The 107457-nt window shown below is 38.3% G+C and overlaps 4 protein-coding genes across 6 annotated transcripts; 1 reads left to right on the forward strand and 3 right to left on the reverse strand.

The window, feature by feature from the left end:
* Positions 1–9806: 9806 nt before the first annotated feature.
* LOC134322813 (protein bicaudal D homolog 1-like) lies at positions 9807–21640 on the reverse strand. Its single transcript, XM_063004166.1, has 7 exons — positions 21323–21640; positions 15957–16169; positions 14843–14995; positions 14263–14736; positions 12347–13456; positions 11007–11158; positions 9807–10790 (listed from the first exon to the last, which is right to left on the reverse strand). Exons 1-7 carry the CDS (start codon positions 21536–21538, stop codon positions 10046–10048), a joined length of 3063 nt encoding a protein of 1020 aa, XP_062860236.1. The 5' UTR covers positions 21539–21640; the 3' UTR covers positions 9807–10045.
* A 5696-nt stretch (positions 21641–27336) lies between these two features.
* zcrb1 (zinc finger CCHC-type and RNA binding motif 1) lies at positions 27337–35366 on the reverse strand. 2 transcript variants are annotated; one of them, XM_062994636.1, is made up of 8 exons: positions 35324–35366; positions 31671–31761; positions 31036–31064; positions 30828–30939; positions 30606–30713; positions 28646–28755; positions 28492–28564; positions 27337–27843 (listed from the first exon to the last, which is right to left on the reverse strand). In XM_062994636.1, the coding sequence occupies exons 2-8, from the start codon at positions 31752–31754 to the stop codon at positions 27703–27705; spliced, it is 657 nt and encodes a 218-aa protein (XP_062850706.1). In that variant the 5' UTR covers positions 31755–31761; positions 35324–35366; the 3' UTR covers positions 27337–27702. The 2 variants fall into 2 exon arrangements, with proteins under 2 accessions (XP_062850706.1, XP_062850707.1); XM_062994637.1 differs by lacking the exons at positions 31671–31761; positions 35324–35366 and adding an exon at positions 31195–31326.
* A 28-nt stretch (positions 35367–35394) lies between these two features.
* Positions 35395–64863, forward strand: pphln1 (periphilin 1). 2 transcript variants are annotated; one of them, XM_062994635.1, is made up of 12 exons: positions 35396–35520; positions 38103–38148; positions 38403–38467; positions 38647–38856; positions 39522–39586; positions 45690–45824; positions 46355–46530; positions 48470–48505; positions 48867–48943; positions 51301–51432; positions 62431–62595; positions 64789–64863. In XM_062994635.1, coding segments are annotated over exons 2-12 (1083 nt in total). In that variant the 5' UTR covers positions 35396–35520; positions 38103–38147; the 3' UTR covers positions 64810–64863. The 2 variants fall into 2 exon arrangements, with proteins under 2 accessions (XP_062850704.1, XP_062850705.1); XM_062994634.1 differs by having other exon boundaries at positions 35395–35520; positions 62431–64859.
* Positions 64864–69333: 4470 nt separating this feature from the next.
* prickle1b (prickle homolog 1b) lies at positions 69334–80880 on the reverse strand. Its single transcript, XM_063004176.1, has 8 exons — positions 80866–80880; positions 78862–79032; positions 75974–76084; positions 75399–75536; positions 73937–74140; positions 73647–73833; positions 72221–73051; positions 69334–70837 (listed from the first exon to the last, which is right to left on the reverse strand). The coding sequence occupies exons 1-8, from the start codon at positions 80878–80880 to the stop codon at positions 70062–70064; spliced, it is 2433 nt and encodes an 810-aa protein (XP_062860246.1). The 3' UTR covers positions 69334–70061.
* Positions 80881–107457: the final 26577 nt, after the last annotated feature.

Consider the following 107457-nt stretch of genomic DNA (forward strand, 5'->3'; position numbering starts at 1 on the left):
ATCATACTTGCTCAGTTCAGTTGCATAATATGTTAAAACGGCACAAAGTTAAAGATATTTCAAAAGATTCAAATACACCATGTACAACCCTATTTCCAGAAAAATGTGGACATTTATACAATGCAGTAAAAACAAGCATATGTGATTTGTTAATTCACTGATCTTTAACTAACATGGAGAAGATTTTTAGTGTTTTTACTGTCCAAATATTTATAAATACAACAATTATATTTTACACAGTAGCGAACTTTGACTCCTAAACCTTGACCACCATAAACTATTGCCTAACCAATGCCACATCTGAAAAAACACTTTTTACTTCATGAATAAAGTCAAAATACCTCTGACATAATATTTCTGCCATAATATTTCAACTATAGTCTCTAAGTAAAATATAAAAGCGTTTTTTTAACTGTCTTTAATAGAAGCCAGATTTGGAGGCCAAGCAGGCCAGTTAAGCACACACACTACAAAACCACATTGTTAGAGTGCTTGCAAAATGAGGCCTGTCAAGAAATGTTTTCCCTGATGGCAAAATACTTCCCTCTAAAATTCCAATATTTACCTCTGCATCAATGGCACCACCACCCATGCCATGGGCACCCCTATACTGTGACAAATGTTGGCTTTTGTATCTTTTGCTGATAACAGTCTGGGTGGTCAGTTAAGTCTTTGGGACAGATAACTCAGTGTCCTGAGTGTCAGTGTTAACAAACTGAAACATGGACTCATCTGACAACAGCACACGTTTCCACTTTTAGCCCGCCGGAGATCAGCTTGGCTGCGTTTCTGCATAGAATTGATTTATGGCTTTGTCTTTGTGACAGTTTCAGGTTGCATTTCTTGATGCAGCAGTGGACTATGTTAGGTTACAGTGATTTTTCTAAATATTCCTGAGCCTATATTTATCACAGCAGGATGACGTTTCTCATACAGTGTAAAGAAAGTGGTTTGTGGCCTTGCCCTACATGGACTGAGATTTCTCTGGTTTCTCTGAAACTTTCCATAGTATTATGTATGGTAGATCCCAAAAGACTAAAGTTGCAATTTTACCTTTATAAATGCTCTTTTTAAAGTCACTGACAATTCTCTCAAAGTTTTGCACAAATTGGTGAGCCCTGGCCCATCTTCACTTGCAAAAACATATCCCTGCTTTGTGCCCAGTGTTTATAATGGAACCAGGCCCACTGCATACCTAACTGGAATAAAGCAGTCGATGAAAACAACTGAACAAAATGTCCCAGGTTTTCTGGAAATGAGGTATACAAGCCACCAAAGTTCTTTAAACCAAGCTTTTTCACAGTACTGCTGGAACAGGAAAGGGCTGTTTGATGTATATGGAGTGTTTAACTGTAAAGGAACAATAGTTGGTAATACAGAGTCTGTTTTACTTCTTCGTAGGTCAAGATTAACAGTCATATTCACAGCAAGTGCTGGAATGCTTTGCTGACTTGTGCTTATAGCTTTAGGATGTTGAAATGAAATTGAAAATGAAATGTGGAAAAGGCATAATGAATAAAAAAAAGCATATGGTGTGTTATTATAAACATGCAACAAACCTAGTGTAAATGTGTCATGCATTTTTTAATAAATCCTATTTGGAGAGGTAGATAATTGTTCTGAAGTGATGTGTGGCATTTAAAAAGTTATTCTGCCATGACTTTAACCAAGACAACGTACAATGACTTACACAAGTTAATGTGCAGATGAGATGAACAGCTTTCCATTAAGCAATTGTCTTTTATTTGAAGGCATTTGTAAATATTTGGTCTGATCGTTAATGCACAGACTGGGTATGATAAAAGGCAGGTTGGAAAGCTGGAAGTCCTCAGTGGATGACATGGCTGGGACAGGACTTGTGTTACCTGCTCTCCTGTAAAGCGACAGGGACTTCTTTAGCTCTGCTTCCACACTAATCCTAAAAATGAAACCACACAACATTAATTGTTAATAGAGATAAATAGCAGAGAACACTGCATACCTCCCAACACCACTGTAATGACCTAAATCTCTGCATTAATTACTCATAACATGTAATTCATTACATATTCTTTAATTTAACAATTTAAGATTCTACTATGCAAAGTTGTAGTTATTTATCAACAACATTTAGAAACAACATCAACTTCTATATGCTCAAGCTCATCTAAGACAAACTGATGCAAAGTGAAAATGTGCTGTGGTCTGATAACCTACATTATTTCTAAAGACAGGTGGACTTGAGTTCTCCAGGGGGTGGCACAGTGGCTCGATGGGTAGCACTGTCGCCTCACAGCAAGAAGGTCCTGGGTTCAAACCAGGAGTCCTTTCTGTGCGGAGTTTGCATGTTCTCTCCGTGTTTGCGTGGGTTTCCTCCGGGAGCTCCGGTTTCCTCCCACAGTCCAAAAACATGCAGTCAGGTTAATTGGAGACACTGAGCCCTATAGGTGAATGGGTGTGTGTATGTGTGTCTGCCCTGTGTATGGGTGTTACTGTGTGCCTTGCGCCCATTGAAAAGCTGGGATAGGCTCCAGCACCCCCCACGACCCTAATTGAATAAGTGGTTAGGAAAGTGAGTGAGTGTTCTCCAGGTCAAAGAAAAAAGGACTTGATTGTTCAAGATTGTCCTGAACTCAAAATTCCTTAATATTCAAAAGCCAGTGTCTGTCTTAATATGGCTTGTGTAGGTGCAAGTAGCACAAATTTGTGCACATTTGTGAAGGCACCATTAATGAGGGTTATAAACACATTCAGCAGCAACATATGTTGCCATCTCGACAATGTCTTTTTCAGGGACGTCTCTGCTCGTTTCAGCCAAAAAATGCCAAGCCACATTCTGTACATTTTTACAACAGTGTGGCCTTATAGCAAAAGAGTATGAGAGTACAGGTCCATACCTGTCCAATATTGAAGATGTGTGGTTCATTATAAAGAGGTTATGTAACAGTGTAAAAATGCATCATCAAGTTTAGAATGAGCATTTAAATCAACCAAGCTGATTAGGAAAAACATGAAATTTCTTTTTTCTATTATTGCTACAAGAACAAATACAAATGACACTAGTTTAAGCAAAATGTTGGTTAAGATTTGTGTTCTAGATGAAAATCAAACCAAATTTTATGATTAATTAATGCAGAAACCTAGGCTTTGTTAAGGAGTTCATAACCTCTTTTTTACTAAATGTATTAAATTGGTAAAGTAGTGAAGTGTTATGCCTTTAGTTTTCTCCACCCAGACAGAGTTTGGAATTAAAAAGTGGGACTGAATATGAAATGTAATTTTCACTTCAGATGAAGAGGTGTGTCATGCATCATTACTTGCTGTGTGGTGAAGCCCAGTTGAAGCTTAGCTGTTGGGAGACTGGCGACATTGAGGCAGGAAGCTGCTGACAATCTAGAAGAGACTGACAGGTTAGACAACACAGCACTGGGACACACAAACACATGTAAACAAATATTACTTTCATAATAACAACCCTTATATGCTAAAGAAAGCAAGTTAGCAAATGTCTTGTTATTTTTTTGTACAAAAGTCCAGGGTTCCTTGAGTTTTTCCAAAGAAGCACACTACCATCTATCTACCATTGATAGATAGATGCAAAAAAGTATGTAACAATGAATGATTAACACACAATTATAGATACTATCACTAGTAAAAAGATGGGTTTGTGGTGCCAGGTGTAGTCCTGTACCTGCAAGATTTGAAGATTAACCTAATTTACTAGATGCTTAACCAGGGTAGAACAATAGAGCCAAAACCAAAATTGGTTCCATTCTCAATTTTTGCAGGTACATCTGGTGCCTCAGTGACATGCTCCATTGAGGTAAGGACTTACTAAGGTTCACAATAAGGTTTTCCTGAACTGACCGATTTGGAGCCTCTGTTAGCTTTTAGAAAATTACATATTGCAATAAATTTGCCAAATTTAGGCCATAAAAATAAGAAATTAGTTAATGTAAGACATAGACAGCTCACATATTTGAAAAAAAAACACAAAAGCAGAAAAAGTACTTATTGCATGTTTACTTCACGTGAAGACATTCAGTTATTCGTTATAAAATCTATAAGTAATACAATATACTGCACAGTTGTATTCAAAAGTTTGATTCTTCAGTCAATCCTGTTTTGTAATTTTTTTCTAGTCATAAGATAACAGTCTATGTTCTGGATTTAGTTGGTTACCCCAATTATGCTTTATATATAAATATTCTTTGTCATTTTATTCATGTTGCATGCATTGCATGTTTGAGATTTATGCATATTTATTAATAGCTTATTGATTGGTGGTGAAGCTATAAATTTACAAAGGGGCCAAGCAACAGTAATGTAATGGGAGATTTATTTCAAATGATACAGAGACTGTGTGAGGATGCTGTAACATAAGGCGCTATTATGGGCTTCTTTGCAGCTCACAGGTTTGTGGAATGTGTGTAGTTACTTGGGGGGATTGTGGGTAATGTGTACCAGGGTCTGTTAGTGTGTATGTGTGGGGTTCAGGGTTATGTTCCATCTACTGTTTCTGTCTTTTAGTGCATTTGGTTAGTCTGGGTATATTACTGGTTCAAGTTTGTTTGTTTGTTTATTAAGATTTTAACATCATGTTTTACACTTTTGGTTACATTCATGACAGGAACGGTAGTTTATCTTCACACAAGGTCCATCAGTTCACAAGATTATATCAAACACAGTCATGGACAATTTAGTATCTCCAGTTTACCTCACTTGCACGTCTTTGGACTGTGGGAGGAAACCGGAGCTCCAGGAGTAAACCCACGCAGACACGGGGAGAACATGCAAACTCCACACAGAAGGACCCGGACCGCCCCACCTGGGGATTGAACCCAGGACCTTCTTGCTGTGAGGCGACAGTGCTACCCACTTAGTGCCGCCCCTACTGGTTCAAGCCCCACCGCGGCCAGGTTGCTGCTGTTGGGCCCTTGAGCAAGGCCCTTAACCCTCAATTGCTCAGATTGTATACTGTAATAGTACTGTAAGTCGCTTTGGATAAAGGCGTCTGCTAAATGCTAAAAATGTAAATGTAAATGTTACTAGTGAGAAGGAGACGTGCTGAACTGGGTTTCCTGTGGCTTGTGTGTTGGTACTGTGCTTATGGGGAGGGTTGATCCCACTGTTATGCTCAATAAAGCTGTTCTGAGACTTCTGATCTTCTGGCCAGTCAATCTAACCTTTCTGTTACAATGCAATTATTTATAAGGTGAAATTGCAAGCATTTTAACTTGTTGCATTCTTAATTTGATTTCAAAATATCCATATGTTGGACCATATGGATCACGATTTGCATATCTGGAACTGTCATTGCCTAACTTAAAACCTATGTTTTAATTGCACCTTATAAAATGAACATCATTGGTTCATACAGAGGATTTCAAATGTTGGCATATTTCATTATAGTGAAATTGAATGTTGTTTTATTTTTTTACAGTGTTAAATTAATGAAATGTGTTCATGAAGTGTGCATTATAATTTGTAGAAATACTATGTGTAGTGTTTAAATTTGCTCTGCTTTAGCTTTCTACTAATTACAAAATTAGCAAAACATTTGGTTTGACTAATGGTGCCCAAACTTTACATACAACTGCATATGTGCCCATTACACACTTAGTTAAGTCAATAAAAGAATTTAATTGGCTATTACAGCAGCAATACATCAACATACTGTATATGTCAATTATGTTTTTATTTTATTCATCATCTTAGAATTCTACATCTCTATACACCAAGAATTTATTTACCACTCCCACAACTGTCAATGACATGACCTTGTGCCTTATCTTTGCATTTGGATTATGGTACAGTATAGGGCCCACTGTGTATTTCTTAGAAGACAATGGAAAAGTCAAACAAGATCTTCAAGCTGTGTCTCAAAATAACCTGCAGCACTGAAGCATTTGACAAACTGGGGTTGCCTAGAAAATATGGCTTCAGTTATGATTAAATGAAATTTGAGTTAAGAGTGCAGAAGAGACCACTCTTAAAATGTTTAGTGATGTATGCGTGTGTGTGTACATGAGGCTTCAGGGAATGGAGCACCACAGAGAGGAGGTCTAAAAGGTTCCCGTCCTATCATGCCAATAGAAAACGCACAATATCTGTCTGAGCACACACAGCTCTCCAGCAACATAAAATGTAATTTAGGTCCTTAACCACCACCCTATCTCTTGCACAGCAACTTAAACTACCAAGCAAAGGAATCTAGTAAGTGATCAGTTCTGATTTTTTTTAATACTCAATTAGACAATAAACATTTAAACAAATACACATTTAAGCAAATAAATCTGCCTATTCAATTTGTGCTGGAATGCGAAGGGTTAGATTAAAAAAACCCTTTTGTCTGCCTCTGCCATCACTATAAAGAAATGTGTGCCAACTATAAGTTCTTAGAGGGCTTGGCAATAGTCATTTAATGGGAGAACAATTTCAAATGACAGTTTCGTTTGTTTGTTTGTTTATTTAGATTTTAACATTATGTTTTATACTTACATTCATGACAGGAACGGTAGTTACTCATTACACAAGATTCATCAGTTCACATAGTTATATCGAACACAGTCATGGACAATTTAGTATCTCCAATTCACCTCACTTGCATGTTTTTGGACTGTGGGAGGAAACCTGAGCTCCCGGAGGAAACCCACAGAGACATGGGGAGAACATGCAAACCCCACACAGAAAGGACCCAGACCTCCCCACCTGGGAATCAAACCCAGGTCCTTCTTCACTGAGCCACCGTGCCGCCCCAAATTATAGTAAAATTTAATAAAATTTAATTTTAATGGTTTGCCTTTGTTATTTCTAAATCTTTATGACTGCCCGTGTTGGGACACCGGTGTAATATAGTATTGTAAATAGCAATAGTTCTACACAGATATGTTTAACACAAGTTTGAGTATAGTGAACTCACTCACAGTAGTTATGGCTGTACCTGCAGCTTTTCTTTAATGAATATATATAGAGTAAGCAAAGACAACTGCTTTAACTGTCGCTTCTGTTTTAATTAAATGTGTGAGAAACTGTGGTTATTAGGTATTACAACATTATTCTCTAAATATAAATATTTCAACTTTATTCTCAAAATGAATGAATTTATTCTTGATTTTTTTTAAACATATTGTTTTTAAAAGATCATCCAGATGTTAAAAGTAAGCTGTTGCAAGAGAAACTGCAGGCTATGCCTTGTAACTTTTTTTTAACCCCTATAGACTATGCACAAAGAACTATAATGCATATAAGCAAAACGTAAGCCAACAAGCTTATAATTCAGATATTGGTCTATCCGTTAATTTGGTTCATAATTCATTTATAATGCAAGTTTCCTCATATAGTTCTTAGGTAATGATTTTCATTACAAAATGCTTTGATTCAGCAAGACTACTAGATAACAACTAAAGTCCTCTGTGGTACTGAAGACCATGAGCGACATGTTGAGGTCAGCATGAATGGACTGGTGTGGACTAAAATGGCTAAATGAAAATATATTAATTTGTGAGATATGTCAATTATGACATGGAAGATAGGGAATTTGTAGGGTGCACTTGTCAAATGCTTCAGTCTTGCTATACACTCAGACAGTACAATGCTTTTAAAAACTTAATTATCAGTCTAGTTGATATAACCTGAGAATGCCAGTGTCTTTGGTAGGGTACAAACATGAATTAGGCGTTACAGATGGATTCTAGTAGTGTTTTTGCTCGTCACTATCTTAATAACTAAGGCTAAGTGTGGAGATGTTTTTACCATAGGTCCTTGATGACAGCCAAAACAGTCTGTCGGAAAATATGGAAGCACTTCTGTAAGTCGCTCTGGATAAGAGCGTCTGCTAAATGCAGAAAATGTAAATGTAAATGTAAATACTTTTTTGCAGTTTCCTCCCAATCTAGTTGTGTCCAATTACCCGATTGCATTACGCTTCCTCTCTACTGGTGTTGACCTCCACTCTGGCTGAGGAGAGCCGAGACTGACACACGCCCCCTCCAACACATGTGCAGAAACCGACTGCATCTTTTTACCTGCATGAGGTGAGTTCATAAGTAGATCAGAGACACACCCTGATCCTAACTATTTCTCATCTCTGTGCAGGCACCATCAATCAGCCAGCAGAGGTTGTAATTGCATCAGTTATGAGGAATCCCTTCTGACCCTCCCCTTTGAACAACAAGCCAATCGTTGTTCGTGTAGGTGCCCAGCCTGTTGGATGGCAGAGCTGAGATTCAAACCGACGAGTTCGAGATGTCAGCTTTGGTGTGCTAGCGTGTTTTACCGCTGCACCACCTGAGCGCCTTTCTGTCTGACAATACTACTTAAAACAATACTATTTGCCATTCAAAATGTTATAAAACTGTTTAAATGTAAACTGCAAAACTGTAAATAATCATTGAATATGTAAAGTAAATCGCAAAACAATATATTTAAACTACAGCCATAACATACATGATGTGTATTCTAAATCAGAAGCCGTAAACAGAAAGCCACCATTAAGACCAAGGATGCTTTTCCCTGAGACCAGAAGAGTATACCAGTCATTTAAATTCCCTAGACACTGACACTATACATTTTATCATTATACCAGAGCTGTTGCTAAGTTATGTTACCAGAGCACTCTCCCTATTTGAGTATTTCTTCTATCACAATATGCCAACAGATTGCCGTCTGGAGGTGCTAACATGTTTAATTAAGCTGTTCTTAAACAAATTAACCAACTACAGTTGCAAGAAAAGTTGTGCCTAAACAAGTAGCAGTGTGACTGCCCAAGATCAAACTCCAGGCACTGTGTTAATGCCAGCTTTTACTGAAAGAACTTTTAGAGTTTACAATTAGAGAATCTTTCTAATAAAGGAAATGAAGGACTATTGCTACTTTCCTTGGGAGAAATGTACAGAACACTGAACAAAAATTGTTTGACTAAAAGAATACCACTGTTTTTTGAATAAACCAGACAAAACTGGAACTTGGTGGCAGAAATGTAAAACAGTATGTTTGAATGAAATAAGGCACTGCACACCAAACCTTTTTCAGCATGAACGCTTGAATGGTGTCCTATAAACCAGCGGTCCCCAACCTTTCTTGTAGCATGGACTGGTTTCATGTAAGATATAAGTTGACGGACCGGCGGGAATAACTATCGAATAAAAAATCAGTGTGAATCCTAAGCTTTTTTTGATACAACGAGATGCTGCTCCCACCAAGTGGTGATTGGAGGCAATAACACCCGAAGAGTTTTGGAAATTTCATTGCTCTTGTAGCGATCTCTAATAATTTATTCTTTCTGTGTGGCCCAGTAATAAATGACCCACAGACCGGTATCGGTCCACGGCTCGGTGGTTGGGGACCACTGCTATAAATTGTTTTGTTGCATATATATTATTAAATATTGACTATAAATGATTCATCATTGTGTTTAATAAAGACACGAAAAAACAATTGTTTATTCATACACAATTTTTTGTCTTTTATGACTTTTATGAATAAAGCTCAAACCACAGTTGCATATAATTAATGCAGAAACTTTAGAATTTATGCAAAACATTTTAGGACAATTAAATTTTCTTGCAACTGTATAAGTGATGCTGATTCAGACAGTGAGAATTATTACAAATAAAAATTAAGGCCTGAAAGACATACACCTAACCAGTAGACTTTAACTAAAACCAAGTCAGTTATGCTTAAACAAAATAAAAAATAGTTTACTTAAAATACATGTTGGTAAAAAAAACCTAATATTAGGATATTCTTTAAAGTGCATATTCTAATTCATTGGCTAATAAGACAACACTTTCAAACAGCATCATGTAAATTACATGATTTGTCATGTCTTTTAAAAACCACAACAGTGCCTAAAGCCAACACAGGTGATTAATGTCCATGACACTCTAATCTCTATTGTTTGGGAGGCTTGTACTTAAATGCTGTCATGCACCAAGTTAACGCCACTTGTGCTCCATGAAATCCCTGAGTAAAACAGTCACAGAAAAGCGTCAAGCACAGTGGACACTACAAAAACCAGGAAACCAGTTTGTTCTCCTCTCTGTGCCACCCCGCCGAGCCCTCATTAGCGGGGATGCTGGGAGCTGTAATTTCTTGAGTATAGTGAGCCATGGGAAGATGAAGATGGGGAGGTATATCTGCCTGTGTGGGTGGTGTGAGTCAGGTTTGTGGGGGCCAGGCGAGTTCTGGGTGAGCTCCACGAGGAGCGATAGGAGCTTAGCACTGGCGAGCGATAGTGTGAGGGTGAGACTGAGTACAGCGGCTCAAACGCATAGCGACGCGCCAGTCTGGTGGTGCGGGACATACTGGTGGTATGAATGTAATCCACACCAAAGGAGTGTGGCTTCACCCCATGTGTACGCATTCCTACAGTCCAGTGGGTTTGGCTTGAGCTATGAGGTGTAGTTGAGGGGGTCCAAGTAGAGGAAAGGGAGGAGGCAGGGGAAGAAGGTACTTCCAGAGAAGGTGGGCTGCCCGGGTCAGAGGAAAGAGAGGGAGTAACTAAGGCCATAGGGGATGATGTGGCAGAGGCTGTTGCAAGTGCCTCGGCTACCGTGGACAAAGTGTCAGGAAGGGGCAAGGTGGCTGTTCCACTTACTTTGGGTGATGTGTCCCTGAAACTGACCGTCCTGCTGGTATGGGGCTGGTGTGATTGTTCATGATCAAATTCAAGGTCCTCCAGGCGCTGTGTTAATGCTAGCTTCTGCTGGATAGCCATGCGGAGAAGGGAGTTCAGTGTTTTCTTCTCATCCTCCGCGGCTGCCAGCTGCCTCTGCATCTCATCCAACTGAGTTACGTATTCATCACACCTTTAAAAAAAAAAAAAAAAAAAAAGAGACTATGTAGCAGACTAAAACAATTTTTAAATGTATTCCTTTTTTATTAGATATGTTATTAATGCATTGACTGACGAAAGACAGGAAACACCCTGGACAGGTCGCCAGTCCATCACAGGGCAAACACACACACACTCATACCTAGAAGGACTAGAGTATCTCCAATTAACCTGACTACATGTCTCTCACCGTGTGGCAAACATTGCTCTGAGAGAAGAGAAGGTGGCAGCATCCTCTTTTAGAGCCTTTAGTTCATTCCGCAGTTTCATCATTGTCTTAGTCACCATGTGCTTCTCAGCCTCATACTTGCTTTTCAGGTTTACCAATGCTGTTTCTGCAGTCTGTACAAATCATTAAAAAGATTTTTAAAAACACAAGAATCTGTAATTATCTTGAACCTTTATTTAACTTGATTGTATTTTGTAAATATAAACAAATTTTGCAACACTCAAAAGTTGAATTGCTAAAAAAGAGCATTTCTTAAAGCAAGATTGAAAATAATGTATATCTTTGACCACTTATCATACATAATATTGTGAAAAGATTCAGTAAATCTTTTCTCAGACCATGTAGGGCATGGCAGAAAACCACTTTTAATTATTTGTGACCTTTGATGTTTGAAAATCATACATTAATTCTATGCAGAAATGCAGCCTTTTTATTTTGGTCTATCTCCATTAGTGCACCCGCGGTGGGTGAAGGTAACACTAAAACAGTGACATAAATTTGGGATTTTAGAGAGCCATCTGCTGCCATCAGGGGAACAAGCTAGTCCAGATCTCCTGTTAAAATATATGGTGCATTATGAAGAGAAGAATCAGACAATGCTGACCATGAACTGTTGAGCAGCTGTTGAGCAGACAAGAATGGGCAAAAATTCTACTTGAAAGTGAGCAAAAGTGTGAAAAGTGAAATTAACAGCAGAGGAGATCTAATTGATAAACTCTGGAGTGTGTTGCAGGCATTAAATTCCTAATTTAAAAATTACAATTAATTTAGTCAGTGAAAATACCTGACTGGAAATGGAATTTATAAACAGGACTAATCTATAAGACTAAGCCACAAGCATTACAGTGGGAAAATCCCAGTGGAAAGAAGCTCAGTACAAGCTTATTTTTTACAAATCCAGGCATGTCACTTAATGCCATTTCTAGGTCTTCTTAAAATCATGTACAAAGTGCCAATGTATATGAATCAGTCGTCTCTTCAAAAATTCAAAACATGGAGAAATGTTTCTATGCATAACAGGCAGTTTATAAGAAACTGCTGCCTGAAATTACAATTACAAGACGTGATTCCCAGTTTATGTAACTCAGGTTTTAAATGTAACAATGGCTCTAGTGTACTTAATTACTCTTCTTAGTACTGACTGGGCAGTGATATGAACACATGACTTCTGACTTTAGAAATTAATTGTTGTTGTAAAATGACAATAGACAAGCACTGTAGAAACCTGGAATGTTCTACCATTTTTGTTAGTTACAGCTCAATGCTCTCAGTCAGCTAAGAAAAAGTACTGATGAGCCTACCTGTTTGTTGACTTTTAGCACAAAGCGCAATGTTGCGATCTGCTCCCTCTTTGAACTTAGCAGAGACTTGAGTTTAAGAATTTCCTCCATGTAGGCTTCTTTCTCTCTGTCAAGAAGTGGTGCAAGTTCACGGGCAGCCGCTCTTTGGTGTGACAGCTGCAACGAGCGGTCTACAGCTTTCTGCAGGTGCTTGATCTGGTCACGGATGATGGCATTTAAGTGTTGAATATTTGTGGGTTCGCGGCGGGGCTCAGAACCAGAAGATGAATCAGGGGCTGGAGATGAAGATGATGATGAAGAGGCACTGACAGCTGGTGAGCCCAGAGGGTTATGCACTGGGCTGTCCTCTGAGTTGAGGGGTTCTTTAGACGGCGACTCTGAGGGGCTCTGAGAGTCGCTGGGTGAAGACATTGTTGCAGCGTTGATAGCTGCCAGACGACGAGCCAGTCGAGGCGTCAGCAAAGCTCTAAGCTCATCCTGTCCTTTAAGACCTGTTGGTGTAGCACGTGGTGGGGTCCGGCCCTGCCGGTAGTAGTCCAGCATCACACGGTTGGGTGTCTCATTGTTGCACAGACAGACATGGTGGTAAAGCTGTGCTAGTTCCTCACTAAAGGTGGTCAGCTCTTCTTGGGCTGTAGCCAGGATGCTATGGCTCTCAGAGGCAGAACTGCTCACTGTCTTTAGTTCATGCTCAAGTGACGCTGCCTTCTCCCTTGAATCACGGCAGCTGCGCTCTAAGTGAGCTACTTGCCTTTCTAGAGTTTGCAGCTGAGTCTGGTCATGTTCTTGTGCTGCTCCTTCCACTTGATTTTTCTGCAGCTCCTTCAGCTCGTTATTCAAATTTACAACTTCTGCCACTGCCAATCTGTACTTACAGTGCAGCAGTTTCGTGTCCAGGTCGCCACACACCCATGAGGGACTCTTTAACTCTGGCTCATCCTCATTTTCGTTACCGCCTTCTGTAGCACTGCTCTGCTGGCGAAGAAGACGAACTCTCTTCTGGAGGTGCTGTGCCCTTTCGAACTGTTCAGTCAGAGCATGCTGTGTGTGTCGTAACTGTGTTTGACATTCCTGCAAGCTGCTTACTGCAGACGTCTTCTCCTGCTCCACCTGCAAATAAACAGGCACAGAACATAGATAAATCCAACAGTTTTGCAGTATTAGATATGCTGAAATCACAATGAAGATACAAGTGAATACATGGTAATGCAAGCTGGTGAAAAGTAAAGTAGAAAATTAGATCAAGGTAAGTGTTTAGAGTAAATAATTCAGGTTTAGTCTTGCTGTTTGATTTTAAAGGAATTTTAATGCACTGGTATCTATATCACATCATTTCTAATGGGTTACAGCATGCCTCTTAGCTCCAATATATATCCTAGTATTTTTTAATACTGCAAATGTAAGCAGGTGAGTTCTTTCAACATTACATTACCTTAATGTGATGAGACATGTATGATGAGACATGTATGGTCTTATACTCTTGTGAATTTACTGCCTCCTAGCAGGGCTGCTGAGCAGTCTGCTTAAACTGAACAGTTTACGACTGACAAAAATAGTTAACAGTGGTTGTGGTAACAGTAAAATGGTAATATTTTACTACACTGCAGACAAAACTACATGTCACGTGTCATGTTATCCCATTATTTGAGCCATCCTAATGTTGTAATTCAAAGCAGCTCGACTCCTGTAATTTAAAAGGGGGAAAGAGACATCATCTTCTACCTCATTTGCCATTCAGTGGTTTAGAGACAATCCAGGAAACCTTTTTGCCTGGACACTCTCCAACAAAAAGGCCAGTATTTCTCCTGCCACCTTAGCATTTAAGCTGATTGGTGCACTAAGTGTGACACTGAGTGTAAGAGAAGTGCAATATAATTTAATATAATATAATGATATTAAGCTATAAACAAACTCACTTGCTGAAGCTGCTGTTTGAACTTCTGAATCTCTGTAAGGTGAAGTTCACTAAAGAGGTCAGTAGTGATCAAGTGACTTTGGTTTCTCTGATCTGCTGCTCTGATATCTCTATTGAGTCGGGTCATTGCTGTTCCAGCTGAACCCAACAGAAGTCCGTTGCATTTGCCACCATCCTCGCTTCCCGGCGATGTGGCAGTGGTGGGCGTGGCACTGCCACTTGGAGGTGCTGAGCTGAAGGCCAGTAGATGTGCACTAGCTGAGGTGAAAGCAGCATCACACACTGTCAGGTGCTGGACAAGTTCTTTACGCAGGTTGTTCTTTTGCTCACGCTCACTTTTCAGAGCAGTCAGTGCTTCCTCCAACTGGCTCTCCGAGATGTCCTTTAAACGCAGGGCATCTTCTAATTGACTGTTCAGCAAGACTGTCTCCTCCTCCAAAACCTTAATCTCGTGTTTCAGACCTTCATACTCCACCTTTGTGTGAGAAGCAGAAGGGTGTGGTTTGTATGATTTTACTTATCAATGCTTTACAAGTAGGTTTTAGTGCATACACAGAGTTTGTGTGTCTGTGGTCACATACCTGGTTCTGTTTAAGTGTAGCCACCAGTTTCTGCAGTGAGATGTTTTCCTCCTCTAGTTCAGTGTAGTCCTGCAGCAGTCGAACCTCCCTGAACTTATACTCCCGTGCCTCCTCTCTCATCCTGCTCCTCTGTAACTCCAGCATTGCATTACTCTATAAAAAAAAAGACAGATAGAGAACAAAACACAGAGAAATCTTCATATTTTTAAAGAAAATACTATAACACAGGATTAATACAGATGTTTTATTTAACTGCTATAAAATCAAAGTTAGTCTATATACTTTCTATTACAGCTCTCACAATACCTAAGGATTTTAAAACCATTACATCCCGTCATTTACCTTAAAAGAGGTTTTAAAAAATTAAACTAAATGTAATATTCAAACCTCTTTTGTATGATGAAGTGTCAGAGATCTATTTAGTTTTAAAACAAATTTTAAAATTGATGCCTGCAACACAAACCCCCCAAATTTAGGACAGGGGTTCATGGAATATACAAGTTACACAGTTTTAAAACTTTCCACTCTCATGGCTCACCACTTTCTGCCAGACTTCATGAGAGAATTGACGATAATTTAAAAAAGAACATTTCTCAGTGTAAGAACTGTCCCATAACTGTACACAAAGTAGAATCTATAAAGACATGAGACATGCTGACAAGTTTGGTGAATTGGAGCATTGATTTCAAGTCAGGGTTTCATTAGTGTGTGACTGCATGAATGCTTGTTTTTACTAAACTGGCACAAATTCCCACAGACATTTATCCCAAACTAGACGCTACTTTACAAACAGTCAGTAAGTATTATTACTATTTAGGCATGGTAATTGGTGTTGGGTTTTGACTTGACAGTGTACAGACGGCATTGACTAATATAAGAATGGCACAGTTGCACAGCTGGTGTTGGTGTCACACACCTCCAGGCCATTGTCTGTGAAGACAGTGGCCAAAATGTCTATGCAGGTTTCTTCCAGAAACTCCCAAAACAAGTCAGTGGATAGTTAAAATTTTATTTCAGAAATTATAGCATTATAGCTCCATCATCACTGTTACATTACAGTATAAAACCTCTGCATCACTGGTAACCATGGTGATTTTTTTGTTAATAGCCCTACCTCACGGAGCTCCTGCAGGATGGTGCCTAGTCTCTCATTTTCTGCTTGTGTGTTGGAAGCTTGAGAGCGGGTGTGCCTCAGCTCAGACTGTTGCTCCAGCAGGCGGCCCATATAATAAGCTTCCTTGGTGGCCGACTCCTGCAGCAGAGCCTCCTCATTAGTCTCCCCATCCTCTGCTACCTTTCTCTGGATGGAATATGCCTGGCTGAAGGCCTATATGTCGGAGAAGGAACAGAGCAGAGAAAGAGAGTATTATTTCTATCTTGAAGATGGTTAGTTGATCAGCCTGCTAACTGATAGCAATGTGCTTCTTATACCAACAAAAAACTTCAATCACACTTAAAATCACAAGTCAAGCTTAAATATTAAACTCTTAAATGTCATACCAGTTGTACATATTTTTAAGTGCATTTAAATGTGTTTTAGGACACATCCACAATATTTAGAATGTACTGTATATTGGCAGCAAATGCTATATTACAAATGTAATACATTTTTACATCATTACTATGTTAGACAGCAAATAAAGTGAAAGATTTCAAAAGAGTTACATGGGAAAGAATTGCAAAACCTGCAAACTATAACACTGTCACCAGCTTGAAACTTTTGCTTTTTAGAAATATAAACAATATACTCGCTCTCCAATCCAATTACTGCTAAAATGTCTTTTTTAGCATCTGTTTCTGTCCATTATTCAAGCAGACATGAATTTTAGTATGTATTCCTCAGAGATGTTTATCTGCAGGGCGCGCAGGTGGCACAGCGCTTAGTCACGGCTCTTCTCAGTAGGGTTCAACATCAATAGAGAGGAAGCGTAACGCAATCGAGTAATTGGATGTGACTAGATTGGGAGAAAATTGGGGGATAAAATGCAAAAAAAGAAGCTTATCTGCTGTGTCTAAACTCAGTCCTAATGGTTAATCAAACCACTAGGGGTGTCAGCAGAATGATTTATATTTTCAGTCACCTTCATATACACCCACAAAGCAGCTGTCCAGGAATTAGTCACCTGGACATGATTGACAGAGTGTAGATAGTAATTGTACATACCTGTAAAACTCTATTATTCATACAATAATAAACAGAATTAAATAATTGCATATATGACTACATCTCTATCATTCATATAATAATGAACAGATTTAATTATTGTTTGCATATATGGCTGTATAATATCTGTCATTAATATAATAAGATGTTATTGATAATAAGTACATTTTTAATTACAACTGAACGAAAAATTAGGGTCCTGCTGAAATATATTTTAAACAACAATAAGTAAGAGGAAAAAGATATGCTGAACTATGTGCAGCATAGTAGCACAGCAGGTATTGTGAGTACCAGTCTGCTCCAGGGTCATGTGGTTATACCAGCTATTGATGATTCATGGTTCTTGATGCAGTGACATATGAGGGATCGGAAATCACTGGTATAACCACTGGTTAATTGCTCTGTACGCACTGAAATTTTCCCACTGAAATTAAATGATTTCATGAATCATTTATGCACATGCATATTATGCACTGTAGAGGGAGCAATCCCTTACAATCTTCATTTGATGAACATCGTTTGAAAAAGGTGCATCTTGTGCATTTTTAAACCTTGTAGTGTAAAAAAAGTATGTATAAAATAATGTGAAAAACATTTATAAACAGTTCCATGTGTTACTGACTTATTTTATATATGTTTATATTTTATAGTTTATTTTTATGACCATCACACCGCAAGAAATTTTGCATGTTTATCTTATAATAAAAACAAATAAAACCATCTTCCAAACCGTTACATAAAACATTCCATTTTGCATTACTGACACAAGTTTTTTTGGAGGAAAAACACATCTTAATGAATATATTTAATTAGATTACAGTAAAATCAGGAGTCATGTCACCCACACACATGCACCATAACCTACTACTTGAAACCTGTCCAAATGTATAACCCAATTCTTAACACTAAATATTTATCATCCTACAACCACAAGGGTAAAATGTTCAGGCAAATCCTTTTTGACTGTTGTGCATAACAGTCATGTCTGACACTGTTTGGGCTACACAGAGAGATTGCAATGAAACTTGATATGCCAAGTGTAACTATAGTTTCCTGTAATCACTAACCATTATTAGATTGCACTTACACTGAGATTACACAAGTTTATTCCAACTGTACATAGAAATCGACTAGCAGATTAAAATAAAAATTACCTCAGGATGCAATGATCATACTTTGAATCATGCTTAATGCCAACAATTTCAATTACATTCTTTTTTTCATTATGACGCACCTTCAGCATGTTTTTATGTTTTACCAACAGTTTTGTTCTGCCTTTGTTAAGCTTCTGGCAAGTGAGTTCACAAAGAGCTCACCACCCTGTGTCACTTTTACTCACAAAGTTTGGCACAAAGCGGTGAACCCCAACCCATCTTTGTTTGCAAAGACTGAACATGTGCTGGGTCCTCCTTATAATACCTGTTACCAATTCACCTGATTATTGTGTTATTATCTTTGTATGTGTTGCAGATATCAAATACAAAATGTGAATATATTTATAAAATACAGGCAAGTTGGTCAAGTTGGCCAGCCAAACTCAAAAGAATGGCTGTTGTTATAGCTGAAAATATCACATAGCGGTCACTCTATTTTTAATACCTTTTATTTTTAAATTGGGATGTCCATCAAGCCAATGGTCAGGTGTTCAATTACTTTTGGCCATATAGTGTATGTTACCAGCTGTAGTTATCTACAAAGCCCAGCACAACGTTTAAAAACACATTATAGAGTGTGCTGCACCACAAAATTTACGAAGTTGTTGTATTTAAGTTTTTAGATTTTGTCATGTTTTTTTAAATCCCCTAGTGTCTCAAATCTGTTAGTACCGCCCTTCCAAAAAAAGAAGTGTTACAATAATTCAGTAAAGAGAAGAGTTACAGTAAATAAAGACTGGAGATGTTCTTTACTAGGGCATGCAAACTTTTGACTTCAACTGTATTTTACCACCATTTAAAGTATATATTGTCAGATTTTGGCCCTTTTGTTTACAAATTGAACTACTGCTGCCTGAGTCTGCTCAGTAAGGAGAACATTTTTAGAAAAAAGAAGTACTGGTAGTAGTGGTTTGTCTTTTGTACCTTTAGTGTGTATTGTTTTGCACTGGAAGGTATGGTAGTGCACCTAAAGATGCTGTACATTGTTAATGAAATGTACTCTACATGGAATGGTAAATTGTAGTACTTCCATTTCTGAGCGTGAAGGGCTTTTGGGGGTGTTTCTATGCTGTGACTGAGTGTAAAGAATTATTGATTCAGACGTTGTCATAGGCTTATGACCAGAGGTGGAAAGTCACTCGCGTTACTGTAATTGAGTAGTTTTTTTGTGTACTTGTACTTTTTAAAGTAGATTTTACAACCTGTAATTTTACTTTTACTTAAGTATGTTTTGTATTAGGAATTGTAATTCGCTACATTTTAAATAACATCCATTACTGAGTAAAAAAAAAGAAAACAATAAAAAACTCAGATGTATAAACCAATCAGAGCTTCAGAATTCACATTCTGGGTGGAATTTCAATCTTTTTCTTCATTGGTTGTTGTATAAATGACAGTTTAGTGAACGAATAACCAATTTAAGCTTTTTACCGGGGTAAGCTGAGAGAATAAATGATCTACAATAGTTTTCATTAGTTAGGTGGATAAAACAATTGGGTATGGATTTATATATTCTGGAAACATACAAGATGGTCTTATGTAAAGTGGATTATATCCCTAATGGAACAACACATGGATATAGATCAGGTAAGCAGATAAGTGGTTATGATTTTCTGCTGCTGCTATGCGGTTGATCATGGTCATGGTTCTGCTGTTTACGGTACGCTTTCATTTTGCAATGATAGCAAAGCATTATGAAATATTGTGATATTTTATGTTCATTTATTTGAAGTAAAACGGACAGCATAAATGTGATTGTGAGATTCTGCTGGTTTGTTTTTGATGATGTTCCTATGACGGGGTAAGACCCGTTATATTTTTTATAAGTGCAACCCTAACCGCCTACCCCCCCCCCCCCCCCCCCCCACATTCCCGCTCCCACTCAGGTAAACACCAGAGACCCCCCCCTCCCCAGCTCAGGTAAACACCCGACACCACACACCCCCACCCTATGCCTGCCACTGTCCCGCCAGCCCAGGGTGTTTCTTTATTTCCAGTTCTGAAAGTTGGCAACCCTAGTTGGCACTATTGACCTGAACCAAGTTAGTTAGCGTCAAGTCCAACAAGATATAAAATACAGCGATTTATTGAGGATAAACAGAAATAATGCTGTTTTGAATTGATAACAGCAGTTGCAGTCTGTTAGGAGTGTAGAGAGGTTAAATCCACACATGAACTGCTAATATGCTGCATGGCTGGTGAGCTGTGTGTAGTCTGCTGTATCATTCATCTATCAAATTCTGTTGGAAAATGATGTCCCTCCTTCTGTTAAAAAAGTAACTAAGTAACGTTTACTCTGAGTACATTTTAAATGAGTTACTTTTTACTTTTTACTTGAGTAGATTTTTAGACTAGTAATTTTACTTGTACTTAAGTAAAAAATCTTCAAAGTAATAGTACTTTTACTTGAGTACAATATTTTAGTACTCTTTCCACCTCTGCTTATGACACATCTGTGCACATTATTCCATCAACTGTGTATTATTGTGTCCTTTAAATATCTACTTAATTCTACTTCTACTTAATTGGAATTGTAAGAACAATTATATTTTGACTAGTTTACATTTGAAACAGAGTCATAATCAATATGAAGCTCTGTAGCCCAACAGAGAAACATGTCTGTCAGTAAATCTGTCTGGCAGAAAGCCAAATATGTATACCGGGAAGACCACACCCACACAGTTTGAGAAATACTGTATTAATAGAGGTGGTAACAATGTTACAGATGCTCTACAAGTCTAACGAGAATGTATTTATTTGTTTTACTGAATGTTACTATAGCCAAGAAGCCGAATACACCTAACAGGGCTTCAAAACTTCTACAAGCATAACATCAACACATCTAAAGCATCTATCATGTATTCCTGTCAAACATACAGTTCCTCTACCAGTAAGCACCTGTGCTTTTTAAGACTACTGCACCAAAACTGCAGCATCTTGAGACCACTGAGCATACCGGAAACTGGATAACAGCATAACAATGCCATATAATATCAACTCTAAATGATTGATTATAGTATTGTTATACCATCAGTATTGCTTTACCACACCTAAGCCTGTCCTATTACCAGCATCAGAGCATCACAATAACAGATGTGCTAGCGCTTATTAAGCTATTGGGATTTAAAGACACAAAGCATCATTTAGGTGTATTTGTTTCACCTCCTGCAGCTGCTCTAGCTCCTGCCTCATGGTCTCCTGTTCAGCTTCCAGATCTGCATACTGCTGCTTCAGGGTCTGGTTCTCTTCCAGCACCGCCAGCCCGCATTCAGCCGCGCGGATCTTCTCTCGGTTGGCCTCGGCGAGCTCGCGTGTAAGGCGCTCCACCTCGGCTCGGTACTGCTCCACCGTTTCCCCGCTTCCTCCATCCGCGGCCATCTCCCTGTCCCAGCCGTTCCCCACCTTCTTTCCGCCTCCGCTGCCGTCCTGCCGGTAAAGGCAGGGAGGCGGACACAAGAATTCTAGTAAATTAGAGATCAACACCGGGTCGGCTTTAACCAAACCCAGATCCCCCACGGGAGTCAGAATTTTAAGGACAGCGGTAGCATATAGACATAACTGTGGTAAGAAATTAACTCATCTCAGCGATCTGCCCCGTCCAGAAACGTATGCTGTCCGGTAAATAGTAGCGTATTATTTCCTTCTCTTCTTTTTTTGCTTATTCATGGGGATCAGGGCGCCATCTCTACCAGCACAACCTCCTAACTTGCATCTCATCCCTTTGTGAGTGACGTCAGCGCATCACTAAAGGCTGCACCATGAGAGCATCCCATTCATATAGTCATGCTCTCATGCTCGGTCACTGGGATGAGAGGGATGATCAAAACACCTAAAAAAGTTTGAAATTATTTAGGGTGACGTCAGGTAGTTTAGGACATCATATGGCAAACCGTTCTAACATTAAATAGTGTGACCAGACTTATATTTTAGATATCTAGAATTCATTTATGACTAGATATCTAAGATATATCTAATACTTCTAATCTCTGAAGGTCAGACAAGCACAGTCTCAGGTTTGTTTTATTATGGTACTGTGCTTTAGTTTTAACCCTTAAACAGTCAGGGGTGGTAAAAAAAAAAGTAATTTAATGTTAGTGCTTACCTTCTTTGCCCCTAAGTAAAACATTTTCATGTATGTTATGTATTTCAAATTTTATGAGTTGTATCTCCCAGGATACGTTGCCTTATTAAGGTGTAGAAAGAGTCAAAATAGTAAACATTTAAATGTTTTATTTGACAAAGAGAAGTGATACATTCTTGTCATTTACATCACACATACTAGTTCAAAATATGAGCCAAAATATGGGCATACCACAACCTTCAGTTCTACAGCAGTGAATAGCAACCACATAAAATGTAACATAATAACAAAAGTCCAACTTCATTTTTCAACTGATTCAAAAATGACAAGCAACATACAAATGAACAACAGTGCCTCCCACTCTCATTATCACTCTCATTATTAATTTTTTTGTGGAATTTTTGGAAGCAGTTGAGTGGGCTTTCCCGGTGAAAATGCACAGACAAATACCACATTTCTGACAGGAGATCGTTGTCTGTCCATCTGGGCAGAACCTGCATCTTCTCTTTATCATAATCAATTTTATCCTTGCATCCACGGGTCTTTGGGTTGTTGGTTTTCGGATGCATCTGGTGGGCACATTCTCCTCCCTTCCCTTGGAGGGCCTTCCGTTCTTATTTTCTCCATGGATGAGTGCATATGCAACCTCCATCTTGAACATCTTTAGCTTTTGAGCTTTTGCACACCAAGGCCTTTGCATCTCAGCGATAGAGCAGCCATACATTGTTGATGGCCATTTGCCAAAAGAGGCACATGTACGATCGGTGGGATTTTGCAAGGAGTACGGTACAAGGCCACCATTATGTTATCAAGGTCAACATCTCCCATGTGAGCATTGTATCTTGACACAATGTTTGGACAAAAGAACCTTGTGATAATATCTCTTTTTGCAGTGAATATTAACATTGACCAACTTTCTATAGAAATATATTTTTATTACACAATACAGTACGGTTATTGTTCGCTTAATTATGTTTATTTATTTTATACTGTTACGATGAATTATAAAGTATTGTACTTGTTTAAGTTGCTCTACATATAATGGCATAATTGCCCATAGCCTGATTTTAAAGAAGACTGCAGTAAGTAAATATTTTTAAAGAATATTTGGTTTGATTTAGTTTGGTTTGGTTATTCAATTATTTTGCTTTTATGAACTTGAAGCTTAAATTATGTGCTTGTAAAGCTAATGTAGCAGACAGATTAGTCCAGTAACACATATTTAATGAGTACAGTATAAATTCATACTGAAAATTCATTCATTCTCTAAAAGAGAAAAAAAAAAAAAAAGAGAACTCTGGATGCGTCTGTGTTAAACAACTACAGGCCGATCTCAAATCTTCCTTTCATAGCTAAGATCATTGAGAAAGTTGTTTACAATCAAGTCAGCAGTTTTTTGAATTCCAGTGGTTATTTGACAAATTTCAGTCAGGCTTTCGAGCTCACCACAGCACTGAAACAGCTCTCATAAAAGTGTTAAATGATCTACGGCTGAATACTGACTCGGGTAAAATATCAGTTCTGGTTTTACTGGATCTTAGTGCTGCCTTTGACACTGTAGATCATAGAATATTGCTGGACAGGTTGGAAAACTGGGTTGGACTTTCCGGAACAGTCCTTACTTCGTCACTATTGGCAGCTGTGAATCTGACAGGGTGGCTATGACATGTGGAATCCCCCAGGGATCAGTTCTCGGACCTCTTCTGATCAATCTTTATATGCTGCCATTAGGCCAAATGCTACAGGCTAACAACATTGATTACCATAGTTATGCAGATGACACACAGATATATCTGGCTCTCTCACCAGATGATTACAGCCCAATAGATTCACTGTGTCAGTGTCTGGAGGACATCAATAACTGGATGAGCCAGAATTTTTTACAGTTAAATAAGGACAAAACAGAGATTGTTGTGTTTGGCAGCAAAGAAAAGAGGACCAGTGTCAGTGAACACCTCAGTTCCCGGGCGCTAAAAACCAAAGACCAAGTCCGAAATCTTGGCGTTCTAATAGACTCAGATCTCACATTCACCAGCCATATAAAAACCATCACCAAAACAGCCTTCTACCATCTTAGAAATATAGCCAAAATCAAGGGTCTAGTGTGCCAACAAGACCTAGAGAAGCTGATCCATGCTTTTATCTCCAGTAGGGTGGACTATTGTAATGGTCTCTTAACTGGACTTCCCAAAAAGACCATTAAACAGTTACAGCTCATTCAGAATGCTGCTGCTAGAGTTTTAACTAAGACGAAGAGAACTGAGCACATCACTCCAGTTCTAAAATCTCTACACTGGCTTCCGGTTAGTTACAGAATAGAATTTAAAGTGCTGCTACTGGTCTATAAATCACTGAATGGGTTAGGCCCAGAATACATCTCAGAAATGTTTAGAGAATATAAACCCAGTAGATCTCTTAGATCCATGGACTCAGGTCAGCTAGTTGAGCCCAGAGTCCAAACTAAACACGGTGAAGCAGCATTTAGCTGTTGGGCTGCATATAACTGGAACAGACTGCCAGGAGATATTAGATGTACCTTAAATGTAGAAATCTTTAAATCCAGGTTAAAAACATTTCTTTTTTCTTGTGCCTATGATTGAGCTCGAAATGTTTGCTATTACCCTCATTTTACCACATTTCTTTTAGTTTTTCAGGCTCTTCTAAATTGTAGTGTATATTTTACTATATTTTCTTTTAGTTTTCATGTTCTTAATTTTTTATCTCTCTTGTTTTAATTTCATATTCCCTAAATTGTAGGTTATACTTTACAATATTTTCTTTTAATTTTTCATGTCCTTAATTTTTTTTTATCTCTCTTGTTTGAATTTCATGTTGTCTTAATTGTAACTAAATGTTTGCAAGAAGTCTTTCTGAGGTTTTAGATCTCAGGAATGTTTTAATGCTTTTAATTAATTTTTTTTCCTTATGTAAAGCACTTTGAATTGCCACTGTGTATGAAAGGTGCTATACAAATAAACTTGCCTTGCCTTGCCTTGCAACCATCTTGATGATGGTTGATCTTGAAGGCCAATTTGATAGAAAATCTGGCCAGGTATTAACCTGGCAACTCAGGGCCAGGATGAAGCCATTTTTGCCACCCAAAATTCTGCAGGCTACAGTCAAAACAATCCAGTGGCATCACATAGGCCGGGTTATAATGTGTGTAATGAAAATGTAATTTTGACTAGTCATAATCAGAATATAGATGTCTTTGATTATAAATTAGGATTTGTGACTCTACAAATGGTAAACCCAGTGACATCATTTGAGATGTCTTGAAAGGTATTTAAAAAAAAAAAAAGTAATTGTTGTTCTTACTAGTACAACTGCGAATGCAGATATCTTAAGTTGTTATTTGGACGAGTCAAATGTAATTGTCAGTAGTCAAAACATTTGTAGATATATGATTTAATTATAGATAATCAGATGTAATGCATTAGAGTTAAAACAGCTTGCCATATTGTAAAATGTTGCAATTTATTACCTATTTGAATTATATTCAGAATATTTTAACAATACTGCTATCAGCCTGCTGGGCGCCTACACACAAACACACAATTGACTGTATGGTTTGTAAGGAGCAGGACAATGACTGAACAGAGTTGCCTCATAACTGCGGAAATTGCCGCCTCTGCTGGCTGATTGATGGCACCTGCACAATTAGATGGGGGATAATAGAGATTGGTGCCTGACTCTCTGTACATGAAATGGATCCCCATATGACACCACCTCATGCAAAAGTTTAGATTTATAAATGCTGCTTGTTTTTGGAGGGGCTGATCAGTGAGGTAAGAAAGAACCTCACTCTAAAAATGCTCCTAAAGTCCAAAGCAGAGATGATGACAGCATTTTGCTATGGATGTGTTTCTTAGCAGCACTATTTGGGAGACTGTTTAACTGAGGGATGGATGAATGCAGTTAAATACAGAAACATCCTCCATGAAAACCTCCTCCAGAATGCATGCAAACTCAGAGTGAGGTGACAGTGCACTTTTCAACACAACAATAATCTGACAGTGGCTTCCAGGCGAGCCTCGAAATGTCCCTGAACATCCATTCGATCCTGCTAATCATGATTAATAGTAACACATACAGAATTAATTGAAATGTTAATTGTGATCTAGGTCAACATTAGTGCCTGACCTCACAAATGCTCTTTGCACAAATTACCAGAGGCACAAACAGAATTTGTTTAAAAGCCATCAGAGAAAAGTGGGAAACTGCAAAAGGCAGGCAATTCGATAATAATAAACGCAGTTTTGGAATGGGATGTTAAGGACCACACAGTGGTCAGAGAAGCATGTAATAATAAGACTTCGCCAGGAACCAATGTACAGATGGCGTCTGCATGGCACAGACATGCTATGACACTTGATATGAAAATCCATCTATGTAAGATGACGACCACTGCTACTTCGAGCATGTAATTCAAAACCTGGAGAGAATCGATCAGGGAATCTTGTCTGAGGCTGAGGGGTCAAGAAGGACCAGAACTAATACCATTATGGCTGGGCTGGAAGCATGAAGAACCTTAAAAGACAGCCACAAGGGTAGTTTTTGTGGATTGTCCATGTGCTGGTAATAGCCCATTTTTCAAATAAAAGTACAAGAAAACATGAGTGTTACTCTGAGCAAGGCTCTTAACCAGCGATTGCTCAAATTGCATTCAGTCATAACTGTAAGTCGCTTTGGATAAAAGCTTCTACTAAATGTTACAAATGTAAATCATCTTATTAGATTACATTAGGGCAGTGGTTGCTCAGAGGTTAAACACTGGACTAATGATCAGAAGGTTGTCGGCTCATTACCCATTACTGTCAAGTTGCCACTGTTGGGCCCCTGAGCAAGGCCCTTAACCTTCAATTGCTTGCATGGTATTCACTCATTACTGTAAGTCGCTTTAGATATAACCTAACAGGCTTGTTATACAATGCATATTAGGAGCTATGCTATTTTTCTTTAAAGACAAATTCAGCCAAGATGAGAGAAATATTTATACACATTTGAACTTCAATTAAACTAAGGAAAAAAAAAAAAAAAAAAAAATCAAAATAAGGATAAAACATAAAAAAAAAAAAAAAATTAAATATTTCACATCTACAATCATATATGAAATTAGTACAGTCTTGACATTACACATCGCAGTTATAATATATGTACAAAAAAATCCAAGAAAAAAGGATTGGTTTTAGTCACACAGAATCTACAAATCAAAAACACTGAACAGCTACATGGAGTGACTACACTTTTAACATCAAAGTTCTTAAATGCGGAACCAGTAAATACACCTTTTAACAATGCTTATCTGTGCAGCACCGGGCTCAAAAGCAAGTCTCATGTGTCATTGGTTCATATCACATTTGCATGTAATATTTTGTCATTTACATAATAAGCTGCTCATACTTTTAGACTGATAACCTCACTGATCTGAAAATGCACATTCAGGTTAATAAAGTGTTCATCAGTCACTAAGCTCTTCTTCATCACTGAAGTAGGTGCTCTTTTTGATCCTGCGTTTATTTGAGTCCTCAGATGTGGAAGCCTGGCCTGAATCTCCGGTCACTGGTTTTCTTCGTTTCTCTTCCTCCTCGATTCGGGCTTGCTGTGAAAGGAATAAAGACATGATTAAAAAAATACAGGCAAAAATAGTATCCATGGACATTTTGTAAGGCTAACGAAGAGAAACTTAAAGTTTCCTCTCACATTTGCTAGAAAAAAAAACTTGACAAACTTCACACATTTTGGGATAATGTTTTATGTCTATGGAGGTCATGTAGATTCCTGTCCAGTGTCTTTATATTTTAATGCAGGAGTACCGCAATTTCCTTCAGGCAAGTCTTCCAATGTGCGCCATCAGAACTGCTGCAACTGATTCAAAATGCAGCCACAGGCCTGCCACATTACCCAACTGCTGCACTCTTTTCACTGACTTCCTGTAGCTTCTTGCATTCTTCCATCCTACAAAGCCAAAAAAGAACCAGCCACGACCTACCTTAAAGCACTAATGGAACTTTTTGTACCACATACCCTTCAAGCCAGAACACTGTCTCATCTTGATCCACAAATCAGACCACAGAAAACGCTGATGTGGATGCTTTGCAGCTTTAGAGCTTTGTTTCATTTTACATTTTGTATAACCGTCTGAAAGCATTTGTTGTGATATGAAATATGAAAAACTGAGACAAGGAGCAAATATTGTTATAGCGCTTCTCTTTTGTAAATGAATGAATGAAAAACACAGATCACTGACCTGAAAAGCAATTGCCTGGCTTAAACTGTCGAGTGCAGGGTCTTCTCCTTCATCTTCACTTTCTACCTGTTCACTGAACAGAAAAAAATAAATACATTATTTGTGAACAAACAAAAAAGCTAATTTTCGAAAGTGCATGTTCAATGCTACTTACACCTCCTCAGTTTGCTGTATTTTTTTCTTCTTTTTCTTTTCTTTTTTGGGTGGAGGTTCTCTTTCTCCAAGCAGATTTTTTGGGCAACAGTAGCTTAGATGACCATCTTCCTGCAATGAATTACAGTGACAACTTATTAATAGCCAAATTGTTCCAAATGAATTATTTCAGCTGTGTTGTAAAAATCAGTGCAGAACACAAACGTGTGTAGTAATTTAGGTAATAAGAGTGTGGCATGGTGGCACAGATGGTAAAGTTGGAGTCACATTTCAACTTAGGTTTTAAAATAATTGGTTCGACCCTTGGCCCTAATTACTGTCTGTGAGTAGTTTCGCATGTTCTTCCTATTTCAAGCTAGACTTCCTCATACATTTTAATTGCACAACACACTCACTGGTGCCTTAAGTCAGTACCTCAAGCAGACAGTATATGTCGCTGCTGCACTTAAATAAGGAATAATATATAACTTGGCATTTGTGTAACTTACATTTGCAAGATAAAGCAGTTGAAAATGAAAATGAAATATTCTCTATAGACCAGGCCAAAGCAGGAGAAGAATGTATTTAGAAAAGTTTTAAACACAGAGATATGTCAGCCTGACTCTTATATCAAACATTTACACTGACCAGGAGTAACATTCTGACCACTGACAGGTGAAGTGAATAACACTGATTATCTCTACATCATGGCACCTGTTAGTGGGTGGGCTATATTAAGCAGCAAGTGAACATTTTATCCTCAAAGTTGATGTGTTAGAAGCAGGAAAAAATTGGCAAGCGTAAGGATTTGAGCGAGTTTGACAAGGGCCAAATTGTGATGACTAGACTACTGGGTCAGAGCATCTCCAAAACTGCAGCTCTTGTGGGGTGTTCCCGGTCTGCAAGCTGGCCTGTGTGGTCTGATCCAACAGACAAGCTACTGTAGCTCAAATTACTAAAAAAGTTAATGCTGGTTCTGATAGAAAGGTGTTAGAACACACAGTGCATCACAGTTTGTTGCGTATGGGGCTGCATAGCCACAGACCAATCAGGGTGCCCATGCTGACCCCTGTCCACCACCGAAAGCACCAACAATGGGCACGTGAGCATTGGACACGTGAGCATTGGACCACGGAGCAATAAAAGATGGTGGCCTGGTCTGATGAATTACGTTTTCTTTTACATAACGTGGATGGCACCAAGATGCACTATGGGAAGAAGGAGAGCTGGCAGAGGCAGTGTGATGCTTTGGGCAATGTTCTGCTGGGAAACCTTGGGTCCTGCCATCCATGTGGATGTTACTTTGACACGTACCACCTACCTAAGCATTGTTGCAGACCATGTACACCCTTTAAAGGAAACGGTATTCCCTGGTGGCTGTGGCCTCTTTCAGCAGAATAGTGCGCCCTGACAAAAGCAAAAATGGTTCAGGAATGGTTTGAGGAGCACAACAACGAGTTTGAGGTGTTGACTTGGCCTCCAAATTTCCCAGATCTCAATTTAATCGAGCATCAGTGGGATGTGCTGGACAAACAAATTTGATCCATGGAGGCCTCACCTCACCACACTTACAGGAGTTAAAGGATCTGCTGATAACATCTTGGTGCCAGATACCACAGCACACCTTCAGGGGTCTAGTGGAGTCCATGCCTCGACGGGTCAGGGCTGTTTTGGCAGCAAAAGGGGGACCAACACAATATTAGGAAGGTGGTCATAATGTTATGCCTAATTGGTATAAATCTTTTCATTAATTTATATTTACATACAAGAGGACTAAGTTAAATTTACTGTTTTCAGCTTTTCCCCCAGCAGGTTACTGCAATGAGCAGTGATGTGCATTTTCTAAGTTCCTGCTAATGGTTTGTTGTTAGGACCATTAAAAGCTTAATATTTTGTCATTTTGAGTCCAGACCATATTTTGGAGTGCAGAAATTCTATATAATACAAACGGCCAATTTCAGACTGAAAAGAGAACAACTTACACCACACTCATAACACCTGGTCTTGTCTGTGTAGTTTCTTCTTCGAATAAACTCAGTAGCTCTTCCATTATCAACAGCAATGCTGGCCTTTACTGTTCTACCAAACAGCTGAAAAGGAGTTATAAAGTTACTTTTGAGCACTGGGACTGGGATATACACATACACATACACAGATTGCTTATTTAGAATTATAAATGTGTAAATATATGATTATAAATGTACTTGTTTGTGGTTCAGTGATCGAGCACAATTATGAGCTGACTCTCTGTCCAGGAACAGCACAAATGCAACACCTTTGCTCATCCGTGTTTGCTTGTCTTTGACAATTGTTACCCTTAAAATAACAGGATAAAATGACATGTTAAAAGGTTCACATGATAGTACATACCTTACTACTCTGAAAATCTTAAAACAGGGTAAGGGGACTTACTTAACGACTTTTCCATACTTAGTGCATAGCTGCAAAAAAATAGAAACAAGGGAATAAAAAATTGTTAAAAAGACAATATTAAACATTGCAATTTAAAACAACATTTCCTAGTCAGATTTTCTTTTTTTTAATAACAAGTTAATACAATTTAAAGGCTACCTTCATCTTTCTGTCATGAAATCTAAGGTGTGATTACACGATCAGCTACTGTGTAGTCACACTGTTTCAGCTCCTGTGTGGTTACACTCAAGTGTGGTCATAATAACTTAATAACACAAAGTCTGTTCAGAACACTGGGCGCTCAGGTGGCGCAGCGTAAAACACACTATCCCACTACCGCTACACAGACATGATTGGCTATGTCTGAGGAGGTGACCAAAAAGCCTAGCCATTGGGGGTGTACTTGTCGGTGCACTCTTAGAAGCCCAGATAAAACAGGAGGGTTGTGTCAGGAATAGCATCCGGCATAAAAACTGTGCCAGGTCAATTATGTGGACCCTGTGGTGACCCCTAATATGGGAACAGCCGAATGAAATGAATGAAAAAAATTTGCGTAGAACACTGTGACCCTATTATTGATTAATATTTTTCAGATGTTACAACACTGCGCATCACCAAAAGAGCACAATACTCACCTTATGCAGGTCACTATTGGTCAGTGAAAATGGCAGGTTGGAAATGTACACAGTGCTTTTGCTTGGTGCTAAGCCTCCACTCATTTTGCACCTGCAAAGAAAAGAGAACCATCAGATTAACCAATCCATATTCACTACATAGTCAAAGGTATTTCATTTACCCGTCTATCTAGCGGATTAAAATATTTCCATAAAAAATTTCCATAAGCAACAACAGTTCAGCTTTAAAACAGGGTGCTATGTGCATGTAGCACATAAGAATTCTGACCTTTCGATTACTAGTCCAGTACCTTAACCGCTAGGCTACAACTGCCCTTTTATCAACATACTCAATGCCACATTCTCTGGAAAGATCAATAGTATTTTTTTTATCTAGCAGTCTGACAAACAAATTGAATTTTTGTTTACAAAGGTCTGCAGCTGTTTTGAAAATCTGAATGCCCCTAAGTTCCATAAAATATCTATACATACAATAACAATCTAAAACATTCTGTGCTTCTGGCTATGCAGTAACACAGACTTTACTGTTTTTAAATGACACTGCCCCTTTGCACATACCAAGATCTTGTGCCTCAACTCTCCTAATATAGTCAGATATAACTGGCTGATTTGTATTTTCGCCTTTAATGTCTCATGACACAACGCTCAAATTACAGAGGTCATGAAATTGACTCACTGTTTGTTGTAATTGATGTGGCCTTAGAAATATACAGTGTATCACAAAAGTGAGTACACCCCTCACATTTCTGCAAATATTTGATTATATCTTTTCATGGGACAACACTATAGACATGAAACTTGGATATAACTTAGAGTAGTCAGTGTACAACTTGTATAGCAGTGTAGATTTACTGTCTTCTGAAAATAACTCAACACACAGCCATTAATGTCTAAATAGCTGGCAACATAAGTGAGTACACCCCACAGTGAACATGTCCAAATTGTGCCCAAAGTGTCAATATTTTGTGTGACCACCATTATTATCCAGCACTGCCTTAACCCTCCTGGGCATGGAATTCACCAGAGCTGCACAGGTTGCTACTGGAATCCTCTTCCACTCCTCCATGATGACATCACGGAGCTGGTGGATGTTAGACACCTTGAACTCCTCCACCTTCCACTTGAGGATGCGCCACAGGTGCTCAATTGGGTTTAGTCCATCACCTTTACCTTCAGCTTCCTCAGCAAGGCAGTTGTCATCTTGGAGGTTGTTTTTGGGGTCATTATCCTGTTGGAAAACTGCCATGAGGCCCAGTTTTCGAAGGGAGGGGATCATGCTCTGTTTCAGAATGTCACAGTACATGTTGGAATTCATGTTTCCCTCAATGAACTGCAGCTCCCCAGTGCCAGCAACACTCATGCAGCCCAAGACCATGATGCTACCACCACCATGCTTGACTGTAGGCAAGATACAGTTGTCTTAGTACTTCTCACCAGGGCGCCGCCACACATGCTGGACACCATCTGAGCCAAACAAGTTTATCTTGGTCTCGTCAGACCACAGGGCATTCCAGTAATCCATGTTCTTGGACTGCTTGTCTTCAGCAAACTGTTTGCGGGCTTTCTTGTGCGTCAGCTTCCTTCTGGGATGACGACCATGCAGACCGAGTTGATGCAGTGTGCGGCGTATGGTCTGAGCACTGACAGGCTGACCTTCCACGTCTTCAACCTCTGCAGCAATGCTGGCAGCACTCATGTGTCTATTTTTTAAAGCCAACCTCTGGATATGACGCCGAACACGTGGACTCAACTTCTTTGGTCGACCCTGGCGAAGCCTGTTCCGAGTGGAACCTGTCCTGGAAAACCGCTGTATGACCTTGGCCACCATGCTGTAGCTCAGTTTCAGGGTGTTAGCAATCTTCTTATAGCCCAGGCCATCTTTGTGGAGAGCAACAATTCTATTTCTCACATCCTCAGAGAGTTCTTTGCCATGAGGTTCCATGTTGAATATCCAGTGGCCAGTATGAGAGAATTGTACCCAAAACACCAAATTTAACAGCCCTGCTCCCCATTTACACCTGGGACCTTGACACATGACACCAGGGAGGGACAACGACACATTTGGGCACAATTTGGACATGTTCACTGTGGGGTGTACTCACTTATGTTGCCAGCTATTTAGACATTAATGGCTGTGTGTTGAGTTATTTTCAGAAGACAGTAAATCTACACTGCTATACAAGTTGTACACTGACTACTCTAAGTTATATCCAAGTTTCATGTCTATAGTGTTGTCCCATGAAAAGATATAATCAAATATTTGCAGAAATGTGAGGGGTGTACTCACTTTTGTGATACACTGTACATATCACCCAACTGTGTGATATTTTGTATCAACCACACTTTTCAAAATAGCTTATTAAGGCCCATAGTTTTGGAATAAGAAATTTAACAAACATATGAAAGTGACGTTTGGGAGTCTGCAAATTTTAATCATGTAACTGTAGCTAACAAACATATCTAGGTTTGGTGGATATCAGAAGTTTTCATAACATACATTTGAGTGAGGCCTATTGGCCAAAATGGTAATTATGCTCTTGTGACATAATGACCAGTCCAAAGCTTTTAATAATTTCAAGTTTTTTGTCTTTTAAGAACATGCTGGGTGTAAAACGAGAACTATACAATAGAAAAATATAATTGCGTCAAGGTCTCATGTTGATTCTTTGTGCTCATGTAACTAGGCTAGTTTGACTGCACCTGTTTAAGTCTTAACTTATGTTGAGAGAAAATTATTCCATATAGTCAACTGTAATCTAGGAACTACCAAAACACAGGATTGCGATGAATTATAAACTGCCCACAGTCAAGTGAGCATCATAGGCATGAAAGCTGTCATACAAGAAAAAAAGCACCTGCTCTAACATATCTAACATAACTTTAAATATGTGCATTGACTTAGGTATGTTCTTGATAACATAAAAAGCAGGAGCATGGACTTTTTTCTTGTACAACAGCCTCTTAAACCCAAGGTTATGTAAAGTGTGCTTTAATGCTACAGCAGCAGCTTCAAATCCATGACCTGTTGTGGAATTACATCTGACCATAAAAATAATTATCCTCTTACTATAATATGACATTTTGGGTTTTCATTTTTATCTTGGCAAGTGACCATTACTACTTTTTCATGAGTGTAGAAACTAGCCCAGTTTATGTGGGCACAGAGAAGTCATGATCACTAACACGAAATTAGGACAAGCCACAGATAAAATACGTAATTAAACCTTCATAAAAACATCAAATTCATTATCTAAGCTGCTGTATGTATTTTGACCCAGCATGTTTTGTAACATACTCAAATCCACCATTAACTATGAAAATAAATTACAATTCGCTAAGGGTTTTTGCAGTATAAAAAAGTGTGTTCCAAGAATTTAGTTACAAATGACCGCTACAAGTGTACAAGTAAACTTTTTACTTGAACTGTAGCGTTGCTTTAACTACCTAGCATGTAGACTATATTACATTTTATTTACAAAACATTACCACTGTAGCTACACCACTACAGCTAATCTACAGCTATTAGCTTGCTACTAATGTAACGGTCATTAAAGCATGATCTTACATTAAACACCCACTAAACATATTTAAAAGCGTATAATTATTATTATTACAATGTTAAAATGTTTACATCATTTAAAAACAAAACATACTATGAGTTCCAGCTTCGCTGTGGCCTCTTATTTTGTGAAGCACCAACCGGAAAAGACTAACGGGTATTTCCCCTGTTTACAAAATTAAAGCTTACAGTTCTGGTTGTACACGATAAACTGGGACGTTTTCTGTTTTTGTAATTAGTTTAATTAATGACTATGAAGATCTGATATAGGATCTGCAGCACTGTAAACAGGTAAGATCTCAGGTGTGTGTAAACATGCTACCGTGCTACAGCGAGCCTAAAGCTAGCCAGGCAGCCAGTTCTGTTAATGTAGGTAACAGTGTAATGGTGCTGCAGTAGCTTGCTAAGCGAGCAACAAAACAAACGCTGTCATAGATAAAGGAGCTGTACAGTTTTAACTAACTTTACCTGTAGTGTCTGTGGATTAGTTAAGCTATTATATTTACCTTATTACTGACCTGTTTGCCTGAAACTAATGCAATTCAGGTATTTACTGTGTAAATTAGCTGTAGTGAGTGGTCAGTGTTCAGTTTCTGTACAGCTACATATATGTAACAGTGTTTTCAATAACTTGTTTTAAGAGTTTGGGTTAGGATTGGTATTGTTTTATTGACCTAGCCAATTGAAACATAAACCAAACATAATGACTAAATAATAATAATAATAATGATAAAGTTACTGTGAATCTTCTTTAGGACAATGGTCATTAAAGAAAACCGCCATCAAATAAATGTCATTTAACACCGTGTACAGTGATTATGTACGGAACACTTTGACCTTATTTTAGGTTTAAATGTGAAAAATTAAGCATTTTAAATTTTTTGCATTTAGTGGATGCTTTTATCCAAAGTGACATACAGTATTGTGACAGTATACAGCCTAAGCAATTGGGGGTTCAGGGCCTTGCTCAAGGGCCCAACAGTGGCACCTGGTGTGGCTTGAACTGGCAACCTTCTGATTACTAGTCCAGTACCTAAACTACAACTGCCTCAAGCAACATTTAATATGTAAAATAGGAAAGAAAGACTGGATTATATTGAGCAGAGTGGTCAAACCGGTTCTGTTTTTTTTCTTTAACACATGCACAGCATTACACTTTAATGGTGGTGGTGTTTATAACAACATTTTATAAGCGTCTTTGAGTATCTTGAAAAGCGCTATATAAATAAAATGTATTATTATTATTATTTTAGATCAGAGGATTACGTACACTTGGAAATCTGTACTGTAGGATCGTGGATTATTTTTACTTATTTCTGCAGCTGTTCTGTTCAGCTCTGTGACCTAATGATTTAAACATCCATTATTGTCACCACATCCTTGTTCTGAAAAGTCCACTTTTGAAATGTTGCTTAAAGGAAAGGTGATGTAATACAGTGGTAAACCTTCCCTTGTCCTTTTTGTATTGTGTTGCAGCCTTTACATGTAGCATAAGAATAGTTATACAAAAACAACTGATTGAGGAAAAAGTTAACTCATGAACACATTACATGCCCTGTTTGTCTTGTTTGTTAAATACAATTTTAAGATTTGCAAATCATTACTGTTCTGCTGTTTAAAATTTTCCCTACTGTCCTAGTTTATTTGGGACTGAGTTTGAAGTACAGAGTATATGGAACAGTGGTTTCTTTAGCAAGGTCAGAAAGAGAACCCACGTTGTCACCTTATGTTGAAAAGACCTCTCAAAAACAGCTCTGCCATGCTCTGCCATAGCATTTCTGATCTATTATTTTTGCCTGTGCAACACAAAAGTCAGGTTACTTTGTGATACAAACTTTGCCATTTTTATTATATGAAATTTGAAATAAACATATATTGTTGCGTGAACAGCATGCATGTTTGATGTCAGAAAAAGAAGTTTAATGACCAATGTCATTTAAAAGTTTTCGTTTTTAGAACATGTTATCGTTTAAAGGTTTCAGACATACAAGCTTGGCAAACAATTCTATTTACAATTATATATTTACATATCTGCTATATTTGAACTTGATTTTTCTTTTTTTTTCAAAATTAAGCATTGACATATAGGACGTAATTAAATTTTTATTATTAAACAATATAAATAATGTAATAATAAATGTAATATTTTTAGTAATATTGTCTTTGTAGGAGTGGAAAGGTTTTATTCAGAGTATTTGGTGTTTACTGTAATTTTATTGAGAAAATAATTTTTAAGCGCATATTTAGCTTTAGCTGTATCAGAGGTAGACAGAGTGATTTTTTGATGATGTAAATGATCACAAAAATAACTAGAACCAAGTCTTGTGTTTAAAAACACACCTCTATACATGCTAATATAATAAAGAACTTTTTCTTCACTTTTTAATTTATTTCTAAATGCTTTTGAAAGATTTTTTGTGGTGCACAGTGATTGTCTGTTTAATGGTTAACTGATGCTATTTAGCATCAGTTATTAATGTAAATGAGCTGGTAAATTAATAGTGTTCTAAACATCACATAAATGTGACAGTGCTTTATATAGCTTTATATGTGAGAGTTTGCTCTGGTATGTATTTGCTGTATTTATTTGGATATAAAAAATAATATAAAATGTAAAAGAATAAAGTTGAATTGTATGGAACACTGTGACCTTTACATAATGAACGGAGCACCATGATTGTATGTTAAGTACTGATAATGCATATTAAGCTGCATTTATTATGGGACAGAGGCAAAGCAAAGTCATGAGGAGCTCAGTGATTTATATTGAATGGTTGTTTATGACCTTAAACTGGGATGTGGTTAATAATAATTTCAGCTTCAGCAATGGCACATTTTGCTGCTTAACTTTATGCAAAATTCTTTCTTTTCAGACTCAGCTCTTTGTACAACTGTACATCCACAAGATCCCAAAAACAAGTAGGTAGAATATTAAACAAATTGCTTGAAAAACTTTTTACTTCAAATTATTTTGCACTGTTAATCCCATGATATTGTACTTCAATTTATTTAAGCTCACAGCGTTTGATTAAATATTTAAGCTACATTTTATCCAACTCTATGAAACACTGTATGAAACATGGTTGCCTTACTAGTATATAATGTGATTATTTATGTGTGCTTGTATGTTTATTTGATTTTGTCTGGGTTTTCTTTTCTTGTTTTTGCTCCAGTGTCATTTCGGAGAGACAGAAGCATCCGTGAAATGTATGAGGAGAGGTTTCATGCAGAAAGACCTGTAAGAGCTGACCTGAACTGTCCACAATTATGCATTTATTATACAAAACAAACTTTACTACAAAGCAAAATTTCTGTTTAGTTTGCATATAAAAGAAATTGTCTTCATAGATGTCTTTTTTATCAAATGTTAATTAACTTTTGGCTCATTTATTACTTTTCTGATATTGACTGTTTTAGGGCCCCTACTCAAGGGGAGGTGGTGGGGAAAGAAGACACCATTTTGGACGTTCAGATGAAGATTATGGCCGAGGCTATGACTATGACTCACCTCGCTTTTTCCCAAATGGTGGCCCACGAAAATACCACAGTGAAGATCAGAGGGGCTACCACGGTGACAGCCATCAGTCATTTAATAATGATGCCAGAGGTGGCCCACCAAATCGAAGAGTAGGTGCTAAAGCTACAAGTAAACCGTTTGTAAACCGTTTTTTTCCCCAATTTTCTCCCCTAATCTAGTCGTGTCCAATTACCCTGAATTTGTCCTCTATACTGATTCGACTCTTCACCGCTGACTGAGGATGCCTCTGAACTGACATATGCCCCCTCCGGCATGTACAGTCAGTACAGACTGCATTTTTCACCTGCATTATTCCTCAGCCCTGTGCAGGCACCATCAGTCAGCCAGCAGGGGCCGCAGTTGCGCCAGTTATGAGGACCTATGATCTGACTTTTTACCCCAACCCTGAACAACAGCCAATCGTTGTTCATGCAGCCGCCCAACCCAGTCGGAAGGCAGAGCTGAGATTCGATACGATGTATTCGAAACCCCAACTCTGGTGCGCTAGCGTACTTTACCGCTGCACCACCTGAGCGGCGCAAAATGTATTTAAATTTAAAAAGAAGTTAACTTTTTGAAACTGCAAAGCTACCTGAAGTAAGTATTGGACAATGTGCTGCCATTTTTAAATGTAAGATATAAAGAATAAGTGGTTAAGGATCTGCAACAACTCTATTTCATTTGGATTATTTTGCAAATTCTGGTATTTGAAATACAATTAACACAATGTAATTTTAAATCTTGTAAAATTGTTTATAACTTTGTCTCTCTATAGGATGACTACTCTTATTACCGAGGACCCAGAGATGATCCTCATTCTGGACGTCCAACAGATTACAGGTATTTATAAGCATTAAGAGTTTATTTAATCATAATGTAATGATCTGACATGCAGTCAGCTTCAGATTAATTGGTTTAAAAATGAGCTTGCATGTTTTTAAATGAAAGAAAATGAAAGTGTAAACTACCCTCACACAAAAAGGATGGCAAAGTTACCCACCATCATTTAAAAAAGCTCAATGTTTTTCTAAACATCACCCCAACAAAAGTATCACCCAAAACACACACAGAGAACATTTTGTGCACTTTGTGATAATTTATATTCTATAAATAGACTCATAAGTGACATCATATTGTTTGGCTCCAATGCACCAGTATTTTTTGTACAGAGCTTTACTGCATGGTTCTCACCTGCAAAATGCTATTTTAAACCTACTTATGGTGACTTTTACTTATTGTGTCCAAAACTTTATCCTATGTCCTACATCCTGTATGTAACTATGTTATTCGAACAGCATTAATTTAATTTTAGTACTTTGAGTTCCACATTTAGGGGGCATAAATTCAAATAGAACTTTTCCCTTTCCAAATGACTTTTCCCACCACCTGTGTTTACAGCAAAATCACGCATCAGACCAACAGTTTGTTGGTCTTGCCAGATTATGTTAGATATGCCAGGATTTTTTTTTCTGTTAAGGTCAAAGTATTATTAATGTTACTAGGTTTTAGGTGTAAAAAATATGATGGTTAAAAAACAGAAACACCATATTTTAATCTCAAAATGCTGTACTTGTATTTTTAATTATTAATGTTTTAACCTTTTTATGAATGGGTCGACTGTATTTGGAAATGTTAGTGTGGCTTCTGAGAGGTTTAATTTATACAGAAGAATAAAAAGCATGCAGATCACTGAATTTGCACATTGATGTGTGGCACAAGTGTGGTACTGTGGCTCAGTCGGTAGTACTGTCACCTCGGAGCAAGAAGGTCCTGGGTTTGATCCTCATGTGTGGCAGTCCAGGTCCTTTCTGTGTGGAGTTTGCATGTTCTTCCTGTGTCTGCGTGGGTTTCTTACAGTCCAAAGACATGCAAGTGTGGTGAATGGGAGATACAAAATTGTCCATGACTGTTTGACATTAAACTTGTGAACTGATGAATCTTGTGTAACGAGTAGCTACCGTTTCTGTCATGAATATAACCAAAGTGTAAAACATGACGTTAAAATCCTAATAAATAAATAAATAAATAAACAAATGGTACACACGCAGGCCAAGATTCAAATTTCGTTCTATACACTGAACTTAATGTTAATACAGTATGTGGAGCCTCTCGTCAGCAGGTGGCAGCACTGTTCTAGCTATTAATTGTGTTGTAACTTCAACAGAATGATTGGGGAAATATCAACGTTGATAAATGGTTAGGTTAGTAAATAAGTAAAACAGGCATATTTGTCTTTGAATCACAAATTATACAAAATAGTGTCTCTGTAGCCATGGCATGTAGCATTACTTTACATTTCACAGTTAATTGCATTTATTAGCTAATTTAACACTGTTAACTGATGTTTTTTTATTTATGTAGCCATAAAGCAGCAAATACAATTGCAGCTGGAAATATTCAAGCCTCCTAACCCTAAAAAGTATTATGAAAACAAAAACTATGAGAATATTATTTAATGACACATTAAAGCAATACTGAGAACATAAGTTGATGCAATTTTAAGTAAAATAATAAACATCTATTCATTATAGATGTTTATTGTAGTCCTATTATTTTAACTCCCAGCCTCAGTACTCCGTAGTGGAACGTCCTAGTGCCTTTGATAATCTCTAATAAGTGATTTCATTAAGTGCTAACAAGCTTCTGAGACATCTCTTTACCTATTCTCCTTGTGAAAAAGCTCCAGCTTCCAGCTCATTGAGATTTGATGACTTTAATATGGCAGCTGCGTTCTTTAAATCATCATTTTCTTGCTGGAAAGTTCACAGTTATGTTCAGTTCACTATGGTTCAGTTTCACCACAAGAAGGCATAACATTCCTTCTCAAAATGCCTTGTAGTATTTGTGAATCCACAATGCCAGTCACACTCTAAAGATTGTCATCCCCACATCATCATTGACCTACCTTTATGCTTGATAATGGATATACAGTGGGGCCAAAAAGTATTTAGTCAGCCACTGATTGTGCAAGTTCTCCTACTTGGAAAGATGAGAGAGGTCTGTAATTTTCATCATAGGTACACTTCAACTATGAGAGACAAAATGAGAAAAAAAAAATCCAGGAAATCACATTGTAGGATTTTTAAAGAATTTATTTGTAAATTATGGTGGAAAATAAGTATTTGGTCACCCACAAACAAGCAAGATTTCTGGCTCTCACAGACCTGTAACTTCTTCTTTAAGAAGCTCTTCTGTCCTCCACTCGTTACCTGTATTAATGGCACCTGTTTGACCTCGTTATCTGTATAAAAGACACCTGTCCACAGCCTCAAACAGTCAGACTCCAAACTCAACCATGGCCAAGACCAAAGAGCTGTCGAAGGACACCAGGAAGAAAATTGTAGACCTGCACCAGGCTGGGAAGAGTGAATCTACAATAGGCAAGCAGGTTGGTGTGAATAAATCAACTGTGGGAGCAATTGTAAGAAAATGGAAGACATACAAGACCATTGATAATCTCCCTCGATCTGGGGCCCCATGCAAGATCTCATCCCGTGGGGTCAAAATGATCATGAGAACGGTGAGCAAAAATCCCAGAACTACACGGAGGGACCTGATGAATGACCTGCAGAGAGCTGGGACCAAAGTAACAAAGGCTACCATCAGTAACACACTACGCCGAGAGGGACTCAAATCCTGCAGTGCCAGGCGTGTCCCCCTGCTTAAGCCAGTACATGTCCAGGCCCGTCTGAAGTTTGCCAGAGAGCATATGGATGATCCAGAAGAGGATTGGGAGAATATCATGTGGTCAGATGAAACCAAAATGGAACTTTTTGGTAAAAACTCAACTCGTCGTGTTTGGAGGAAGAAGAATTCTGAGTTGCATCCCAAGAACACCATACCTACTGTGAAGCATGGGGGTGGAAACATCATGCTTTGGGGCTGTTTTTCTGCAAAGGGGACAGGACGACTGATCCGTGTTAAGGGAAGAATGAACGGGGCCATGTATCGTGAGATTTTAAGCCAAAACCTCCTTCCATCAGTGAGAGCATTGAAGATGGAATGTGGCTGGGTCTTCCAGCATAACAATGATCCCAAACACACCGCTCGGGCAACGAAGGAGTGGCTCCGTAAAAAGCATTTCAAGGTCCTGGAGTGGCCTAGCCAGTCTCCAGACCTCAACCCCATAGAAAATTTGTGGAGGGAGTTGAAAGTCCGTGTTGCCCAGCGACAGCCCCAAAACATCACTGCTCTAGAAGAGATCTGCATGGAGGAATGGGCCAAAATACCAGCTACAGTGTGTGCAAACCTGGTGAAGACTTACAGGAAACGTTTGACCTCTGTCATTGCCAACAAAGGTTATGTTACAAAGTATTGAGTTGAACATTTGTTATTGACCAAATACTTATTTTCCACCATAATTTAGAAATAAATTCTTTAAAAATCCTACAATGTGATTTCCTGGATTTTTTTTCTCATTTTGTCTCTCATAGTTGAAGTGTACCTATGATGAAAATTACAGACCTCTCTCATCTTTCTAAGTAGGAGAACTTGCACAATCAGTGGCTGACTAAATACTTTTTGGCCCCACTGTAGTACTGTTCTGGTCTTAAGACTCACCTTTCCTGCTGATCAGTATGGCCAAATTGTTTCAGTTTTGAAGCATCACTCCATAGTACCGTGTTCAAGAACCCTTCCTGTGCTTCTTCGTCAAGAGTGGTGTGCATTGTGGAATCTAGCCATCAAGTCTTTTGTTGTTAAGCAATCTTCTAATAGTTGCTACTGACCCATTCACCCCAGCCTTCATCAGGTCATCCAGAGCTTTCTCTGTTGTCCTGATGAGATTGCTAAGGCCTCTGGACATGAAATTGGGATTTCTCATAGGGGCAGGCACCATAAGTTTGGAACTTCACAGTGGTGTCTCTAGAAATGGTAAATGTCTTTCTCACACACTTTTGTGTCCTTAGTTTTTCACCATGGTTACAAAACATCTCTGTGTGATGTTTATATAACAAATCACAGCTGAAGCAGATTAAGGGTGGTTATTGAGTTCCCTATGGTTTAATATTGTTGTAACCCATCTTTAGGTCATACAACTTTAGGTCAGACTAGAAGTAGGTTTTAAGATCAGCAACATTTATGTAGGGGTTGAAATAATTGTGACATGGCAGTAGTAACAACATATCCTGTTATTCTAAGATACTTCATTATTCAAATGTTTTTGTTCATTTGCTGCATCATTCAGCTTTATCATTATGCATCATTTAGCCTATAATGACTTGAAGCTAAATTTTGCTTTGCAGAAAGGTTTACAGTTATAAATCCTAACTTTATTTGAGGGGTTATATATTTATCATTGTAACTGTAAAGTAATATAAACTGTAGTCTCATGCTTAAAAATCAACTTTTGGCTTTGTAGAAAGGTTAACCATTTGTGGTTTAGTGTTGTGTAGTTGTTGTATACATGTCTGATTAACAGAAGTAATGACTTACAGCCCCCTGTTTTCTACAGATGACACTGGTGTCATCTAATTAAACAACAGAAACATTTATAATTGCACTTCTGCACATTTCATGGCTTAAAAATTTATTAAATATCACACCTGAATGCATGTTTATTAATCTCTTCAAAGTCCAGTTGGGGTGAATTTAGGCCCATTTCAAGTGATACTGTTATGGAAACAGGGTCCATGAAGTCCCTAACTCACAGTCCCTGCATTAACTGTGTTTGTTAACTTGTTATAGAGGTAACATTTTATGACAGTGCTAGATTGAAAAAAGTATGCTTATTTTTTACCAAAGATAATGCTATTTAATGCTCTTTTATAGGTTGATATGTAACGATTATTAAAGGTTGTTAGATGCCCTTTTTTGACCTAGCTATAGTATTGGCAGGATAACAGTTTTAGGCAGACACTGTTCAGTAAACTTCAAACAGAAACTGAACTCTTTAAAGTTTTGTGAAGGCCCTTTGAATGGTGTTTCTGTTTTTTTATTTGTAAGTAAAACCAAGAAAAAACGATGCCTGGAGTTCATGCTGAGTTCATCCAGACCAGGTGACTAATTTGTAGTGGGCACAGATGTGCATTAATGAACAGGGGGAGAGGATACTTGCTCCCCAGTGTTGGCCTTTTAGGGGGGCAGTGCAGATTTTTTTATTACACACAAGCTTGTTATGTTGCTTAAACTTTGCTGGAGTTTACAAGCAGGATGTGTTGCCTCTGGCATGATTTTTAAACTTGCACAGTTGTAAATGAGGTTGTGTGGGGGAGCTCCTGGTTGGGAATTTATTAACGTGATTGCTGTTAGTGTAAACCTTTTAATAGTAAAGATTTCAATACTTTTAGAGTTAATGTTTGGTAATGATGCATATTTGCTGTGTTGGTACTTTAATCTTTCAAGCCCTAAAGATGGCCAGTGCTGTTAACTGCTTTGTTTCTGTGGTTGTACAGCTTAGATATATTAAGATTGATGTTTACAAAGCTAAAGGATTGTTTGGGTTGAAGAAAGACTTTCTCTTATTTTGGCGTACTGTCTCTTTGAAACAGAGCTCTTTATACTATAGGTTATATTTACAGTCAAGCCGGAAAGTCTGCACACCCCTTTCACCTTCTCCACGTTTTATTACATTACAGACTCATTCTATAATAGATTGAGTTCATTTTTTGTCACAAAATTCTACACAAAATAGCCCACAATGACAAAGTGAAAGCAGGTTTTGTACTGTGAAAAAGTGGGAGGCTGGGCTCAGTCTGTGGAATTTGGCATGGCAGTTTTAACAACATATCCTGCTATTCTCAAATACTACATTACTCATTTTCTTTGTTCATTTGCTGCATCATTCAGCTTCACCAGCATTCATCATTCAGCTTCATCATCATTCAGCTTCATCAGCATGCATCATTCAGCTTATAAAGAATTTAACAGTGGGAGTTGACTGGTTGCAGGTGGAATAATGCTGTAAATGCACTTATTGTTCATGCTTGTGTTTTTGTTTTACCAGGGGTGGTAGTCGAGCTGGTCCTCATTCCAGTGCTCGAGGCCAGGGCTCGCATCCTGCTCCTAGATCCTTGTCAGCTCTGGGCCCTGATGAAGGCGATGACACACTGATCCAGGCCGTCATAAATCTGGACCGAGGGTATGCACATGCCCCATCTTATATTCATCATGTTTACTGTTTGTTTACTGGTATATTTATAAAATGTTCAGTAATGGTTAGCGCTACCAACTGACTTGCAGCATACTGAAAAGTTCACATTTATGATTGATTAGAAATGATAAACATCTTTTTAAAGCTGCAGTATAATACATTTGGTAAATATAACAGTTGTAGTACTTGACTCTATGTTTGATAAATAATCCACAATATATGGTCCATGGTTTGTAAACAGCAACCAACAATTACAACGATGCAATCAAGCTGGTGTAAAACTTAACTTAATTTCATAGATTGATTGGTGAATTAACTTATTCTGTCATTCCTAAAAGCATTAGAGCATATGTTTAAAATATGCTATTTGCTCCTGTTTGTCATAAATTAGTGGTAATTTTAAAAACATTTTGACATATCATAGTAAAGTACTACAGTATGCCATCATTGCATAATGTCCAGTGCACATATTCCCAGTGCTAGAGATAATACAGTATGTGTCTCTTTCGTTCACACAGAGAGGAGAAGGAAGGTCCCCGTCGGAAAGCACCCCATTCTTCAGTGCGCGATCGCTCCCCTATTCGGCGGGACGTACCTCCTTCACCTCACAGCCGCTCTGGTTCCAGCATCAGCAGTCGAAGCTACTCCCCTGAGAGAAGCAAGAGCCACCAATACCAGCCTCCTCAGGGAAAAAGTAGGGTCCATCGTCCTAGAGATTGTTTTTGGTTATATTGCAGTGGTCCCCAACCACCGGACCGCGGACCAGTACCGGTTGGTGGTTCATTTATTACCGGGCCGCACAGAAAGAGTAAATTATTAGAGAACCCTATAAAAGCAATTTAATTTCCAAAACTCTTTGGGTGTTATTGTTCTCAATCAACACTAGGTGGGAGCAGCGTCTCTTTGCAGTGAAAAAAAGCTTAGGAGTCACACTGATTTTCCATTTTATAGTTATTCTATTTTAAATCCTCCCGCCCCGCCGGTCTGTGAAATTATATCTTATATGAAGCCAGTCTGTGGGGCAAAAAAGTTGGGGACTGCTGTTGTATTGGATTATACCTCATGACTCATGATAGTTTGGTTGACTGCATGTGGTGCAGCTAGAGGTGCTTTCAGTTTGATCTAGATAAAGAGTGAGCCTTTTTTGCAGGCTTGCCTTTACAACATAGCCAGTTCTGAGTGTGTACTCATTAGGCACATGCCACTGTTACATTTGGATATTACAGTGATTAGTGCTAGTCATTAATGCTAGTGAAACAGAGTGGTGCAGCTGGAAACTTACAGTGGATTGGCTGCTTTAAATTGCTCTAGGTGTAAATAAGGAAATGTGCAAGTGCCCTTTTCAGTGTATGTTTCTGCCTTTTGCCCAGAGTTTCTGTGTGGTGCTGGACTTACAGAAACCTTGAAGAGGACAAGGTGGTTGTGTGCTGTAAATGTGACTGTGTGCTATGTAAATTAACTTGAAACAATTGTCTTTCTTCTCTTTAATAAATTATCAAATATAAGTGAGCAAATTAAAGGTAATCTTGTTTCGAAGTGATGTAACTAAATGTACCCATGGGAATAGTGATTTTTTACCACAGCTTTAACCACTGAGTAGCATGCAGTTTTTTTTTTTTTTGCTTTAATTAGTAGATTTGTAGATACTGTATAACAGCTAAACACAGGCAGTGTATTCTTTTTACAATAGAAAATATTGTTGAACAAAAATATGCTTGGGTGGCTCAGCTGTCTATTACACTAGCCCACCACCACTGAAATTTGTTTTTGAATCTTAGCTGTGCTTTCAGCTGGCCAGGCATCTACACAGACATAATTAGCTATGTCTGATGGACGGGTGAGAGATTTTCTGCCTTGAGCCCAGTGTTTCTAGGTAAAACTGGACTCATCGCAACCCTGAATCGGATAAGAAGTTCTTCCCAACACTGTTGCAGAAGTTCCAACAAATGTGTTATAAGTTAATTTGCTTTCACTTTTCAGTCCACTTCATCCCATACCAGCTCAATGGGGTTAAAGTCTGGAGACTGTGCTGGCTAGTCCATGAATTAAGGCTTTTCATTTTGTTCTTGCCTGTTTAGGTAATTCCTAGGTTTTTAGTCATTGTCTTTGGGTCAGGAACGAACCCTCAATTAGAAGTAGACCAGAGAGTATTGCATGGAGCAAAGTCTTTCTTTGGGTCAGGATTTCAGATACTATGTGCAATTAATAAATAAAAACTGAAACAATGTGAGAGGTGTTAAACATTTAAACTGTAAAAATGTTTATAAAAAGACAGGAGTCAGCGTTTGTTTATCAAAAGTATTTGGTAGACAGTTGTGACCTTTTCTCCTAATGATTACTTTGTAGAAATTTAAAGTGTCCTTGTAGCTTCTTAGTCACATTCTTAACATTTTAGCTAAAACGCTGTTCCAGTTTTTCCTTTTCACTTTTAGTTCTTGTCAGCTGTAATTGGCACCTGAATTTTTACAACCCTGTAGGCATTGTGTCAGCATGTTTCGTCTTGTTGGTTGGCACTCTTTTATGTAAATGATGATTTTCATACGTGCTCTATATACTGTATTATGTGTTATTACTGATATTGGTTTGTCAAATGCTTTGGCCAAAATAATGATCTTGTGTTGTATTTGTTTTAGGTTTCGAAGAGCCATTTGGCCCTCGTAAAAGTGCTGGTAAGTAAAAAAAGAAACAACATTAAAGGTGGATCAGTAAAATCTGCCCACTTTACAGTTCTAGCATATACTGGAAATGATTGGATAGTGATTAATCAAGAAATTACATTGCATCATATCAATCCAACCAAATTCTAACAACCAACTTCAGTTTACTTCTTAAGTTTACAAACATTTGTCTGATTCATTTTATGTATTAATTGGTTTTGCTACTAATAAATCACAAGATTTCATAGAGTGAGATTATACGGCACAAGGTTTACTTCTTTTCTCTTGATTTTTTTATTTATTAAAAATGACGTTTTATTGCTTTTTGTGCTGTCTCATTTCCTTTTATTCCATCTTTATAAAACGTGTATAGACAGGGACAGAGCCCCAGGGCCGTCTGCAAACGCATCCAGAGATGGATCACCACATAGCTCTGTATCCGCTTCCAAGGTGAGACATAAAGCAACCACCCAGATCATTTCTGAAATAGCACATTCACTTGTTGCTGATACTCTTGTGGTTAAGCCTAAAGGTAACTTTTATTAACATGTGTTAGACCTTTTTATCACGGACACAGATTCATTTGCGGCTTGGCAGTGGATAGACTAGCTTTTTTGGCTGTGTTTAGACATTAATACATGTACAGGGATGCAGGGGGAGAGTTGGTTTTGACTGAGCCCACCCAGGATGTAATCATTCTAAGAAAAGAGAAAAAAAAAAAAATTAACTCATCTGGTTTTATTAAACACTTAGGACTGCACTTTAGTGAGTTCTCACTGCCCGGAATAAATGTATTTTCACTCCTGCTTCCTTTCCTTTCTTTTTTGGCACCATAGGATCAGACAATTATACTGAAATAAATAAATAAAACATTGAGCTTTCTAAAATTGTATGTACTTTTTACAATTAAATGTGCAAATATTCTTAATTTCTTAACATTTTATTTGAGATTAGGCTTAAGGGTGTGATAAACGGCTTACACAGTGAGTTGTGATTTCTTTGCAACTTACACTTTTTATTTATTTATTTTGTAATTTGTGCCATATTACACCACTCTCTGCTGATTTTGGAGGAACAAGGTGATCTTTTGATGTCCCCCACATGGCAGTGCTCAAAGGGCAAAACCCATAACCTCTAACTGAAGATGAAAAGGCTTTGCTCATTGTAAAAGTAAAAACTCTCAGTGTGCGGCCTCTTAGGTTTACCAGACGCTCTTGATTTTTGCAACAATAAAAGAGCACAGAAGGACTGGTACACTTACCCAGCTGCTAGGTGGCATTGCTCATACCAGTTCTTACTCTTCAGGGGATTTTTGTCTGGTATAGACAAAATACATATAATTAACTGTCATTCATGGTAATTTACTGAAGTGAAAGGAAACATATTCAAGCTGACAGTTTTGTATTTGGTTGTAAGCAATGTTATCAACGCACCTGCTTACAAGTATAATAAATCATGTATATAAAGGAAATTTTATGCTTTCAACATTGCAGCAAGAGTTTTGGAAAGAAATGCCCAGGTGGCGCAACAGGATATTACGCTAGTGCACCAGTGCTGGGATTCTGAGCTCTCTGACTTCGAATCTTAGCTCTTCTACTGGTTGACTGGGCAGGCACATTTGGCATTGCCTGCATCAGACAAAATTGGCTGCTAGTCTGCTGGGTGGGAAATGACCAGACTAAAAAGGGGGTGGGGACTTTGACACTGTGTAAGGACCCTAATTAGTAGCCAGAGGCGCCTGTAGAGAAGTGGAGGAATGTGTAGGAGTGTAGTGACTCTCTGTGCGCGAGACTGGCCTCACGTGTGAATCCACCAAAGTCCAGTTGGAGGGTGCGTGTGTCATGCAAAATATACCCTCCTCGGATGCGATCGGGGTCCCCAGCAGCGGAAGACTAATTGGCCATGCAAAAATTTGGAGAAAAAGAGAGAAAATACATAAATAAATTAGTAAAAAGGAGTTTAGGTAAGGCCCTTTCCTGTACCAGCATGACTGTCTCTCTATGCACAAAGCAAGATCTATAAAGACATGAAGAAAAGCTTGGTTTAAAGACAATCCTGTGGCCTGCACAGAGCCCTGACCTCAGCCCCACTAAACAGCTTTAGAATGAACTGGCTTTCTTGACCAACATCTAGTGCCCAGCCATACAAATGCTTTTTTGACTGAATGGGCTCAAATTCTCACATACATACTTCAAAGTCTTGAGAGAAGCCTTAGAATAGTTGTTGTTATAGCTGAAAATATCACTAAGAGGTCACTCTCTTTTAATACCATTTGCTTTTTAAATTGGATGTCACCTGACAACAAACTCATGGTCAGGTCTCCAAATACATTTGGCCATTTAGTGTAAATGCACCATGAATAAAACTCTTATTTTCTCAGATTACGTGCTTCAGTGCTTAGTAAGATCAGTTGTAAGAAAAATCTTAAGTGATTGATTGGAGATCATTTAAATGCTTGGTAAAGCTAAATTGTAAAACAGCAGAACTCACTGCTAAGTTTAGTAGCGACAGTAAGAGCATTCATTAAGATATAATGCTCAAAAGTTTGAAAGTAAACAGTTGAAAACCACTTGTTATTGAAGCTAATAAGAAAAATGCATCTGCATTGCATTTTGCCCCCTGTTTAACTGCAACACACTACAAAATGTGGAAAAGTTTTAAGAGACTGAATAGTTATGTAAACCACTGTGTAATGTTTTGTTTGGTAAACAGACATAAATGCATCCCTCAATAAAAAGCTGAATGAATTAAAGGTATGTGTACTGGTTTTTATTGTGTGCACTAAGAATACTCTATTTTTTGCACAGGAAGAGACACCAGCAATAGAAGTTCAACCAGAGGAACCTGTAGCTCCTGTAGAGGAATTCTCTACCGTTATGGATGATTTTCATGAGCGACGATCTCAAGCCATTGCAACTAAAGCCCGGGAAATAGAAAAGGTTAGAATAATTTAGCATTTTCATAGCTCTTTTTGTGTGTTTTCTTTGTGCGCAGAATGAGGGTAGTGGTAGCTCAGTGGTTAAGGTCAAGGGCGTACATTTCAATTCAACATTGGGGGACAATTAACAGTAACTTTTTTCGAAAGCAGTTCCAGGAAGGTTCTATCAAAAGTACTGTGATTTTAAATAGACTACGAGATTTAGTATGTTTAACCAGTAATACCAAGTTTGTTTGTTTGTTTATTAGGACTTTAATGTCATGTTTTACACTTTTGGTTACATTCATGACAGAAACGGTAGTTACTCCTTACACAAGGTTTATCAGTTTACACAAGGTTATATCGAACACAGTCGTGGACAATTTAGTGTCTCCAATTCACCTCACTTGCATGTCTTTGGACTGTGGGAGGAAACCGGAGCACCCGGAGTAAACCCTTGCAGACACAGGGAGAACATGCAAACTCCACACAGAAAGGACCCGGACCGCCCCACCTGGGGATTGAACCCAGGGCCTTCTTGCTGTGAGGCGACAGTGCTACCCACTTAGCCACCATGCCGCCCAGTAATACCAAGAATGATCTGTATATGGCACACTACAGACCATTTAAAAAAACAAAACAAGCTATGGACAATTATGCCACAACAAATTAAATAACATTTAAATAAAATAAATGGAATTTAGATGAACTGTATTGTATTGTGCAATAAGACTATATGTGTGTAGCTTACAAACTAAAGCACCATGTTTAGCACACTAACACACTTTTTGTACTTTTAAATGTATTTCTTTGGGTGTTGCTAAATCTAAATGTTTTTGCTCGATTTGGCTGGTTGACAAATAGATCACACTCACATACCGCCTGTAACCTTGTATCATAAAAGCATGTCTTGAATTTATAACAAACCAAACCGCCTAAAAATCCGCCTATGTGCATTATGTTGATTTTTATGATGGATCTCTTGCCTAGCTAGCTCACTAACTTTACTACATATTCAGAGACATACAAGATTCAACCACAATGTAATGGAGCAAATAAAACACGGTCTGGTTACAACTGTAAATGTGTTTTATTGAGTGGTAAAAGTTACCAAAATGTCTGACATGTCCTTAGTTTTAAGTTAACCTTTGCAAGCAGCTACTTCAGACACTCATACGGAGGACTAATGTGCAAGTTTACCAGGTCCAGTTGAAATATTCAGCCCACAGTTTGTCTTTTAGAAGCTGAAACTAGCCCAAAATCTAAGGGGTTACAGACGTTTGAAGAAAACAGGCTATAAATAGCAAAAGAACTGCCAGTGTACTACTTTTGCATATTTTGTTAATCTTACTAATCTAGTCTGTCTTTAAGTTTAGATTTATTTAACTGACAAAAATTAAAAGAAAATATTCTCACGGTTTTCACTGATCAGCTTAATTGAATTTTGGGTCACTGGCATATTTAGCACTGTGTTCCAAAATAATCTTGGACTCCCTGGAATACGACATTGCCTTTATGACATGTGTCTCTCTGAAATTCCAATATACACCTCAGTGTCAATGCTAGCTTCATACATATGCAGGTCACCTATGCTGTAAGTACTGATGCACCCACATACCATGGCAGATGTTGGCTTTTGCACATTTCACTCATAACAGTGTGGATGGTCCTTTTCATCTTTAGTACAGAGAACCTCATGTCCTGTTTGCTTCAAAAACAAACTGAAATGTGGACTCATCTGACCACAGCAGACATTTTCACTGCCTTTTGGTCCATTTGAGATGAGCTCAGGCCCAGAGAACTCGGCAGTGTTTCTGTATAGAATTGATGTAGACCTAAAGCTTCATCTTTTTTTTTTTTTGTAGAGTTTCAGGTTGTATTTCTTGATGTTTTAAAACATTGTTTTAAAAAATCACAGATTCTTCTTTTTACTGCAGTTTAGTAAATGTCCCAACTCTGGAAATGAGGTTTGTAATTTCAGATCCCAGTGAAGGACATTAAATAGAAACACTACACTAAAAGGACTGAATTTGACTTCCTCTCACATTCTCCTCTCTCATGTCACACTCTCGTCATGCTCTCCTTTGAAAAATTATTGGAATTCAGAAGGTCACTGGTTCAAACTTTACCACCGCTATGTTGCCAGTGTTGGCCTGATTAAAGCCCTTAACCCTTAGCTGCTTGCATTGTATCAGTCATAATTGTTAGTTGCTTTGGATAAGAGGGTCTGCTAAATGCCATAAATGTAAATGAATCTTCAACAGGGCAAGGGTGGCTCAGCAGTTAAGGTACTGGTCTAGTAATTAAATGGGCACTGGTTCAAGCCCCATCACTGTCGAGTCACCACTACTGGGTCCTTGAGCAAGGCCCTTAACTCTGAATTGCTTGAATAGTATTTACACAATCGTAAGTTACTTTGGCTAAAAGCATCTGCTAAATGCTGTAATGATTGTAGGTTAACCTTGTTAACCTGAAAAACTTTGCATTCAGTGTGAGCACGTTAGTAAGGGAACTGAGAAGTACATGGTGTTCTGCATATGGTTTCAACTCTTCATGTTTTACTTTTTCTCTTCTGTAGCAGATTTTCCTTTAATGAATGTCAGACCTTTTCCCTGCATGTGTCTCCAGTCACCCCACCCCCACCCCAGAAATGTAAAGGAAGAAAAGAAAGGAAATAAGGGCACAGAGCAATGTGAGTTTAGGAGCTACTGACACTGCAGTATTTTAACTCTTTTAAACCAGACCTGGATCTTTAAGAGCCTGTGCTTTAATGTTTTTACTGTGACGTTAAAACGCAGGGTTTCCCATTAAGCTATGGGCCCATTAGGAGGTGGAACCTGTCAATGTTCATTAGTAAAATAAATAAATAAAAAATGAAAAAAAAAAACCTACCTCTCTTTCAGGCTCTTTAAAATCTCCCACAGAGCAAATACTGTAGGTCTATACATTGAAAAAAGCTTTTAACTTTTGCCACCACTTTTGCCAAGGCCAGTGGTTGTTTTTTCAGTTTGTGTGTGTGTGTGTGTGTGTGTGTGTGTGTGCATGTGTGTGGCTGTTTGAATGTTTTACTGATTTTAGTGTCTAAATCTCAAAGGCAGAGCAAACCATTTGTTTGAAAAAACAGACTTTTTTCAATGAAGGGAACAGATATAATTTCATAGCTAGTTAAGCTAAATATGTATTGGACGTGACTAAGGCCCTACCTTGTAATGTGTAATGAGCCATCTTCCGTGAAATGAACAGTGAAATGTTTTCATTTGCAAGTCATTTGCAAATGGTCCAATTTATTATTAAGAGGGTGTGTTGCAAAATATAGTGATTAGTCCTACAATTTAGCCAAGATTCGATAGGATGTACAGTGGGGCCAAAAAGTATTTAGTCAGAGTCAGAGAGAGAGTCAGAGAGGTTTTATTGTCATTTCAGCTACATACAAGTACATATTGAAACGAAACAGCGTTCCTCTAGGATCACGGTGTAACACGGTACAAAAAGTGCAAGACAATACAAAACAGTGCAAATACAACAATAATACAAAAAATCCTATAATAAATAACTACAAAAGATATTCCTAATTATCCCTAATCTAAACAAGTAATTAGAAGACAGGACTAAAGACAAGTGTTAGTACATGATGGTGAATAGATGGTACAATGGTTCATGAGGTAGTGACATGTTGTACATTAGCAGCGTAAAATTGGCAATGCAGATAAGGTGCCTAAAAAGTAAATATGGTGCAAAATACAAGTAAGGTGCAGAAATTATTGTGCATTTCCAGGAGGTGTGCAAAAATGCAAGTAACAGTCAAAAATGCAAGTAACATAGTCAAAAATGCAAGTAACATAGTCAATACAGATCAGTGTGTGGCAGCAGAAAATTTCCGGAGGAAATTGTTACAGTCCTGAGTTTAGAAGTCTGATTGCTTGAGGGATAAAACTGTTACACAGTCTGGTTGTGTTAGTCCGGATGCTGCGGTATCGTCTCCCAGACGGGAGCAGAGTAAAAAGTCCATGTGATGGATGGGTTGGATCGTCCACAATGCTGAGAGCTTTGCGGATGCAGCGGGTGTTAAAAATGTCCGTGAGAGATGGAAGAGCGACCCCGATGATCTTTTCAGCTGTCCTCACTACTCGCTGGAGAGTCTTGCGGTCCGACGCAGTACAATTTCCGAACCAGACAGTGATGCAGCCGCTCAGGATGCTCTCGATTGTTCCTCTGTAGAACGTGGTGAGAATGGGGGGTGGCAGATGAGCTTTCCTCAGTCTTCTCAAAAAGTAGAGACGCTGCTGGGCTTTCTTGGTGATGGAACTGGTGTTAAGGGTCCAGGTGAAATTCTCCTCCAGATGAACACCGAGAAATTTGGTGCTCTTGACGATCTCAACAGATGAGCCGTCGATGTGCAGTGGGGAGTGGTCCCTTAGTGTCTTTCTAAAGTCAATGACCATCTCTTTGGTTTTATCCACATTCAGAGACAGGTTGTTGACTTGGCACCAGTTCGTTAGATGTTGTACCTCCTCTCTGTACGCTGACTCATCGTTGTTGCTGATGAGTCCCACCACAGTTGTGTCGTCTGCAAACTTAACGATGGAATTCGAGCTGTGCATTGCTGTACAGTCGTGCATAAGCAGAGTAAACAGCAGTGGACTGAGCACACAGCCTTGGGGAGCGCCGGTGCTCAGTGTGGTGGTGCTGGAGGTGTTCTTACCGATCCGGACGGACTGAGGTCTCTCAGTCAAGAAGTCCAGGATCCAGTTGCAGAGAGAGGTGTTCAGGCCCAGCGTGCTCAGCTTTCCAATTAGATGCTGAGGAATGATGGTGTTGAATGCTGAGCTAAAGTCTATGAACAGCATCCTGACGTAAGTGTTCTTTCTGTCCAGGTGTGTAGAAGCCAGGTGAAGTGTGGTGGATATGGCGTCGTCCGTTGAGCGGTTAGGACGGTACGCAAACTGCAGTGGGTCCATGGTGGGAGGCAGTAGTGTCTTAATATGCCTCATGACTAGTTTCTCGAAGCACTTCATGATGATAGGCGTGAGTGCTACGGGACGATAGTCGTTGAAGCATGACACAGATGACTTCTTTGGCACGGGTACGATGGTGGTCGTCTTGAGGCACGTTGGAACGATGGCGCTGCTCAGGGAGATGTTGAAGATGTCAGTGAATACATCTGCCAGCTGGTCTGCACATCCCTTGAGCACTCGGCCAGGAATGTTGTCTGGTCCAGAAGCCTTCCGTGGGTTGACTCTGTGCAGAGTTCTCCTCACGTCCGCTGTGGTGAGACGAAGCACCTGGTCGTCACAAGGACCTGGTAGTCAGCCACTGATTGTGCAAGTTCTCCTACTTAGAAAGATGAGAGAGGTCTGTAATTTTCATCATAGGTACACTTCAACTATGAGAGACAAAATGAGAAAAAAAAAATCCAGGAAATCACATTGTAGGATTTTTTAAGAATTTATTTGTAAATTATGGTGGAAAATAAGTATTTGGTCACCCACAAACAAGCAAGATTTCTGGTTTTCACAGACCTGTAACTTCTTCTTTAAGAAGCTCAGCTTCTTTAAGAAGCTGTCCTCCACTCGTTACCTGTATTAATGGCACCTGTTTGACCTCGTTATCTGTATAAAAGACACCTGTCCACAGCCTCAAACAGTCAGACTCCAAACTCAACCATGGCCAGACCAAAGAGCTGTCGAAAGAAGCTCTTCTGGGAAGAGTGAATCTACAATAGGCAAGCAGGTTGGTGTGAATAAATCAACTGTGGGAGCAATTGTAAGAAAAGACATACAAGACTATTGATAATCTCCCTCGATCTGGGGCCCCACGCAATATCTCATCCCGTGGGGTCAAAATGATCATGAGAACAGTGAGCAAAAATCCCAGAACTACACGGAGGGACCTGATGAATGACCTGCAGAAAGCTGGGACCAAAGTAACAAAGGCTACCATCAGTAACACACTACGCTTTGGGGCTGTTTTTCTGCAAAGGGGACAGGACGACTGATCCGTGTTAAGGGAAGAATGAACGTGGCCATGTATCGTGAGATTTTAAGCCAAAACCTCCTTCCATCAGTGAGAGCATTGAAGATGGAACGTGGCTGGGTCTTCCAGCATGACAATGATCCCAAACACACCGCTCGGGCAACGAAGGAGTGGCTCCGTAAAAAGCATTTCAAGGTCCTGGAGTGGCCTAGTTAGTCTCCAGACCTCAACCCCATTAGAAAATTTGTGATGTGAAAATTACAATGTGATTTCCTGGATTTTTTTTCTCACTTTGTCTCTCATAGTTGAAGTGTACCTATGATGAAAATTACAGACCTCTCTCATCTTTCTAAGTAGGAGAACTTGCACAATCAGTGGCTGACTAAATACTTTTTGGCCCCACTGTATTCGAGATCTCAGCTCTGGTGAACAGCGTGTTTTACCGCTGCGCCACCTGAGCGGCAACTTCCTACTTTTGACAGCGGCAGTGTGTAGCTCATGAAGGTAGTCATGTTTCGTGAGCTGGCTTGGTGGGTATATAAGGTGTGCAATAGGATGTCTGCACATATATCCCTCGTTGGGGCAAATGGGATTTTCCAGCAAGAAATGCGACATGTCACACGACTATGACCAAGACTTCCAAGTACTACCCTGGCCCCCTAATTGCTCAGAATTAAACCCAATTGAGCGTCTGTGGGACCACCTCGATCGCTGTGTTTGCTCTATGGATCCTTCCCTACGCACCCTCCAGCAGCTTTGGGATGTACTGCAGTCAGCATGGCTTCAGATACCTGTGGCAACCTACCAGGACCTTACTGAGTCCCTCCCAGCCCATCTAGCTGCTGTCCATGCTGTCTGCACACGGCAGTTACTCTGGATATTAGCTGGTGGTCATAATAATGTGACTTGACTGTGTAAGTGTATAATAATGTTAGTAAATTAAAAAGGTGCTGACCTTGTTTTACTTGACGCTGTTTGCATATTTTCTGGTTGAGACCCTGGCATGAGTGGCATGAACATACAGAAGACGTCATGTTTCAACACATTTTTATTTTATTTTATTTTAAATAGTTTAATGCCCAGTGTTTTTTTTGTCACTCTCTCATCACTGCCGCTGCCGCCAACCCCAGCCCCCGATCAATAGGGGGGTAAACTGTTACAGGTTCTTTTTGACAGTCATGTAGCTAATTGTTTCTTTTAACCTGCCAGGGGTGGAGCCATGCACTGCCGTCCGCGATCATCCTTACCCTGTGCAAGCACCCCAGCCAGAGAGCAGAGACTGCACTTGAATCATTTCTCTCCAGACCCACAGTCAATCCTGAGTCAGTGTAGGTGCCTGGCCAGCTGAGCTGAGTTGAGATTCAGTCTCAAGAGCTCCAGATCTCAGCACTGGTGGGTGTAGTGTGTTTTACCCTAGCGCCACCCAAGCACTCCCTCCAGTAACTTTTTAAATGAACGAAGAACAGGCAAGTCGAAGGCAAAGCATTTGCCTGTGGTGTTATTCTCCAAAAGCATGATATAAGGCCAAAAGTATGTAAACACCTGACCATGAGCTTGTGGGACATACCATTTCATAAATATAGACCTTGCATACACTGTTATTTATGGATGATGTCATGGTTACATTCCAACAAGCATAGCTGCCATAAATATGTCAGATTTGTGGTTATTCATTTGCTCACAGTCCAGGTATGAGAGTCAAACAGGCATTTGTTTTTAAAATAAATGTTTTTATTAAAGCTTTATATGGATGCAACAGATGTTTTTCCTCAAGTCTTAAGTCCCCATCTTCTTCTGCTCTTCTTTATTCAGAAAGTAAATCTCAGCTACATCACCAATAACATGCCTTAGATAAGCAAAAGCTTTTTTTCATAATATTTGAGACCAATTAGTTTGTAAACTGTGTCCAATGTTTTATTTAACCCTAAAAATTCCTTCACAAAATAGGCCATCAGAAAGTATAGTTAGTTGCGGTTGTTAAAAGAACTGTTGCATTTATGCTTTGAATGACAAAATGCTTACAAATAAAACATATGCTCTTGTGCTGTTAGGCTTGAAAAGAAACTGAACAACCACACCAGACCTAAAATAACACAGTACAATGTTGTTATACATGTTCATAATTGTTACCTGTACCATATATTCAGTGTCTGTATTTAGGACAAAGACACAATCTGAATGACATGATGTAATTAAAGTTATAAGTAACACAAAAATGGTAACATCATTATACCCTATCAACATTTTGCCTTTTGCCACATTGTGCAGTTAAAAATTACTTTTACCCTTTTCTAGCTGTATTTTTACATTATAACCCTTATCATCAAAGTGAAATGACACTTTTAAAGGTGAATGGCTTTCAGTGGCCAAATGAGAGCCCTGACCTAAAAAGAGCAGTCTGTGGATGGATTGAATAGAGCAGTGCATTTCCAGTCATCACAACATTTGACAGAACTTGAACAATTCTGTAAGAAAGAATTATTCACCAAATATTACCCAACCTAGGTGTGCAAAGCAGGTAGGGACACATTTAAACAGACTCATGGCTGTGATTAAAGCAAACTGGCAAAAAATTAAAACCACCTCTTACATGTCCAAGTCTTGACTGTTCCATGAGGAGCAAACTGGTTGAAGCCAAAGTCTTTGAAGGTTCTTGTACCCTTTTGATTGCTGTGCTTGGTGATATTTCTGGTCTGTTCGGATAGTCTCCTGCCTTTACCTCTTACCAAACAAGGAACAGGAAATTGAACTGGCATTTTCAAACATCAAAGCTACCATTCATAGACTAATTAAAGTCTTGTGAGCACTGATGAGGTGCAGACAGATGAGTTTATTTTCTACTTAATCACAGGTTAGTCTGATTTTGTCTTTTGTTTCAAGAAAAACGAGGGTGCCATTGATTGTGACCTGGTATTGTGATTAATTTTGTATCCTTTTTCTTTTTGTTCTTTGTTATTGTTGTGTATTGTGTATATGAGTTTATATAAATTCATGCAGATTTACTAACACCTTTATTTCAAAAGATATCGTACGGGTGTTCTTAATATTCATGGGTGCCAATAATGTTGACCACAACTGTATACCCACCTGTTTATTTATTTTTATATAACTTTCATATATTTTAGTCTACCAAAATTCTCTAGTGGACAAACACTATCTTAAAAGAAAATCTATAAAATATTATAGGAGTGTAGTAGTACTGTGTTGTTTGTATAACATGTCCACAGTTAAAGACCTGTCCATTAGCTAAGGTGGTTACTACCATTGACTTTAGTTTAATTAAGTGGAGGGACGGTGGTAGCTCAGTGGTTAAGGTACTGGTCTAGTGGTCAGAAGGTTGCTGGTTTAAGCCCCACATCTGCCAGATTTTGTTTTGCCCTTGGGCAAGGCTCTTAACCCTCCATTGCTTTGATTGTGTATGATCACAATTGTAAGTAATTTTGTATAAAAGATAAAAGTCTGCTAAATTCAGAAAATATAGATGTAAAAGGACATCTATACAAATAAAATCTCTAGCTGAAAGTACTCAATAGCAATCATAGGATAGTGAATTTCGTAAGACACAGGAAGTTCTGGAACTAAAGCCCTAACTCTTCAGTTGTGCAGTGTTTACAGATTATGCATCTGGAACCACTCTCGATTTAGTTTATTATTTGCAATAGTGCTCACAGCTCTGTGTGAGGGCACGAATGATTCCTGTTACCCAGTTTCTATATATACTGCAGAGGGGAGACATGGGTTCCTCATTGGATTGTTCTGGTCATTACAATCAGGAATGCATACCAGTTTTCCAGTCTTAGATTTTTTAAGTTAATCAGATGGGCTTTTTAACAGTGAAACCAAATAGCTGTCTGGTATTTTGATGGAATTGGTAGTTATTACAGACAAAAACAGGCCTAGGATATTATCTTTGTCTGAAAATTCTACTTGATTTATTATAGCTGTATTAAAGTATTTGAGTTGGACAAAACAATGGAAACTTCATTATAAATAATCATCAAAGAGTTATTAAGGAGTAGGGCCACCTTATGCCTCAAGTACAGCTTTGCTCTTATACAAGTCTGCATTGGTTTGTGGTTAAATTTGGGAGAATATTGTTTGGAAAAAATATTTTCAGTCCTTTGAGAGATCAAAGTGGTAGAGATCTACTTCACAGTATGAGCTTTAGCACTTCCTATTGATGTTCAGATTTGTGAGATGGGTGAGTGGGCAGGCCACGGAAGCAACTTGACCTAGTTATGTAATATATCAAACCACTTTTAAAAATATTTATCTATATGCATTGGGGAATTGTTATTACCTGAGAATATGGACACATTATTAGAAAAGTGCATTTGCTCTATAGGGCGCATCTATGCCTGGACCTCACCTTTTTATATGTGCCTTTTACACAAACTACGCGGCACGGTGGCTCTGTGGGTAGCACTCACAGCAGCTCACAGCAAGAAGGTCCAGGGTTCAATTCCCAGGTGGAACGGTCCAGGTCCTTTCTGTGTGGAGTTTGCATGTTCTCTCCGTGTCTGTGTGGGTTTTCTCCCACAGTCCAAGGACATGCAAGTGAGGTGAACTGAAAATTGTCCACGACTGTGTTTGACATTAAACTTGAACTTAATAAATCTTGTGTAACCAGTAACTACCTGTTCTGTCATGAATGTAACCAAAATGTGTAAAACAAGACGTTAAAATTCTAATAAATAAATAAAGTTACACAAACTAAATTCCAAAAAAGTTCAAAATAAAATTAAAAAAGCCAGCAATAATTTACCAATTCTTTTTGACCTCTATTTACTTAAAACAGTGCAGAAACAATACATTTCATGTTTTAAACATATCTGTTATATTCATTTGTTTTGAACATTTACACTTATTTTAAATTTGATGGCTGCAGCACATTCTAGAAAAGTTTTAACCCAGATCATCAGGTACCACGATGTGTGTGTTGCCCAAATGTCCGCAGTGGTACCAAAGACTGGTGAAATTTTTTTATATGTCCTCAAAATGTCAGGCATGTGTACAGTAATATTTGCTCGCTGGGCTTTATGTGCAGGTGTTTCGTCAGGATTGCGAGACCTTTGGAATGGTGGTGAAGATGCTTGTGGCAAAAGACCCAAGTCTGGAGAAGCATCTGCAGAACCCACTGAAAGAAAACCTAAGTGAAATCCGTGAGCGATGTCTTGAGGATCTGCGACACTTCATCTCAGAACTAGATGAGGTAGTACCGGAACCTGGTGTCTGATGTAGCTTTGCATTCGACTAACTTTTCTTGTGTTCTGTGATTGTTTGGGGAAAAAAAAGTATTTTCAAATTGCACTTCTTTTCTGTGCTGAGGACACTATGAAAATATTTTAACCTTCACGTACATTTAAAAACAAGGTTAAACTTCATACATGTTAACAGGATTTGTACTGCTCCATGTTAAAGCTAGTATTAATAAAGCACAACTAAACCCAGTGAATATGTGTTAACTGACACAAAATATATATGCCATGTTTTGTTAATGCTATATTTTCCAATGGAACAAGCATACAATGGAATTTAACCAGGGGTGTTGCATATATATATATATACACCTACACACCAATTTATTAGGCACAATTACATGGTTACTTTATGGCCTACACATACTATATAGATGCACTTTGTAGATATACACTTACTGACTGTAGCTCACTAATTGCTCTATACACTTTCTTACCCCCCTCCACCTCATTCATCAATAGAAAGGGACCCGCTAACAGGCCCACACTGACCACAAATTATTTGAGTAGTGGTCAATATTCAGTACTGCAATAATTTTACCATTATAGGGATGCTGTTGGCATGCTGTCTATAATTTTACTAGAAGCACTATACTCATCAGCAGTGACATTTAGATCTTATTTGCTGGTCCACCACTTCTCAGCACTCAAGATCTTGAGTTCGAATCTCAGAACTGCTTTTATCCTGGCCAGGCGTCTAACATGCACAGTTGTCTGTGCCTGAGGAATGGCGGTTGACAGTGTTCCTCATTGCCGCTGCAAATGCATCCTCTCCTCAGGCAGGTGAAAAGAAGCAGCTGGTGACTTATCCTCAGTCAAAATAGGGGTGGTGTAAGCAGCAAATGACTTCAGGAATCAGGAATGGGAAATTACTAGATTGGCAGGAAATGCAAAAAAATACAGCAACCTGATACAGCATTCTAGTACACCACACACTTCCATGCCATGCAGTTCTGAGTTTCCTCTTGTATTTAAGAATGAGCTAACAAATTGTACAGTGCCACAGATGGACCACAGTCAGTAATTGCTTTACCCACAAATGGCATCTTTATGGTAGGTGCAGCTTATAAAAAAAACCAAAAAATGTATAAGCAGGATAGCTGACCTAATAGAGTGGTGTGTTGGTGTACATTTCACACTGAATGATTTGGGATCAAGAAACACATTTTGTGAAACAGTTTAAATTCAGCATCCACATCATCCACATTTAGCAGTAATTAGTGCAACTAAAGACCTTTTTTATAATTTATTAGTCATGTACATTGCATCTATTCAGGTCAAGGTTTTTGACTAGACGAATGACAATCTGTTCAGATTTTCTGCTGAATGTCCAGTTATTTTCATACTTTAGCTTAACAACAGATGATCTCACATGTTCATTAATTTAATTTCAAATAAATAGTGTCTATTTACTTTCCCACCATAGCAGCATGTCATCCATTAAAGCACTCTGAAACTATTACATTAGCACCATTATGTTTGACTGTTGCTTTAATGCTATATATGATATAAAATGCTGTATTCGGCTCTTGCCAGACAGGGAATTGTGTTTTACAAAATGTTCTTTCCTTGTGTATACACTATAATAACAACAGTATTACTGAATTGAACTGGAACACCAGTTGAGGCTTTCTTGACCAACATCAGTGCCCAGCCATACAAGTGCTCACTTGGCTTAAAGGCACAAATTCCTACAGAGCAGACATACTTCAAAGTCTTGTGAGAAGTCTTCTCAGAAGAGTGGCTGTTGTTATAGCTGAAAAGCTTACACAGAGGTCACTCTATTTTAATACCATTTATTTTTTAAATGGTCAGGTTGCCAAATATTTTGGGATATATATTGTGTATCATAGTTTGGTTTATGATCCCAAGTCATCCAGTGTAACAAAAAATGCAGTAACAGCACTGTATAGATACATAAACTGTATAAGGGGCAGTTAATGACCTACTGATCACCTTGTAATTAAACATTACTTGTGATGAGCATTCAGGAGGTTGTATTATCAGTTTAGACATGTGTCTTCTGCGAAATCTTGTCACATTTTCTGGAGCTTAAAGTATTGTCCATTAAAGGCATTTTTGTGTCATCTTTTGGGAGATTTCTATTTGTATCATTAGCTGTCTTTTTTCATGTTTTTTCCCTGCAGAATCCATTTATCTGTACCTGAACAAATGACATGCTACTTTGACCTCTGCTGTGAAACTGTCATAATAAAGTACGATTTTATAACTATTTTACTCTACCCAGTATTTTAAAGTGATTTAACTTTAAAAGAAATTATTTAATATAAATGCTTTTAAACTACTTACAATTAATATTTCAATCCCCTTTTCATATCCACAATTTATAAATAAATACTTGCAAATTACTCACAGGTTTTAACAGTGACAACATTAATGTAGCTTTTTTGTCTTTTAAACATATTTTTGGCCATAAATAAGTAAACTATTTATTTATATACAGCTAAAACAAAAAGTTTGATTTGCCATTTTTTTTTAAAAATGGGGAGTTTCTAATCTCTGAGTAAAAAGAAATCAGTTACAGTTACATTATTTACACTAATAATAAAAATGAGTTTTAAATGCAATACAATTTAAAGCTGTTATGGATCCAACTGTATAAAGTTGCATTTTTTCTAATATGCAGTTAGATTACCTGCAGTGGCATAATGTAAAGTAAATAATAATGATGGATGACACTGTAGTGCAGCAGGTAGTGCGGGTGCTGCACTGCACCATGGGGGCGGCACAGTGGTGGGCAGCACTGTCGCCTCACAGCAAGAAGGTCCTGGGTTCAATCCCCAGGTGGGGCGGTCCGGGTCCTTTCTGTGTGGAGTTTGCATGTTTTCCCCGTGTCTACGTGGGTTTCCTCCCACAGTCCAAAGACATGCAAGTGAGGTGAATTGAAGATACAAAATTGTCCATGACTGTGTTCGATATAAACTATGTGAACTGATGAATCTTGTGTAACGAGTAACTACTGTTTCTGTCATGAAAGTAATCAAGGAGTGTAAAACATGACGTTAAAATCCAAATAAACAAACAAACTGCACCATGGTCTTGGGAGCCTGAGTTTGATCCTGATCTTTGGTCAATGTAAGCAGTTTGGCACCTTCACCTTCCCAAAGCATGCCACCTTCCAAAAGCTACTTTAATATTGCCAGTTGGTGTGAGTGACTAAATAGGTGAATGTAAGGTGCCCTTCAGGTTGTATTCCTTGTGTCCAGTGTTGCCAGATGGTGCTGGATCCGCTATGACCATAATCAAAATTAAGCGTTTAGTAAACCAAACAAATGAATTAAATTGTAATATATATATATATATATATATACATACATACATACATACATACAGGTGCTGGTCATAAAATTAGAATATCATGAAAAAGTTGATTTATTTCAGTAATTCCATTCAAAAAGTGAAACTTGTATATTATATTCATTCATTACACACAGACGGATATATTTCAAATGTTTATTTCTTTTAATATTGATGATTATAACTGACAACTAATGAAAACCCCAAATTCAGTATCTCAGAAAATTAGAATATTACTTAAGACCAATACAAAAAAAGGATTTTTAGAAATGTTGGCCAACTGAAAAGTATGAACATGAAAAGTATGAGCATGTACAGCACTCAATACTTAGTTGGGGCTCCTTTTGCCTGGATTACTGCAGCAATGCGGCATGGCATGGAGTCCATCAGTCTGTGGCACTGCTCAGGTGTTATGATAGCCCAGGTTGCTCTGATAGTGGCCTTCAGCTCTTCTGAATTGTTGGGTCTGGCGTATCGCATCTTCCTCTTCACAATACCCCATAGATTTTCTATGGGGTTAAGGTTAGGCGAGTTTGCTGGCCAATTAAGAACAGGGATACCATGGTCCTTAAACCAGGTACTGGTAGCTTTGGCACTGTGTGCAGGTGCCAAGTCCTGTTGGAAAATGAAATCTGCATCTCCATTAAGTTGGTCAGCAGCAGGAAGCATGAAGTGCTCTAAAACTTCCTGGTAGACGGCTGCGTTGACCTTGGACCTCAGAAAACACAGTGGACCAACACCAGCAGATGACATGGCACTCCAAACCATCACTGACTGTGGAAACTTTACACTGGACCTCAAGCAAAGTGGATTCTGTGCCTCTCCTCTCTTCCTCCAGACTCTGGGACCTTGATTTCCAAAGGTAATGCAAAATTTACTTTCATCAGAGAACATAACTTTGGACCACTCAGCAGTCCTTTTTGTCTTTAGCCCAGGCGAGACGCTTCTGACGCTGTCTCTTGTTCAAGAGTGGCTTGGCACAAGGAATGCGACAGCTGAAACCCATGTCTTGCATACATCTGTGCGTGGTGGTTCTTGAAGCACTGACTCCAGCTGCAGTCCACTCTTTGTGAATCTCCCCCACATTTTTGAATGGGTTTTGTTTCACAATCCTCTCCAGGGTGCGGTTATCCCTATTACACTTTTTTCTACCACATCTTTTCCTTCCCTTCGCCTCTCTATTAATGTGCTTGGACACAGAGCTCTGTGAACAGCCAGCCTCTTTAGCAATGACCTTTTGTGTCTTGCCCTCCTTGTGCAAGGTGTCAATGGTCGTCTTTTGGACAACTGTCAAGTCAGCAGTCTTCCCCATGATTGTGTAGCCTACAGAACTAGACTAAGAGACCATTTAAAGGCCTTTGTAGGTGTTTTGAGTTAATTAGCTGATTATATATATATATATATATATATATATATATATATATATATATATATATATATATACAGGTCCTTCTAAAAAAATTAGCATATTGTGATAAAGTTCTTTATTTTTCATAATGTAATGATAAAAATTAAACTTTCATATATTTTAGATTCATTGCACACCAACTGAAATATTTCAGGTCTTTTATTGTTTTAATACTGATGATTTTGGCATACAGCTCATGAAAACCCAAAATTCCTATCTCAAAAAATTAGCATATCATGAAAAGGTTCTCTAAACGAGCTATTAACCTAATCATCTGAATCAACGAATTAACTCTAAACACCTGCAAAAGATTCCTGAGGCTTTTAAAAACTCCCAGCCTGGTTCATTACTCAAAACTGCAATCATGGGTAAGACTGCCGACCTGACTGCTGTCCAGAAGGCCATCATTGACACCCTCAAGCAAGAGGGTAAGACACAGAAATAAATTTTTGAACGAATAGGCTGTTCCCAGAGTGCTGTATCAAGGCACCTCAGTGGGAAGTCTGTGGGAAGGAAAAAGTGTGGCAGAAAACGCTGCACAACGAGAAGAGGTGACCGGACCCTGAGGAAGATTGTGGAGAAGGGCCGATTCCAGACCTTGGGGGACCTGCGGAAGCAGTGGACTGAGTCTGGAGTAGAAACATCCAGAGCCACCGTGCACAGGCGTGTGCAGGAAATGGGCTACAGGTGCCGCATTCCCCAGGTCAAGCCACTTTTGAACCAGAAACAGCGGCAGAAGCGCCTGACCTGGGCTACAGAGAAGCAGCACTGGACTGTTGCTCAGTGGTCCAAAGTACTGTTTTCGGATGAAAGCAAATTTTGCATGTCATTCGGAAATCAAGGTGCCAGAGTCTGGAGGAAGACTGGGGAGAAGGAGATGCCAAAATGCCTGAAGTCCAGTGTCAAGTACCCACAGTCAGTGATGGTCTGGGGTGCCATGTCAGCTGCTGGTGTTGGTCCACTGTGTTTTATCAAGGGCAGGGTCAATGCAGCTAGCTATCAGGAGATTTTGGAGCACTTCATGCTTCCATCTGCTGAAAAGCTTTATGGAGATGAAGATTTCATTTTTCAGCACGACCTGGCACCTGCTCACAGTGCCAAAACCACTGGTGAATGGTTTACTGACCATGGTATTACTGTGCTCAATTGGCCTGCCAACTCTCCTGACCTGAACCCCATAGAGAATCTGTGGGATATTGTGAAGAGAAAGTTGAGAGACACAAGACCCAACACTCTGGATGAGCTTAAGGCCGCTATCGAAGCATCCTGGGCCTCCATAACACCTCAGCAGTGCCACAGGCTGATTGCCTCCATGCCACGCCGCATTGAAGCAGTCATTTCTGCAAAAGGATTCCCGACCAAGTATTGAGTGCATAACTGAACATAATTATTTGAAGGTTTACTTTTTTTGTATTAAAAACACTTTTCTTTTATTGGTCGGATGAAATATGCTAATTTTTTGATAGGAATTTTGGGTTTTCATGAGCTGTATGCCAAAATCATCAGTATTAAAACAATAAAAGCCCTGAAATATTTCAGTTGGTGTGCAATGAATCTAAAATATATGAAAGTTTAATTTTTATCATTACATTATGGAAAATAATGAACTTTATCACAATATGCTAATTTTTTTAGAAGAACCTGTATATATATATATATATATATTAGGGCAAAAAAAATCAAAGAAACACTGAGTTATTACATTTTTTCTCTTTTTTCCTTTCGAACAAAGTTAATTGTATAAAAGCTTTTCATGCTTAGACAGCAGCTAAACAAGTGCAAGCTTTTCTGGAGCAACCATTTTTCTGATCCTGAACATTTAGCGTGTATAAACAATTTGAAGTGCAGAGTCAGAAAACGTTCCATTCACAGTTATCTAATAACATCAACTACACTTGCATAAAACAACTGGAAACATGGCACCATACAAAGTGGGTTGTGAAGTTAATTTTTATATTGTGGATACTCAAATCAAATATTAATTTGATTAACCGGAGACAGGGTAAATGTGCATGTTTAAAAACCTCTGGATACAATCAAAGTACAAGAAATGAAAAAAAAACTTTATTTCCTTAAGACAGGAGCCCAAATAGATTTTTATAGACACAAGGCACCATGCTAGAACAGGGCTACTATACACATGACAAATTAAGAGTGTTTTTCATCTACAAAACCCTACAAAAACCCTTGTTAATAGCAAAACACTGAATGTAAGTGTATAAATAGAATTGGAAAAAGTGACGTTATAAAACTAAAATGATCTTTATTCTGTCTTAATTTAACAAATATACATGTTTATTATATTAAATATTACTTATTTTCTGTTAGTGCTATTGCTACACATTGGTTCATGTTCAATGTTATACCACAACATCAGGTCAGTTCAACTAAAGAGTATTAAAGCATATTACACAGTAGTGGCTTGTGGCTTAGCAGTCAGTCCTGGAATATTAATCTGAAGCATTAAGGAGACCTCCACAGTCACCCCACCACCACATGTATCAGTTTTACATTGCTTTGAATGAAAAAACATATGCAAATATATACAGTACATGTTGAAGAGTATACATTCAAACCTCAACAAAAAGCAGAGACGCTGTGTAGCACAATGCAGAAATAATATCGACAGGAATTACTCTTTTTTAATGACTTGCATGTTTATGGTTTAGTTACAAACACAATGTCTTGGACTGGTTAGGAAATTATACATTTCTTGCCCTTGTGACTTCTTTTTTTAGATTTGATCTGTGATTTTGTTGCACGGTTTTGGCAGTCTTCTGTGTTATAACGTAAACTTTGAGACCTGGGTTTGGGTATGGGCTTACCTAAAAAGAATCCTTCTTCCTCAGAATCTGAGGATGAGGAAGAACATGTAGAATACCAATCAATGTCATCATCATCATAAAAGTCATTAAAGTGATCCACTGCTGGTAGGTCATAGTTATGCAGAATTTGTTGTATAGGCCGGTTAAGGAGAATCCCTTTTCTGGTCTTTGGAATATTCTGAGTAGGTTTAGATTCAGCAGGCTGTTGAAGGGCATTTTCAGAAAACGTTTTCTTACCTTGATTGTGTTTGTGATTTTTAAGCTGAATTTTACTCTCCTCCATGTGGTGGATCTGTTTGTGTGATCTTTCTCTCATTTGGGATGGCCTCGTTTTATTAATAAATTTCCCATAATACCCACTGTCAGAAAAATCCACCTGTTGAATTTGGGACTTGGTCCCTCTTAGTCCTGAGAGATGTAAAGGCAGACTTGTCTCTATTTCCTCTTCCCCATCTCCTACTACTTCTACATTGTCCAACAGTGAGTTTAGGCTTCTCAAAGAGTGGGCACTCCTGTGTAACATAGAGGAGTTTAATGTGCCCATATTGCTCATTTTATCCCACTCATCCTCCTCGTCCAGCTGATGTAAGCACTGATGTGAATAGGTCATCTGTTCATCGTTGCTGTCTCTGTTGGATATGGCTCCTAAAAACAAGTTAATACAAGGTCAGATATATTTGGTAGCTTTTTTTTTTCTTTTTTTTTACATAATAGGATTTAATATAACTATAGTGTAATGTAACATTATACACACACCAATCATTATGTAAACATCATATACATTTCTGACAAAAGGTCTTCTGCAAAGAAACATTATTAACCAATAATTAAGTCCATCTATCAACATGACTGAACAATAGATAACTTGTGTCAGAGTGCAAAGAGCTGTATAATATTTAGTAATTTCCACTTCAGGATAAATAAAGTGCATCTATTGTTCTCCCTATAAACTGTATAGTGGCTGCAAAAAACAAACAAATGTAAAATGTGACAAACATGCATTACTAAGTGATCAAGACTGCCAATTAGTAGGGATGTAACAATGCACCACAAGACAGAAATCAGTGCACATGTGTACGATTCGAATCGGTTACTCATTTAAGATGAATCGATAATCACTTAAAACAGCAGAGGGCACTGGCACTATTCACCTCGCCTGGTTGACGGCACCTCACAAAGTGCCATGTAGGGGATTTTCCAGCCAAATGTATTTATGTGAGGATACTTTATTTGTATTATTCATTTATTTATACAGTACAATATTGGATTTGTTTTAAAATTTAATTTCAGTTTTTTTAAACAATAAGCATTATTTGGCATAGTTTGTACCTACCTCAAAAATAAAAGGGCATTCATTATTTAGATAAATAAAAGATAAGCACAAATACAGCATTTTATTATTTTATTTTAAAGAGAAATAATAAAAGGAAACTTTGTCATAATTTGTCTTCAATTTCATTTTGTTTAAAAAAAATCTGGAAAAAATCATAACCCTGTATCGTGAATCATATCGCATCGTGGGTAGAGTGTATCCTTACATCCCTACCAATTAGTGCTTAAACACTGCATATTTTATTATTTTACATATGGTATTTAAACTGAATTTTCCTATAATATGTAATGGTACATTGTTCTATTCATGGTTCCTTTGGCAATGTGCAATGCTGTTCATATGTCATCATGATGCATCCACCTCCATACTTTATTGAGCATGGTGTCATACACACCCTAAATTTCTTCAAACGTTTGAATTTGTATATGCATTTAGCAGACTTGTAATTATGATGGAATACAAGTAGAGCAATTGAGGGCTAGGGGCCCTGTTTAGGTGCCCAGCAGTGGCATCCTGGTGGTGGTAGAGCTTGAACCAGCAACTTTCTGAGTACTAGTCCAGTACATTAACTGCTACCATTGCCCCATGACAAGCTAAATCTATTATTTGAATGCATTCACATTCATTAGCAATTTACATCAAACATACATTTATGTTATTTAAGAAAGCTGGTAAGAGAGAACGTAGAGACTTACCAGTGACATTTGAGGGAGATAATAAATCTGTAGATCTGAGTATATTCTGTTCAGCCATTTTCAGGTCATCTGTGATAAATTTCAAGGAGTCATCAAGACATTGCCTAGGTTGCTTTGCCCAAAAGTTAGCCTCTGTTCCATGGTCTGAATCCAGTTCCTGCATCTTTCTGGCACTGGCTGGCCCTGGATGGCTCCCATAGGCAGAGTCTCCGAAGCCATCCTGAGACTCCTGAGTCCAGTATAAATCTGTATGATGTTTACTAGCTAAATTTTGCCCACTCATTGTCATGGCTTGATTTATTTTAATGGAGTCTGTCAGAATCAATTGCTTATTCAGCCTGGTGTCTTCTTCTTGCTGGGCAACTCTGTGGTTGCTAAATTTCAGAAGAAGTTGAGTCATATAGTCCTCATGCTCAGCCCACTCTACTGAACTGTCTCCAGCTAAGTCCTGCTCATCTCTCCAGTAAAGATTATCTGCAAAGTTAAGGTGCTCTAGCTGAGGACACATTATCTTTTTGCTGTCTTCATAAAGCTTTAAGCTTTGGCTGCCTGTTGCCATTAAACGCTTGCACTGTGCTGTAGGCCGGCTACTTTTACCTATCGGCACAACCCGCTGGGACTTTCGTGACCTAACAGACTGAAAGGCAGAATCAGCAGAGTCTGAGGCATGGATGTCCTCACCAAGGCTGCAGGATTTAGAGCAGTATATTTGTTTTCCCTTTGGAAGGAAAGGGCAACCAAGAAGAGAAGTCTTGCAATGAGCACAGCAGAAGCATTTGTCAGTGGCATGCCAGTGCATGCCCTCGTATGTCATCTGAGCACTGTCTACTCCTACATGAGAGAAAAAAGGTTTAAGAAAATTAAAACAATTTCCCAATAGCCAGATTAACATCAAGATTTGTATTGAAAAACTTTGCCAGTGAAAAGACACAAATTTAAATAGAAGTTTTGCCCATTAACAGTTTTGCAATGCAAACTTGCAGTCCAATTACAACTTACACAAGACTGACCTCTGAATCATTAGTAATATGTGTGGATAAAATGCCTGTTTTATTAAAACATGACATGGAGTCCCTGTCTCAGCAGGACATGGTTTTGACAGCATATGATGCTGGGGGTTCCAATGTTTTGGCTCCTCATGTTATGGCTGATCAGTGTATATATAAGTGGAAAAATGTGTCTTTGAGTCAGAATGGCAACAGCACAGTACTTTTTGTGCTTTACTGTGCCAATAATCAAATCCAGTTTAATTGAATAGAGGCTAATGCTAACAACTAACTCAATTTAATAATACCCTATCTCCTTCACTTTTGGTGGGGTTTTTGGTCTGTTGGTCCTGGATTCTGTAAAGCTGCTTTGAGACAATGTCTACTGTAAAAATCACTATACAAATAAATTTTACTTGACTTGATTTCACTTTACTTACCAATGCTTTCCCCACAAGCCTCACAGTATTCTGAATATAGAGACTCAAAGCATCCACAGCAAAAAGCATGGCCGTCCTTCATTATATATCTCAGTCCTCCCAAAACTGTCTCACACTCAAAACAAGAGAAGTGATTTATGTGCCAGTGGTGACCTTCAGCCTCTGTGCACTCATCTGCAAAGATTATCTGTAAAACAAACATAGCATATTAAATAAAACATAGTGTACAGTGTTTAAATAAAGAATTCATGTACAAATATATGAATTTAGTTGGTATGGCAGTTGCATACCTCATCACAAGCCGAACATCTTGGCTTAAGAAGCTCAGCGTGATGCCTTCCACAGTAGATCCTTCCATTGTGAAAGAAGTATATAAGGTCAACCAGAAGCTCATTGCACGTAGAGCAACAGAAGCATGCAGGGTGCCAGCAATGCCCAGAGCCAGCTCTTGATGCAAACACTGCCATGTCACCTCCAGGGATTTTCTCTTTACACTGCAACAACAGAATGAAAATGCTTCATGCCTAATACAAACATGACTGTACAGAAACCATGAAGTCAGAGACTTTAAATAAGGTAGCATTTTTATTTGCTAGGATTAGACAGCTCCATAACTCTTTCATACCTGGCCAAATAAAGTGGCATTTTATTTGTATAAGTTTATTTTTAAACTGCTGTTGCTACAGTATATATTTCACAACTGTTTTCCATTATAAAAATCTGGCCTTGGAAACAGGTGCAAGTGTTCTGCATGTTTGGGCAATGCATACTAGAGAGTACAGACCAACAATATGTTCTGCTATATGGCTTGGAGATGTGCACTGTGGTGCAATTAGCCATGCATGCATAATAAACCAATGTTTGCCTCTACCTTACATTTTGAACCAGTTGGCAATTAGACAAAGTTTTTTGTAATTTTAAGTTTAAATGCCACAAAAGTGGTATTAGCAGTTACATTAACAAATTGCATATTTAAATAAAGAAATATAAACAGATATTTAAAGAAATAATGTAAAGTGAGCTGAAGTTTTGGTGGTACCACCAGCCTGGTCATGACTTAGGAAGGGGAATCACCACCTTGTCAGATAATAAATCAGTCAGGACATCACCACCTTGCAACTGCTACAGATTGCACATGCAACAATGCAAAAAATATGAATTAAAAAAGGAGAAAAAATTATGGAAATCTCTATAGGACTTATTGCCTTCTCACACCCTTTTGAATTTATGCAAGCTTTATATCTTTAACTTAATTTAATTTAAATTTGGCTCATTGTTGTCATAGTATGTCAAATTTATTTAATAATTAATAATAATAAATAATTAAATAGTTTGTTGCTGATGCCTCAGAGTCTCTAAAATGAAAAAAAAAAAAAACACCTCACCTCAATGTCTATGAGATAACAATTATTTCTTAACAGAATATTTTAATAATATTTGGTAACATACATTCTTAGACTAGTTGGAGAATTACTATATAAGGTTTACTAAGTAAACTCATGTATGCCCATTCACACCAAAATGAATTCTAAAATGGTAATGTAATTTAAAAAATTAATCAGAATGTGTCTACTATCAACTTTTTTGTATAGTTATAATAATACAATAATATAATATATATTTATACTATATTTTATTAATAATGATAGATATATAATAATGACAGATATATTGTTAAATTGAGCTGCACAATAAAAGTTAATAGTTATATTTCTGTGTGCAAAACATAGTACACATGTATAAAATACATACATGTTCACAGCTGGTGTTGTGCAGGGCTCTAGGCAAAAGTTTAGGAGTTCCTCTATCCAGAGCCTCTTTCTTCCTCTGCATGCTAAACATGTACACCTCCCTCCTCTCCTCTGCACTAAACGACTCACTGTAGCGAATCTGCAGTGAAGGAAGAGGAAGGTTTATGAATGCAAATTAAAAACAGATGGGCAAAACAGCATTACCACTTACAAAACTCTAGTGGAACAGAATTAATGGTAGTTCTGTCTTTTAGCACTGGTTTGCAGAGCATGAAAGCATATAGAAAAAAACAGACCTGGTGTGGACACCTCTCCTAATTGTTAAATGTAGGTGTTATAGCCATAACCATTGCTATTAAATCAGGTATAGAAACTTAGTTATACAGATTATATGATTATGTACTTTGATCTATAAAGGCATGAGGAGGAACTTTATTGGCCTCCACAGAGCCCTGACCTTAACCCAACTGAACAATAATGGGATGAACTGGCATGAACATCTTTGGATGCACATTTACAATTATATTAAAATCATCTAAGGTCAATAACATCACAAGTTCTTGTTAGGGCCAATACCTCATCATGACGTGGGAGCTGATAGTGCAGTTGTCTAATCCTGTATTTCTCTCCAGAGCTGTTAACATAGGGCACCTTCTCCTCTGGTAGGCAAGAAAAGTACAGCTGGACCTGAAAAAAGACGAAAGAGACAGTGTGGGGTAAGGCATGAGTATGAACTTTATAAGCTGAGGGTGGGAACAATGCCAGCATCTATCAGTCATCTATAATTTAAACTGCCATTTAACGTTTCCCTAACTTTCTCCCCAACCAGGACTTAGAGGGCAGATTATGTTTAAAAAATGGCATTTGTCAGCAGTGACCTCAGTAAAAACTTAATCTTAATTAATGATTTCTTGTCCTCAAACATGAATGTTTTTCTCAGGTACCTCAGTTTCATTTTATGCTTGTAAAACCTTTCACTCTATGCAAAAGCATTTTACTTGTTTACTAAGGAAGAAGAGTTACAAAAACATATTCTTAAAGTTCTTCCTTGCTCTAGTTTTTCTTTTGTTGTGCTTTATTACTTCAATGTGTCTGTATACAGTGGTGTTCAAAAAAATAGCAGTCCAACACCACTGACCTGATAAATCACTGTTTTTAGTAGAAATGCTATTTCTACATAGCAAAAATTTTACTTGAAAGTGTAGTAGAGTAATGAAAACAAAACAAACCCAACAATTAGGACATGTATGCCGCTCATTCTGAGTAATCGAAGCATTGATTGAAAGGTGGTTGTTCAAAATAATAGCAGTGAGGAGTTCAATTGGTGAAGCCATTCATTCTGCAGAAGAACGGGTGTCAATTTTGGCCCTTATTTAAGGTAGGAGGGTGGCAAATGTTGCACAGGTTGGTCATAGCGCATTTCCTTCTGAAATACTGGGTAAAATGGGTTGTTCCAGACATTGTTCTGATGAACAGCGTACTTTGATTAAAAAGTTGATAGTAGAGGGAAAAAACATACAGAAAAGTGCAGCAAACTATAGGCTGCTCAGCTAAAATGGTCTCCAATGTCTTGAAGTGACAACTAAAACCTGAAAGACGCGGAAGGAAGCGTGGAACTACTGTTCGATTGGATCGAAGAATAGCCAAAATGGCAAAGGTTCAGCCAATGATCACCTCCAGAAAGATCAAGGAACATCTGAAATTACCAGTAAGTACAGAAGATGATTAAGTGAAGCCAATTTACCAGCAAGAACTCCTGCAAAGTCCCGTTGTTAAGAAAAAGACACGTCCTGAATGGGTTCAAATTTGCCAAGGAACACATTAACTGGTCCAAAGAGAAATGGCTCAACATTTGTGGACTGGTGAAAGAAAAATTGTTCTTTTTGGGTCTAGTGGACGTAGACAGTATGTCTGACGCCCCTTGAGCACTGAATTCAAGCCACAGTACACTGTGAAGACAGTAAAGCCTGGTGGTACAAAATGATGATATGGGGATGTTTCTCATACCATGGTGTTACGCCTAGTTATCACATACGAGGGATCATGGATCAATTTAAATATATCAGAATACTTGAGGAGATCATGTTGCCCTATGTCGAAGAAGAAATTTCCTTAAAATGGGTGTTTCAACATGACAATGTCCCAAAACATCTTGGTTACAGACAAACAAGATTGAGGTAATAGAGTGACCAGCCCAATCTCCTGACTTCAATCCCATAGAGAACTTGTGTTCTGATATCTGAAATGCGTTCTTTTGAGGCAAAACCCAAAATTGCAGAAGAACTGTGGAATGTAGTGTAATCATCCTGGACTGGAATACCTGTTCAGAGGTGCCAGAAGTTGGTCGACTCCATGCAACACAGATCTCGGAAACAATTGTTATGCCACTAAATATTAGTTCAGTAATTTAAAGTAAAGTAAAACCTCAAACATTTTTAGTTTATAGATAAATTTTTTGAGAAAAATGCTGGCACTGCTATTTTTTTGAACAGCCTAATATTCATTTTTCTTAATTTTCTGTAAATGATGAACACAAACTGGCTAAATTTTGTTAATGTTTTGATTTAGAATTGAAAGTGTAGTATTTTCAGTGCATTTGCATTCATGGAAATAAAAGTTATTAGAATGATTTTGTGCTTTATTAACTTTTTTAAAATCACTGCTATTTTTTTGAACACTACTGTATAAAGGAAAAAAACATATTAATTTCACTGGAAAATTGCCATGTAGCCTCCACACATGTTTGACTGTACTTTAAAACTGCACACATCAGAAGCCTATTTTGTTTGGTGTAGTGACTACAGAAACCATGCAAGTCTAAAAATCCATGAGCATTTTCCTTTTTTATATATCTGATAGTTTAATTAAAACATTAATGTTTATTTAATTTCATTCTCATGTTTTTAACCACTGCTTTATTCTGGTCAGTGTTGCATTGGGTCCAGTTTTCCCAGAATCACTGGGCGCAATGCAGTAATATACCCCTTTAGACATAGCCAATCATGTCTGTATGTAGATACCCGACTGGCCCGACCCTGGATCCCAGCGGTACTGGTCTAGAGCAATTTTCCATCTGAATCACTTTTTTTACTGAGTGCATACTGTATCTGAGCAGATTTCACCACCACTGATTGCCAGACCCTGACTCTTTGTGATTCAGTTCAGACTCAATACACATGATTAATGCCAGTGACTTGTATTTAAAGCAAAAACATCCAGGAGAAAGGGGGGTTGCACTATGGGGGGCATTAAAGATATAAATTCTCACTTTCTGGTTGTGAGAAAAAAGGCATGTTTTTCTGTATTTAATTATTGTGATGCACATTATTCTTTCATAAAATATGAATGACTGTTGTGTCATTTATTCTTGCATTCTGTGTTTTATGTCTACTTAAACATGTATTTAAATAACAATTTGAACTCTGAAAGTTAGTACAGACCTATTGTAATTCATTTATGCTCACCTGGTCAGGCCTCAGTCCAGGAGGAACCCAGGTGTATTCCTCCAGAGCGCATCCAGAGTCTGCATCTGAGATGGAACCCAACACTGATTTCTTTCCCCGCACTTCCATGTTCAACGTCCAGCAAGCAGACGAGAACAAAGAATCAGAATCCACACTTATTGAATGACAACCCTTCAAAAAACAGAGAAAATAAAGAGTTTGCATGCATAAATTGATAGCACATTTGTTTGATCATTAAAAGGACAGGGTACTGAGTGAAAGCACACTAGAATTATTACGGATGATGACCTTTTTAATGTGGCCTTGAAATTATGCACAGCCAATTATTTAAAACATTCAACTTTTCATTTTATCTGGTATCCGATATCGTGTTCTGAATTCAAGGAAAGATTAGACACTAGGATTCAATTAAACATGACAAAGTTTATTCAAACATAAGTATAAGCAATTGGTAAAGGTATTCTGAGCCCAGGGGTACTTCTGTGCACAAAGCTCTGCAAAAGGCCATTGATCCATGGAATGTGCAGCCTTTTATTAAGAGGAGGAGAAGGAAGTGAGTGGTGTCTTCATCTTGACCACTCAGAGTCGTGTCTAGATGCCATTGGTTTCACAGTTCATAAAGAGGAACAGGGAAGCATCTGTGCCGTGATGACTCCATCTTGGTGTTTCTCAACTGTCAACTGCTGTCTGGAACACCACACTTGCATGCAAAACCATTTCAAAACCACCTACACCTATACATTCAGTTCCTCTAAGCTCAGAGGACAGGGTCTAACACACACTTAGTTGTTAACGGTCATTACGTTATTTTGAGTTCATCTACACACACATACATACACATACAATCCCTTGTTGTAAGACACAAAGATCTTTAAAACTATTAAAAGGTCGGTGTTGCGTAATTTGAATTAACAATTTGTGTCTTAGCTTTTGTAATACCATAGAATGTTTTCATTCTATGGTATTACAAAAGCTAAGACACAAATTGTTAATTCAAATTACGCAACACTGACCTTTTAATAGTTCATTAAAAACAATCCCAGAAATATTTAGGCTATTTTAAAGATAATGTGTAGAATTAATAGTGTATAAAAATAATAGTGTAAAAAAACAACAATACAATATGTTCACTACAGTTTGTGTGGCTTTGTAGAGTAATGTGTGGCATCATTAAAAACTGTTTTGTTAATAGCTAAATTCCTTCACATTCCTCTCTAGTGCACAGGAAATGGTCAGAGTGAGTTCTCTCGCAAATATGTTATGGAATTTCTCACATTACATCTTGTCAATCTCTGGCAACAGCACAATGTATGGCTTTGTGGCAAACAAAAACAGGACCACTCTCCCCTGCTATGTTCTCCAAAGCTCAGACCCAACATAAATGGGACATCAAAGCGAAGAAAACATTTTAAAGGTCACAACAACTGTGCAAAGTAAACATTTTCCAGATGTGGAGGCATGTCTATTGGAGAAAGTGCTCAGCATAGACCTGGAGATGATTAAACAAACCCATGCTCTATAGCAGCCATTAATATAGAAATAGAAAGAAAATATGTACATAGACTAGTTAGGAAGCATACAACAACTTCTCATTTGTGGTTGATTTGAATTAATTTAACATTAACAGTTAAAAAAAATCACTTTTCCTGCCTTAATTTAAATATGTATCAAAGTTGTGATTTTTGTCTGCATTATACACAGCTTACATACACAAGAGTGACAATCCAGCAAATATTATGAATACTGGTTGAATTTCCGTAATTCTTTAAATCACAAATTATTTGAAGGAATACCATGATTCACATTAAAACAAGTGTTTATATTACTTACTTATATTTAATTATTAAGTTTAATTTATTGCACATTAAATAAAGACTAAATTAAGTAAATTGATGGTAAGACCTTGCCAATGCAGTACTTGAAGGTACTTAAAGTATGGCAAATTCAACCTCAAACCAAATTCAAAGCCAATAGATAATAATAGTCTAATGCATTGAAACTTACCTCAGTGTAATGCATAATAGTACGTTCAATAAAATTCATCTGAAGACAATGTGGATTTTGTTCCAAGGACAACAAGGATCCAACTTAAAACTTCCAGGTTTTTAAATCCAACTGGTCAGGACTAATATCAACAACACCTCACATTCTTGGCATACGTGGTTGAACATGGAACTACTGCGACTGTGAAGTGGAGCGTCTGTGTGACTGTAGCTCAGTATACGGGAGGGAGAAATGAAAGCCGAATGTCTCAGATCCCTTCTAGTGGCTGACTCTTTAACTCCACCCACACACAGCCGATCCAATAGTTTACTTTCAATGTACTTGTCTAAGTATTAAGTATTTCACCCATCTTTGCTAATATATATATATATAAGTTGTGTTTCCAGGGATTATTTGGCCATTGCTGTCTGTTCAAAATCTGTTTTTCAAATTTAATTACTGTGCAAGCTCTCAGCAGGAATAGTTGGTGTGTCAAATATGGATAGGCATCAGGCACTTTACTACCCCATAACTAGTGAATGTGTGAGTGTCTGATTGTTAACATAATCTGTGTTCTCAACGACCCTTTACGTACTTCAGTAGAAATTCAGAAAATGTACATGTGGACACAATGTAGACAATTTGCTTCATGCATTGGTTTAGTAAACACCAAAACACACAACAGCAATCCTGCATACTTATAGGCACACCAATCTGCAGCAAGCAAATGAGGTGTTGCAGCATGCTGCAAGAAAAGTGCAATGGGCATGTATTGTAAGACCCTCAAATTACAACTCTCATAGTAGTAATTTTACTGTACTTTAAGTACAAATCACCAAAATCACCCCAACCATGTTTTTTTGAAGTGTATATATGTAATTTAATTACTAGTGACTTTATGCAACTGTATGTGTGAGGAATCACCATCTTGCACAAGGCTACATTTGTTTTTTAGTGTAATCTGTTTATTTTGTGCATGTAAATGCATTCAGTAATTTGTAGGTACAAATGTTTAAAACTATTTAATAAAGCTACATTGTGGTAAAGTTCATATTTAAAGGGTAAGTAAAACAGCAAGAAAACCTAATATTGTATTGTCATAAATGTAGTTGGGCACTCCTAGTCAATAATGCCAAGTAAGCAGCAGTAAACTTGAGGTCAGCAACCATCTACTAACAAATAACGCTTTGGCTGATGTAAAGTGAAAAGTCACTGCCAGTGTAAATGAATGCTAGGTGAAATTTGTAACAGCAACCTTACACTCTCAGAGGTGTTAAAAGTGACAGTGTCCCATAGTTAATGTCTCTCTTTTATCTCTCTTTCCTATTGTATTTATTTATTGTAAATGTATGAGTTTCACAAGTAAGGTACACGGGGCTTTATGTTTGAAAACCTTTAAACGTAGGCAATAGATGCATTTAAAGTTGATCTCACAAACTATATGTACAGTTAAATGAAATGTGTACCTCTCATTACTGTAACCATCATCCAACACCCACCTGTTTTCTCAGTTAAACTTGTGTTCCACAATGTTTAGCCAGTTGAGAACTGTGTGGAATAATATTTATACATTTTCCTCAAAAAAATTTCCTCAAGAAAAATATAATTAGGATGTAGGATGCTTATCAAAAATCCAAGTAAAATGGCAAAGTAAATAATTCAATTCAATGAAAAAATAATGAAGCCCACCACCAACTTATTTGATGTGTCCTTTCACGTGAAGTGAAAAATCTATTTAAGTCATTGTTAGTGTATTAAATTGTTGGTCTTGTGCATAAATATGTGTTGAGAGATTGAAAAACCCTGCCTTTCCTGTTTCCTTTTAAAATGTTAAGCACCATATCCGTGCATGGCTACCTCTGCTTTATCTTTAAGGAAAAGGATACTGTGTGCTAAACACCTAGGGTGGACCTCCTCTTCTCATTGTTAAATGGGGTTATCTTCCTCTGCAAAGCCATTATATGTGTTAACACATATTTCACCACACTGCCACACCAGTTAACAACTGCTTAAGAATCGATGCTGTCCTGTTTTGTTCACATGTCAGTGCTAGCTGCTGAGGCTTTTTCTCACCAACCACTGACCCTTAAACCTACCCTAAATTTCCTCTGCTACTCTGGTAGTCTGTAGCCTCTATACTACTCAGATCACATGACATGAATCACTTTACAATTAGCCTTCTTCCTGTCTCACAAAAATATAAACTGTATGTCTAACTGCAAAAATAATGCAGACACAATCAATATAAATACAAAATATAAAAAAGAAAATAGCTGTGAAGACACAGAGGACAGTTAAACAGTTTACACAAATAAAGATTGAAGCATGAAAGGTATATTACAAGGTTAATGTTAGACCTCAGCATAAAATATATGGATACACTACAGTTGCAAACAACACCCAACCATTGCAAAATTTACAAACTTTTGTCTGTTTGCAATAAACCAATTAAACAAGAGCAAGTTAAATAACTCAACACAACTAATATAGGGTTGGGCGATATTGCCGATTTTCATACCGTCATACCGTCTTCAGGAAATACCGCGGTATACGGTATTACCGCGGGGGGGTGTCGCGGACAAACTTTACAGTGTACACACTTGAGTGTAATTACAATATTTCAATGTTTTATTATAAAAAGATTTAACAATCTGAACGTCAAACATTGCTTATCTTGTCTGATCTATAATAAATACGCATAAGTATAAATGCATGTGTATCAATTACACTTTAACACAAACATTAACACATAAAATGTTGGCATTGTAATCTCTCTCTGCCCACACAAAACAGAATAATAGCAGGCTACACACTTCAATATATTTCAAAAGTTAACTGCTTAGTTTATAGTTACAGATATTTCTTAAAAGTGTATGAACGTGTATGATTAGTTATGCCTGTAATCCAGAATTAAGGTCTATACCGTAACAAAAAATATGAATGTAAATGTTCATGTTGCGATGACGGTGATGTAAAATAATGTTAAAATAATTCAAAGTCCAAACATTTGAGTGGTTAACGAGAACGCTACTTTACATGTCACACAAGCTCAGTGCAAAACACGAGCACGGAAACGGTACAAATCCGATCTCTTCCCTACACACCAGACAATATATTTTATAATTCACATTACACGACAGGTGAGACGTTCTTTTGAAGATCCCAAACAAGCAGAAACTGAAAAACGGCTCGTCTTTTAATTTTTCTTAATATAGCGCTTTTATTTAGGAAAAAATAGTTCTTACATAGGCAGGAAAATCTATGGCAGACAAGGGTCAGAACAGCGGATTGGGCGTAACGTTATTATTACTGTTTGCTCCTTTTTCTCAACACTTGTGCTCGATTTACACTGAAGATATATTTAGTAAATAAGTACATGTCCGCGCATGCACGCGCTGATAAAAAATTTTGATTTTGAAAAATTAAAAGACGAGCCGTTTTTCAGTTTCTGCTTGTTAGCTCACAGCTAACGCTAGCCAGTGTGGCTCTTCACTCGTCTCTCTGTGTTATCACCAGTGAGCACCCCACAGCCAATCAGCGAGCTTCAACCGCCTATCACTCCCACCCCTCCCTTACTGTGGATGTGCGCATGTCCTAAAGTCTCAGTTTTCAAGGTAAACCTGAAGCAGAAATTTGGTGCTTCACATTTAAAAAATACCGTCACCATTTTTAAATACCGCGGTATACGGTAATATCGTCATACCGCCCAACCCTAAACTAATATAACAAGTGGTTTCACCAAATTCAACACAAAATGCCACTTTACATGACTACTGCAATTATTTAATCCCTGAATAGAACCCCTTATAAGTGAACACTTTTGTAATTCAGGTGTTGTCTCAGGCACAACTAATCAAGGGCTCACTAGTCCTGGACTGGCTAGGGGTGTTCTGACTATTGTTTAATAGCATGATATAAATATGGCTTAGTCAAAAGAGTTGTCCAAAAATTTAAGAGAAGTGATAATTACCCTGTACAAACAATGAAATAAATATAAAACATAGCAAAGGCACTAAATGTTTTAAGAGTTACAACTGGAAGCATGGTTTGCAAATGTACTGGCTACACTATCTGGATGTGGCAGAAAGAGGAAGCTATCACCGACTGCCACCAGATTCCTGAGGAGGCAGGAGGTTTAAAACCCTCAAGTGACTGCAAAAGGCCTGCAGCAAGATTTGGTGGCAGCAGGCACTTAAGTTTCAGTTTGCACAGCAAGATGCATAATAAATGCAGAAGGTCTCCAAGCACAAACTCCAAAACATACTGACTACTTATACTACTGACACAAAAGCACAAGAAAACTCGGCTACAGTGAACCAAACAGTTGAAAGATTGAAACTTATCTAGTCTGATACAGTGGGGTCAAAAAGTATTTAGTCAGCCACTGATTGTGCAGGTTCTCCTACTTAGAAAGATGAGAGAGGTCTGTAATTTTCATCATAGGTACACTTCAACTATGAGAGACAAAATGAGAAAAAAAAATCCAGGAAATCACATTGAAGGATTTTTTAAGAATTTATTTGTAAATTATGGTGGAAAATAAGTATTTGGTCAATAACAAAAGTTCAACTCAATACTTTGTAACATAACCTTTGTTGGCAATGACAGAGGTGAAACGTTTCCTGTAAGTCTTCACCAGGTTTGCACACACTGTAGCTGGTATTTTGGCCCATTCCTCCATGCAGATCTCCTCTAGAGCAGTGATGTTTTGGGGCTGTCGCTGGGCAAAATTCACAAATTTTCTATGGGGTTGAGGTCTGGAGACTGGCTAGGCCACTCCAGGACCTTGAAATGCTTTTTACGGAGCCACTCCTTCGTTGCCCGAGCGGTGTGTTTGGGATCATTGTCATGCTGGAAGACCCAGCCACGTTCCATCTTCAATGCTCTCACTGATGGAAGGAGGTTTTGGCTTAAAATCTCACGATACATGGCCCTGTTCATTCTTCCCTTAACACGGATCAGTCACCCTGTCCCCTTTGCAGAAAAATAGCCCGAAAGCATGATGTTTCCACCCCCATGCTTCACAGTAGGTATGGTGTTCTTGGGTTTTTCTTCTTCCTCCAAACACGACGAGTTGAGTTTTTACCAAAAAGTTCCATTTTGGTTTCATCTGACCACATGATATTCTCCCAATCCTCTTCTGGATCATCCATATGCTCTCTGGCAAACTTCAGACGGGCCTGGACATGTACTGGCTTAAGCAGGGGGACACGCCTGGCACTGCAGGATTTGAGTCCCTCTCAGCGTAGTGTGTTACTGATGGTAGCCTTTGTTACTTTGGTCCCAGCTCTCTGCAGGTCATTCATCAGGTCCCTCCGTGTAGTTCTGGGATTTTTGCTCACCGTTCTCATGATCATTTTGACCCCACGGGATGAGATCTTGACCCCAAGGGAGATTATCAATGGTCTTGTATGTCTTCCATTTTCTTACAATTGCTCCCACAGTTGATTTATTCACACCAACCTGCTTGCCTATTGTAGATTCACTCTTCCCAGCCTGGTGCAGGTCTACAATTTTCTTCCTGGTGTTTCCTCGACAGCTCTTTGGTCTTGGCCATGGTTGAGTTTGGAGTCTGACTGTTTGAGGCTGTGGACAGGTGTCTTTTATACAGATAACGAGGTCAAACAGGTGCCATTAATACAGGTAACGAGTGGAGGACAGAAGAGCTTCTTAAAGAAGAAGTTACAGGTCTGTGAGAGCCAGAAATCTTGCTTGTTTGTGGGTGACCAAATACTTATTTTCCACAATAATTTACAAATAAATTCTTAAAAAATCCTACAATGTGATTTCCTGGATTTTTTTTCCTCATTTTGTCTCTCATAGTTGAAGTGTACCTATGATGAAAATTACAGACCTCTCATCTTTCTAAGTAGGAGAACTTGCACAATCAGTGGCTGACTAAATACTTTTTGACCCCACTGTAAGTCTTAATTTCTGCTTGAAATGAAGATAAAAGAGAAATGCGTTATAAATGTTACAGCCTGAATATTGTTGCTAACAATGTGCATCTCTTTGTGGCCTCAATTTACCCACCTTTTAATGAGTTCCGTTCATCTCTGGTTGACTGACTGCTGGTCATTCTAAACATAATACAAAATATCAAGTCTCAGTGACTGATTAGTAACTGGGGATATCAGGTTACTGAACCGTTCATTATACAAGTTTCCAATCGGGGGAGCATGGTCATTTCCCGGTCACGTGTCAGCAACTTAAACCAAACCAATAACTAAATAGTGTGCAGCAGACTCTATTTAAGATTTCTAGTTTTTGTGCCTATGACCATTAGGCCACTATAAGTAAATGCTGCCACGAGTGCTTATGAAGATGTTTCTGTATAAGATTTATGTAATTAGCACATTTTAAATGAAAATAAAATGTTTCTAAGAAGTCTGATGGAAAAGCATCTGCACAAATGATAAATGTATGTTAATTATAAACTCTTCATTATTAAATTATGTAATTTATTCATGTCTCAAGGTGTGATAAATGTTAAGAATTAAGTTGTAATTAGGAATTAATATAAATTAAGAAAAAAATTCCATTACAGTCACTTGAAAGGACAATAGCGATAAAGCCTCTGCTAATAAGCCTCTGATAATGTAATTATAAAATGACCTCTGCAAGCAAGTCATTCACACAGTTTCACACAAAACCACAACCGCACTTAATCATTACTGTACAATCATCTATACCTATTCAGACATTAACATTATTTTTTAAACCATGCACAATATTTAAAACAAGTAAACATGCCCCAACAACAAGATGACAAAAGAAACGGTCTTACGTGCTAAATCATCATCATGGCCCAATGATTTTTCCTACCTAAATCCTAACCCTGACCAATTGTAAACTAAGCCACAAAACTAATCCCAGCAATTTATAAACAGTAGACTATATCCCTCTCTGTGCCTTGACATGCACTGCCAGACCGGTTATGTAAGATCAATCTACATCTCCCTCAAGAGACTGTCACCTTTATCACCTTTAACAATGCAAGTTGGTAGCTGCTGCACAGTTCACACCACCTCAACGCACATCAGTTTGGAACCCATTTAGACCATGCTTACTTCACAAGTATGAATCTGAATAGGACCAACATTCACACCTGAAAGTGACTCTGTTAACACAGACCTGCATCTTTTTTATACATGGCTTCAGGTGTTTGCTCGATGCTTTTGCATCTTTGTGTTAATAGTTACAACCCCCCAGAAGTATAATAACCAGTCTTGTGTGAGGTACCAGGTTGTAAAACAGCAAACTGGAGGGAAAAAGTTAATAGCTGTCAAGGGGTGCTATCAGGACACCTCACTAACAATAGAATGGTACACATAGCCCTATAAAAGCCCAGCATTTCTCTGAATGTCTCAAGGGCACGAAAAGGCAAAATTAGTTTAGCAATTTCACACTTAATTGCTATGTGTAAAAACTTGCTTACACCATGCACACTGGTTCTCTAGTTCCCAATCCCTGCACACATTGTAACTTTTAAACACTCAGTGTAACTTGCACAAAACATGGATTAATCAGTTTTGATTAGTATTTTTGTGATTATAAAAAAATGCACACCATACCGGACTACACCATTAACTGCCAGTGAGGGAAATTAAAGAACAAATGTATAGTGCAAACAAACTAGAAAAAATAACAATAATACAATATAATAATATTGTCCGGCTTCTGTCTTATAGTCATTAAAAAGTTTCCCCTCGTCACTGTTGCCCTCGACTTGGTTACTTAGTGTTTTGGATCTGCAATCATGTTTTCAAACAACATACACAGTGCATGATTAAGACTTGCAAGAATGGAAAAACATTTTATAAATTATTCAAAATTAAGATTAAATGGTATGAAGAGTGCATGGCATATACCACTAATTTACACTAAAATACTTGAAGGGCAATGCGGCTACAATGCAAGTTAAAAAGCTGGTTTTTTTTTACATTGATTTATGAGTAAATGCAAAATGCTCACATTTAGTGCATTTTTGCACACTTGCTGGCAGTAATCTAGACATCACACTATGAGTTTTGTAATCCGATATTCTGGTTATCAGTAATTGGAATAAACAACCTTCTTCCTGGTAATCATTTTTTGGCTTATGGATACAGATAATCTTACAGCTATCAATTTTCTGTTGTAGCCATGTCTTAAAAAACACCACTGGTACATGTATATAAAAATTAATTTAGAGGTGTTACTATGCTAACACTACATAGTACACTCACCTGTGATTTGTATCACTGCCTTAATAGGATAATATTGTCCTATGATGAGTTAGGATGGGATGGATCATTAGAAACCCACAGAAGTGTTGAATGCCATATTATAAACTCTAGCACTGTAGCACTTAAGATGTTGACAGACGGGAAAAGCGAAGAGAATTAACTATGTATGCCTTTCGTGTTTGTGATAACTGACATGATACACCTCAGCATGGCATATTTGGCTATTATAGCTTATTTTTCAAGCCAAAGTGCATGTAAAATAGATGAGTAACAATCCCTATGAGTTGAAGGGCTATGTATTAACTTTACACTACATACTAAGTGACTTCATTTGACTTTTTAGTATACTAGATACTATATACTAGCATACTAGTATACTAGCAATGTAGAAACCAGCAGCTCATATGTAGTGGCAACAGGAATCCTCTGCTCCATAGGATGCAGCACATTTACAATATTATAGCCAAATATTTAATGCTTATATATAACATGGGCTATTCAAAACCATTTTCAGTGTTTTCTCTTCAGTTTTTATTTTTGGATGATTATACATTTGAGCTGGAAACCAGTAATATTAAGGAGATGTACCTCAAAGTGCATTATAAACAAAAACAGTGCAGTAAAAAAGTCTCACTTCGAGCTGAAAACCAAGACGTTAAGAAAAAGAACAGACTGGTGAGACGTTTACACTGAGCAAATAAATGAAAAAGTGACTCACTTTAACCACAGATAAGACAGCCCCCTTCCCCATTCCCAGGATTAAGGTGCAATTGATGTCAGATGTCTGTAGCTTTTGCGCCATGTACAACCCTCAACTGGAGATCGGCAGTCTATTTGTCAATGGGACGCTTATAAAGGGGACCGTCAGCAGCCTTTAGGGGCACCAGTGCCAAAGAGTTCGGTCCATCTGGTCAAGGAAACCTCAGTCAAAACCTAATACACTTTTACACAAACTGCATACAGGGACTTCTTTCATGTATCTGAAAGCTGGGGGCACTAAAAATAGTAAACACCTCTAATCTATCAAGGCAGTGTGGAGAATTCATTGTTGTGTTACTCCAACCATCCCTAAGTGATCTGAGCTCAATGATACAAGGCATTGTCCTGTTGCAAAATTGCACTGTTGTCGGGAAAGTCCTCCTGGAGATATGGGTGCAGATGTTTAACCATTCAAGGATTGCGGTACGATGACTAACGATGCTAGGGCATACCAAGAGAATTCTCCACCAGCCATCACACCACCACCACAAGCCTGTAGCACTCCAATGTTGCAACCAGGAGATGCAGCTTTATGTGGTTTCCGCCAGATGCGGCGCCATCGATCGGCGTGTCTCATCAGGAAACAGGACTGTTTTCCATGTGTCCAAGGTCCATTGACGCCTTGCGAGGTGCATGCCCATGTGAGGCTTTACTTGCGGCCTTGTTGGGTACATTGCATGGTCATGGCTGAAATTGGTTGAGCTTGCCCACTTTTGTACTGGTGGGTGAGCTGTTCCACTGTGATACATTGTTGCTGCAATACCAGTCGTAACACGTGACACTGCTGTGTGACCTTCAGCTGGATGTTTGTTGATGGTTCCACCACTCTTGGTACAGGAGAACAGCCCACAAGTGCAGCTGTTGCTGAAACACCGGCACCACACCTCTGGGCTCCAACTATCTGTCTGTGGTCAAAGTCGCATAAGTCGCTCCGATTACCCATAGCTGGTAAATGCCTTCTGCTGTGCAGTGAACATATCAACACTTACATATGAGAGCCAATTGTGATGTAACCACCAATTGGGGGCACTTTATCAGGAATCATATGCCACCTGCCAGGTGCTGTTAATCCAGTGATTGTTCAGTGTATATACAGTGTACAGGCATATAGTTAGAAATTGAACCGTGCATCACCACACAAGTTTTGTTTTGGGCCAGAATTCAAAACACCTCAGCCATAACCACGAGGCTCTGCAGACAGATATTACTGTAGATGGCACAGGGGGCGAAACTTGTTAGCAATAACAAAGCTCATCCATATAGTGTGACAATAGGATTGGACGATTTTACTGTCATTTAAAATCATTAAATCCCTAATCATTAAATTCTTATTGCTTGGCCGTATAAAATCTAATTTTGGACCACCTCACAGCACATTGTTCTTTCTAGTGACAACAGATAGCGACAAAGAGGCTTCTTCACTTTAACCCTTCATATTTCAACAAAAAGGCAGGTATGAAAAAATTTATTTGCTAAGATTTATTAGATTATTTTATTTACTCCTAATTTCAGCTGTGTTTAGGAAAGTGGAAAAGTGTAACAATGTATAAGAGAGAGTGTTAGGAAAAGTGTGAGAATAGGGAAATTAAGAGCAGGATTAAGAAAGGGAAGGTGCTATTCAGATGGAGAGTGTGAAAGAGTGTAAATATTTAAGAGTAAGTATGAGATGAAGTAAAAGTGTGAAAGTGGGAGGCAAACAGTGTGAGAGGGGAAGAGAAAATAAGAGAGTTTGCATAAAAGAATGAAAATGTGTGGGAGTGAGAGAGTGTGAGAGTAAGAACATCAACGTTCAGAAAGCAGACATGGGAGTGTAAGATGAGCATTTTTGAAGATTAAGAAGCTTATTATTGAAAGGTAAACGTTGTGGGTCCATATCCAGATGTTAAAGGCCCTAAGGCGGATTCCATTCAGTTCAACATCCAGAAACTGTGTGAAAGTGACAAAGAGATACAACCACATACAAACAGACAAGCCTTCACATGCAGCATTCATTCATGAAAAACTTAAAATAATAAAGTTGGCCCTCATTTCTTTCTCTGTCTTTTTTCCTCCTATTTGCAAAACATACATCTGATTGTGATTACTGAATACAAATATACTCAGTAATTACTTGGTATCACAATTTATTTATTGTTATTTAAATTTTCGGATGTGTATCAGCACCAATGCGTATACAAGAAAAAAAAACTCTACTGTTAAAATGCTGGTAGGTTGACCAACACAGAGCAAACATTTAGTACACACTTTTATCCAAAGCAACTCACAATTATGACTGAACACAATTTGAGGGTTAAGAGCCTTGCTCAGGGGCCCAACAGTAGCAACTTGCCAGTGGCTTGAACCGACAATCTCTGATTACTAGTCTAATACCTTAACCACTGAGCTACCACTGTCCTACTGCCAAACCACACCAAATTATATGCATGTATTTTAACCACTGCTCTCCAGATGTATATCACATAGACAGTATGATGCTAAAACAAGCATTCATAATAACTATTGATGATGTTTTAAGATGTTTGATAACCATCCATTTGGTTTTGACCCAATTCTTCCAGGAGCTTCTGCAAGATGATTGGAGGATCAGTGGAAAGGCTGAATCCCGTTTTGATTGACAGCTCGTTGGAGCGCTACACCGTCACTTCTCAAACTCAAACTCAAAAGAAGCTTTATTGGCATGACAAATAGGGACATTAGTATTGCCAAAGCAATACACTTCATTAGTCACTTAATCACTAGGAGCTTCAGTCCCATCGCAGATTTTGCGAGTGAAGTCGAAAGACAAACTGCAACCCATTTCAGGCCATTTTCTTGTAAAAGGAACAGAGGGCAGAATTTATGTGTAAATAAATTGACAAATTTTATGATGTAAGCCGACAATGAGCTTCCCCTCTTTGAAAGACCAGCAGCCGCCACTGATATATATATATATATATATATATATATATATATATATATATATATATATATACTGTATATACAGTGTATCACAAAAGTGAGTACACCCCTCACATTTCTGCAAATATTTCATTATATCTTTTCATGGGACAACACTATAGACATGAAACTTGGATATAACTTAGAGTAGTCAGTGTACAGCTTGTATAGCAGTGTAGATTTACTGTCTTCTGAAAATAACTCAACACACAGCCATTAATGTCTAAATAGCTGGCAACATAAGTGAGTACACCCCACAGTGAACATGTCCAAATTGTGCCCAAAGTGTCAATATTTTGTGTGACCACCATTATTATCCAGCACTGCCTTAACCCTCCTGGGCATGGAATTCACCAGAGCTGCACAGGTTGCTACTGGAATCCTCTTCCACTCCTCCATGATGACATCACGGAGCTGGTGGATGTTAGACACCTTGAACTCCTCCACCTTCCACTTGAGGATGCGCCACAGGTGCTCAATTGGGTTTAGTCCATCACCTTTACCTTCAGCTTCCTCAGCAAGGCAGTTGTCATCTTGGAGGTGGTGTTTGGGGTCGTTATCCTGTTGGAAAACTGCCATGAGGCCCAGTTTTCGAAGGGAGGGGATCATGCTCTGTTTCAGAATGTCACAGTACATGTTGGAATTCATGTTTCCCTCAGTGAACTGCAGCTCCCCAGTGCCAGCAACACTCATGCAGCCCAAGACCATGATGCTACCACCACCATGCTTGACTGTAGGCAAGATACAGTTGTCTTGGTACTTCTCACCAGGGCGCCGGCTCACATGCTGGACACCATCTGAGCCAAACAAGTTTATCTTGGTCTCGTCAGACCACAGGGCATTCCCGTAATCCATGTTCTTGGACTGCTTGTCTTCAGCAAACTGTTTGCGGGCTTTCTTGTGCGTCAGCTTCCTTCTGGGATGATGACCATGCAGACCGAGTTGATGCAGTGTGCGGTGTATGGTCTGAGCACTGACAGGCTGACCTCCCACGTCTTCAACCTCTGCAGCAATGCTGGCAGCACTCATGTGTCTATTTTTTAAAGCCAACCTCTGAATATGACGCCGAACACGTGGACTCAACTTCTTTGGTCGACACTGGCGAAGCCTGTTCCGAGTGGAACCTGTCCTGGAAAACCGCTGTATGACCTTGGCCACCATGCTGTAGCTCAGTTTCAGGGTGTTAGCAATCTTCTTATAGCCCAGGCCATCTTTGTGGAGAGCAACAATTCTATTTCTCACATCCTCAGAGAGTTCTTTGCCATGAGGTGCCATGTTGAATATCCAGTGGCCAGTATGAGAGAATTGTACCCAAAACACCAAATTTAACAGCCCTGCTCCCCATTTACACCTGGGACCGTGACACATGACACCAGGGAGGGACAACGACACATTTGGGCACAATTTGGACATGTTCACTGTGGGGTGTACTCACTTATGTTGCCAGCTATTTAGACATTAATGGCTGTGTGTTGAGTTATTTTCAGAAGACAGTAAATCTACACTGCTATACAAGTTGTACACTGACTACTCTAAGTTATATCCAAGTTTCATGTCTATAGTGTTGTCCCATGAAAAGATATAATGAAATATTTGCAGAAATGTGAGGGGTGTACTCACTTTTGTGATACACTGTATATATACAAAATGGTATCTTTAAGAATTTATTTAATCATTCATTAAGACATCTGCAATAAACCCTTTATCACTACCAGTGTCACAGTGAGTCCAGTGTCATTGAACACTAATTTGGGCACATTGTAAATCCATTTGCGCGCACACATACACACACACCCACACAAATACCTCTCTTGTACTCTCCCTCTCTCTGTCATTCTTCAATCCACTGGTACTTCTGTATGTCACTGCCTAAGTTTACAATACACTGGTTCAGATTTTCATTTGTTTTTTAAAAACTGCTTTAAAATAATGTTAGACTCAGGAAAATGTACATAACATTCACTTAACCATTAAAGTGGGTGCAAATGGGAAATGTGATGCAACAATCCATCTGCTTTTAATTTTCTCTATAGTTCATGTCATCCCACTGTCGTTTTATCTGCTTAAATTCTTGTCTAAACAACTTGTTGTTGTTGTGTGCTTTAGGGTCGTCTAAAGTTTGTCTCTTCTGCAGACAAGTTTTTGCACTCACTGCATATTGAATTTTGTAAACTTCGGATATGATGTGAATGCACATGGACATAATGTACTTAAACCTTCTAAATGGAAATGTATTAAATACAGCTGTTTACATAGAAATTGTGATTGCGATTGAGGTGTTTATTAGGTTTTAATGTACAACCCCAAATCAGAAAAAATTGGGACAGTACGGAAAATGCAAATAAAATAAAAATGCAGTGTTCCTTACATTTACTTTGACTTTTATTATCTGCTCAACTTCATTTCATTTGTTAATATACCTCCATTCCTGCATTTCAGGCCTGCAACACATTCCAAAAAAGTTGGAATGGGGCAGTTTAGGGCTAGTAATGAGGTGAAAAATGAAAAGGAAAAGCTGAGTCACTGATGAGCAAATACAGCCCGAGGATCTCCAGAGGATTCTCACACAACAAATGTGTGAGAAAATTATTGAAATGTTTAAAAACAATGTACCTCAAAAGATGGGAAGGGATTTGCATATTTCTCCCTCTACAGTGCATAATATCATTAAACGATTTAATATCAGCACTGAGGAATATCAGTGCGTAAAGGCCAAGGGCGCAAGCTTAAGCTGAACACCCGTGATCTTCAATCCCTCAGACAGCACTGCATCAAGAACCACCACTCAACAATAGCTGATATAACCACATGGGTGAGGGATTACTTTGGCAAACCTTTGCCAAGCACTACAATACAGAGTTACATGCACAAATGCCACTTAAAACTTTACTGTGCAAAAAAGAAGCCTTATGTTAACCATGTCCAGAAGCAGCATTCTCTGAGCTCGGAGGCATCTAGGATGGACCATCACACAGTGGAAACGTGTATTGTGGTCAGATGAATCAGCATTCCAGGTCTTTTTTGGAAAAAATGGACACTGTGTGCTCCGGACCAAAGACGAAAAGGACCATCCAGACTGTTATCAGCAAAAAGACAAAATAAAACCTGAAACACTAAATCACTTGGTATCCTCAGTGCCAAAACGTCTTTTAAGTGTGGTGAAAAGGAATGGCAACATTGCAAGGTGGTAAATGCTTTACTGTCCCAACTTTTTTTGGAATGTGTTGCAGGCCTAAAATGCAGGAATGGATGTTTATTAACAAATGAAATGAAGCTGAGCAGACAAAACATGAAATATCTCAGGTTCATGCTATATGCAATCAAATAAAAGTTAAGTAAATGTAAGAAACTATTAGTCAGATTACAACAGATTTTAAGGCTGCATGTAAACATGGCTACTGTATGTCTCTCGTACACACTCTGTGGGTCTGTTCAAAAACCTAGTGAGCTGTCTTGCTGTCTATTGCCTACCTAGGCAGCTGCCTAAGTAGAGAGGATTCTAATATTTCATCAACTTATAGGACAGTTATTCAGACACACTACTTAGACAGTGATTACCGTGATTATGTCACCACAGTTTTTGCTTATTAAGCTAACAGAGTTAGCCTCAGGCTATTTAAACCAATAGGCTGAGGCAGCACAACCGGCTAGTATGCCAGCTATCTCCCTCCGTTTACCAAAAACAGTTCAACTGTCATTGACAAGCCTGAATTTGCAAATAAATGACATGTGCACTTTTATACCAATTATAAATCGTCCGCCATATTTGTCATTTTTTGTGAGAAAATTGTGTCGCACTAAATGCTGGGATGCATTTATCATAAGGCAGCATTTTAAGGCATCTAAGAACTCGAACAGCCTTTCCCTCAGGAGCGTGTAGGATGACGTAAAATGCTGTCTATTTAGAGAGCTCACTAGGTTTATAAAGAGACCCAATCTCTCTGTCACTACACATCCTTCCTTTCCATGTCACTCACGCACTTTTCTTCTCTGTCACTCTCACATGCTTTCTAATCATCTCACACTTTCTTACTTTTATGTCTCACTCTCTTGCACATTCTTCGCCACTCGATTACAGTATCTCTCTCATACACACTCTTCATTTTCTCTCACACTGCCCCCTCACACACTTTTCCTTTCCTACATCTCTCTCACACTTTTCCTCTTTCCCTACACAGTTCTCATTCTCAGGGCTTCTCTTGCTCACACTCTCCTTCTTACTCCTTACACATTCTCCCTCTTATACTCTCACTCACAAACCCACTTTCTCTCAGACTCCACAGCCTTCATTCCCAGTCTCACACACTTTACATTTCTCTGTCACACACACACTTTCCCTGGGTCACATACTGTACCTTTTTCCACATTTACTCTGCTTCTCTCACACCTAATGCTTACATGTGGTAGAGTTTGATAGAAAACAGCTAATAATAAAGTTGTGGTTTTATACACAGCTGTCACACATAGAAACACTACTTGGTTGGACATTTTGACACTGCTTTACTGTTTTGATATTTTAATACAAACAACCTGTTGCACACTGCAAAATTCACTGCAAAATTATCCACAACTTTTTAGCAGTAGCAATCCTGGTAATTCATTCCCTGGAATTAGTTTAGTGATTAGCAAAATGCATATCACATCACTGACTGAATGCCTATCGCATCTTACCTGTCCACCTTATTCACCTCTATTGATTTTCACATTAATGCTGGGGTGTTAACTGATTTGGAATTTTACCATCCAGAACCAGCTAAATGACTCCAAATTCTAATTATAACTATAGGCCTGTCCACCCTCCCTGCTCAAATCTGACACTATTTACAACATGAATGGCTAAATGCTGTCTGATTTATTGATCTGGCTAGCACACACTCAGCACCTCCCAGTATAAATAGGCTCTTTGTTGCCTCTTCATTCTCCGCTAGTAAATCAACACAGCTGAGTATACTTACACACCCCTGGGCAAAGAAGAGCTTGACCACTACTGAAGTGGTAGCTATGGGCTTGGAGTTACACAATATCACTTATAAAAAATATGCACTTGTGCTTAGACACAGATATGCCTCTTTCCCACAATAGTGTATTTCCTGACAAAAGGGTAAATTAGTCATAAAAAAGATGCTGCATTAATGTAAATATAATTGAACAAATGAACACTGCAAGGAACATATTGTGCTTTGCTTTATAAGATTATGTCAATTATGTTGCCAGAGACATCCTAGTTCCTGCCGTTTGTTGTAAGTATGCTAATCCTTCAGTGGAATTTTAGGACCTGCAGTTATAAGGGTTATAAATACTACCAGATGTATTACTGTAACTGACTTCAAAAACCTGCCCAAAACCAAACAACTCAGCTTTCTAAAAAGTGCTTTCCTCTTTTCAAAATGGCATCAGCATCTCTCCAGGATTCCACAAGGATGTTAATTCAGTGGGCCCTCCAGTTCTGTTGCCTGTCTCAATGACTTCTTAAGTTCTGTCATCTCTCTCTGTGGACCCTCCTGGACCAGGGCCCCTTTCAATTTGATCATGCATTGGCAACCGCACATTGGTGCATGCATAGGTTTCCCTATTACCACAACTGGTCCCCATGGCATTGCTGATATGTGCATTGGCATGCATAATCTGCAAGCAGTTCTTAAACCAAGTTGACCGTCTGGGCGATAGGCAGGAAACACCTCAGAAAGTTAGCCAGTCCAGCACAGGGCACACACACATTTACACTCTCATACTTAGGGCAATTTTTAGTAGCTCCAGTTGGCCTGACCGCATGTCTTTGGACTTATGGTAGGAAACTGGAGCACACAGAGGTAACCCACATGGACACAGGGAGAACAAGCAAACTCCACGCAGAAAGGACCCTGGCTGCCCAGTTGGATAACCAAACCCAGGCCCTTCTTGCAGTGAGGCAACAGTGCTACCCACAATAAAAATTAAAAACTTTAATTTCTTAAATCGCTTGTATCACTTTTATTTACCTGATAAAGAAAACATTTTCAGTATTTTTACTGACAAACGTAACTATATTTTGTAAATATAACAAAGCAATAGAATAGCTGCAATGGCTGCTATTGCTAAGGTTATACAAGTAACACTGTTCTGGAATGCTACACAATTAGCAGTTTAACTGGAATCAGGTGAAGTCATCAAGGAGCCATTGCATCAAGAAATGCAACATGAAACTGTATTATTCAAAAATAAAGCCATTTACTAATTCTCTGGGCTCAAAGTCATCTGAGATGGACTGTGGAAACATGTTCTGTGGTCAGACAAGTTCATGTTTCAGCTTGTTTTTGGAAAAAAACGTAACAGCATGGCTTCTGTTCTTTTAAATTTAAGTCAGATACCTTATGCCATACTTACATGGTTACTGTATATGCATTACAAAGTAGCAAAGTAATGTTAAAGCTACATTAAAACTGTATTTTAATGATAGTCTATTTATTTTTTTTCACTTATAAGCTGTACTGTTGTGAATGAATTAGGGGGACCAGTTAAAAGAGTTTCAAACAGGTACTAGGATGTACCAAAATTGGATACATATTATTATAAGTACAAAGTGCAAAATTAACAAACAAAAAGAACATCAGACCCCCTAAAGCTTTTTACACTTTGCACTGATGTTTTAAGCACTTTTCAGGACCAGTGAGGGAGAAACAAACAACTTATTTAAAGAATTCCAGTCCACTGAGATATGGTCTACCTTACATGCGGCCTTAATGGTTTATGCATTAACCAGGTCTTCACACAGCACCAAGATCTTAAGATTTGCATTATAGTTCTGGGTTTGGCATCCTGCCATATAGTTCAATGGCATCACCTGACACCCCCCTGGGTCTGGTTAACTTGTTTGTCATTAGCAATGTTTCCATTATTTTTATGTAAAAAAAAAAATTTTAACACAGGGAAACTGATAATACCAAAATTCTTACATTTGAACTCTCACATAACAAAATGTTAAAATAAATGTAATAAATAATCATGTAATTATATCATGTCAGTTATTTTTCTAAATGTGTAAATTTGCAAAACAAGTGACCTTGGTCATGATAGCTGGCATTCTAAGCTTGTATCATCTAAGCAGCTGCTTTCAAGGGTTTTTAGGGGTTCACAGAGAATGGTGCAAAACTTAATTTTGCTGAATCTATGCCAAGGTAGCCAACTTACTTCTTTCAAATCAACAAGCTTACCACAACTGAGTTTTTTCTAGTACTTTGATTTTACATTTTCCTTTCCACTGTCAACAAGAAATTTAGCCATTAAGTAAAACCATAAATAAACAAAAATTGGAATCAGTCTCTACACCCGGTCTAAAACATTGAGGTATTGCATTAAAATATGTACACTGCAAAATATGTACCCTTTACAATCATGTTAACAGTTTAAACCTTTTAATCTGATATTTAGTTAAAAAAAAAACATTGTCTTAATGATGATGGTGCTGTATAGTTTTATTTGCTGTATTTTTTTTTTGCCACAATGGCTGCTACTGTATTAATTTATGTGTGAAAACAAGTAAACTGGTGTTTTGCATAGGTAATACTGTTTATTACTGAGCAGATCTCTGAAGATCTATTTATGACTCAGTTCCACACTTGACTGAACAGTTCGGTCAATGCCAATGGGTGACAGCAGTGCTTTAAGTAACTGCTTTGGCCTTAACATGGTCATGGAAGGTCTGGACCCTTTTAATACACCCTGGACAGCAGTCAGTCAGCAGTTTGGAATGTGTTGAAAAACTGGGCTGCTTTAGCATTGCTTAATCTTCTCCAAAATTCATTTGGAAGTTGGTCAATTGGACAAACAGCAAATGGTAACCCACCACAGTTAAGAACAAAGTCTTACAGTGCTGAATTATTATTTCTTTTATGAATAAAGGTTTGCAGAGCTTCCTCAAGCAGAGATGTCACCAGCGGGGCTCTGTGGTTTGCCGGGTGACAGCTCGTGTGTGTGCTCCACTATCAGCAGCACTCACTCACTCAGGCGAGTGTCGCCGTCGCGGTAACACTTTGACTAATCTTTGCGTCCGGGCTGCCACTTTTAATTGTGAATTTGGTTACAACGTATATGTAAATAGAAACCCGCATATTTTTCCAGAGTTTAATATACATATAAACGGTTCTTTTGTGGGTTTTAAATCGGCATTCATTTATAAGAATTGACATAAATCTGAGAAAAGCCGCATATAAACGTAACACTTTAATTTGCAACATTCTACTAGCCTATCTGCTACATCGCTTGATAATACCTATAATTGTGTTTTTCTTTAAAAAATAAATTTTACTTTTAGTGAAGTCGACCCATTATGTAAAAAGTATTGTAATGCAAGAGTATACAAGTTTTCTAAAATGTTAGTGTCATGTTCCTACTCACCCGTAAAGCTCTTAAGAATAACCGAAAACCGCACAGATGTATTCTTCCAAGAAGTCACTTATTAAAGTTATTTAACATAATTGTAATTCTTTCAAATTTTAGAAATATACCAGTACTGCCAGTGCAGCAGCGTGCAGATGAATTGCTTCTGCACAGTGCGGTCACTAACGCTCAGAAACACTTTACCTTTCCGCCCGTGCAAAGGAGGAAACTCCACAACCAATCACAAGTTCCTCATCAGCTGTTCTGACTTTTACTCTTCAAACGCAGCTGGGTTAAAAATAGCAAACTTATAGTGCATTCTGCACTGAATATACATTGTTTACTGCAATTTCTCAAAACCAAGTTTAACTGTACCTTAAAGTTAATTTTATATCATACTGAAAGCCTATGTAAGGATTTACAAACCTATAACCAGAAAGGTCGAAAACAGAGGTAAATGCAAATAAACAGAAGGCAGTGATTTGTAAACAATTATTTTTTAAAAACATACCCTGTAAATATATGGTAATTTTCTCATTTGAAAAAAACTGGGTCAGATAAAATCAAGATGAGGACATGTAATATGTTTTTGAAAAAGCATCTGCTGTTGTGATTAGATATCAAAGGAGCATTAAGGATAGCTCAAATCTTTCCGAGCAAGGATGGATGAAGTTTGTAACTTTAAGCAACACTACATGAAGAGTGAAAGGCCTGGGGAATGTTCTACTGGGAAACATTTGGTTTGTTTGTTTATTAGGATTTTAACATCATGTTTTACACTTTGGTTACATTCATGACAGGAACGGTAGTTACTCCTTACACAAGATTCATCAATTCACAAGGTTATGTCGAACACAGACATGGACAATTTTGTATCTCCAGTTTACCTCACTTGCATGTCTTTGGACTGTGGGAGGAAACCGAAGCACCCGGAGGAAACCCACGCGGACAACATGCAAACTCCACACAGAAAGGACCCGGACCGCCTTATCTGGGGATTGAACCCAGGACCTTCTTGCTGTGAGGCGACAGTGCTACCCACTTAGCCACCGTGCCACCCAGGAAACCTTTGGTCCTCACATACATGTCGTTATTATTTTGACATGTACCTCCTACTTAAACATTGTTGCAGTGCATCCTTTTATGGCAACTCTATTCCCTAATTGCAGTGGCCTCTTACAGCAAAATAATGCTTACAGGTGATCAGTTTAGGTTTGAATTATTTTGTTTTTGTTCTGCACATGAGCAAATCATATTATCACCCTCTTGGAGCCAAATATGGGGCATTCAATTTGGTGTCACAAGAGGGGCATGCACCTTATTAGGCAGGTGGTTTTAAAATTATGGTTGATTGGTGTACATTTCTTACTTTTTAATATATTCCTTTTTTTTATTAATTCACATTTCATAACACACACTAACACACCACCACCATGTCAGTGTCACTGCAGTGCTGAGAATGATCCACCACCTAAATAATACCTGCTCTGTGGTGGTCCTGTGGTGGTCCTGATAATTGAAGAATGGGGTAAAGCAGGCTAAAAAGGTATGTAGAGAAACAGATGGAATACAGTCAATAATTGTGGAACTTCAAAGTGCTTCTATATGATAAGTGGAGCTGACAAAATGGGCAAAGAGTGTAGAAACAAGGAGGTGGTTTTAATGTTATGGCTGATCAGTGTATATACTGTATAGACTATACAGTGGGGAAAATAAGTATTTGATCCCCTGCTGATTTTGTAAGTTTACCCCCTTACAAAGACTTGAACAGTCTATAATTTTTATATCAACAAAAAATCCAGAAAAAAACATTAAATAAAAGTTATAAATTAATTTGTATTTAATTAAGGGAAATAAGTATTTGATCCCCTACCAACCAGCAAGAATTCTGACCCCCACAGACCAGTTATGTGCCCATGAGGCACACAAATTAGTCCTGTCCCTGTATCAAAGACTTCTGTCACAGAATCAGTTTCTTCCGTTCAAATCTCTTGCCCACCATGGGCAAGACCCAAGAGCTATCAAAGGACATCAGGGACAAGATTGTAGACCTGCACAAGGCTGGAATGGGCTACAAGACCATCAGCAAGAAGCTTGGTGAGAAAGAGACCACTGTTGGTGCGATAATTCGAAAATGGAAGAAATACAAGATCACAGTCAATCGCCCTCGCTCTGGAGCTCCATGCAAGATCTCACCTGGTGGGGTAAGAATGATTCTGAGAAAGGTGAGGTCAGTCCAGAATTACACGGTTGGAGCTTGTCAATGATCTCAAGGGAGCTGGGAGCACAGTCACCAAGAAAACCATTAGTAACACACTTCGCCGTAATGGATTGAGATCCTGCAGTGCCCGCAAAGTCTCTTTGCTCAAGAAGGCTCATGTACAGGCCCGTCTGAAGTTTGCCAATGAACACCTGAATGATTCAGAGAAAGCTTGGGAGAATGTGATATGGTCAGATGAGACCAAAATTGAGCTCTTTGGCATCAACTCCACTCGCCGTGTTTGGAGGCAGAGAAATGCCCGGTGGGGATGGTGTTCTTGGGGTCATATCCAGCATTTCTCTGCTCCCAGCTCCCTTGAGATCATTGACAAGCTCCTCCCGTGTAATTCTGGGCTGACCTCACCTTTCTCAGAATCATTCTTACCCCACCAGGTCAGATCTTGCATGGAGCTCCAGAGCAAGGGCGATTGACTGTGATCTTGTATTTCTTCCATTTTCGAATTATCGTGCCAACAGTGGTCTCTTTCTCACCAAGCGTCTTGCTGATGGTCTTGTAGCCCATTCCAGCCTTGTGCAGGTCTACAATCTTGTCCCTGACGTCCTTTGATAGCTCTTTGGTCTTGCCCATGGTGGTCAAGAGATTTGAACGGAAGAAACTGATTCTGTGACAGGAGTCTTTTATACAGGGACAGGACTAATTTGTGTGCCTTTTGTGCACATAACCGGTCTGTGGGGGTCAGAATTCTTGCTGGTTGGAAGGGGATCAAATACTTATTTTCCTTAATTAAATACAAATTAATTTATAACTTTTTTTTATTGTTTTTTTCTGGATTTTTTTGTTGATATTCTGTCTCTCTCTGTTAAAATAAACCTTCCATAAAAATTATAGACTGTTCAAGTCTTTGTAAGGGGGTAAACTTACAAAATCAGCAGGGGATCAAATACTTATTTTCCTCACTGTATACTGCAAATATTTGTTTACGGTTACTTTCAAGTAAAGTAAAAAAGGATCAATTAAGGTAAGCTAACTGCTTCAGCTTTAACACTGGAATAGCACTGTGAATTAAACAGTAAAAATAATATTTTGCATTGTCAGTATTGGCTCATTGACCTAAGATTCCACGGTTCTAGTCATAGTGGGCCCGAGTCAAGTACAGGTTGGTGATTTGCCAGCTATTACACAAACACACCAAACAGTGTTTTAAACTGATGGCTTAAGGTACTTAAGGTGGCATTGCTATTTTATGTCATTTCATTTTTATTAAACCTCTCCATCCTTGCCCCAATATGTAACACTGGGCAAAGGACAGGAAGACCCTGGATAGGGTGCCAATCCATTGCAGTGTTTCAGCGATCTGACCAGACATTGCCAGTCATGTCTGTGTAGATGCCCTGCTGGCCAATAGATCCAGGAGAAATTGTGAAATGCTGTATGCTATACGCATAGTTCTAGCAGTATACTGAAAAATTAATTACCAAATGCTGAGTTTATATTTGATAATCCTCCATACATACTGAAAACATTACATCAAAAGTGGTATCACCCTCATCTCACAAGGTTTAAACTTTATTAAGCTAAAAGCTAACTTTAATTGTCCTAAAGCATGTGTTAGAGTAAATCTTATATTTAACTTTGTGAACAGTTTGGGTTTTAATTCTCTTGTTTTTGTTCTGCACATGAGCACATTTTACTATCACGCTTTTTTACCCAGAGCTATCATCCTGCTCCATGTCATTCCTATCATCTATCAATGACGCACATGTCCTTGTTTGTTTCTTATGTCAAACAGATATTCTATCTCACAAGATATGTGTTCTAATGTTATCCTCTTCTGTCTCCTTGTCACCTGTATGATTTTTAGTGCTAGGTGGATGTTTGTTACTCACACCCATTTAATCGGTAGGATTTAAAAGACATTGTGTTTTGTCACTTCTTATGTAATCTCCTGGCGCCAGACAGAAGGAACCACGGCGGATGACATTACAAATAAGGAGTCAGGATTAAACTTAGCAGCAGGTGAATAGATAGGTAGATAATAGGTAGATAATCACCTTCACCATGCTTCAAGAAACTGAAATATTTAGTTGTAAACAATTGTTTCAACATTCCATTATTTTGGAGGTAAAGGGGGCTTCCTAAAATCTAGATTTTCATACATCTTTTGTGCATGTCATTCAGGTTAATGCAGCAAAAGGCATTTTGTGACTGTCCTAACCTGTTTCCCCATAAGAACTGGTTTCATTGCAGGTACTTGGAGAAAAATTAGATGGATTGATAGATAGATAAATAGATACTTTATTTATGCCGAGGGAAATTATTAATTCACTTCACTTGCTTGTAAATTATCCAATGTACTTTCATTATCTACAAACCACAAATCAGAAAAAGTTGGGACAGTATGGAAAATGCAAATAAAATAAAAATGCAGTGTTCCTTACATTTACTTTGACTTTTATTTGATTGCAGACAGTTTGAACCCAAGATATTTCATGTTTTGTCTGCTCAACTTCATGTCATTTGTTAATATACCTCCATTCCTGCATTTCAGGCCTGCAACACATTCAAAAAAGTTGGGATGGGGCAATTTAGGGCTAGTAATTAGGTGAAAAAACTAAATAATGATGTGATTCCAAACAGGCGATGTCAACAGGTGATTGTAATCATGGTTTGGTACAAAAGCAGCGTCCAGGAAAGGCTGAGTCTTTGATGAGCAAAGATGATCAGAGGATCTCCAGTTTGTCAACAAATGCATAAGAAAATTATTGAAATGTTTAAAACCAATGTACCTCAAAGAAGGGATTTGCATATTTCTCCCTCTACAGTGCATAATATCATTAAACGATTCAAGGAATCAGGAGGAATTTCAGTGCGTAAAGGTCAAGGGCGCAAGCTTAAGCTGAACGGCCATGATCTTCGATCCCTCAGATGGCACTGCATCAAGAACTGCCACTCAACAATAGCTTATATAAACACATGGTCCAAGGGATTACTTTGGCAAACTTTTGATAAGCACTACAATACAGAGTTACATGCACAAATGCCACTTAAAACGTTACTGTGCAAAAAAGAAGCCTTATGTTAACCATGTTCTGAAGCGGCAACTTCTCTGGGCTTGGAGGCATCTAGGATGGACCATCACACAGTGGAAACGTGTATTGTGGTCAGATGAATTAGCACTCCAGGTCTTTTTTGGAAAAAATGGATGCTGTGTGCTCCGGACCAAAGACAAAAAGAACCATTGAGACTGTTATTAGCAACAAGTCCAAAAGCCAGGGTCTGTCATGGTATGGGGCTATGTCAGTGCCCTTGGCAAAGGTAATTAACACTTCTGTGATGCAGCATTAATGCAGAAAAGTACATTGAGATCTTAGAGCAACATATGCTGCCTTCAAGATGTCATCTTTTCAGGGACGTCCATGCATTTTTCAACAAGACCATGCAAAACAACATGCTGCACACATTACAAAGGCATGGCTACGGCAGAAGAGGGTACGGGTATTGGACTGGCCTGCCCACAGTCCTGACCTGTCCCCAATAGAGAATGTGTGGAGAATTATGAAACGGAAAAATGCAACAACGACGACCCCGTACTGTTGCACATATTAAGACGTGTTTGCAGGAAGAATGGGACAAAATAAAAGATGAAACACTAAATCACTTGGTATCCTCGGTGCCAAAACGTCTTTTAAGTGTGGTGAAAAGGAATGGCAACATTACAAAGTGGTAAATGCTTTACTGTCCCAACTTTTTTTGGAATGTGTTGTAGGCCTGAAATGCAGGAATGGATGTTTATTAATAAATGAAATGAAGTTGACCAGACAAAACATGAAATATCTCAGGTTCATCCTGTCTGCAATCAAATAAAAGTCAAAGTAAATGTAAGAAACTCTGTGTTTTTTATTATTTGCATTTCCCATGCTGTCCCAACTTTTTCTGATTTGGGGTTGTAAATAGATGTACAATAATTAAAAGTCATTGTTCTTTCAGTACATTTTAAAAGATCTGTAAAAACATAAATACACCTGTTTCACTTTTGCAAAACTATTGTATTGTCACATTAACTTGAATAGCAAATGATACCCATACTTTTGATCTCTGTTCATCTTTGTTTAC

The sequence above is a fragment of the Trichomycterus rosablanca genome, chromosome 1 (genome assembly GCF_030014385.1).
Source record: "Trichomycterus rosablanca isolate fTriRos1 chromosome 1, fTriRos1.hap1, whole genome shotgun sequence".
NCBI lineage: Eukaryota > Metazoa > Chordata > Actinopteri > Siluriformes > Trichomycteridae > Trichomycterus > Trichomycterus rosablanca.

Excerpts from the sequence above, each read along its gene's own strand:
- LOC134322813 (XM_063004166.1), bottom strand. The coding sequence starts at position 21,538 with ATGGCCGCGGATGGAGGAAGCGGGGAAACGGTGGAGCAGTACCGAGCC. Across the intron at positions 16,170-21,322 it reads AGCTAGAGCAGCTGCAGGAG|GCCTTCAGCCAGGCATATTC; the intron begins GTGAAACAAATA and ends TCCGACATATAG. Across the intron at positions 10,791-11,006 it reads AGAGCAATGTTTGCCACACG|GTGTGATGAATACGTAACTC; the intron begins GTGAGAGACATG and ends TTTTTTTTAAAG.
- zcrb1 (XM_062994636.1), bottom strand. The coding sequence starts at position 31,754 with ATGAGTGGAGGCTTAGCACCAAGCAAAAGCACTGTGTACATTTCCAAC. Across the intron at positions 30,940-31,035 it reads AAGTATGGAAAAGTCGTTAA|GGTAACAATTGTCAAAGACA; the intron begins GTAAGTCCCCTT and ends TGTTATTTTAAG. Across the intron at positions 30,714-30,827 it reads GATCACTGAACCACAAACAA|CTGTTTGGTAGAACAGTAAA; the intron begins GTACATTTATAA and ends ACTCCTTTTCAG.
- pphln1 (XM_062994634.1), top strand. Across the intron at positions 48,506-48,866 it reads TGGCCCTCGTAAAAGTGCTG|ACAGGGACAGAGCCCCAGGG; the intron begins GTAAGTAAAAAA and ends AAACGTGTATAG. Across the intron at positions 51,433-62,430 it reads AAGCCCGGGAAATAGAAAAG|GTGTTTCGTCAGGATTGCGA; the intron begins GTTAGAATAATT and ends CTTTATGTGCAG.
- prickle1b (XM_063004176.1), bottom strand. Across the intron at positions 76,085-78,861 it reads CTGGACTGAGGCCTGACCAG|GTCCAGCTGTACTTTTCTTG; the intron begins GTGAGCATAAAT and ends GTCTTTTTTCAG. Across the intron at positions 74,141-75,398 it reads ACAACACCAGCTGTGAACAT|TGTAAAGAGAAAATCCCTGG; the intron begins GTATGTATTTTA and ends CTGTTGTTGCAG.